The sequence below is a fragment of the Lactuca serriola genome, chromosome 1, assembly GCF_051521515.1.
Source record: "Lactuca serriola cultivar US96UC23 chromosome 1, Lser_US96UC23_V15, whole genome shotgun sequence".
NCBI lineage: Eukaryota > Viridiplantae > Streptophyta > Magnoliopsida > Asterales > Asteraceae > Lactuca > Lactuca serriola.
In genome coordinates this window covers 64,722,094-64,866,272 of record NC_136408.1, presented here as the reverse complement: position 1 = coordinate 64,866,272, position 144,179 = coordinate 64,722,094, and the positions used below count along the sequence as shown (strand labels likewise).

At 38.5% G+C, this 144,179-nt stretch overlaps 1 protein-coding gene across 1 annotated transcript; it reads right to left on the bottom strand.

The window, feature by feature from the left end:
• Positions 1–39,201: 39,201 nt before the first annotated feature.
• LOC145056482 (uncharacterized) lies at positions 39,202–103,947 on the bottom strand. The gene is made up of 3 exons (XM_079004200.1): positions 103,821–103,947; positions 39,546–39,856; positions 39,202–39,438 (listed from the first exon to the last, which is right to left on the bottom strand). Exons 1-3 carry the CDS (start codon positions 103,945–103,947, stop codon positions 39,202–39,204), a joined length of 675 nt encoding a protein of 224 aa, XP_078860326.1.
• Positions 103,948–144,179: the final 40,232 nt, after the last annotated feature.

Genomic DNA, 144,179 nt, shown 5'->3' with positions numbered 1-144,179 from the left:
CCTCAACTGAAGCATTGTGCTGTGGAGGTTCGTTGGAACATGATACTCCTTCATTCATTCGCTTTGCAGCATCTTCGATAAGTTGCTTCATATGATCTACTTTGTTGTCTACTGCCTTGACTTCCGAGAGAGTGGCTTTCTCTGGTTCATCAAATAACTCGACAAACTTCTCAAAGAGGTTTGCGATCGAGGCTGTGACTTGGCCTGTTTTAGGAAAGATTTCTCCAACTGTGTCTTCGTTGGCCTTTAGCTTTTTGACATAACTATCATCAAAATTCACGTAATAAGTCTCTTCTATTTTCCTCGAGCGTTTGTTTAATACCCTGTATGCTTTAGAATTGAGAGAATAGCCCAGAAATATCCCTTCATCGGCTTTGACATCGAACTTGTTACGATGTTCTTTAGAATTGAAGATGAAGCACCGTGAGCCGAATACATGGAAGAATCTGACATTTGGCTTCCTGTTGTTGATGATCTCATAAGGAGTGAGAGTGAATCGCTTATTGAGATATGACCTGTTTTGCATAAAACAAGCAGCAGCAATAGCATCAGGCCAAAAATATAAAGGCAAAGAAGCAAAACTTAGCATAGTTCGGGCCGCCTCACACAAAGATCGGTTTCGTCTTTCGACAATTCCGTTTTGTTGAGGGGTGTAGGGAGCTGAGAAGTTGTGACTGGTTCCTTTTTCTGCCAAGAATTCTTCGAGTTCTTTATTTTTGAACTCCAGCTCATTGTCACTCCTGATGTTGCGAACGAATTTCTTCAGCTGTACTTCAACCTGCTTGATGAACATCTTTAGCTTGTGAGTCACTTCAGATTTATGCTTCAGAAAGAACACCCATGTAAAACGCGAAGAGTCATCAACAATAACAAGAATGTAGTTGCTACCGCCGATGCTTTCGATAGATGACGAACCACACAAATCAATATGAAGTAACTCTAGTGGTTCAACAACTTTAGTGTTTATAATTGATGGATGACTTTGACGACTCTGCTTCCCCATTTCACATGCAGCACACAAATGTTCTCTATCGTACTTGAGCAATGGAAGACCTCGAACATGACCTCCAATGACAAGTTTATTAATGTCCTTAAAGTTGAGATGAGAGAGTCATCGGTGCCACAGCCAGCTTTCGTCAGATTGTGCTTTGGATAACAGGCAGATAGCTGGATTCCCTTTGATGGGTTTGAGGTTCAGGGGAAACATTTCACCTTTGTGCTCCGATTTGAGAATAACTCTTTTCGTTTTCTTCTCAATTATTTCCGAACCCTCATCATCGAATGAGACCTTGAGACCGGTACCTCCAACAAGCTGAGATACACTGATAAGGTTGTGCTGTAGTCCCTCAACGTATGCAACCTTCCTAATCGTAAAATCACCATTTGTTATCATTCCATAGCCTTTTATTGTGCCGAATGAATTGTTCCCGGACTTGACATTTCCACTGTTTGAAAGAGACCGAAATTCCCTCAACTCTTCCTTCCTTCCTGTCATGTGACGCGAGCAGCCACTGTTAATATACCATTCTTCGTCAAACTGCTCGTCACTGATAACCTGCAAAAATTAAGCAGATTTAGGAACCCAAAGTTTCTTGGGTCCACGTGAGCCTTTCACAGGAACAGGAATAGTAAGAGAGATGTCAACAAGATATGTTGTTTTTATTAACGTTGTCTCATCTTTCTTTTTGATGGTGAAAACCTTAATTTTATTGGGATTTATTGCTTTTGGTTTGGACTCTGGTTTAGGTTTCTGGACTTTGGGAAGATTTTGATTTGTTTTAACTGACGAAACCTTTAATTTTCCTTTCAGATCTGTTGATGATTTAGGTTTTTGAGAGCGAACAGAATAGAATTTAGAATGTGGTTGAGAGGAATTAGAAGAATTAGAAGAATTAGAAGAGTTAGAACGAGAGAATTTAGACTGAGATGATTTCTTGACTTGAGATTCTAGGTGACCCTTTTGTTTTTGATCATCAGTGGGACCGAACCTAGAATTTTGGTCGCTTTTGCTCTTTGAACCGAACCTTTGCTTTCGGTAGATAGTGTTCTCTGAACCGAACCTCTGCTTTCGGTTGATATTGTTCTCTGAACCGAACCTCTCCCTTCGGTTGTTATTACTCTCTTGTGATCTAACAGTACTTTTTTCTGACTTTAAATTTCTATCACGATACGAGAAATATGCGTTTTGAGATTGCTAAAACTGTTTTCTTTTAGAGAGATTCTTCTTGTATCTCTGATTCCTTTGTTGTTTTTGATTTCTCACCTGCTTCGGCTGATGATGGATATTCGCTTTTGGTTTTTGTTTTCTGTCAGCTGGTTCGCTTTGAACTGATGATGTTTTGTTTAAAGGAGTGACTTCTTTTGCAGGAATTCCTTTTTCTTCAGGAACATCTTTTGTACCACTAGTACTTGGTACGTCGAAGCTATCAGGCTTGTTCAAAGGTTCGGGCACATATCTGCCTTTGGTTTTCCATGATGTCCTTTCTGATAGACCAACTGTTTCGTCAGCATTGTCGATAGGAGCTGACCAGAAGAACTCATCGCAGCCATCAGCATTATCTTCGTTTACAATGGCTGTGAGTTCGGCTGTCTGATGTTCGGTTACACCTGTGACCTTATACACCTGATTTGGAGTGGTTCTAACCTTTTGGTATACTACAGCCTTTTCTTCAAGGATCGGGGACTTTTGTTGGGACAAACGAGCAAACTCCACAGAATTTTCTGAAATAAGATTCTTGTGGTTTTTGGTTTCGCTCTTGACAAACTCTGAACAGTCGACTACATCCTCTACAGAAATTTCACTCATATCATTGTCCTCATTAAGCTCGAATGCATTTTCAACATCAATTTTATTTTCTGAGCTCAAGTTGGTACTCAATGAGTCAAACTTTTGTATGGTTTCGGTCCTTAGTTTCAGTTTATCATTTTCATCCAAAAGGTTTTTCAGCATGTCCTTATGGTCCTTGGACTTAATGAAAGATTCGATTTTTTCCAGACCATACATATATGTCGGATTAACATCCTCAGACGAAACCACACTTTCACAATTATATGCTTCACCGTCGATTTCATCCTCCTTAAACTCAAGGAAGGGCAAAATCATGCGATGAATTTTCTGCCCTATTTCACAGTTTAAATGAAGTTGAGTGATATTATTGTAAAGACGCTTAGCAATCAAACAAAAGACATTTCGCTGTTTTAAAAGTTTCAAATTGTCTCTTTGTAAATAAATGTTTTCGTCCTTGGTTTTGATTAACTCCGACTCCTTCAGCTCGATCCACATCCTCCGCTCCTCACTTTTTGAAGACACCCTGCTTATTTGGTCAGTTAGGTTAGAATTGGTGACTCGAGTTTGAGTTAAGCTACTGTCTAGATGAGAGATTCTTGAATTCACATTTTTTAATTCCTTTTCGTATGAACATTGTGGGACTTTGAATGAAACAAAAACGGATTGTACCTTCTTGATCAGTTCATCAAGCTCGTTGAACTGCACGCTAAGCGGTTTTGCTGTAAAGCACAAGTCCTATTGCTCCTTCGTGTCTTCATTCCCACCATCTGTGTTGTATCCCCTCATCTGAGATACATCAAACACCATCAAGCATTTGCCACCGCTACCCTCATCTTTTGCCACATAAGCCTTTCCATGAGAAGGCTTCCTTACTTCATCATCTTCAGAGTCGGTTGACCAGACCTCCACGCCTCCGAACTCATCATCTGCTACCGAACCTTGCACAATTAAAGCATTCATTGAAGGGTTAGTGACAGCTTTCTTCTTCCTGATCTCATCCAAATTTTTCAGTAACAAAGCTTCTTCATCTTTCTCCTCATCCTTTTCTGCCATTTTCTTGAGGACACAATCTTTTGCATAGTGGTTCTTTCCTCCACAATAATAGCAGCTCACACGCGAATCTCCTTCAGCTTTCGGTTCCTTCTTTGATTCTTCTGCCTTCGGTTCATCTCTGACCTTTTCAGAACTATAACTTCCCTGCCAATTTCTGTTCTTATTGGTGGGAAATCTTTTCTTGATGAACCTCTTGGGGTTTGACACCATCATAACATAGTCTTCAGAAGTAAGGTCATAGTCCTCCAAGTTGAGGTCTTCATCTTCCATCACCCCTTTGCTTTTGGACAGAAGAGCCAATGATCCCAAGCTAGAAACCACATTTTTCTCCTACAAGACAATCTTTTCTTGGGCTTTCAAAATCCCTACCAGCTTTGCCAATGAGTATGATTTGAATTGCTCATGTGCTTTGACAATGGACACAACAGCTCTCCACTCAGATCTAAGTCCGTTTAAAAATGTAACCTTTTGTTCAATCAACTTCCTTTCAATGTCATGTTTGATCATCTTGCTAAGAAGATGATTGAAGCGATCGAACGTTTGAGTCACTGTTTCTTCGGGACCCTGCTTGAATTCACCGAACTCGGACAAGAGTAAGGTTTGAATGGAATGTTCAAGATCTTCGTCTGTGGAATATAACTCTCGCAGCCTATCCCATATTTCTTTCGCAGTGCTGCACGAACTTACCAGCCTGAGCGTATCCGATTGAAGAGCGAATCTGATTAGTCTCAATGCCTTAATATTGCACTGAAACTTATCTTTTTCGTCTTGGGCAATATCTTTAACGTCTTTCAATAGATCATTATACTCTTTCTGAGTTTTAATGATCCTTGAAGTAGCTGAATGAGCGAAAGGTCCAGACACGATGGCTTCCCAGATGAGATATCCGTTGTCCTCGGATCCTATAACATAATCTTCAAAGTCATGTGCCCAGACTTCATAATCCTAGGTGTAAAGGATGGGAATCTTCGTCGTTGATCCAATGCTGTTCGAGATGTTAATTGGATTTGATTGTGACTCGTCCATGCTTGATCGAATAACCTGTTTAAAAGATCAGACTTGTAATGTATTAAATTAGGGCAAAACAAATAAATGTTGAGTTACGTCAATTATGGGATGATGGCTCAATAAATATTGATTAATGCGGAATAACCCTAATCACCAGCTTTTTCACAGAAAAGATGTGTATGAATTACACAACCTCCTGCTCTGATACCAATTGATAAGTTATTATATAAACTTGAAGATCGATTAGATCTTTGTAACAGGTAGTGCGAAAAACATAAAACAATAAACAAGACAAGGTTGAATCGCAATGTGTCGAATGATTAATTCAAACAGTCCTCAGCAGAGCTCGACTAAGAACTTCCGCTGTAGAGGACTTAGGATTACAGAACGATAATAAAACTTCTCTGATCAATCTATTCTTTCGTTCCTATCGTTAACCTAAGATGCATGCAAGCACCTATATTTATAATAAACCCTATCAAGCTCACGGATGGACAGGCCCATACCGGAGATACAAAAACGGACTAACTAGCGAGCCCAATCGACGCAATCATATTACAAAACACGACCCAACATCATCTTTAGTCCTTCCACTTTTAATTATTCCATTTAATCCCAAAATCAATTCCAATTAATTCATGATTAATTTACAATTAAATAATACTATTTATAATTAATATATTACTTCATAATACATTAATAAATTATTTATTTTAATTTCTAATTAATTTATTAATCACATAATAAATTAATAAATCAATCTCTCTCTCTCTCTTTTCTGTCTCTCTCTCTCTAAAAGTCATCATTTATCAATTACTAGGTTTGAGGGAAACCCAAACGGAATTTGCTAATAACTCAAGATTATACTAATTTACTTATTGGCTTAGACACCTAATCCAAAAGTCTCCCACTTGGATAAGTCTTAAACTAAATTACTGGTATAACTTCTAAATTAAATAGCAAAGAGTGCTTCCATAACAACTACCAAACTCTGAACTGAATAGTCATTGGTCTTAAGATAAGTGATCCAATATTCCTCCATTCTACTAGATATCATACAGACATGAGAAATGGATTAGAATCAATTTCATTATCGAAAAGTTTGTTTCCTAATTTCTGATTTGTGATGACAACATAAGACTTCAAATTGAACACATCGATTGAGTCATTGTTAGGCCCAGCCCTATAAGTCTACACCAAATCACCAAGGGGCCTAAAGATATCTCTTTTATCATTAGGCCACAAGGAACGAATAAACTTTGACTTATATGTTTGTATCCTTTACTCACCAAATCATACATGATACTACGTTTTATAACATCATGTTATTGATGCGTTTATGAAACACCAATGCACAAACGACTTGTAAACTACAACTCATATATCTCTGTTTCAAGAATATAAGATATTATCGTCTCAGAATTAGTCATGATATAATCCATGAAGCAATTCTTTGAGCGTGGGTTTATCTGATACTTAAATCTCCATTTCTAAGTACTCATAAATATTGTAGCAATACAATTGATATGCCTAACCTCCTTAGACAATATACAATCGAATTCATGATAGTCTTAATTCACTACTTACTTCCCAAAATATGAGTGACTGTGGAATTTGAATAATTAAATTATTCGGGAAGTAAAACATTAAAAACAAAACACAAGAATAAACAATTAACAAAGGCAGTAAACAAATTTATAAATAATCTCTATTATTTAATCACCAAAAGTTAATTACATTTATTTTTTTACAAGTTTCAAACTAATCATCTAACTACCAAAACTAATGTCATGTCTCAAACCAATGCTCCTAGCATGTTGACTATGCTTAATCCTACTAAGAGCCATTGTGAGAGGATCTGTAGGATTATCTTCTGACAAAATTCTCTTCATTATGAGATGACCTTCTTCAAATCTATGTCTGAAAAAATGGTACTTTCTATCAATATGTTTTGATTTACCATGATCTCTCGGTTCTTTGGTCAAAAAACGGCTCCTTCATTATCGCGGAAAAGTTCCATTGGCTCCTGAATGTTTGGAACTACACCAAGATTTCCGATGAAGTTATTTAACCAAGCTACTTCCTTTGATCCTTCACTTGCCACTATGTACTCCGATTCACGAGTATAATCAGCCACTGTGTCTTTCTTGGAACTTTTCCAAGTAACTACTCTACCATTTAAAGTGAACACCCAGCCAGATTGAGAAAGAAAGTTGTCTTTATCTGTTTAAATGTTGGCGTCACTATACCTAGTTACTCTCAATGTATCATTGCATCCAAGAACCGGGACTATATCCTTTGTCCTTTGCAAATACTTGAGAATGTTCTTAACTGTTGTCCAATGAGCTCTGCCATGAGTTTCCTGATAGCGACTGACCATGCTTAAAGCAAAGGACACATTAAGGCGAGTACATGTCTAAGTGTACACGATCGATCCTACAGCCAAAGCATAAGGAACTTGACTCATATAAGCTATCTCTTCATTCGTACTTGGGCTTTAAGTCTTACTCAATTTGGAATTGCTCTGAATAGGTAGCTCTCATTTCTTGAAATTTTCCATACTAAATCGTTTTAGTACTTTGTCCAAGTATGCACTTTGACTAAGTCCAATTATTCTGTTCTTTCTATCTCTCAAAATTCTTATCCCGAGAATATAGGGTGCCTCTCATAGATCCTTCAAACACTTTCCAAGCCAAGATTTTACTTCTTGCAAGGTTGGAATGTCTTTTCCCATGAGTAGCATGTCATCAACATACAATACAAGAAAAGTTACTATACCCCCACTAGCTTTGACATACACATATGACTCATCCTCACTTCTAGAAAAACCAAACTCTTTGACTTTTTCATTGAAGCAATGATTCCAGCTGTGAGATGCTTGTTTCAATCCATAGATGGATTTCTCAAGCTTACACACTCTATTGGGAAATTTTGCATCAACAAAAACCTCTGGCTGACTCATGTAAATATCCTCAACCAACTTCCAATTAAGGAAAGTGATTTTGACATCCGTCTGCCAAATTTCATAATCATGAAAAGTAGGTATGGCAACCAGTCGTGCCTTGAAAGTGTAAAGCTCTTCACAACCAATCATGCCTTGAAAGTGTGCACATTTCCATCCTTGTCGGTCTTCTTCTTGAAGATCCATTTGCAACCAACTATATTTCGACCAGGTTCTTGATCAACCAAATTCCAAACTTGGTTGTCATACATGGACTTGATCTCACTGTCCATTGCCCCTTTCCACTTGGCAGCCTCAGGGACTGTCATTGATTCCTTGTAGTTAGCTGGCTCATCCTAATTTACTAGTGTTTGATCACTAATAAACGTATCACTATCTAATGTTATATGAAAACCATAGAATGTTGGTGGCATGCTAACTCTACTAGAACATCTAAGAGGTAGCGAACTAGTAATGGGTTCAACAAGAGTCTCATCCTCTGGTTGACCGCTAGTATCATCTAAGGTTCCTTCATTGATTGGCTCTTGAATTTCTTCAAGGTCAACTATGCTCCCATTGTCCTCTTTGTATACGATCTTTCTCTCTCTCTCTCTCTCTCTCTCTCGCGCGTGAAAGACTCCTCTTTGTGCTACAAAGACCATGTTTTCACTAGGTCTGTAAAACAAATATCCAAAAGACTTTTGTGGGTAGCCAATGAAAATACACTTCTCACTTCTGGCTTCTAGCTTGTCACGAGTCTCTCATCTAATGAAAGCCTCACAACCTTAGACTTTGATATGTGCTAATGAGGGAACTTTCCCTGTCCACTTCTCGTGAGGTGTTTTGGCAACCTTCTTAGTAGGGCAAGATTGAGGACATGGGCGGCTGTCTCTAAGGCATATCCCTATTAGGAAATAGGAAGAGTGGCTCGAATCATCATTGAATGAACCATGTCCAACAAGGACCGATTGTGCCTCTTAACCACACTATTAAGTTGTGGTGTTCTAGAAGGATTCAATTGTTGAAACTATTCCACATTCCTTGAGGTAGTTGTGAAACTTGATACTAAGATACTCTCCTCCTCTATTAGATCGAAGCATCTTTATCTTCCTACCTAATTGATTCTCGACTTCATGTTTAAACTCCTTAAACTTTTCAAAGGTTTCTAATTTATGTTTGATCAAGTAGATATAAACATATCTACTATAATCATTCGTAAACATTACATAAAATCGATTAGCATCTCTTGTGGTGGATTTGAAGGGTCCACACACGTCTGTGTGTATGAGGTCCAACAATCCTTCACCTCTTTCACAAGATCCATTGAAAGGTGATTTTGTCATCTTGCCCAAAACACAAGATTCACATTCATCAATTGGCCTTAGTTCAAATGATTCAAACAATCCATCCTTTTGGAGTTGGGGGTGTATTTCTTGTTAATGTGTTGAATACAACAATGCCACAAGCAATCCTTTTGTAAAACATTAGATGAACTAATATGAAATACATTATTGCCTAAGTTATCAACATAAGTCATTGTTTCATGCACACCATTACAAGCTAAAGCTTCGAATATAAAAACACCATTTTTATAAACTAAAATTGAACTATTCAAATCATTAAACGAGTAAAGAAAACCTTTTCTTAACAATGCGTGAAATGAAATAATGTTTTGCGTCATTTCGGACGAATAGCAACAATCTATCAAATCTAAACTAACTTCTCTACTAAGCACAAAATGACAAGTCCCAATCTTGGTAACAGGAGAAGATCCTTGTAACGCCTGTAGATTCGGGCTAGTCAATTTAAGGACAATGAGCGTAAAAAAATGACTTTTTGATGGAAGGTTATTTAGAAGGAGTAATCTTAACTAATTTGTATTATTTGTTACAAAGATTCCGTATATGTAAAGAATGTCGAAATCCGAGTTATAACGAAGAAGTTATGACTTGTCGAAGTTTCGCGACAAAACAGGCATGACACCGCGCGACGTAAATAGTGAATTTACGATAGAGAAATATTTGGCCTTAGCGATCTAAAAAAAATTCATAGAATACGCTAAACCGAAAGCATGCATAAAAAGAACGTCCAAATCTTACTTCATATGAGGAAGTTATGATTTTTCTTAGTTTCAGCTTAATAGTATGCAGCCCAAAACTCGACATTTAGAAAGAGTGATTTCTAGCCGAAACAATCTAAACGAGAATTGAAGATCTTGTCGATAGTAGTGCAACGGTAAAAAGACAGACGAAAAAGGACATCAGATGAGAAAGTTATTAATTATTAACGGACTTTTCCTGTCTCGGCCTACTAAAAAATATAATATTAAAAATGAAGTAAAAATTAGCCGACGGAGTCTAAATGAAAGTTGTAGAGCATAGTCCCATCTACGCGTGGATATAAAGAACGTCAAAAACGGAGCTCATATGCAAAAGATACGAATTTTAGAAGTTTGGAAATTAGGAGTACGCACAACGTACATGAGTACGCCCAACGTACTCTTGTGCATGGTCTGAATTGGGCCACGAAGCCTACTCCTTTTTCATGATTGATTGGAATCGTAGCCTTGATGCGTCCGAGCTTATCCGCTTAGTACGCCCAACGTAAATGTCGACGAGCCAGTATGCCCCGCATACAGGGACGTGCGCCCAGCGTAACTTGGGGTTTTAGCCCTATAAATAGTGAGCGAGGCCAGCCGGTTTTGGTTGCCAATTTATCATTCTTCACCCCTCTTCTTTCTTCTACTTTGCAAGAAATACCCCCCCCCCCCTCCGAAGCCCCAATATGATCCCGATACCCGAAGCAAGTCCCGACGCTCCAAAGATCCCGAGAAGAAAAGAGTTTTCGAGTCGAAACTCTACTCGTGAGAAGCCCGATATGTGAAGATATCTCGGATTCATCGAAGGATTACTACTTGAAGAGCAGTAGTGTTTTCCGACAATCGTCTTATCAAGTGAGTGTATAGTCACTTTCATCTTACACATACATATGAGGTATTTTATATAAAATACGTGCTATGTGTATATATGTTGTTTGCTTATTTGAGATGGATGATGAATGAATGTTTTATACAGGTTTTAAACTGTATATGTATTTAATATCTATAAATATGTTGGGTAAAACATGGGTAGATAAAGAATGAAGGATGAAAGTTGATATAGATGTTATTGGCAGCTGCGCCTAATAAATAACATTGGCAGCTGCGCCTAACAAATAATATTGGCAATTGTGCCAATTAGAGAATAAACAATATTATTGGCAGCTGCGCCAAATAAATAACATAGGCAGTTGCGCCATAGGCACAAATGGACCTTATGCTTATTCCTTAGGATGAATCCTTAGGAATGAGTGATAGATGATTCTTAGGGTAAATCCATAAGAAATAATTAAGATAATGGGGTTGGGAAATTTGGTTGATTGTTTAATGTCTAAACATAATAAATTTATTATTTGTGGGTTGAAAATCCTATATGCTCACCAGGCTCCCAATCCTGACCCACTCAGTTTTTCTTTGTATTACAGGTCGTGGCACCAGAGCATAAATTGGATGACTTATCAAGATATTTTGGATTATAGATCAGTAGTTGTAAATAACTGTTGTAAGGTCTCTTTTGTACTGTTTATGTTTTTGGTCTGTATCGGAACATGACATCCCGAGATTTTTGTCATATAATGTAAAATACATTTCTTTAAAGAAATGCTTTGATAAATTCTTATCACATTTTTTTTGGGAATAAATTCCGCAGCTCTTTTAATCAAAGGATTACTCTGATTTTATAAAACAAAGCATAAACAAATCGGTCTTTTCCAGGCCGTGAAATTGGGGATGTCAATCGCCTATTTCCCATGACCATATTCATCCTCCCATGCTCCACATCTTCACTTTCTTTTAGCCCCTGCAATTCAGAATAAATGTGAAAACCACATGTAACGTCCCAAAATTTAAGACCAAATATTCATTTTTATAATAATAAAACCATCATCCAAAACTTTTTCATAAAACCATAATGAAACCATAGTATGTCAATAATCATCAAAACAAATCAGAGTCAAATAAAATGCGCAACAATATGGTGTGTAGGATGCGATCATCTCGAGCTCTTCCCCTTCAATCGGGAAGTACTTGAAACATAAACTGAAAATCGTAATCACGAAGCTTAATGATTACCCAAAAATACCTCATACCATACATATCAAACATATAATGGGTCATTCCTAACAACCATCAGGCCCTGCCCGAAATCGAGCCCCGCTCGGAACAGATCTTCCAGAACATGAGATGGGCCCCACCCATCACATTCATCAGGCCCTGCCTGGAATCGGATCCCGCCCCGATATTCATACAGACACATAAACACATGCAAGAGTCCCTAAGGTAAATAGCATATAATACATCCATCAGGCATTGCCTGGCATTAGACCCCACCCAGTATATGTATCACATACTACACATGCAAGAGTCACACAGACAACTAGAATCCAAATCACAATAAACATTGTTCGGTATTGGTGACTTCGACCTGTCTAGTATAATGAGGAGACTCACCTCAATTGTTGAAAATCAGTTAAATGCTCAGACTACTGATTCAGAAAATCCTCACGCTAAACAATCAAACAATAACCTAATTAATAATTTGGTCAAATTCATAACCGGGGTCCCCGACCCAACACCATCAACCTCTAGGGTAAAAAGAATATCCTACCTTTTACATTATTGGGCCCAACTAGATTGGCCCAATAAACCTATAGTGGTCCAGGGCCCAATAATGGCCCCACCCATAAACCTAAGGTCCAACTATAACCTAACAGATACAAGGCCCAAAATTTAGCTAAGGCCCAAAGTCCAATGGGAGTCCAAGTCCAAATGAAGGCCCAAAACAAAAGAGGCCTAACCACAGCGTACGCCCTACATACTTTTTGTATGCACCGTGTACGCGCGTTGACCCATCCTACGGTTTTCTGACCCAGTACGCGTAGCGTATTACAAAGTACACTCGCCGTACCAGACAGAGTCCCAAATTCCAACTTAGGGTCTTATTCCCTTAAGACCTTTTCATCCAACTTTAGATCTAAGTCTTGTGGAACGTTGTAATCCATAAATTCATGAACTTGGAGCCTTTGTATGACTCAAAAGAACCCAAACCTTAATTTAGCATTCTATTTTCACCAAATGGGCCTAAACACATGCATGGTTGATCCACAACCAACAAGATGTTAACTTTATGGACTATGGGCCTCAGAAACATCAAGATAAGTAACTCCTAACTTCGGGAGTGGAAGAAAACCACTAGATCTCATCATAGAACCAAAAAGGGACCAAAAACTCATAAATACCAAATCTAATCATACAAGAAGCAAGTTCCAAGCTTTATACCTCAGTGAAGCTTGAAATGGTGTGTAAAGTCTGGATCTACAAGCTCTCTTTTGATCAAGGCTCCTTCTTCCTCAAATCTCACCAACATACACTAAAACACAAACAAGAAGGTTAAATCTCCTCAAGAGGGGCTAAGGTTTCGAAATAAGACTCAATGGGCTATGGAGGCTAAGAAATGAGAGGATCATGGTTCAAAATGTTGTTTAAATAGGGTCAAAACCCTAAATTTTAGGGTTTGTCCCCTACATGCGTACACCCCACTTACTCACAGGATTTTTGAAATTGGAAAAACTGAGCCATAGGGACCAAATCTAAAAAATATTTACATACCAAGGGTCAAAAATGAAAGTAGCTTGAATCGGGTGTTACAATTCTCCCCGACTTGAATCAGACTTCGTCCTCGAAGTTCGCTGTTAGAATTAAATCTAGGTAATGCTCCCTCATCTCGTCCTCAGGCTCCCATGTCCATTCAAACACCTTTCGGTGTTGCCACTACACCTTCACTAACTCCACAACCTTATTTATTAAGGTTTTCATCTTCTTGTCAAGGATGGCAATTAGTATTTCAATTTAATTCAGGCGACCATCCACATGAATATCCTCCAATGGAACCACCACGGAATCATAAACCAAACATTTCTGTAGCTGAGAGACATGAAATGTATTATGGATCTGACTAAGCTCCATAGGAAGCTCCAAGCGATAAGCAACCAGGCCCACCCGAGCCAAAACCCTGAAAGGACCCATATACATGGGGCCTAAATTGCCTCTCTTCCTGAATCGGATGACACCTTTCCAAGGTGACACCTTCAGGAGAACCATATCCCTAACCTGGAACTCTAGATGTAACGACCCAAAAATCATGACTAAAAATTTCTTTAAAAACATTACTAAAATCATATTTATAAAAACTATATCCTAAGTCATAACATAAATTCTCGAGCATTAATTCAAAACATAACATCATTATCAGAGTCAAACATTCCCAGGCTATCTGACTATAATGTGTGCACTGCAATCTTCCCGAGCTCCTCTTTTGAAAACTGAGTACCTGAAACCAAAACTGAAAACCATAAGCACGAAGCTTAGTGAGCTCCCCCAATCTAACACATACCATGCAATAACATATAAAGCACATACTGGGCCTTGTCCACTGCATCGGACCAAAGTCCGGGCTAACTGGGGCCTTGCCCCCCTCCATCGGACCGAAGTCCGAAGCTGACTGATTGGGACCTTGTCCCTTACATCGGACCGAAGTCCGAAGCTGACTAACTGGGACCTTGTCCCCTCCATCGGACCGAAGTCCGAAGCTGACTGACTGGGACCTTGTCCCTTACATCGGACCGAAGTCCGAAGCTGACTAACTGGGACCTTGTCCCCTCCATCGGACCGAAGTCCGAAGCTGACTAACTGGGACCTTGTCCCCTCCATCGGACCAAAGTCCGAAGCTGACTGACTGAACACAGCATAGCATAACATATCAATTAGCATAAACACATAAACCCTGTCTGAGCCACGGAGGCGTCAAACATACTAACTACTGCATTCGACCGAAGTCCAGAAACTACGGCTAACTGAGCGGGCCGGCATTGTGGCCTTAGACCCGTTCCTACTGGAAGGAAACTCACCTGAGACTGCTGAACTGATACTGCAATCCTTTTGACTACTACCTGACCTCTGACTCTGAACTGCTGCTCCACTAGCTCCTCGAGCTTCAAATGCCAATATAACACTTAGTCCAACTGACCTCCAAAGGTCAACTAGGTCAACTATTTCCAATGACAAAGTCCTGGTCAAAGTCAACCTTCCAGGTCAACCCTACTCGCCGAGTCTACCTACTGACTCGCCGAGCTCATATGCTCAGGGTCCTTCTATTCGCGACCCGACTCGCCGAGTCAGACCATGACTCGTCGAGTCCAACGATTACCGAGTCCTGTTCTGTCCAACTCGCTGAGTCTTCACCCGACTCACTGATTCGAGTCTCAACTTGAAGGGTTTGGGGTTTCACGACCTGACTCGCCGAGTCCCAGAATAGACTCGCCGAGTCCAAGGAAATCTTCAACCAACTCGTCGAGTTGTTCTTCCAACTCGCCGAGTTTATGTCTAACTTCATCCGACTCGAGGAGTTGTTCATCCCACTCGTCGAGTTCCTCCTCATCTTCAAACTACTCGCCGAGTCCCCTCGAAGGACTCGCCGAGTCTATTCAGTCCTCAATCCATGCAGGGGCTTTTCGAGCCAAACATGGCTTCCAACTCATAGATCCATACTTCTAAGGCCTATCCCCCACGTAAAGTGGCAAACTTTACGTGTAGATCAAGAGATCTAGGCTTAAAACAATTCAAACTAGGGTTTAAGACCAAGAGGCTTCACTATCAACCCAAGAACAGATGCTTTATGACTTTTTAGGCCAAGATACACTCAGATCTGAAGTAGCAACTTCAGATCTAGGCTTCTAACTCGAAATAGTTCTTAAGCATGGCATAAAATCCCCAAATCACATAGCCAAGGTTGATCTATTAAACAAAAGAGGGAAGGTAAACGATTCATTACCTCAAATGCTCTGGAAGACCCCACAACTCTGGATCTACTGCCAAATCTTGAATCCCCAATGGGTGCCTTCTTCCTTCTTCCTTCAAATCACCCAAAATTGGCAAGAAAACTTGGTTGAGCAACAATGGAGGTTTAGGGTTTCTAGTTCTGGACTATAGGGCCGCAAATGACCCCTAGGAAAGAGATTAAGATGCTTAAATAGGGTACCAAGTCCCGAAATTAGGGTTTCCCAACCCAGACCTGACTCGCCGAGTCCACTTGCCAACTCGCCGAGTCAGTTACTTGCTTTACACCCGGATCCCGCTCCGACTCGCCGAGTTCCTCCCTGGACTCGACGAGTCAACTCTCTATAACTTAGGGTTTTTCCTTTCCTTTCTTGACCTTTCAGATTTCGGGTGTTACACTAGATCTGATTGGAACTTGTTGGCATAACTCTTATGTCGACTATGTGATGTCTGAAGCCTACCACGAACCTGTTGAATCAAATCGGTAGTCTTGAGTACCACTTCAGTACTCCCCATAACTTGCTGACCAACCTCACCCTAACATATCAGGGTCATGCACTTCGTCCCATAGATCATCTCAAAAGGAGGTCGGTCAATTATGGCATGATAATTGTTGGTATATGAAAACTCTGCCAAAGGGAGATATGTATCCCAACTCCCACCGAAATCGAATAGACATGCCCAGAGCATATCCTCCAGGTCTTGATAGTCCGCTCACTCTGGCAAACAGTCTGTGGGTGGAAAGTCGTGTTGAAATGTTGTCGAGTACCCATCTCCTCGTGAAACCTCTTCCAAAACATGGAAGTAAACCGAACATCCCTATCTGAAACCACTAAAAATGGCACCCCATTCCATGTCATAGCCTCACTGATATAGATGTCAGCCAACTTCTCCACTGAGATACTCTCCTAATTCGGAATGAAATGCACGCTCTTGGTCAATCAATCCATGATGACCCATATTGAATCCACTCCGCACGTTGTCCATGGAAACTTCGTGATGAAATCCATAGTAATATCTTCCCATTTCCAAAATGGAATGTCTAGTGGCTGCATCTTTCCGTGAGGTCGCTAATGTTTGGCCTTAACTTTACTGCAAGTCAAGTACCTAATAATTGGGTTGGAGATATCTATACATCTTTGCGGCTCCGGGATGAATAGAGAATCACGACTTGTGCGCCTCTTCCATCAAAAATTGTCGTGCGTCACCCTAGTACGGAACCCACACCCTTCTATGGAGAGTGAATAAACTCCAGCTGTTATAATAAAAGGAAGCCACTTGTCCCACTATAAGCTCTCTCTTCTAGTGCACTTCCTTTATAGCCTCAACCAGAGCCTCTCGAATCTGCTCCAAGAGTGGAGTAATCAATCCTCAAGCACACATCTCTGATCGGAGCCGCAGCCGCCTTGCGACTGAGAGCAACGACCGCCACGTTGGCCTTCCATGGATGGTAAAGGATCTCACAATCATGATCCTTATCCACATCCAATGTAGTGCCCGTGTTTCTAGGCTAGCATTAATATTGATGTAATAGTCTAGGTTAACCTTTGTAACTCTTTTTCAAATAATAGAAATATATTATTTTAGTATTATGTGTTTTATGCTTAATTGTGTGGCTTAAATGAATTAAGAATGAAAGTAAGCGATAAAATAAAATATTAGATAAGCCCGATATCTATGATGGAAGACATAGTGGTCATGGCAAGGTTTCCGGATATATAAGGAATGCCGAAATCCGAGTTATAACGAAGAAGTTATGAGCTGTCGAAGTTTCACGATAGAACCGGTAAGACACTGTATGACGTAAATATTGAGTTTATAATAGAGCGATATTTAGCCTTAGTGATTTAAACAAAAGTCATAGAATACTTTAAACCGAGAGCATGCATAAGAAGAACGTCTAAATCTAACTTCGTATGAGGAAGTTATGATTTTTCGAAGTTTCGACTTACCGGTATGCAGCCCAAAGTTCGAATATGAGATCGAGTGATTTCTAGCCAAAACAATCTAAACGAGAATCGAAGATCTCATTGATAGTAGTCCAACGGTAAAAAGACAGACGAAAATGGACGTTAGATGAACGAGTTATGGATTTCTAATGGAGTTTTCCTATCCCGATCTACTAAAAATAATATAATAAAAATAAAGTCAAAATTAGCCAACGGAGTCTAAACGAGAGTTGTAGAGCATAATCTCACCTATGCGTGGATATAAAGAACATTGAAAACGGAGCTCGTATGCGAAAGATATGAATTTCTGAAGTTCGAAACACAAATTTTGAGGTTGTGTTAGAGCTCACAATGTGAGCAGGGTCCTCAGGACGTGAGCAGAGACTGGAGACCCTCCAAAGCAAGTGGACGAGTGACGAATGCAGTGACGACTAAGCTCACGACGTGAGCACTTGAATCTCATGACATGAGATTGGAAAATCGGCCCTATAAATAGAAATCAAGGGTCAGTCGAATTTGGTTGCTCCATCTCTTCTCTCTCACTCCCGATACCCTCTATAGCTATCCCGAAGTACCCCCGAAGCCGGGGTATCATCCCGACGCCCGAAGCGAGTCCCGAAGCTCTGAAGATCCCGAGAAGAAAATAGTTTCCGATCCAAAGCTCTACCCGCGAGAAGTCTGGTTTTTGTGAAGCATCCTGGTTTCACCGAAGAATACTACACTTAGAGTCGTAGTGCTGTCCGAGCATCGTTTTATCAAGTGAGTGGATAGTCCCTTTCACATACACGATTTTAATACAAGTATTGATGAATGTATTATATATATATGATATGAGTAAGTGTGTAGTTGCTTTCTGATAATAAACATATATGAATGATACTCTACGAAATACATGCTAAGTGATTATATACTATTTGTTATGTGGTATGAGTATTGAATGAATATGTTATACAGGTTTTTAGCTGTATATAAACAAGTATATTTTATCTACAAATATGTTGGCTAGAACATGGGTAGATAGTGATGTGTGATCAAATAAAAATGATGAGAGGCCTCGATGTGATTGTGATCTATTCGTCCAGCAGAATATGGATGATTACCACATAATTTTCTAGACAGTTCAGTGGAACGCTGGCAGGCTCATAACCTGTAGGTGTAGTAAACTTGGGTGTTCATTTGCTGTATTCTATATCCCTCATGGTTTCCTCAGGACATTCATTTTTGAAGAAACCCCTTTGCAGTAGTGTCCGTCTCGATGAAAATCATAGATAAGGTCCCTTGTAATAGTTGTTGTCATAAGGACGTAAAGTGAGGATTACGGGAATGGGTAATCGGGTTATTGTTGGTTTCTGAAATTAAATATAACTATTTATTGTGGGTTGAAAACCCTATATGCTCATCAGGCTCCCAAGCTTGACCTACTCAGTTTCTTTGTATTACAGGTAGTGGCGCGAGAGCATAAGTTGGAGAACTTGTGAAGATGTTTTTGTTTATAGACCAGTAGTTGTATATAACTGTGTAAGGTCTATGTTTTATTGTTTATGCTTTTGTGTTTGTATCGCATCATGACATCCCGAGTTTTGATCTATATTGAAAATACATTTCTTTAAAGAAATGCTTTGATAAACCTTATTTTATCATGTATTGTTTTGGGGACAAATTCCGCAACTCTTTTAAATCAATGGATTTACTCTGAAATTATTTTAAAAGCATAAATGAAACCGGTCTTTTCTAGTCGTGAATTTGGGGATGTCACAGTTGGTATCAGAGCATTAGTTTAAGCGAACTAGGAATTTGTAGCATCTCTAGACTTAAACTTAGAATGCTAAGTGAAATTATGAGATGTGTGTCTGTTATATTTCAGACACGAGCACTAGTTTATTTTAGGAAAGTTGTCTAAAATGCTTTTATGTGCTAAATGTTATATGTTGCCATATATGATATTATTTGTTCGGATCTATGGTTTGTTGCCAACCGGATCTGGAGACCTTATGTGTTTTGGATTCTAAGCGTAGGATTACGGTATTAGAACTAGCATGTAAACGTTTCGGAGTGATAAGGATGATTTAATTATATATGATGATTGAGGATCTAAATTCACCTTATTTGGTGTGTAGATCAAAAATGGTAAGAACTAGAAGTGGCGTTGGAAACGTAGATGAAAACAGGAATCAACCACCTGTGGTTGAGCAAGTGGCTGTTTTAGCAGTAGCACCTGAGCCAATAACAATGGCTGGTGTACAATTGATGATTCAAACAATGTTGGATCGTCAGATGGAAGAAACGAGACGTCTACTTAGGCAGAATCGTGAAGAACTGTCAATTCAAGTGGAAGAGCCTGAAGTGAATGGAGGGCAGTTGGAGAGAGGTAACTTCAGTGGGATCATAGGCCAAGCCAACCCACCGATAGTTAGACAAAATAGCCACGATGGAGGGAATGATGGACTTCGATGCAAGTACAAAGACTTTTTTACTTGCAAACCATCGACCTTCACTGGAAAGGAGGATCCGATCGGAGTTATGGATTGGATCTCAGAAATGGGGCTGGCCTTCATGACGTGTGGTTGTAGAGGCAAGTTGCAGACCACTTTCGCAGTACGTCAGTTCAGGGGTGGAGCTGTTCGTTGGTGGAACACTCTGGAGAAGATCCTAAGCCCTAATGAGCCACTTCAACTGACTTGGGCAGAGTTCTTGGTGCAGTTCAAGTGCAAGTTCTGCTCGGCCCAAAATCTACTAGAGTTGGAGAACAAGTTTCTGACATTGACAAAAGGCAGCATGTCAGTCGACAATTACACTAACACCTTCACCAACAAAATGGAGTTTGCTTTGCGCATCGTTCCAGACGAGTTGACGAAAGTTAATTGATATGAAAAGGGACTCCCATATGGGAGTACGCGGTGCCACTATGCCAGGCACCTACTCTAGAGGCAGCTATTTTGGCTGCCAAGTCTGTTGAGGACATGATCAAGGGAAGAACCGCCAGCAAGGTTGAAGTTGGTGATAAGAGAAAGTTTGAAGGAACTTCGGGGTCCAGCAAGAAATGAAAATTTTCGAAGTCTGATTCGAAAAAGTTTGGAGGAGGAAAAGGGGTGAATCGAAATGGTGTGAAAAGTGAAAGAAAAAGCACTCTGGGAAGTGTATTGAGGAGGTGACCTGCTACAAATGTTGAAAAACTGGGCATTATGCCAATGAGTGTCCGTCCAACAAGGGAGTGTTCTTTGGATGTAACGAAGAGGGAAACATTTTGAAAGACCGTCCTAAAAAGAAGGAGGGAGCAAAACGCAATATTCCACTAAAGTCGAAGGCGAGAGCCTTCCAGATGTCACTGGAAGCTGCTAAAGACGGAGATGATATCACTTCAGGTACATTTCTCGTAAACAAATTGCATGCCCAAATTTTATTTAGTAGAAAACTAGCTTTGCCTGTCGATAGACTAGATAATGCTTTATTAGTCAAAGTTGCTAGTGGTAAGTTTATACCTGTTAGCCATCGTATGAAAAACATCTTCATTGATTTGAATGGAAATAATTTCCACGAGGAATTATTGCCTATCAAACTAAACGGTTTCGACATCGTGCTGGGGATGGATATGCTTAGCGCCAATGATGCCGAGATATTATGTAAGAAGAAGATAGTAAAAGTAAACCCGCCAGGGAAACAATCATTTATGGTATATGGGGACAAACGCAGAGTAAATTCTGGAATTATTTCTCTAATGAAAGCCAGAAAGTGTTTGGCCAAAGGATGTACATCATATTTGACATTCGTGATCGATGCTAAGAAGTAGAAAAAGGAGATGCAGAGCATTCTTGTCATGTGTGATTATCCGGAAGTATTTCCCGAAGATCTTCCCGGATTACCGCCTGATAGACAATTGGAGTTCAGAATAGACTTGTTGCCAGGGACGACGCCAATAGCAAAAGCACCTTACCGACTAGCACCGACGAAGATGAAGGAGTTGATGACGCAACTTCAGGACTTGTTGTACAACGGTTTCATTAGACCTAGTTCATCACCCTGGGGAGCTTCGGTGTTATTCGTGAAAAAGAAATATGGAAGTATGAAAATGTGCATTGATTACAGAGAGCTGAACAAGGCAACAATAAAGAATAGATATATGTTGCCGAGGATGGATGACCTGTTCGATCAACTACAAGGTTCAAGTTATTTTTCAAAGATCGGCCTAAGGTCAGGATATCATCAGCTGAAGGTGAGAAAGCAGGATATCGAAAAGACTGCATTCAGAACGTGGTATGGACACTACAAGTTTTTGGTTATGTCGTTTGGACTAACCAATGCTCCAGCAGCATTCATAGATTTAATGAACAGGGTTTGTAATCTGTTCCTTGATAAATCTGTGATAGTGTTCATAGATGACATTCTGATTTACTCGAAAATCCATGAGGAGCATGGCAGACACTTGCGAGAAGTGTTGGAAGTCTTGAAGAAGGAGAAGTTGTATGCAAAGTTCTCCAAATGTGATTTTTGGATTCGAGAAGTCCAATTCTTGGGTCACGTGGTCAACCAAGAAGGGATAATGGTTGATCCAACGAAGATTGAAGCTGTAATGAAGTGGGAACAACCAAAAAGTTCCACGGAGATCTGAAGTTTTTTGGGGTTAGCCGGATATTACAGAAGGTTTATCCAATGCTTTTCTTCGATCGTTACTCCACTAACAGCTTTAACCCACAAAGGAGCTACTTATGCTTGAAGTGATAAGAATAAAGAAGCATTCGAGTTGCTAAAGAAGTGATGGGTTTTGGTCATAAGAACATCCTATGTGCTCATACAAACCCTAATGCTTGGATCTAGGTTTCTCTATTGTACATGCAAGTTATCCAAGGCTATAAACCCTAATCCTAGCATACAAGTAATCATATTAACATAAGAATGGGTTTAAGACATTACCTTGATTGTTATGTAGCAATAACAATCCAATTCCTCCTTGTATTGACTTTAGAAAGCTTAGAGTCACAAATGTCACTCCTCTAATGGTTCACAAACACCAAGAGCAAGAGGATGAAGAGGAGAGAGGAAGGAGGCTGCCCTAAAACATGTGAAACCCTAGAAGGATGCTTAGCCACGTTTTTGGGTCATAAGGGATCTATATATAGTGAGGCTATTAGGGTTATCTAACAAGGAAACCCTAATTTGGATGCTTAAGCCCTAAGCAACCCATGGACCCCCTTTCCTTAAGGCCTTCGACGATTTCCTCATGGGCTTTCCCATAGAATTCGTCCACTCCTTAATATAAGGCAATCCATAGCCCAAATTACAATTATCTTATAATTACAATTCCAATCCCTTAAGTTTAATTAATCTTTTTTAGTCACAAAATTAATTACCAATTAATTCTCGACTAATATTAATTTAAACAATATGATTTCTCCTTTAATATATTATTCTCATAATATATTAATAAATCATATTTAATCCTTTCTCTCCATAATTCATCCTATCAAGTTGCTTTGGTGAAGGAAACCCAAAAGGACCATGCACCATCGGGTCAAGTACATACCAAAATAGTTATGGACTTAGACACTAATCCAACAGTCTCCCACTTGGATAAGTCTAATAACTATTATGCGTATGACTTCAGATCCTGATCTGCAATCGTAGCTTTCCAAAGCTGCTGTCAACTCTAATCCTATCAGATACTCGTGTCCTTTAGATAAGGGATCATATATTCCTTCATTCTAGATACCGTATGAGACATGATTTCTAATCATTCTCTTTGTACTATTTCTCGATTTCCGATTTATGACAACTGACTAATTGAACAAATCAAATTAGCCCTAGCCCGGCCGAGCATTTACGTTTGTCATCACTAAATCATCGAGGGGCCCAAAGATATCGTTTTTATCCTACTTGGGATAAAAGGAACGGATAAACTTTGATTCAATGCTCGCTTGCACTCACTCACCAAATCACACACAACAATATGTTTTATGACACCAAGTTACTGGTGCGTTTAAATATTATCAATGTGCAACCGATTCGCAAGATACAACTCACACATCTCGGTTTCAAGAATATAAGATGTTATCGTCTCACCAATCACTTGTGATACAATTCATGGAGTGATCCAAGTGAGCGTGGGTTTAATCCAATGCTCAAATCATATTCATAAGCACTCATGAATGTTGCAGCAAACATTTGCTTATGTCTAATACTCTTTTAGACAATCCACACACCAATTCACGATAGTCTTCATTCATACCTACTTCCAACATATGAACGACTGTGGCCCGTTCGAATAATTTGATTGTTCTTAATCAATTAAATTATTCAGGAAGTCAAAACATGCAAAGTGAAACACAAGAATAATACTAATCCCATATGGCCTCAACCCTTTTGAGCATAAATAAAACACTTTTTATTTATCACCATATCGATTACTCATTATTTGTCGTTTCGGGTAATCAACTTCTTACTTGAATTATTACACTTGTCCCATGCTCTTAGTATGCACACAATGTTTACCTATTGTTCTTACTTTGTGAAATAGATCAAATTGAACACATTACCAATCATTCTCATTTCACAACCCCTAATCCATTTTATAAATGTAAGAATATCAATTCTTGCCACTTATAGAATATGCTAGATTCTAACATTTTTATGCAATGATCCTTTTGTAATATCACTGCACCAAAGTCACAAAGACTATTGCCAATGAAATTACAAAGTCCTCTATCGGAGATTGTTACAAGACAATTCCATAGATGTGATGTCTCTCACTCAAAGTATATTCCTTTGAACATCCTTTTGCATAAAAGTTTCTAATCTAGACATAGATTTTCCATATTCAATTCCCAATATGAACACGTTTCCATATTTTCCATATGACAACTCATTCTTAATAGAATCTTATCTATTCATAATAATGTCGATATGGTCCATCCAATATGGAAACATTTCCATATTTTCCAATACTATACTTCCAACTACTCACAAGCGATCAATCCTCGGCGAACTTTGGATTGTCCTTTGATAGTTGTTTAATTATTTTGGTCAAAAAACCGATTCTAGTCCTTTTTCCCTCTAAATGCGCTAAACATTTGGAAAATTTTAGAATGGTCAAATATTATAGCATTTGCAATCGATCCTGTGCTCAAAGCGTATAGGACACGATGCAAAATGTCTTACATAAAGATTTGATACTTTATCAATCTTTTGCCATAATGTTTTATTTGCTATGTTCTCAAAATTCGAGTTCTGAAGAGGAATGTCGTAATCATAATTGAAATTTTAAGAACACACTATGTACTTTTGACTAAATTAACATTCCACAACCTAAGCCTTTAGATTTGAAATGAAGCATAATATTCTCTCCCTTAATTATAGCAAAACAACTATTCCATCCTTACAACTTTGCAAAGAATGACTCTTGTTTTCTATAATTAATATTGCCAACTTGCAATACTTTCCTTAATGATCATATAATCATAACATTTATGCTCCCACTATCATGATGATTATTATAAAACATAACACTTATGCTCCTACTAGCTTCGACATGTATTCATAAACATCTTAACTTTCAGAAAACAATACCTATTGAATTTCTTAAGTCCATGTTTCTAATACTTAGTGCTTTGATAATCTTTTATCAAAGTTTCTTGAACTTATACACCTTTGCCTTAGATAGTTCATATGTGTGTCTAAATGATTAAGACTAATTGCCAAACCTCACAACTCAAATCGTGGAAAGGGATACCATAACCATAATCGAATTTGAGAATGCAATTTTACAATCACTATCCTTTTAAAATGTTTCTTAGTGAAAGCATTTCCTCACAATCATTTTCATAAAGGAGGAAATCTTAAGACACTTAGATTTAAACGGTGTATGTGTTCCTATCCATGTGAATTTGTTAAAACCAAAGGTTACGAAAAATTCAAACTCATATGGACCGAACTTTCTTAATCTTGATTTCTTGCACAGCTGCCCACCATGTCTTCCAAGTAGTTAAGCAGTTCACCTTTGCCTATCAAAGTACTTTCCATTGATCAAGGTCCTTGCCTTTTATGCATTCAAACGAGAACTCATAGGACTCATATGCACAATTAACTCAATTGGAATGGCATAGAAAACAAAATAGTGTCAACACGATAGGTTGTAAACCTCAACTCGTGTGCTAGTGATGATCGATAAGGTTTATTTGATGTGTTCTTGAAACCTTTCAAGACCATTAAGACTCCCACTGACTCCTTGACATATAAGATTCTCTTGTCAAGAAACATTTCTTGACAATCAAATATTCAAGAGTTAGGTAGTGTTTGTTTTTTGTCTGCAGATCTGCGTGGCCTCTTCTGTCTGCGTCGCGCAGACCACGCGCAGACATTAGCCTTTGCAGACTGTTTGTTTTTCTAAAGACTGCAGACCTAAAAATGTTTACGCGCCCTCTTCTTGGCGCAGATGTGGTCCAAAGTCTTCTAACATCTTCAAACATCTTCTAGCCTAAAAAAACATATATATGTTTATTTTTTTTAATTTTTTTTTTAATTTATATTTTTTCCAACTTTATTAATGATAAACAATTTGAAAAAAAAATACAAAACTTTAAAAAAAACGTTCGACAATACAAACATGATATTTTTGACAAATTTATAAATAAAGATTTATTACAATAATAGTCGTTGAAGTTGTTTATATAAATATGAAAAAAAATCATAATATATTCTTATATTTTTTTGCCAAATTTTATAAAATATTATTTAATACAGTATCGTCAATTTCTCGAGAAAATATTTATGGTACGTTTTTAATGGATTTAATTGAAAAAATCGAAGTTTATTTCTATCCATTTATGTATCAAATTCTTTGATCACTAATTATAATGTTTAGTTATAACTTTGTAACCAAAGTTGTTGGTTTTTATCAAATATATACGTTAATTCATACGATTTTTATTTTTATTTTGTATACAATAATACATAAAAGTTGATCTAGATTCGTTAATTATCTATAACAAAGTCATAAAAATATTAAAAAATCCCTTTTAAGTTTTAAAAAATCAATTTATTTATATTTCAGTTTATTTTAGTAGCCCGTAGATCTTAAAAAAACAAACTGTCTTTTTTTTTCAGACTGCAGACGTTTGGTCCACCTCTTCTACTGCAGAGGTCTACAGATATGGTCCGCAGACTGCAGACATTTTGCCTTAGAAAAAACAAACAGCACCTTAGTGTAGTTTTTATCAAAACGTAACACTTCATAAAATGGTCCTAGTTGGTCTTTGTCTTATCCAAGACATCACAACTTTCCTCATTTGATGAATGTCAAAAACCTTTTTAATACTTGTCAGTCGTTGTCACAATCTTAACTTTAAGACTTGTTATAGGAACGAAGTATGATTGACTTCTTGATTTAACCATTTCTTCAATCCTTGATTCCTCTTCTTAAACATACAATTGTACTAAGACTCACTTAGAGGATCAATTGAGATATGGTTCTTAATCATTAAGACCTATCATAAAGCATAAAAGGTACTCTCCCTTCTTCTTAGAATGGAGAAATTTTTATCTTTCTACCTACTTGATTCTTCTTATTCATTCTGCTATTGATTTAAACATTTTCAATCAATTCATAATTACACTTAATCATATTTACTAAACCTTTAGTAAATCATGACGAATATCTTGGTTACTCTTATGGTGGACTTGATCAATACGCAACCTTGTGTACTTGATCTCCTAGTCCTTCACTTTACACTTTATCAATGAATTAGTCTAATTTCCAAATATGAAATTTCTCATTCTTCGTGAAACCAAGTTGCATGATTCCAAATTTCTGTCCAATTGAAACTTGGGCGATGAGAAACTCTCCCTATTTGGTAAATTCTCGACTTTTCCATAAACACCATAAATAAGATTCATATCCATTTGTTGTAGAAATATGCAAACACCAATTTTCATAACGATTTTATTGTAAGGAAATAAACAAATAAATAAATAAGTCAAAAGAAAATTTATTTTATTTATAAAAGCAGCGGAAAACATTTGTCCTTACAATGCAAAATCCATTGAAAACTATGTATTTCAAAAGGAAAATTTCTAATAACTCTATCATAACTATCTAAGCTCAAAATCTAATCTTCAAGTCCATGCGATCAAGATCCATTCCTTGTGATTAGATTCATCTTGCTCTTTCACCAAGCTTCCTTTCTTTTCACCGATCCTGCAAAACATTCAAATGCAATCTTATCACATCATGTATTAAGAATCAATGAATAAAACCATAAGGGTGTGATTTGAACTTTTCAAAACAATACTAGGGTTTTAGAATTTAACATTCCTAATTAAACTTTTAATCAACTTTTAAATTCCAAAACTTGAGGGCAAGTTTTGAAACATTTCAAAATATTAAGGATTAGAATTTAAATATACATCAAAATTAAACTATTAACCAAAATTTAAATTCCAAAACTTGAGGGCAACTTTTGAAACCTTTTTCAAAACATTAGGGTTTCAACTATTTAAATTTCAAAACAACAAAACTTTTGGGTTCAAATTTAAACTATAAAACCTAAAGGGGAAAATATGAAACTTTTCATAACAACAAGGATCAAAAAACAAATGATCTTAATTAACATTTAATCACATAATTATCCATATTTGATTTATTTAATGATTTCTTGCAAAACAGTTTACCAATTTAATCAAAATAATTAATCAATTATCAAGGAAACAAATATTTTATTAATTGATAAATATCTTCAATTAGATCAAAAATATACTCATATATATCATAAAATCGGATTTACATTGATCTAATATGATAAAGGCAAGTATCTCAAAGATAAACAACAAGAAATCCCGAAATTAGCTCCATCTGACGCTCGAACTCGCCGAGTACCCCCATGGACTTGCCGAGTAGTGGGCAACTCGCCGAGTCCACAGTGGGACTCGCCGAGTCCATGATGAGAACCACAAAAATCGAATTTTTTCAACATACAAGGCATCAATACAATAGAAACCAATCAAGGCTCTGATACCACTGATGGGTTTTGGTCATAAGAACATCCTATGTGCTCATACAAACCCTAATGCTTGGATCTAGGTTTCTCTATTGTACATGCAAGTTATCCAAGACTATAAACCCTAATCCTAGCATACAAGTAATCATATTAACATAAGAATGGGTTTAAGACATTACCTTGATTGTTATGTAGCAATAACAATCCAATTCCTCCTTGTATTGACTTTAGAAAGCTTAGAGTCACAAATGTCACTCCTCTAATGGTTCACGAACACCAAGAGCAAGAGGATGAAGAGGAGAGAGGAAGGAGGCTGCCCTAAAACGTGTGAAACCCTAGAAGGATGCTTAGCCATGTTTTTGGGTCATAAGGGATCTATATATAGTGAGGTTATTAGGGTTATCTAACAAGGAAACCCTAATTTGGATGCTTAAGCCCTAAGCAACCCATGGACCCCCTTTCCTTAAGGCCTTGGACGATTTCCTCATGGGCTTTCCCATAGAATTCGTCCACTCCTTAATATAAGGCAATCCATAGCTCAAATTACAATTATCTTATAATTACAATTCCAATCCCTTAAGTTTAATTAATCTCTTTTAGTCACAAAATTAATTACCAATTAATTCTTGACTAATATTAATTTAAACAATATGATTTCTCCTTTAATATATTATTCTCAAATATATTAATAAATCATATTTAATCCTTTCTCTCCATAATTCATCCTATCAAGTTGCTTTGGTGAAGGCAACCCAAAAGGACCATGCACCATCGCGTCAAGTACATACCAAAATAGTTATGGACTTAGACACTAATCCAACAAGAAGAAGCTATGTGAAGCACCAATTCTTTCTCTACCTGATGGAATTGAAGACTTCGTTGTCTATAGCGATGCGTCTGGTGTTGGGTTGGATTGTGTTTTAACCCAAAGAGAAAAGGTGATAGCATATGCGTCTCGACTGCTGAAAGAGCATGAGAAGAGCTACCCCACTCATGATCTAGAGTTGGCAGAGGTAGTTTTCGCTCTAAAGATATGGAGGCATTACCTCTATGACACGAAGTGCAAACTTTTCACTGATCATAAGAGTCTACAATATCTCTTTTTGAAATAATAGAAATATATTATTTGAGTATTATGTGTTTTATGCTTAATTGTGTGGCTTAAATGAATTAAGAATGAAAGTAAGTGATAAAATAAAATATTAGATAAGTCCGATATCTATAAAGGAAGACATAGTGGTCCTGGAAAGGTTTCCGGATATATAAGGAATGCAGAAATCTGAGTTATAACAAAGAAGTTATGACCTGTCAAAGTTTCGCGACAGAATCGGTACGACACTGCATGACGTAAATAGTGAGTTTACAATAGAGTGATATTTAGCCTGAGTGATTTAAACGAAAGTCGTAGAATACGTTAAACCGAGATCATGCATAAGAAGAACGTCTAAATCTAACTTTCTATGATGAAGTTATGATTTTTCGAAGTTTCGACTTAGCGGTATGCAGCCCAAAGTTCGAATATGAGATCGAGTAATTTCTAGCCAAAACAATCTAAATGAGAATCGAAGGTCTCGTTGATAGTAGTCCAACGGTAAAAAGACAGACGAAAACGAACGTCAGATAGAGTTATGGATTTCTAATGGAGTTTTCCTGTCCTGGTCTACTAAAAATAATATAATAAAAATAAATTCAAAATTAGCCAACACAGTGTAAATGAGAGTTGTAGAGCATAATCTCACCTACGCGTGGATATAAAGAACATCAAAAATTGAGCTCGTATGTGAAAGATATGAATTTCTGAAGTTCGAAACACAAATTTCGAGGTTGTGTCAGAGCTCACGACGTGAGCAGGGTCCTCACGACGTGATCAGAGACTGGAGACCCTCCAGAGCAAGTGAACGAGTGACGAACACGGTGACGACTAAGCTCATGACGTAAGCACTTGAATCTCACGATGTGAGATTGGAAAATCAGCCCTATAAATAGAAATCGAGGGTCAGCCGAATTTGGTTGCTCCATCTCTTCTCTCTTACTCCCGATACCCTCTATAGCTATCCCAAAGTACCCCCGAAGCCCCGGTATCATTCTGACGCCTGAAGCGAGTCCCAAAGCTCCGAAGATCCCAAGAAGAAAAGAGTTTCCAAGCCAAAGCTCTGCCCATGAGAAGTCTGGTTTTTGTGACGCATCCCGGTTTTTATCATGTATTGTTTTGGGGACAAATTCTGCAACTCTTTTAAATCAATGGATTTACTCTGAAATTATTTTAAAAGCATAAATGAAACCGGTCTTTTATGGCCGTGAATTTGGGGATGTTACATCCAACCACCTACGCTGACTCATATTCATATTCGGCTAATCCATCAAATACCTCAGGCTCTTGTGATCATTGTAGATAGCACAACAGACCCCATAGAGGTAATGCCGCCAAATCTTGAGAGCAAACACTGATGGGTTTTAGCCATAAGAACTTTCCTATGTGCGCATGCAAAACCCCATCAGTGGTATCAGATCCTAGCTTGATTTTCTTTAAATTGTTGCTTGATTAACTGAAACAAACCTGCAAAATTCGATTTTTAGGTTTCTGAGTCACTGACTCGGCGAGTCCCAAGGTGGACTCGGCGAGTAGGCCTGACTCGGCAAGTCCCCTTGTGCACTCGGCGAGTCCAGGCGTCAGGAATGGCCAGATTCGGGATTTCTTTGTAATTATCTTATCTAAACTTTCCATAAACTAATTAGATCAATGTTAATTTGTTTTTCTGATAAATATAACTGCAATCTTGATCTAATTAAAGATATTTATCATATAATAAAATATTTGATTTCCTTATATGATAATTAATTAATTATTTTGATTATTTTGGTAATTATCTTAAAAGAAATCTTGAATAAATCAAATATAGATAATTAGGATATTAATTGTTAATTGGAATTATTTGTTATTTGATCCTCCATGTTTTAAATGTTTAAAACTTGCCCTCAAGTTTTGAAATTTATATTTGTGATTAAAAGTTTTAATTTAGACAACTTAAATTTCAAAACCCTAGATTTTAAAAGTTTTAAAATACAACCCTATACTAATATGATATTACTAGAATAATATATATATATATATATATATATATATATATATATATATATATATATATATATATATGTATAACTAAATGCTAGTCTTACCGTTAGTAGGCCTCATTCACAAAGCCGATCTATAAGGTGGGTATAAGGTTGCGGCCTATAAAATGGCGCTTAATGGGTGTACACTCACACCCACCGCTTGCTTGATTGGTGGAGGGTCGTTAGCCGAACGGGTAGGATAGGGCAACCTCATCCTCTCATTAAAAGTATAATAAGAAATATAAAGTAACTACACATATTTTTTAAAATTTCCCAATCCTAGTTACTTTAGGAAAAGTGAATTGATGCAATCCCATGAAATTACACTTTGCACCTTGCTAAGATGTTAGTGGAACGTGTGTGGTTTACCGGCACACTAATTGGTTCTAAGCGAAGGTGGCAACGGGTGATTCATTGTATATCATAGTTCGATGGAGCGTGTGTGGTTTACCGGCACATTGAATAGATGATCGTTACAATGAAGGCACCATGTGAATTTGCATGGTAATTCACACCCGCTTTGTGATCCTCGGCATCCCAGTCACAAACAAGAGGGGCATATCGAGATTTAAACATGCCATTGAATAGTTTCAATGAATCTCATCCGAACCTAGGAATTCTCAAAAACACTTAGGACTAATAGTTTAGGTTTTTGTGATGGAGAATTAGTGAATCGTCATTCACTTACCTTCAATTTATTTGCATGTTAGATTACGGCATCCCTTTTCTAATATGTAAATGTTATTGTTGGATCCTAGCCCTAATTTTTCTTATTGGGTGATAATTAGGGATTCTTATTCTAATCTATCTTTGTCCTTTTCTAATTATAGATGTCGAACGCAAACAACGCTGCTGCTAGTTCTTTCACGTTGATGAGCCTTTGCCAAAAGGTCACCTTCGATGGAACGAACTTTAGCGAATGGATAAGATACATTCGCACCATTGCTCGCTATGAGGACAAGGAGTATGTCCTTGATGAGAAGCTCGAGAAAATCAACACCGAAATCGCTACTCCAGCTGAAATCACCGCCTTTGAAACTCATGAGCGAGATGCAACGAAGGTACATTGCATCATGATTGCTACCATGAACTCCGAATTCCAAAAGTCCTACGAGGACATGTACCCGTACGAGATGCACCAAGACTTATTGGAGAGGTACCACCAAAACGCGAGACAAGAGCGGTATGAGATTTTCACTAACATGATTTCCGCGAAGATGGGTCATGGAGAATCTCTTACCGTGCATTTGCAAAAGATGCAAAGGTATGTCGACCGCCTTCGCAAGTTAAATGTTGACTTCGGTGAGGACTTGGCGATCGACATGGTGCTTCACTCTTTGCCTCCGATGTACAACCAATTTAGGATGACCTACCACATGAACAAAGAAGAGGTCACCCTAAGCAAACTCCAAGGTCTCTTGAGAGTCGCTGAGAGCAACTTCAAGGACAAGTCTGTTGCACCTACTCCCAATCCGCCCGCTGCTCCTGTCTTGGCTATTGGTCAAGGGAAGGGAAAGAAGAGGAAAGCTTCATCGAAGAACTATCGCAAGGCAAAAGCCCGAGATGGTGCCTCTTCTAGTGGGACCAAAGTTGATCCCGCTAAGCCCTGCTCTAACCCGAAGGAGGCAGAGTGCCACCACTGCCACAAGATAGGACATTGGAAGAGAAGCTGCCCAGATTACTTGCAAGCAATCAAAGAGGGAAAGATCAAGCCATCTTTCGCAGGTATATACACAATCAAATCTAACGATGCTATTTCTTGGGTTCTTGATACCGGTTGTGGTTATCACATTTGTTCTAATGTGCAGGAACTAAGAAGAAGTAGGGATGTGGAGCAAGGAAGGATCAATCTAATCATGGGGAACAGAAGATCGTCGCCTGTAACCAAGATTGGAGTGTATTCTTTAGTGCTTAGGAATAGTTTGGTTTTAGATTTGAACAATTGTTGCTATTCGCCAGAAATGGCTAGAAACATCATTTCATTTCATGGTTTATATAGACATGGATTTAGATTTTCTTTTAATAATGAGAATGGTTCTATTTTGGCTTATCTAAATGGTGTCTTTTACTTTGAAGCTATACCATGTAATGGAATATATGAAACTGTTATGATTGTTGATAACTTAGGAAATGATGTTTTGAATATTGATTCTTCCACTAGTATGGATAAAGCATCCTTGTGGCATTGTCGTCTTGGACATGTCAACAAGAAACGCATAGCCCAACTCCAAAAGGATGGAGTGTTGGAGTCATTCGACCTTAGGGAAGATGACACATGCGAGTCTTGTTTGCTTGGAAAGATGACTAAGTCACCCTTCACGAGTACATGTGAAAGGGGCGAAGGTCTATTGGACCTAATACATACCGATGTATGTGGACCGTTTAGATCAACCACGAAGGATGGGAACCGCTTCTACGTGACTTTTACCGATGACTATAGTAGATATGGGTATATCTACTTAATCAAGCAAAAGTAAGAAACCTTTGAAAAGTTCAAAGAGTTCAAGAATGAAGTGGAGAATCAATTGGGCAGGAAAATCAAGATGCTTCGATCCGATCGAGGAGGAGAGTACCTAAGTCTTGAATTCCACGATTATCTCAAGGAGTGTGGAATAGTTTCGCAATTGACGCCTCCTAGGACACCGCAGTTGAATGGTGTGGCAGAAAGGCGTAATCGAACCTTATTGGATATGGTTCGCTCTATGATGAGTCGTGCTTCACTACCTATCTCTTTTTGGGGGTATGCCTTAGAGACTGCCGCCCATATCCTTAACCGAGTCCCTACTAAGAAGGTTGCCAAAACACCTCACGCGATGTGGACAGGGAAAGCTCCCTCGTTGGCACATATCAAGGTTTGGGGTTGCGAGGCTTTCGTAAGACGAGATACTCACGACAAGCTTGAACCTCGAAGTGAGCGATGTATTTTCATCGGCTACCCGCAGACATCCTTTGGATATCTCTTCTATAGACCGAAGGACAATGTGGTCTTCATTGCGAGGAGAGGAGTTTTCTGAGAGCGAGAACTCATAAGCCAAGGAGACAGTGGGAGGCAAATCGAACTTGAAGAGATTCAAGAGTCGATAGATGAAGGAACCTCCACCGCTGGCACTCAACCCGAGGAGGAAACTCCGGTTGAACCGATTGACGACTCCTTACCTCTTAGACGTTCCGATAGAGTTAGAGTTCTACCCCAGTTTTATGGTTTTCATATTACTACCGAAGGGGACACGTATATTAGTGATGGTACACTAATAAATCTTGATGAACCTAATAGCTATAAGGAAGCCATGGCAGGCCCGGAGTCTGCAAAGTGGAAAGAGGCAATGGATAGCGAGATCCAATCCATGTATGATAACCAAGTTTGGAATTTGGTTGATTATGTGCCCGGACGTAAGACCGTTGGGTGCAAATGGATCTTCAAGAAGAAGACCGACGTGGATGGAAACGTGCACACATATAAAGCGCGATTGGTTGCGAAGGGCTTTACTCAAACTCCCGGAGTTGACTATGATGAGACCTTCTCACCAGTTGCGAAGATTAAATCTATTAGAGTGATGCTAGCAATTGCCGCATTTCTTGATTATGAGATTTGGCAAATGGATGTCAAGACCGCTTTCCTTAATGGGAAGTTGGCTGAGGATGTTTACATGGCTCAGCCTGAGGGGTTTGTGGATCCGAAGCATCCAAATAGAGTGTGTAAGCTTGAGAAGTCCATTTATGGACTTAAGCAAGCGTCTCGCAGATGGAATCTTTGCTTCGATGAGAAAGTCAAAGAGTTTGGATTTGTACGAAGCGAAGACGAATCCTGTGTATATGTCAAAGCCAGTGGGAGTATAGTAAGCTTCCTCGTTCTATATGTCGATGACATATTACTCATAGAAAACGACATCCCGACTCTGCAGGAAGTTAAGTCCTGGCTCGGGAAGTGCTTCGCTATGAAGGACCTCGGAGAGGCTTCTTACATTTTGGGAATAAGGATAGTAAAAGAAAGAAGTAAGAGACTACTTGGACTTAGTCAGAATACTTACTTAGAGAAAGTACTAAAACGTTTTAGTATGGAAAACTCAAAGAAGGGAGAACTACCGATACAAAGTAATGCCAAGTTGAGTAAGACTCAAAGTCCGAGTACCGAAGCTGAGATAGTAGAAATGAGCCGAGTACCATACGCTTCCGCAGTTGGCTCAATCATGTACGCTATGACTTGTACTCGCCCTGATGTAGCCTTCGCTTTGAGCATGGTTAGCATATATCAAGGGAATCCTGGCAAAGCACATTGGATTGCGGTGAAGAATATCCTTAAGTACCTTCGGAGGACGAAGGAATGGTTCTTAGTCCTCGGAGGGAGTGATGACTTGAAGGTGCGAGGGTATAGTGACGCCAGTTTTCAGACCGACAGGGACAACTATCGTTCGCAGTCGGGCTAGGTCTTTACCCTAAATGGAGGAGCAGTGACATGGAAGAGTTCCAAGCAAGAAACCGTAGCTGATTCAACGTGCGAATCAGAGTACATTGCAGCGAGCGAAGCGTCGAAGGAGGCAATATGGCTAAAGAACTTCATCGGTGATCTTGGAGTTGTACTTGCCATAAAGGAGCCAGTAGAGATTTTCTGTGATAACGAAGGTGCGGTTGCCTTAACCAAGGAACCGAGGGATCATGGTAGATCGAGACATATCGACAGAAAATATCACTTCATTAGACATCGTGTAGAAGAAGGACAACTCGTAGTGAAGAGGATATCATCAGAAGATAACCCAGCAGATCCGCTTACGAAGGGACTGAGTAGGGTTAAGCACTTACAGCATGCTAGGAGTATTGGGCTAAAGGATGATATTAGCATAGATTAGATAGTGTTAGAAACGTGTAATAGATAAATGTAATTGACATTTGATGAATAAATAAAGGAGTTTTATTTATGAGTAAAGTTACTATCTTATGTTAATTGTTTAGCTATTGTTTCACTTTGCATGTTTTGACTTCCAGAATAATTGAAATTATTAGGAATAATCGAATTGTTCAAATGGTCCACAATCGTTCATATGTTGGAAGTAGATATGAATGAAGATTGTCATGAATTGGTGTGTAGAATGTCTAAATGGTGTTAGACATAGCAAAGGGTTGCTGCAACGTTCATGAGTGCTTATGAACTAGTTTTGAGCATTGGAATAAACCCGCGCTTGCTGGAATCACCTTATGGGATAAGATATAAAAGGGTGATCGCAAGACGATAATATCATATAGTATTAAAACCTAGATATATGGTTTATTATTTGTTAATTGGTTGTACATTGATAATGCGAAAACGCATCAGTAACTCGGTGTTATAAAACGCATTGTTGTGTATAGTTGGTTAATGAATAAGTAAATGCATATAAGTCGAAGTTTATCTGTAACTTTTATCTAAGAAGGTAAAAGCGATATCTCGGCCGCTCGATGATTTGATTTGACTTATGTGCCGGGCCCGGTCAGAACTGAATTGATGTGTTCGATTAAGTTCTATGTCAAATAAATCAGAGATCGAGAAACCTGAATGCTTGACTAACCATTCCATAGGATTGTCAGCATGATATCTAACAGAGGAGTGTACGTTCCCTTATCTAAAGGACAAGATTGATTAGATCAGAGTTGACAGCGTCTTTGAGAGCTACGATTGCAAACCGAATTGTACTTGTATAGTTACTAGACTTATCCAAGTGGGAGACTGTTGGAATAGTGTCTAAGGCTGTAACTATATTAGGTAAGTATTTGATCCGGTTGTGCATGGTCCTTTTGGGTTGCCTTCACCATAGAAACTTGATAGGATGATTTAATAAGAGAGAGTAAATATTATTAGTATATTATGGGAATAATATAATGAATAATATATTTGTTATTTGATTAATATAAGTCATAGAATTAATTAGAATTAATTTGGTGACTTAAAGAGATTAATTAAATAAAGGGGTATAAACTGTCAATTGTTTGATAGTTAAGCTTTAGACTGTAAATCCATTTGGATATGCTATGGACGGATTCTAGAGGCTATAGGATAGCTAAAATCGTTCATTAGAGTTATCTAGGAATGGATTTGGATAGCCTTAAGAGAAGATTATCCAATTAGGGTTTAGGTTGTAACCCTTAAGGAGTCTACAAGTATAAATAGACCCCATGGCATAGGGAATTCGTGACTTAACCTAAAGTAAGGAATCTCTGGTCGAATTCCTCCCCTCTCCTCTCTCCTAAATCATTCTTATTGCTATTGGTGTTTGTAAGCCATTAGAGGAGTGACATTTGTGACTCTAGAAGCTCCAAGACCTCAAGATCAACAAGGAATTCAAAGGTATGATTCTAGATCTGTTTCAATGTTGTTATTTAACCTAATTAGTCATTAGAAGACTTGGATTCAAAGCATGTTTATTAGAAAGCCTAGATCCGAGCATTAGGGTTTTGCATGCGCACATAGGAAAGTTCTTATGGCTAAAACCCATCAAACACCACATCCCCTAACTCCAAAATCATGTATCGGATAGTTCGCCTCATGAGGCTTCAGCTGCCTCGAATCGTAAGAAATAACGTGGACCCTCTTCATCAAAACTGCACCCAAATCCGTGATCGATGCATCATAATAAACCACAAAATCCTCAACACCCTCTGGCAGGGTCAGAATCGGCACCTCACACAATTTCTACCTCAAGATCTTAAAAGTATCATGTTGCTTAGTCCCCCAACGAAACATTATAGTCTTCTTCGTCAACCGAGTCAAAGGAACCGCTATCTTGGAGAAATCCTGAATAAATCTCCAATAGTAACCTACCAACCCAAGGAAAATCCAAATCTCAAATGGAGACTTCGGAACCTCCCATCTCATCATCGCTTCGACCTTGGCTGTATAGACCAAAATAATGATCAAGTTGATAACGTGCCCTAGAAACTGCACCTCGCACAACCATATGTCACACTTGGAGAAATTCGAATCAAATCTCAACTTCCTCAAGGTCTCCAATACCTCCCTCAGATGCTCATCATGTAACTCCTAGGTCGTCGAATAGACCAATATGTCACTAATAAGCAATATCATAGATCGCTCCAACATGGGTCTGCATACGCGATTCATGAGATACATGAATGCGGTTAGAGCATTGGTAAGCCTGAAAGGGCATCACCACGAACTCGTAATGACCATAACGAGTCCAGAAGGCTATCTTCTGCATATCCTCATCTCTGACCCTTATCTGATGATAACCCAAACGCATATCAATCTTGGAAAACCAATATACACCCTAAATTTGGTCAAATAAATCATCGATCCTTGGGAGCGGATAACAGATCTTCACTGTTAGCTTATTCATCTCTCGGTAGTTGATACACATCCGACATGACCCATCCTTATTCTTCACAAACTGGATCGACGCTCCGCATGGCGAACTACTCGGCCGAATAAACCCTTTGTCTAACAGCTCCTATAGCTGTGTAGACAGCTCCTGCATCTCTGGAGGTGCTAACTGATGAGGTTTTTTGGCTATCGGAGTCGCACCAGGAACCAAGACAATCTGAAACTCACGTTGCCTCTCCAGAGGCACTCCGACCAAGTCATCAGGGAACACATCCGGATATTTCTGAGAAACTGACAGATCACCCATAGTCTCCTTACCCTTCTCCCGGGTATCAATAACATAGGCGACAAATCCTAAACAAACCTACTGAAGATAGCGCATGTACTAGCTGTTGAACATAAAATTGGCTCGCGTTGAACACCCTTGCCCTAAATCATCAACTCTCCCCCATTTAGGACCCAGATACACACCAATTCTTTCTCGTAAAGAATCACTGCCCCATTGGGGCTCAACCAATCCATCCCCATAATAACATTGTTCCCACACAAAGAAATAGAAACTAAATTGATCGGATACCTCTCATTGAACAACTCCAGAACACAACCTCGATGAACCTTGGATACTCGCACATGACGATCGTCAACAATCTCAACCTTTAATGGACAATCCATCTCTCCCGAAGCATCAGCAAACCTCTTGCTGAGGGCAAAAGATACAAAGGCTTGGGTAGCCCCCGAATCAAACAATTCCAAAGCAGAGATACTGTTCACAAGGAACGATCCTAAAACAAAACACATAGATATAAAAAGAAAATCAACATAAATAAAGAGATAAAGAGAAGAGACATATCTGTCACGACATTTGGTGTTGCACGAGCCTTTTCGACTGTCAACTGGAAAGCCCTGCTCCTCACAACAGGTGCATCCACCTTGCTCTAGCAGCCATCTATGATCCTCAAAGTTGTCGGAGCGGGTGCTACAACTAGTCCCCTTGCTGCTAAACTTGGGCAATTGGCCTTCTTATGGCCCTTCTTATTGCAATGAAAGAAAATTAGATCAGATACTTGGGTGGTAGGGGTGGCATTCTACTGAAATGACCCATCTTTTCGCACTTGAAACAGCCAGAACCACCCACCCGACATGCCCAATAATGCGTCTTGCTACACTTACCGCAATGGCCCCGACCCTACTGGCCACTCATCCTCGAATCAAAAACTTGGGCCTGTTGCCTAAACCATTTGAACCTTGAACCTAATCCAGCTTCCTCTTCATCTCCACCTCTAAGTCAATCTCCCTCTCTCTGGCTCGCACTATCATAACCACATGTGTCCTGCAACTGGATCAGCTCACAAACTGCTAGATATTGCTCATCGGCATCTCGTGGTACCTCGCCTTCATCTCCTCGTCGACTACATATTGCGAAACAAGTAACGCCCTCTCACGGAACATAACAATGATCTCCGTTGTCGTCTCAGTAGTCTGGCAAAGGACCTAAAGCTCCCTCGCCAACTGCTGGACCTCCATCACAGGTCCGAACTCAATCCGAAATCTCGTCAAAAAATCCTCCCAGTTCATCGACTCAATCGCCTCGCCTCCCGAGGCATGCCTGTGACAACCGTCAATTTTTGGCCAAGTCAAATTCAAATAAGGTCAACAAGTTAAACCGGTCAACTCATTTAACCCTTGTATATTAGGATTTCAATTATGATTCTTATTGTACTACTCGCAATCTTAATATAAAGTATCACTTAGAGTTTTCACATGTTCGGAAATTCTAAACCCTAATCAGGGTAATTGATGAATCTACTCGATAAAACATTATTCCATACCCCTCGAGAGCGTATAACATTCATAACAATGCTTAACAGAGTGTAAGAACCTTGCGTTGCGAAGCCAAACACTCAAAAAGGTCACAAAAGAAGTCTCTCCCAATCTCTTTCACTCTAACTCTCCCAAAACTCTCTAAGTAGGAGAAATCTCTCCAAGTATGTGAAATCTCTCCCAAATCTCTCCAAGTATGTGAAATCTCTCCCAAATCTATCCAAGTATGAGAAATCTCTCCAAGTATGTGAAATCTCTCCCAAATCTCTCCAAGTGTGTGAAATCTCTCCCAAATCTCTCCAAGTATGTGAAATCTCTCCTAAATCTCTCTAAGTATGAGAAATCTCTCCAAGTATGTGAAATCTCTCCCAAATCTCTCCAAGTGTGTGAAATCTCTCCCAAATCTCTCCAAGTGTATGAAATCTCTCCAAATCTCTCCAAGTATGAGAAATCTCTCCAAGTGTGTGAAATCTCTCCCAAATCTCTCCAAGTATGAGAAACCTCTCCAAGTATTTAAAATTTCTCCCAAATCTCTCCAAGTATGAGAAATCTCTCCAAGTATGTCAAATCTCTCCCAAATCTCTCTCAACTTTTTATAATCACCCGGGGCATCCCGACCTTTAATTTAGTCGAAAATTGCTCGAAAACGGAAGTCTACGCGAAAAACAGCCTTAAGGAGCCGAACCCTCTTAAGGAACTGAAACCTCTTAAGGAGCCGAACCCTCTTAAGGAGTCGAACCCTTCTTAGGAACCGAACCTCCTGAGAACCGAAACCATCAGGGAACCGAAAGTAACCTTCAGTCCGAGATCTTGACCTTCGGTCCCTTCTGATGAGCAGCCTGTGAGACCTTTCGGTTCCTATGCACAACCGAACCTTACCTTCGGTTCTATGCTCCTAAGGAGCCGAACCTTTGCACCTTCAGCCTGAATTTCGGATTTCAGCAAATTCTACCCGGCTTTCAATATTTTTAGCATTTTAAGCCCGTTTTTAATTATTTTAACGTGGGATTTTCACCCAAACTCGTATTTTGACATATAAAACCCTAAATATTCATATTTTAATCATATTTTGAGGAAAATCATTGCCTAAGAATAAAATCTATTTAGGGAGATATTTAGATGGAGTGTTGACTTATCCTTTGGACAAGGACACAAGCAACCTCCCCATACCTTCATAGTACAACCCCTTGTCCTTCCACCATACCTAGTCATTCCATAGTACTTTTTCCACCACTTTTCAACCACACACTTGGTCAAGAGCTGGAAAGCCCTCCTCTCTCCTCACATTTCTCTCATTTTCCACCAAAGAACAAACGTCATTCTCTCTCACTTTCTCTCTCTAAATTTCGAGATTTAAGGCTATTCTCCAAGTTTTTCTTCTACTTTTGGTAAGTATTATCATCCTTCATATGATTATTCCACCTCTTTCTATTCAAATCATAGGTTGCTTACGCAAACTTCATCATATTTGTGTTAGTTCTACGAATCTTCAAGCAATCTTCTAAGTGTTCTTGAGTTAACACTTCTTTTCTTCATCATCCATCTACTGAAATCACTCAAGGTGACTTCATGCCCCTATCTTTTCATGTTTTTCTTAAGTTTTAAAGGGGGGGGGGATACAAGTTAAAACACCAAGAACACAACTAAACTCATCCAACAGCTTTCATTAGAAAAGTTTCACTCCATTCACGGTCTGTTTTGGTCAACTTAAACATTTTAGTTTTCAAAACCGTATTAGGTGCAAATATTTCAGGTTCATACCTTTAAAATGACTACTTGAAAATCTTCATACGATTTTCTACGATTTATGGTTATTTTTACAAAACTGCCTATCATTTCATAAACGAATTCGGACCAGTCTGCGAATATGAACATTTTAACACATGTTAAAGACTTCCAAAAATCATAATAAAAATTATGAATAAATTAGACACATTTTATGAACTCTCAGAAATTACGGATTTAGTTTTCAACTTCATATGATTTTTCTATGATTTTTCTAAAACAGTGCAGAAAGGTTAAAAACCAGTTAACAGCTTATAACTTTCATAACACTTTGTATTATGCTGAGCAAAGTGTATAACAATAAGTTCTAAATATTGAATGTATTTTCTTGTTAGTTTATCATCATAAACTGAAATTTAGTCATTCATGATAAGGATTCTTCATTCATTCGAACACATATAATAAGCTATAATAAGCATAGTGTATGAATTTTTACTACATGAGAAAGGTTTTACTCTCAAAACAAATGGGTTTTTCATACACAACATAATAGTAATAGTTTATGGACTCATAGCACTTATGTATTCTCATAAAAGGGGTTCTTTTACATTACAAACGCTTTGGATAAACTATAATAGGTATAGTTTATGTATCATTTACATTTCAAACTTATTTACCAAAGGAATTCAGTTCAGTTCAAGTAAATCTGTTAATGAATAAATTTGTGAGACATTCGCTTCATGTTACCTTCATAGTAACAAAGTCAAAAGTCCTGTAAATTGTAACCGGAGTCTCTTATAGGGAGAGCGTGATAGTTATGTATAGATCTATATTGGCTCTGACAAGCCCGCACCTAAGCTGCATGCAACAGCTAGACCGGCAGGTCTGAGGTGACAAGTGTCATTTAACTTGCGATGCCTGAAGAACGTCATATTACGAGACCGTCTGAGTCTTAGCATGGTTATAATAGCTCACATGTGGTATTAACAAATCATAAGATTTACGAGTTTTACTTTTAAATTAGCGAGTTATGTCAGTTTAACTCACATGAATTACTTTAGGTATGGAAAAATACTTGTATATTTCGGTTTGGACATCTAAGGTTACATAACTTTTATAAGGAAAATATTGGATTTTCTTTGGAAACTTATTTCTGTTAAACTTCATTTCATCTAGAATTGTTAGACTTCAGATATAATCGCTAAGTGTATATGCTAGGGTTATATAAGAATCTAGTCACAATCGACTTAGAATTGGTGGGCCCGCCTTATCTCCTGTTCCTTGTTTGGTTGTGGACCTAGGGCAGACCCATTATATCCGACGGTTTATTTAACTTAAAATTTATATAACTTATATATGTTGGGCAATTATAGAAGGAATCTACGGGTTCTTCTAGGATACATTATCGTATAACATAGAAGCATTCATTTCACACTTAATAAAGAAAATATTGGATTTTCTGGAAACATACTCTGTCACTTTTTCATGGAAAATGGTTTCTTTCTCAAACAAAACTCTTATGAACTCACCAACTTAATTGTTGACACTTTTTCAAAACTACTTGTATTCTCTGGAAATCAGTGAAACAGGAAAACCAACAGCATTTTGAGGATGGGACGATAAATCGTCAAACAGTTCATTTTGTCATCATAATGTAATTGATTTTGAAACATGTAAACTTATTCCATGGTGTAACCTTTTCAATTATATCTATGATGGTTGTATTTACTTTGAGAACTATTATATTCGTGGTTGTGATACTATACATGAAATCCTTCACCCCCGGACGTTTCTGCCGTCCTTGGTTTGGGGGTGTGACAATGCCCAACCTCCTCCCACTAGTCTCAAGCTCTGTCTTCCAGAAGATGGGATGCAAGTTGGACCTTCGCCTCCTCAGGACAAAGGCTAGATCGGAAGGTGTTCCCAGCATCTACCAACCAACTCCTGCTCGCAATCAAGCCCTTCTTCCCAAAGAACTTTGTTAGGCGTGTCAAACCTAACAAATAAAGAGGTACAAAATGACTCCAAGAACACTGTTAATTTGCACTAAAAATGTAATACAAGATAAGTAGGATCGATCCACAGAGACACATGACAAATGATTATACCTTTTTGTGTAAGGTACAAATATGGTCACAAAAGAGGGGGATTTTTATGCATTGATTTAAACAAAAGACTGAAGTAAAAGATAAATGACTGATTAAATAAAATAAATTCAAGATTTGTAAGTACCCAAACTCTATACAAGACAAATTAGTAATGTGATTCCGTGGATGAAATGGTATTTGTTCAATTCTATCTAAGTTGGTACTTGGAAATGCTAATAAGCTCTAGCACTTCCCATTCACCACATTAATTAACCAAAATAAGCTCTTTGATTAATCCTAACCTTACCAATCTAATCTAAACAAGCTCTTAGAGTTAGGTTGAAACACTGCATTAAGCTTTTGTGTGAATATTCCCAACAACATCCACTACTCCTCATAAGCCCGGGAGCATAAAAATATATGTATATGTCTTACACTAGATTTATTCTAAAGAATTCAATTTAGTGCATGTTACTTGTTCTATTCTACAAAACAATTACGGATTTTGCACAATAGATAACTTGGATGGTTTTACCCTAACTCAAATGGCCAATAAGAACTAGAATTAAAATCAAACATTCAATTGAAATGAAATCAAATTCACTAGATAGAATTTAGAAACAAACACCAAGTCACATGATTAAAATCACATTCAATAGTCAAGACATAAAGTTGGAGAATCTAGGGTTCTAGCCACACATGACTAGAATAAAAACACAAATCTAGAAAATGAAGTTAAAGTCTTACAAAATAAAATCCAAACAAAATCCAAATGTTTCCAAGTGTTAATTGACTCCAAAATCTTCCAGAGAATCGCCTCTAAAGCTCCTAAAATCGACCCGACAAAATATGAAACTGGTTTCCCTCTTTTAAGAAAGATGAAAAACTACTTTTTAACCCACAACCAATGGCCAATAAGAACTAGCATTAAAATCAAACATTCAATTGAAACTAAATCAAATTTACTAGATATAATTTAGAAACAAACACCAAGTCACATGATTGAAATCACATTCAATAGTCAATACATAAAGTTTAGGGTTCTAGCCATACATGATTAGAACAAAAACACAAATCTAGAAAATGAAGTTAAAGTCTTACAAAATGAAATCCAAACGAAATCCAAATGTTTCCAAGTATTGATTGACTCCAAACTCTTCCATAAAATAGCCTCTAAAGCTCCCAAAATCGATCCGAAAAAACATGAAACCGGTTTCCCTTTTTTAAGAAAGATGAAAAACTATTTTTAACCCACAACCACGTTTACACGGCCGGTGTAAATTATAATTGTCGTTTACACGGCCTGTGTAATTTGAAAAGTACATTGCTTAAATTTGTTGGGCCTTCAAAGTGTGATGCTCAAGTATCTTCGTTTACACGGCCCATGTAAACGCAAGGCTTCCATTTACACGACCGTGTAATCTCCTGAAGAGCCAAAATCTTCAATTCTTCGAGATCTTCATCCCCGGTGCTCCGCAACTCCTGTAATTTTGTCGACATCTCTTATATACCTCCTCTAGCAAGATCCAACCTCCAAAAGTCCCTGAAATATTACAATAGTGTGTGAATGAAATGGACTCGTGAAAAATCCCGAAAAACATGCAAAATGCATGAGTTAACAACCTATATTCAATGCACTTTTATGAAATAAAGCTACAAAATGGGTGCATGAAATGCACCTAACAAATTTCCCCAAGCTTGAACCTTTCTTGTCCCCAGGAAAGAGCAAGAAAATTTAGACTGAAGAAAATAAAAGAAAAGAAACATAAATCAAAATCCAAACTTTTGAAACTTAAAGAAATAACCAAAAAAATGAAGGAGATCCAACCCAATCAACCTATTTTTTGTAGCATAGTTGAGAATATACTTATAGTGCCTTGAGTCAACTTGGCGTTAGTCCCACAATATTATATAACATTAAAAGACAAGACTTTTGGCCATTCCCTAATGCAACTCAACAGAATCAAAAGTCACAACACTTGTTCCCTCTTAATAGCATCAAGTCAACTCATGGAACAAACTATGGTCTTACTCTTGTGAAAATGTATGTGACAAAACTATGCTCAATCATCTTTGTTTTACAAAATATGGCAATAACCGACTCCAGCTATTTGTTGATTAACAATAATCTTTTTCTAAAAAATCTTTTCTAGAAATTCCCTAAAATTTACCCAGATTGGTTACGAATTTCAAACCACTTACACCAGTCAAAGTAGTTAATAGTCAGTCCCAATGTCAAAAGTTTAAGTTCAAGTCCAAGGGAATATTTTGGCAGCCAAACATTTTTCCTAACTTGAATACATACAATAATACATATTACTCAATTAAACTATAAACATAAATTTATACAAACTATCCAATTATATTTTTCTACAAATAAAGCTCATGGATTTCCTTGAAATTCATGTAACGAGCTTCCAACCAACGCATCCAGACCAGATGACCTTAGTGTGCTAGATTTAAAGAGATCCCTCAGTTTTACTTTCCCGGATCTCAAAGGCCACATATTGGCTTTATTTGGATACATAATCAAATCTAACTTATTTTTTTGTTATTATTAAGTTCATGAATTTCTATGGAACTCGTGTAGCGAACTTTCAACCCAATCGGTCCCACACAATTCAACTTTAGGCGATTAGGTGTAGAACAATACCCCTTAGAGTTTACTCATTCGAGTCCCAGAGGTCACAGATTAACTTAATAATTTATTTTTTTAATAAACAAAAGCTAAGACAACAAATAATACTCTTGTCAATTTATTTTATAGGCTTATTTCTTTATATTTTTGTCCTTGACTTTTCTATTGTGGGAACATCTCACTGTCTATTACCGTGAGGGGCTCCTAGTACATATTTCGGGGGACTGAAGTCAACATGCAAAGACCCGTAAGTATAGTTGGAACTATGCCCCGAAGAAGGGTATATAAAGGGGAATAGGCAGAAAGGACTTTTTAGAGTGTTGCGTAATAGAGTGAAATCCTAACCTTCTAAAATTATCTAGTCTCAATAATATGTAACTTACCATATCCGCTTACTAGTTACCGGAAGTTAATGGGAACTCCTAAAAGCATAAATCAAGCAGCATTCGAGCATCGAGTAATCGGAAACAAGCATAACCTAACCATGGCATCCTATCACTGGCTGATTAGTACTAGCATGCACGTCTACAAGCTCATATAGTAGGCATACAAAGGCATCTCTCCTACATCCTTAACCCTAATCAAGCATGCGATTCACAGATTCACAATTCAAAGCATAAAAAAAACATGTATGGGTATTTTGGGAGAACTTACTTAAGCTCGGTTGATTGCATGCACCACACCCCTTTCTTTTATTAGAAAAACTCTTTTTATAAAACATTTCTTTCTATTTTTTTTTTTTTTTGAAAAATCTACCAAATACTTATTTTAAGTTCAGACGCACCCGAGAGTATGCCTGAATCCCTCAAACCAAGGATCTACTGCCAACTTGTAACGTCCCAAAATTTAAGACCAAAAATTTTATTTTTATAATAATAAAACCATCATCCAAAACGTTTTCATAAAACCATAATGAAATCAGAGTATGCCAATCGTCATCCATATACATCAGAGTCAAATAAAAGGCGGAAAAATATAGTTGGGGTGATGCGATCATCCCGAGCTCTTCCCCTATGATCCGGAAGTACCTGAAACATAAACTAAAAACCGAAAGCACAAAGCTTAGTGGGTTCCCTAAAATACCTTATACCATTCACATCAAACATACAATGGGTCATGCCCAACAACCATCGGGCCCCGCCCGACATTGATTCCCGCTCAGAACAAATCTATCAGAACATGAGATGACCCAAACCATAAACCTAAGGTCCATCTGTGACCCAATAGATGCGGGGCCTAAATCTAGCTAAGGCGCAACCATATCGTATGCCTTGCGTACTTTTTGTACGCACCGCGTACGCACGTTGACCCATCCTACGACTTGCTAACCCAGTATGCGTAACGTCCCAAATTCCAACTTAGGGTCTTATTCCCTTAATACCTTTTCATCCAACCTCATATTTAAGTCATGTGGAACGTCTTAATCCATGAAGTCATGAACTTGGAGTCTTTTCATGGCTCAAAAGAATCCAAACCTTACTTTAGCATTCAACTTTCACCAAATGGACCTAAACACGAGCATGGTTGATCCACAACCATCAAGATGCTAACTTTATGGACTAGGGACCTCATAAACATCAAAAGAAGCAACTTCTAACTTCTGGAGTGGAAGAAAACCACTAGATATCATCATAGGACCAAAAAGGGACCAAACCCTCATAAAGACTAGATCTAAGCATACAAGGAGCAAGTTCCAAGGTTTATACCTCAGTGAAGCTGAAAATGGTGTGTGAAGTCTAGATCAATAAGCTATCCTTTGATCAAGGCTCCTTCTTCCAAGATCTTCTTCCTCAAATCTCACAAACATACACTAAAAACACACACAAGAGGGTCAAATCTCCTCAAGAGGGGCTAGGGTTTTGAAATTTGACTCAAATGGCTATGGAGGCTGAGAAATAAGAGGATCATGGTTCATAATGTTGTTTAAATAGGGTACAAACCCTAAATTTTAGGGTTTATCCCATGCATGCGCACACCCCCTGTACTACGAGTATTTTTGAAATTGGCAAAACTACCCCGTATGGACCAAATCTGCAAAATATTTACATACCAAGGGTCAAAAATGAAAGTACCTTGAATCGGCTGTTACACCACATCATATATCAAGGACCCAAGAATGAATAGATTGTGTAACGCCTGTGTTTCTGGGCTTGCCACTTTTAGCAATGTAATAGTCTAGGTTAACCTTTGTAACCCGTTTTGAAATAATAAGAGTGTATTATTTGAGTATTATGTGTTTTGTGCTTAATTCCTTAATTATGTGGTCTGATTAATTAAGAATAAAAATAAGCGTCAAAATTTAAGTGTAAAATAAACTTGATATCTTTGGATAATGTTGTAGTAGTTGAAACAAGGTTTCCGAATATATATAGAACACCCAAATCTGACTTCGTATGAGGAAGTTATGATTTATCGAAGTTTCGGCTTAGCGGTATGCAGCTTGAAATACTCGATTTGAGATCGAGCGGTTTTTAGCCGAAACAATCTAAACAAGAATCGAATATCTCATTGTTGGTATCAAAGCGATGAAAAGTTAGGCGAGAACGGACGTCAAACGAAGAAGTTATGAATTTATAACGAAGTTTTTCTGTCCCGGACTATTAAAAATAAATAATAAAAATAAAGTTAAAATTAGCCGACGGAGTCTAAACGAAAGTTGTAGATCGTAGTCTCACCTTCGCGTGGATATAAAGAACGTCGAAAACGGAGTTCGTATGAAGAAGATATGAATTTTCGAAGTTTATTAAATAATTAATAATTAAATTTAATCTTTAATTCCGGTATTATCCGAGGACGAGTCATCGGACTCATCCGAAGTACGCCCCGCGTACACCGAGGTATGTCGACATTCGCACTCGAGTCTTCGGATACATAAGCCATGACGTTTCGGAACAGTACGCCCCGCGTACTCCGAGGCTCCAACCTCCTATAAATAGGATGCGAGGGCAGCCGACTCAATTGCTATTTTTCTCTCTTCTCTCTCCCGTTTTGCATCTTTGCGTTCCAGAAATACCCCGAAACCCCGGTAATATTCCCGAGTCCCGAAGCAAGTCCCGAGATCCCGAAGATCTCGAGAAGTGCGGTTCCCGAGCCGAAGCTCTGCCCGCGAGAAGTTCGATTTTTGTAGAGATCTTCCAAATCTGCTGAAGAATACTACTTTTGCAAGCCGTAGTGTTGTCCGATCATCTTCTGATCAGGTGAGTGTATACTACCTTTCATAAACACGATAATAATACAAGTATGGTTTGAGTGTATTAAGTATATTGTTGTTTATATGTGTGAGTGTGTAGTTACTTTCTTCTATCTCATAGATATGATTTATTCTCTATGAAATACGTGTTATGTGTGTGTGCCTCATCTGTTATGTTAAATATGTGTTTATTAAAGCATGCTATACAGGTTTTGAAACTATGTATAAAATGTATATTTTTATCTACTAATATGTTAGGTAGAACATGGGTAGATAGTTGGTGTGTAATAAACAGATGAGAGGCCTCGTTGTTGTTTGATTAGTCATCTAGCGGAGTTTAGATGACGACCGCAGACTTTTCTAGATAGTCTTGTGGAACATTAGCAGGTTCGCCACCTGTAGGTGTTAATGAACTTGGGTGTTCATTCGTTGTACTCCATCCCCCTCATGGTTGCCTTATTTGACTTATATTGCTGAGGTACCCCCGAAGCATGTGTTGTCGCCCCGATGAAATATTCTTAGACTAGGTCCCTTATGTTAGTTGTCTTAGGGACATAAAGTGAGAATAACGGGAATGGGTAATTGGGTTATTGTTGGTTGGTGGAAATTAAATATAATTATTTATTGTGGGTTGAAAACCCTATATGCTCACCAGGCTCCCAAGCCTGACCCACTCAGTTTTATTTGTATTACAGGAAGTGGCGCAAGGGCATAAGATGGATGAACCATCAAGTTGTTTTCTTTACAAGTCTGTATATGTATATATTTGTTGAATGACTTGTAATGTTATCGTTTATGCTTATTGGTCTGTATCGGAACATGGCACCCCGAGTTTTGATTATATAATGAAAAATACATTTCTTTTATGAAATGCTTTGGTAAACATTGTTTTATCATGTTTTGTTTTTGGGAACAAATTCCGCAATTCTTTCAAATCAAAGGATCTACTCTGAAATTATTTTAAAAGCATAAATGAAAATCGGTCTTTTCTGGCCGAGATTTTGGGGATGTCACAGTTGGTATCAGAGCATTAGTTTAAGCGAACTAGGAATTTGTAGGATTTCTAGACTTAAACTTAGAATGCTAAGTGGAATTTTGAGATGCGTGTCTGTTGTATTTTAGACACGAGCACTAGTTTATTTTAGGAAAGTTGTCTAAAATGATTTTATGTGCTAAATGTTGTATGTTGCCATATATGATATTATTTGTTCGGATCTCTGGTCTGTTGCCGACCGGATCTAGAAACCTTATGTGTGTAGGATTCTAAGCGTACGTCTACGATATTAGAACTAGCATATAAACGTTTCGGAGTGATAAGGATGAATTGAATATCTATCGTGATTGAGAATCTAATTTCACCTAATTTGGTGTGTAGATCAAAATGGTGAGAACAAGAAGTGGAGTTGGAAATGCTGATGAAAACAGGAATCAACCACCAGTGATTGAGCAAATACCTATCGTAGCAACAGCACCTGAGCCAATAACCATGGCTGGTGTGCAAATGATGATTCAGACGATGTTGGATCGTCAGATGGATGAAACTAGATGGTTGCTTCAACAGAATCGTGAAGAACTGTCAATTCGTGTGGAAGAGCCTGAATTAAATGAAGGGCACTCGGAGGGTGGAAACTTCAGTGGGTCTGTTGGTCCAGCCAACCCACCGATAGTTAGGCAAGATAACCATGATGGAAGGAATGATGGAATGGGATGCAAGTACAAGGACTTTCTAACTTGCAAACCATCGACCTTCAATGGAAAGGAGGATCCGATTGGGGTTATGGATTAGATCTCTGAAATGGAGTTAGCCTTCATGACTTGTGGCTGCAGAGGTAAGTTGCAGACTATCTATGCAGTGCGTCAATTCCGAGGTGGAGCTGTTCGTTGGCGGAACACTCTAGGGAAGACTTTGAGCCCTAATGAGCCACTATAATTGTCATGGGCAGAGTTCTTGGTGCAGTTCAAGCGCAAGTTCTGCTCGGCTCAAAATCTGTTGGAGTTGGAGAATAAGTTTTGACATTGACGAAGGGCAGCATGTCAGCTGATGAATACACCAATAACTTCACCGATAAGATGGAGTTTGCCTTGCATATCGTTCCAGACGAGCAAACAAAGGTGGACCGGTATGCGAAGGCACTCCCATTGGAGTACGAGGTGCCAGTACGTCAGGCACATACTCTAGGGGCAGCTATCTGGGCTGCCAAGTCTGTTGAGAACATGATTAAGGGGAGAACCACCGACAAGGTTGAGGTTGGTGAGAAAAGAAAGTTTGAAGGAACATCTGGTTCCGGTAAGAAAGGCAAATTTTCGAAATCTGATTCGAAAAAGTTTGGAGGGAAAGGAGGCGAAGCGAAGTGGTGTGATAAGTGTAAGAAAAAACATTTTGGGAAATGTAGCGAGGATGTAACCTGCTACAAGTGTGGAAAGGTTGGACATTTTGCCAATGAATGTCCGAACAACAAAAGGATGTGTTTTGGTTGCAATGAAGAGGGGAACATTTTGAAAGACTGTCCGAAGAAGAAGGAGGCAGCTAGGCCCAACATTCCACCAAAGCCGAAGGCAAGAGCCTTCCATATGACACTTGAGGCCGCGAAAGATGAAGCTGATGTCGCTTCAGGTACCTTTCTCGTAAATGAATTACCTGCTTAAATTTTGTTTGATTCTGGAGCCAACTACTCCTTTATTTCGCATGAGTTTGGTAGAAATCTAGCTTTGCCTGTTGATAGACTAGATAATGCTTTATTAGTCGAAGTAGCTAGTGGAAAGTTTGTACCTGTTAGCCATCGTATGAAAAACATCTTAATCGACCTTAATGGGAATAAGTTTCACGAGGAATTATTGTCTATCGAACTTAATGGTTTCGACATCGTGTTGGGAATGGATTGGCTTAGCGCCAATGACGCCGAGATATTGTGCAAGAAGAAGAGAGTTAAAGTGAACCCGCCGGGGAAAGATTCGTTTATGGTGTATGGGGACAAACGCAGAGTGAATTCTGGAATCATTTCTCTAATGAAAGCCAGAAAGTGTTTGACCAAGGGATATACATCATATTTAGCATTCGTGATTGATGCTAAGAAAGAAAAGAAGGTGATGCAGAGCATTCCAGTGGTGTGTGATTATCCGGAAGTATTTCCCGAAGATCTTCCTGGATTACCACCTGATAGACAAGTGGAGTTCAGAATTGACTTGTTACCAGGAACCACGCCAATAGCAAAAGCACCTTATCGATTAGCACCGACGGAGATGAAGGAGCTGATGATGCAACTTTAGGAGTTATTGGACAAAGGTTTCATTAGACCTAGTTCATCGCCCTGAGGAGCTCCGGTGTTATTCGTAAAGAAGAAAGATGGAAGTATGAGAATGTGCATTGATTACAGAGAGCTGAACAAGGCAACAATAAAGAATAGATATCCGTTGCCGAGGATTGATGACCTATTTGATCAATTGCAAGGTTCGAGCTATTTCTCGAAGATCGATCTTAGGTCAGGATATCATCAGCTAAAAGTAAGAGAGCAAGATATCGAGAAGACTGCATTCAGAACTAGATATGGACACTACGAGTTCTTGGTTATGTCGTTTGGACTAACCAATGCTCCCGCAACATTCATGGATTTAATGAATAGGGTTTGTAATCCGTTCCTTGATAAATCCGTGATAGTGTTCATAAACGACATTCTGATTTACTCGAAAAGCCAGGAGGAGCATGGCAGACACTTGCGAGAAGTGTTAGAAGTTTTGAAGAAGGAGAAGCTATATGCGAAGTTCTCCAAATGTGATTTTTGGATTCGTGAAGTCCAATTCTTGGGTCACGTGGTCAACCAAGAAGGGATAATAGTTGATCCAGCAAAGATTGAAGCTGTGATGAAGTGGGAACAACCGAAAAGTCCCACAGAGATTCGAAGCTTTTTAGGATTAGCCGGATATTACCGAAGGTTTATCCAAGGCTTTTCTTCAATTGCTACTCCATTAACAGCTTTGACCCACAAAGGAGCTACTTATTCTTGGAGTGATAAGCATAAAGAAGCATTCGAGAAGCTAAAGAAGAAGCTATGTGAGGCACCGATACTTTCTCTACCCGATGGAGCAGAAGACTTCGCTGTTTATAGTGATGCGTCTGGTGTTGGATTGGGTTGTGTTTTGACCCAAAGAGAAAAGGTGATAGCATATGCGTCTCGACAACTGAAGGTCTTATCCGGAGTTACGCCCAGCGTAGTCCGAAGCCAGCAGCCTATAAATAGCTGCGAAGTCTCTCGGATTTTCACACCAAATCTCCTTCTCTCTCTAAATTACTTTCTCTCTATAGCCTATTTTAACCCCTAAAACCTAGTAAAATCCCTTAGCTCCCGAGGGAAGCCCCGGGGCTCTCGGAGTCCCGAGAAAAATGGTCTTTCGGTTTCGAAACGCTGCTCCGAGCAAAGCCCGGTTTTCTTTAAAATTCGCTGTAAGTGAGCTACGCTTACGCAACTTTTAATATAGCTTTCAAATAATTATTGTAATGTTATTAGGTCCTTAAAATAATTGTTTGGGCTATTATTATGAGTTATATTGAGTGTTATTTAACGCTTATATAATAGTAATAATAGTCAGGCTATTAATTTGTCGCAGTTATCGTTAGACTAAACCCTAGTGGTATTAATAGTAGGTTTTATCGAAGGAAATTGTTTTGAGAGTATCGGAGCGCTGTCCAAGTGCTGAGTCACCACCGTATCAAGTGAGTGCATAGTTACTTTCATCTTACACATAGATATGAAGTATTTTATATAAATTACGTACTATGTGTGCATATTACCTGAATACTTGCTGTCTATGCCGGATGAACGATTTTATACAGGTTTTAAATGATTTAAATTGTATATATATTTTATATCTACGAAAATGTTGGGGTAAGACATGGGTAGATGTAATAGATGAAATATGAGTTGGATGATGAGTTGAGAGGTGAAATAGACCGTGAGGTGAGGGTGAGAGGTGGACGATTTGAAAAGCCTTTTTCCCAAATGATGGCCCCATCATTCAGCAGAGTGTGGATGACAACCACGAACTATTCTAGACAGTCCAGTGGAACACTAGCAGGCTCGCAACCTGTAGGTGTTGTGAACGATGTGTTCACCGGTGTACTCTAAAAACCCATTGATATGTATTGCGAGTGGACTCTCGAAAACGATACTGTCAATAAAACTCTAGCAGATGCGCCTAAAGGACTCTACCGACAAAAGCACATAATAGAGAACCTCATAACCCCGGCAGATACGCCTAAAAGGACTATTCTGGCAGATGCGCCCCATAGAGAATGTCACAATTTTGGCAGCTGCGCCTAAGTGACAGAACTAGCAGTTGTGCTTGATAGATGTGTCATTTACAACGATGGAATTCGTACTTATTCCTTAGAATACTCCTTAGGAATGAATGAACAAGAAATAGCTGATTCTTATGGTAGATCCTTAAAAATAAAGAAGATAATGGAGATGGGTAATTGGGTTAACTTTTTGATGATTAAACATAATAATTATATTATTGTGGGTTGAAAACCCTATGTACTCACCAGGTTTCCCAACCTGACCCACTCAGTTTATTTATATCTCAGGTGTTGATATGAAGTGACATTACACTGAAAGATTTAAGAGATGTAGATCACTAGTGTAAATAAATGTAAGTTCCGTTTATGCTTATGTCCCTGTATTGACGATGACATCCCAAACGTTTTAAAATGAATAAAATACGTTTCTTCGAAAATGTTTTGATAACGTATTTATCGTATTTTTCTGGCAACAAATTCCGCAACATTTTTATGAAAAGGAGTACTCTGATTTTTATAAAGCATAAACAAAATCGGTCTTTTCTGGCCGTGAAAATGGGGATGTCACATAATTCTTGACTGATTTTAAATTTAACAGTATGAGAAGATTACATTGTTAACGACCGTGTAAAATTTATAACTTCTACATACGGACTCCGTTTTTTATTGTGTTTTTATCGTTGAGCTCCTATTAATAAGATATTCAATTCTCATTTAGGTTGTGTTGGCTAAAAATCGTTCGATCTAAAATTCAAATTTCGGGTTGTGCACTGCTATGCTAAATCTTAGAAAAATCATACCTTCCTAATACGAAGTCAGATTTGGACGTTCTTTTTATGCATTCTCGGTTTAACATATACTATGACTTTCGTCTAGATCGCTAAGGCTAAAAAGTAATTTATCAAAAATTCACTTTTTACGTTACGCGTTGTCGTGCCGGTTTTGTCGTAAAACTTCGACGAGTCATAATTTCTTCGTTATAACTCGGATTTCAGTATTGTTTATATGTATGGAACCCTTGTGACATATAGTATAACTTGGTTAAGATTATTTACTCTAAATAATCTTCCATCAAAAAATCATTTTGACGTTTATTGTCTCTAAATTAACGAGCCTGAATCTCAGTGGCGAATCTAGAACAAAATATCACGTGGTTCCCAAATTAAGTGAAGCCGATAAAAAAATCAAATAACACTTGTGAGTGGTCGGGACGGGTACGATTTACTGAAATATAACTGAAAAAACCGATTAGCCACCACCAATTAAAATTTAAAAAAAAAAAAAAAAAACCGACTGAAATATAATTGAAAAAACCGAATGATTTAATGAAAAATTAGTTGATTATTAGTGTATTGATACCTTATTGTTTGATAAAAAAAAAAAACTATATCTTAGATTTAACCTTGTATATTTAGCAGCACAAATGTCTCATATAACTTATTTTTTATCCCTTTTAAAATGGTTTTTTAAGACATTTTTTTGAAAAATAAACTCAAGGTAGGTCTTCTATTTTTTATAAGATAGTTCATAATTTTGTGGTATATATATTATAAATGAAATTCAAATTTTAGGTAGGTCCTAGAACCTACCTTGTTATAAGCTAAATACGCCCTGCTGAACCTGTGGATGGTACATCATTGCCATGTCAGTAGTCCATGTTGGATTTACATGTATGAGTTTTTTGACACATTACGTATCCACAGAAGCATAAAACCGGTAAGCCGTTTAAAACGGGAGAAATGAGTTAATTGATATGTTAATACGAGTTTAGTGGTCTAATGTGCAAAAAATAAAAATAAAAAATAAAAAAAAAGGTTTAATTACCAAATTGAACAAATGTCATAACTTTAATGCGTTACAATCTCAATTTCCTCAATAAGAGAATGAATTACATATTTGGATACATGATACCTAAACATTTATTATCGGGTAATCTCGCTTTCACTTTGAACTAATTAGAACGCTATTCAGTTACATTGAAATAAAAGACAAATGGACAATATATTAAACATTCTACAAATGATTATCAAATTCTATAATTGTTTATAGAGACATATACATATTCATTTGTTGACTATGAAGTGTATTTGGTATAATAGGATTATTCTCGAGCATATCCCTTGTGACACACGGATGATAATGATGATATGTATTGATGATTCATTTACCACATCAAAAGTCTAATGCACATCCTATAATCCCAAACCCCATACGCCACTAGAGAACACAATATGCTTATCAGTTATCATTTACATGTATTTTTCGATCAAGTTAATATTTCTTTAATAATATTTTATACTTTTTTCAAATTTATATAACAAAATAGTTTGTTAAGATAACCAAACATGTTTTATTTTATGATAAAAATATGTAAAATTGATATAAAGTTATAATTTATGTGTATTTTTCGATCATGTTAAATGTTTATTTAATTATTTTTTTTTTCCAAGATATTTGTATAGGTGGGAATCAAATGCGTAAAGTTTCCCTTTGAGGTGCTATGGTTCCCTTGGCTATCTACAAATCTCCCGAAGATCAAGCTATCTTGGCTTGTACATCTTACCTGACTATGTATGTATTGGGTTGCCATATTTTTTAAAAGAGTTGAATAAACCTAAGGCCTAGTGAGGTAGTTAATGGTTAAAACAATACAACGTATGTCCAACAATTTTATCATTTTTCTTTCTTTTCACAACATGGTGTCATACATGAACTAAAATTTTATGGCTAGAGAACGGGTCCATAAAACTCAATTCTATCAGCCGCACGTAACAAATATAAATACGACTATAAATCAAAGCATAGACCTACGACTCTCTTTCTGTCTTTCATGTTAACACCCTATAAAACGATTAACAACTTACATGTTCCTAACACATGTGACACTATTAGACTTTACATTTTACGATAATAAGTCATACAATTAATCGTACTCATCAATTATCACCCTAAAAAATTTCCAGCAATAACATCAACAAAATGTAATATCAATGATATAAGTAAAAAACATTTTCATGCAAGCAACCGTAAAACTCACACTAAACTCACATCGGTATATCCGACGAACTCATCTTTAGTACTCAGGACTACTACAAATTCCAAAAATATCCCTAAGACAAACATTTACATCCTAACACTTAGGGGTTATTTGGTAAGTCTACCCTTTTAGTGGAACCTTTAAACGGAAACCTCTTACTGTTTCTTTTTTCTTAAATTAGCGCCTCTAATCTCCCTCCCACAGTAGTCATCGGCACCCCCAACTTCTGCCGCCAAAACTCAGTTAAACGTTCTATGTAGTAATCCAAGTTCTCGAATTTTTGCTCAAATTTCATTGTTTTTCTTCACAAACATGATGAAGAAAATGGAATTGTGAAAGCGAAGCGAAAGGGTTTTCTTGATTTATTGTTGGATGATGTCTCATACCTGGAGGGATGTAGGATCTTCTTGTACCAAGGCATGTAGTTATTAGACAATGTTTATTAGTGGCAAACCAGAAGAGCCAATGAGTCGGAATTGTCAGGGGCCGATGCACCAGTTAGACGTCAAGAATGCTTTATTTCACGGTCAACTAAATATGACAGAATACCACAATGCCGTCGCGATTTCATGATTTTGATCATCCATACCATGTTTGCTTGCTATAGAAATCCATTTATGCACTCAAGCAGGCACCGCGAGTCTGGTTTCATCAATTTGCTAGCTTCATCACTCAACTCGAATTCCAACACATCAAATTTGAATCCTCCATGTTCATATTTAAACAAGAGATGCCATAACCTATCTATTGTTATATGTTGATGATATTATCATGATTGCCTCTACACCTACTCTGATTCGTTACATCATTTAGTTGTTATCTTATGAGTTTTCCATGATTGATATGGGAGAGTTTTCTTACTTTCTCAGTGTTCTTATGACCCGAGTTAAGTTAGAACTTTTATTATCTCAATGCAAGTATGCCATGGATTTACTTGAGCGTGCTCATATGTTTAACTAAAATCCCTATCAATACCCAGATGAAACTTGATCTTATCGGCCAACCAGTGTCTGATATAACTCTATATTGCAGCCTTGGTGAAGGCCTCCAATATTTAACATTCATTCACCCAAACATTTTCCTTTACATTTCAGCAGATATGTCTATACATGCACGATCCTTGAGAGCATCACCATCATTCTCTCAAACGTATTTTGTATTATGTTCGTTGCACGCTTAAGTACGACCTTCAGTTACACTCATCGAACACATCCAAGTATCCAACTTAATAGCTTATTCTGATGCCGATTGCGCGGGGGGGGGGGGGGGGGTCATGTCTCTAACAGATCTACTAGCGGCTACTATGTTCATCTTGGCGATAACATTGTCTCGTGGTAAACTAAGAGACAAGCCACATTTTCTCATTCTAGTGTCAAGCCCGAATACAGAGGTGTAGCTAAAGCAGTTGCATATATATGTTGGCTTCAAAACCTACTTCACGAGCTTTATTGTCCTCTTTCGAACGCCATCATTGTCTACTGCGACAACGTTAGCTATCAACCAATCTCGTCCAACACCAATAAACGAAGAATATGGATATATATACATTCACTTTGTCCGAGATAAGGTCGCCACTGGGTAAGTTAGAGTTCTTCTTGTTCCTTCTAAGTAGAGATGCTAATGGGTCGACCTGGGTTGGGTTCAGATTCAACCCATTTAATAATTTGGTTGAAAATTTCAACTCAACTCAATCTATTTATTTAACTGGGTTGATATTTCCAACTCAACCCAACCTTTTAGAAAAATGGGTTGTCGCTGGGTTGACCTGTTTATGTAGTTCCCAATCCAACCTATTAAACTTGGGTTAACCCATTTAAAATCAATTAAATAAATTATGTAATTAAATATTAAACCACTTAAATTATAAAATGTAAATAAAACTTCATAATTATGACAAAAGCACAATCATAATTCATAAATACAAATAAATTGTTCAAATAACACTAAAAATGTTTAGTTTCACAATAATTTTGGAGAGTGACCAGTATTATCGGCGTTAAAAAAAGAATGGAAATTAGGATTGAATTTTATTAAACATAGACAATAATAATGCAACATTATAATTTACAAATTAATACTTTGATTAATATATGATAATATTCAAATAATATTAAATTATATATATATATATATATATATATATATATATATATATATATATATATATTAAAGTTAAATGGGTTGACGGGTTGATAATTTTTATCCAACCCAACCTATTTAATTAAATGGGTTAGACGGGTTGACCCATTTAAGTTAAATAAGTTGAAAATCTCAACCCAACCCACTAATTTTAGGTTGGGTTCGGATTGGATTGACGGGTTGGATCGATTTTTGTTAGCTCTACTTCTAGGCTTCAATATGATGATAATTTACACAAAGGGAGGAGGGAGTAATTCCCTTCCAACCCATTGAACTCACTATCACATCAGTTTTTGTCTTTTTTCTTCATCTTTTCCAACCCACAACACACGTAAATTTTATCTTTCTCAACTCACTCAACGTACTCAATTAAAAAATACAAAACAACTAAGGTACACGTCTTAAAACACATGGTACAAGAGAAAATGAGAGAGAGAAAGTTGAGAGAGATGATGAAGTGGATTAGTGAAACCAATTACATAACACACCAAAGGAGTGGTACCGACGGTAACTCTATTGGTAATTAAGATTTAACTTGATTGTTTTCTATTTTTTTTAATTGAATGGGTTGAGTGAGTTGAAAAAAATAGAGTTTTCGTGTGTTGTAGGTTGAAAAAAAATGAAGAAAAATGAAAGAGAAAAACTGATATGACAGTGAGTTTAGTAGGTTGGAAAAAAATACTCCCTCCTCAAGGGACTTCATTCTTCACTCTTCACGAGTTTAAGTGTCGTAATATAGCCCAACTGTGAAGGCGTATTAGACAATGCATTATTGTATAGTCCAATATATCATTATATAGCCCGGTTTGTATTATGTATAGATAGGTCCAATATACATTCATGTATGTATTTTTTATGCTCTCTTTTGGGCGAATGAGATATGAAAAATATTCCATAGAGTAAGTACACCAAATTTTGTGGTTCTAGCTTTATTGTTAAGAAAAAAGGTCTCAAGAAAGCAGGTGCTTCTATTATTAGGACACGTAATTACACCTAATTTTTTACAGTCGTTATCTTTAATTACCAACTTATTTTGTTGTGAATTATTTAGGTTTGACAATTCACTGTATTTGTTATGACATAATGACATATCTTTTCAAGTGGTGAGTGAACTCGATGGTGTAATTATTTTCATTCACATGCCTTTACGTTGTCAATTGAGATATTTGGGAGTTCACAGAAAAGGTAGTATTTTAGATGGTAAAATTAATTTTGAACTTGAATAGAACAAATTTAAATGCAAGATATAAAGGCAAAAACATTTGAGTTGGTCTTGATATTTGCACATTAAGAAAATATAGAGCTTAATTTGATATATATTTTAATTTAATAAATAACTAGTAAAAATACCCGGGCGAAGTCGGTATTTTTATAAACATTTTTTTCCAATTAGGACATCATATTTTGAAAGGTTTTTTTTACCAATAATAGCAGCAACGTTCTTACATAATGCTACAAATATTTTATTTAATATCTATTTCTATCATTGGTAATTAAATATATGTGTTGTTATTTGAAGAAAATAAGACCGTATAATAGAATATCGAAGGTGGGGGAACCAACAGCAGCAACTCTACAAACTAATGCGGAAAAAACTTGAGGGGTCATAAGTGGTAAATGTCAGGGACCAAAAGTGAAACTCTTGAACCCTTTGTGGCTACTAGTAAAGAATATCGAAGTTGGGAGGATCAAAAGTGCCAACTCCACAAACTAATGTGGTAAAAAGTTGAGGATGGACCAAAGGTGATAATGTTGAAACTATTGTGGCAAAACTTAGAATAATATAAAATATACTATTCCTAAAACCTTTTGTGTTTTAATATATACTAGAACAAAAAAAAAAACTCACGCTACACATTTTGTTTTTGTTTTTTTTTTTTTGGTTTTGTGTTTTACGTAGGAACGTAGTTTTTTTTTTTTTTTTTTTTTTTTTTTTTTTTTTTTACAATTAAGGTGTTGTAATTCAAAAGGTGTATATAAGTGGGACAAAAGTAAGTGAAATAGATTTTCACAATGATAATAATACGTTGCTAAAATATGTTGATAATAATTTTGGATTGAAGTTGTCATGCTCTTTTTCAGTGGATCTTTGATTTCTTTCTCTGTCATTGTCGTAGAGTGTGTATTATGAGTGAGTTTTGTCGTTCCATTTTTTTGATGTAAAAGTGGTCCAATATGGATAATTTTTGTTGTCAAAATGCTACAATAAACTTGTCAAAATGATAATTTTTTGTAGTTAGATTAGACAAAAAATATGCAAGTTGGCTGTTTAGTTTTTACATTGATGATGAACTTCATGACAGTTCGATTTTTTTTCATGTTTACATATTTCGTTGTTTCTTTGGAACTTTTTCTCGTTTGTTGTTTTTATTTTGTGTGTGCATAATTTTTTGAGGAAAGTAGCGTCGTATAGTAGAATATCGAAGGTGGGAGAACAAAAGATCTAATTCCACAAACTAATGTGGCAACAAATTGAGGTGTCACATGTGGTAAATACCAGGGACCAAAAGTGGCAAACTCTTGAAATTTTATGGCTAGCAGTAAAGAATATAGAATTCGGGGGACCAAAAGTGCCAACTACACAAACTAATATGGTAAAAAGTTAAGGAGGGATCGAAAGTGGCAAAGTGTTCAAAATTTTATGGCAAATTTTGTAAAAAAAACTCATAGACCTTTTCTATAAATTATAAATTTATAGGGACTTAATGTGTTAATATTGAAAACATTTGTGGCAAAAATCTGAATTGCATAAGTTTATGATTTCTAAGGACTAAATATGTTAATACTGAAAACATTCGTGGCAAAATTTTGAAAGGCATAAAGTTTACTATTCCTAAAGCCTTTATGCTTTAATATATATATATATATATATATATATATATATATATATATATATATATATATATATATATATATGTATATTGCAATTATTTTAAATACATGGACTGTTTCTATAAATTTGCACATTGAATTTTTCTGTAAATTTTAGGGGGAAATTTTTATACTTTATTTTCTACACAGAAGTAAAACCTGCCAAGATACAAAAATATTAATCATAGGGTCTGCTTTTGTAAAAATAAAAACTCATAGGAACCTTTTCTATAAATTATAAATTTATAGGGACTAAATGTACTAATATTGAAAACATTTGTTGCAAAAATCTGAATTACATAAGTTTATAATTTCTAAGGACTAAATATGTTAATACTGGAAACATTTGTGGCAAAATTTTGAAAGGTATAAAGTTTACTATTCCTAAAGCCTTTATACCTATATATATAGTAACGCCCGAATTTTGAGGTACATTATTCATAATTAAAATTATCCATTTTAAGAATAGTGGAGGCACCACCATGGCGTGGCGATGCGAGAAGTGTTCGTGTGTTTCATTTAAACCACCACATCGTGGCAGTATAGGCCACTACGTGGTGGACAATTGACGTGAAAACCCTATTTTTCTAGGTTTGCTCCATATTTGAAGGAATAAGGAGGCTAGAGTTTGGTCAGCCTCAGCCTCCATTTGCCCCCTCAAGCCCTAAAGAAAACCCTAATCACTTCCCTTCATTATTGAGCTAGTTTTGGTGTTTCTTGAAACTAAAGAAGGAAGAAGGAGGAGGAAGGAAGCAAAGATCAAGCAAGCAAGTCTCCATTCTTGACCTTAGCACTCTTGGACCTTTGTAAGTGTCCGAGACTCGATTTTTATCATGCTAGGTTGCTAAATCTTGAGTTTTGCCCACGTTAACTTTTGGTTTTTGCTTGATGGGATGGTAAGATCTCTTAAAGTTAGCAACTGGATGAATTTTTGGGGTATTTGGTGTAATTTCTGCCTTGGATTTGGAGTTTGGTTGGGTTTTCTATCCATGCATGAGATTTAGGTCATAAACCCTCATTTTGACCTAATATGTGTTCAATACATGCATTGGATATGCATGTCTACAAAGCACCAACTTTTAGGTTAGTTTTGGTGCTAGAATCACTTCTAGAAATGATGGACTTTGGACCTTATGGAATAAGTGCTTATTGGTTAAGATCTTGCATTGTTAATACTTTTGGACTTAAGGATTTGGGTTTTGGACCTTTTGAGTGGTCCTAATGGATAAAGTTAGAAACTATATTCTTCTAGATCACATTTTGGACCAGATATGAGATTAAGAGCTCGTGGAATCAAAGAAAATAGCTGTTTGGTCGTATATGGGAAATGACGTGGCCAAGGAAGACCACGTCGTGGCGGTCGGTTGGATTCAACATTGATTGTTGACTTTAACCGTTGACCTTGAGGGTTGACTTTTGAATTGTAGATTTTGTTCAGCTATTGATGTCCTAACAGGTAGATTAAGGTTTTGCATTATGTGATTATCTAGGTGGTGTTTAGCACATGTTGTGGGATTTTGAGGGCGTGTTGACTTTTGAGCTGTCGTGCGAGGTGAGTTTGCTCACTATACTGTAGGACGCTAGGGATTGTATGTGCTTGCAGTCTTTGTGACTCTTGTTGTATGTGTGGTATACATGTGTGCCTGTTTGCTATATATATATATATATATATATATATATATATATATATATATATATATATATATATATATATATGGGGTGAAATAGACCCGGTACAGCCATGTGCTAACATATGAGTTGAAATAGACTCGGGGTGAAACAGACCTGATACAACCCTGAACTAACATATATGTATGGTATGCGGTATTTTAGCGAACTCACTAAGATTTGTGCTTACGGTTTTCAGTTTATGTTTCATGTACTTCCGGTTCGAAAGGAAAGAGCTCGGGATGATTGCATTGCACAAGCTGTAACACCGATAAATTTCAAACAATTTGTCATTTAATTTTTTTTTAATAAAAACATTTAATTTCCAAATCATTCCAAAATCATGTATCCAATATTTCCACAAGCACACAATACATAATCCATATCCCAAGATCTCAAAAACATATCATCTACAAGTGTGTACTGATCATGCCGACACCTTCCCGCGATCATCACTGGTACCTGAAACACATAACACACAAACGGTAAGCATAAATGCTTACTGAGTTCCCCAAAATACCACATACAACACATACGCATTTCCAGAACATAACTCTATAGGATCTTCCGATCCAAGTGTCTCAGGGGATTTCCATCCCATAACTCTGTTGACCTTCCAGCCCATACTCTGTTGACCTTACGGTCCATATCATCATACTCATATCATAACATATCACATATATAACATGCATCACATAAACATCATACACATAAGACCTTCCGGTCACACATAATTACCCCATCAGGTATGGCATAGTGAGAAGACTCACCTCGCTGATGTCGGATAATCACCCGTGCTCGATTCCCCGAACTATCGTCCTCCTATATCATAAGTACATCTCTAATTAATACCTTCCTGACTTAGTTTGACTAACATTATTAAGTCAACACTAGTCAACCCTGGTCAACGTTGGTCAACAGTCAACCTTTGACCCAACTCGTCGAGTCCATACGTGAACTCGAGTCCTTTGAATCCTTTCTGACTCACCGAGTCTCTCACCCAACTCGGCGAGTCATCCATTGATCTGAGTCACGGGACAACCCGCTCCGACTCGTCGAGTCTGCTCCTAGACTCGGCGAGTTCGTTTCATGCACCACCTCAAACAACCTTCTGAGGTCAGATATATTCCTCTAATCCTTAGATCTAACCTTCCCAAACTCATTAATCACGTAAAGTCTCTATCTTGATGCACATGCAACATCTATATGATCATATATGATGATTTAACCCCAAATACCATAACCCAAGGTCATAACCTCCATTATTCTTCATAAAGCTTGATGAGTAAGGCTCTCTGGACCTCTATGGATCCAGATCCAAAGCCTCATCACCAGAAAGGGACTTTTTGGATATCAAATCAACCTAACAAAGGGCCCAAGAAACCCTAAATCCATATATTCATCATAAAACAGAAGAAGAGCCGAATTACTACCTCAAATGTGATAATCTTAGCTTCAAATCCACATAATAACAACCTCCTTTGCTTCCTCTTGACTAGGACCTCCTTCTTCTTGCTAAACAATACCATAAAGGTCAAGAATGGCTTCCTTTCTCTCTCAAAACGCTCAAGCACTCTAGGGTTTCTTTCTATGGACTGGTAGCCGAAAATGAAGGCCATAAGGGCCTTTAAATAGGTCCCAAACCCAAGAAATTAGGGTTTCTTTCGTCAGATCTGACTCGGCGAGTCACTCTCCTGACTCATCGAGTCCCCTCATTAACCACGTCATCCAATAGCAACCAGACTCGACGAGTCTAAGCACCAACTCGTCGAGTCACCTTACATAACTAAAGAAATACACATACATCAATATACCTGGGAAACTGGGTGTTACAATTCTCCCCCACTAGAATCAGACTTCGCCCTCGAAGTCTCGCTCAGAAAATAACTCTAGATATTGTTAACGCATCTCTAACTCCGGCTCCCAAGTCAGCTCGGACCCCTTCCGATGTTGCCACTAGACCTGAACCAATGACACCTCCTTGTTTCTCAAAACCTTGATCCTCCTATCCCGAATGGCGATCGGCCTGTCAACATAGTTCAGGCTCGCATCCACCTGAATGTTCTCTAATGGAACCACTGCCGACTCATCGGCGATACACTTCCTCAACTAAGACACGTGGAAGGTATCATGGATCTGACTCAACTTCGCAGGTAGCTGCAAACGATACGCTACCCTGCCCACCCTGGCGGTCACCCTGAAAGTTCCAATATACCAAGGCCCCAACTTTGCCTCTCTTCTTGAATCGAATCACACCTTTCCAAGGTGAGACTTTTAGGAGAACAAAATCGCCCACCTGAAACTCGAGCTCTGACCTTCGTCTATCCGCATAACATTTCTGACAGCTCTGGGTTGTCAACAACCTTTGTCTGAACTGCTGAAACTGCTCGGTGGTCTGTAGTACTATCTATGTGCTACCCATCACCCGCTGCGCTACTTCTCCCCAGCAAATGGGAGTCTGACACCTCCTCCCATATAAAAACTCAAAAGGAGGCATACCGATGCTCGAATGATGGCTGTTGTTATAAGAAAACTCAGCCAAAGGCAGATACGGTCCCATCTCCCTCTAAAATCCAATACACATGCATGAAGCATGTCCTCAAGAGTCTGAATAGTCCGCTCACTCTGACCATCGATCTGAGGGTGACAGGCAGTGCTGAAATGCAATCTCATACCCAACTCCTCATGAAACTTCTTCCAGAACTTGGAAGTAAAACATACATCCCGATCCGACACAATCGAAATCGGTACCCCATGCCGAGACACTATCTCCCTCACATACAACTCTGCCAACTTCTTCGTAGAAGAGCTCTCACTGATAGAAAGAAAGTGGGCACTCTTCGTCAGTCGATCCACTATCACCCAAATTGCATCGACACCCCTTGGGGTTCTGGGTAACTTGGTGATGAAATACATAGAGATCTATTCCCACTTCCACTAGGGAACCTCGAGTGGCTGCAACTTACCATGCGGACACTATTGCTCAGCTTTAACCTGACGACAGGTCAAGCACCTCTCTACAACCCATGCTACATCCCTCTTCATGCATGGTCACCAATAATCTCTCTTCAGATCCAAATACATCTTGGTGGCCCCGGGATGGATCGAGAACCTCGATCGATGCGCCTCCTCCATCAAGATGCTACGTGCCCCACCAATAAACGGCACCCAAATATGACCCTGAAATATCATAAGCCCTCGGCTATCAGTCACAAACTCAGATACTTGCCCAATGACCCGCTCTTTCTTATGGTTCTCCGGCCTCACAGCCTCGGCCTGGGCCTCTCGGATGGCATCCAACACCGGAGTCATCATAGTCATCCTCATACACATACCTCGGATCGGGGCACTCTCTGCCCTCCAACTCAGGGCATCAGCTACCACATTCACCTTGCCTGGGTGGTACAGGATCTCATAATCATAATCCTTAACCACATCCAACCATCTCCTCTGCCGCATGTTCAAGTTGGGCTGATCCATCAAATACTTCAAACTCTTGTGGTTCGTGTATATGGTACACTGTACCCCATACAAATAGTGGCGCCAGATCTTAAGGGCGAACACTACTGCCCCCAACTCCAGATCATGAGTGGGATACCTTACCTCATGAGGCTTCAGTTGCCTCGATGCATACGCTATCACATGCCCCCTCTGCATAAGCACTGCGCCTAGCCCAGATATCGATGCATCGCAGTAAACCACAAAATCATCAACTCCCTCTGGAAGGGATAACACCGAGGCTTCGCACAACTTCTGGCGAAGAGTCTCAAACGAGGTCTGGTGCTCTGGACCCCATGAGGAGGTAACACCCTTCCGGGTCAACCTAGTGAGTGGCACTGCAATCTTGGAGAAATCCTGAATGAATCTCCGATAATAACCGGCCAACCCCAGAAAAATCCTGATCTCGGTAGCAGACTTTGGCACTTCCCAACTCATCATTGCCTCAATCTTGGCTGGATCAACCAATATCACATCCTGATTAACGAGATGCCCCAGGAACTGGACCTTCCATAACCAAAAATCACACTTGGAGAATTTGGCATAAAGCCTCTCTGATCTCAACACCTCAAGAACCTCTCTCAAATTCTCCTCATGCTGCTCCCGGGATCTAGAATACACCAGAATGTCATCAATGAACACAATCACCGATCGATCCAGCATCGGCCTACATACTCTGTTCATGAGATCCATGAATGTTGTTGGCGCATTGGTGAGCCCGAAAGGCATCACCACGAACTCATAGTGCCCGTAACGTGTCCTGAACGCCATCTTCTGGATATCCTCATCACGTACCCTAATCTGATGATATCCGGACCTCAGATCAATCTTGGAGAACCAAGATGCCCCCTGCAGCAGATCAAATAAGTCATCAATCCTAGGCAACAGATAACGGTTCTTAACCGTTATCTTGTTCAACTCCCGTTAATCAATACACATCCGGTGTGAACCATCCTTCTTTTTAACGAAGAAGATCGGCGCTCCCCAAGGTGAGCAGCTCGGACGAATAAACCCTTCCCCAATAGCTCCTGCAGCTGTGAGGATAACTCCTGCATCTCCGGCGGTGCTAGGCGATAAGGCGCGGCCCCGGGAATCAAATCGATGCGAAACTCCACGTGCCTCTCGGGAGGCACACCCGACAACTCCTCGGGAAATACATCTAGGAAATCACACACTATCGGGACATCACCAAACAAACTTGGCCTCCTTGAGGCCTCCCGTATATCCATCACATAGGCTACAAACCCCTTGCAGCCCTGCTGCAAACTCTGCCTCGCCCTGGCAGCCGAACAGAATGCTGACCCCCTACGAGTCCCCTCACCATAAACTGTCAGCAGCCCCCCCCCCCCACTAGGATCTCGGATCATCACCAGCTGCTGCTCGCAGTCTGTTACTGCCCCAAATCGGCTCAACCAATCCATGCCCACAATAACACATACGTCCCCCATCGCAATCGGGACCAGATCTATCGGAAATCCAACACCGAAGATCTCAAGTACACATCCCAAATCACATCTGTGGCATACACTGCTCGCTCGTCAGCTATAGAAACATGAAAAGGTCGACTCATCACCTCTCGCTGGATACTGATGTGCCTACTGAATGCTAATGACACAAAAGACTGACTCGCACCTGAGTCAAATAACACCAAAGCAGGTACAGAATTCACAAGAAAGTACCTATGCATAACATAATATAAACACAAGATCTTATCACAACATAAATAAATATGAACATAGTACATACCAGCCACGACGTCGGGTGCTGCACGGACTTGCTCCGTTGTCAGCTGGAACGCTCTCCCTCGCGCCTTCGGCGCCTCGGCCTTCACCGGCCGACCCTCAATAGCTCGCGTACCAACAGGGGCAGATCCCTGTGGTGTCCCTTGTGCTATCCCCCTCAACTGCGGACACTCGGCCTTCCGATGTCCGGTCTGGTTGCAATGAAAGCAAACCATGAACCCGTTGGGGAAATCCTTGGCGATGTGCCCCTCCTTTCCACACTTGTAGCAAGCACCAGATCTACAGACCTCATCATGACCCTAGTCGCACTTCCCGCAAGTGTGGCCCTTCTGCCCCCCATATATCGAATCGGCGGGCTTTCCCCGCTTGGCCGCCGGCTGAGACTGTGTCGATCGGCGATCCCTGCTCTAAGACTTGGCCTCCTCCCTGGCCTGAGTCTCCAGCTCTATCTCCCTCTTTCAGGCATTTTCCTGGAGTTCAGCAAATGTACGGTATGATGAGTTCGCCACAAACTCACGAATGTCTCTCCTCGGAACGCTCAGATATCAGCTCATACGTGCCTGCTCGGTCGTCACATGCTCAGGGCAGAACATCGCCCTCTCATGAAACATCCTGGTAATCACAGTAACTGACTCAGTACCCTGCTTGAGGGTTAAGAACTCCTGAGCCAACCGTTCCCTTTCCACCGTGGGAACATACTCGTCTCTGAACAGGGTGGTGAACCTCTCCCAGGTCACCGCTGAAATCTCCGCATAACTAAGATGCGCAGTCACAAACTTCCACCAGTCCTTCGCTCCCAAGCGAAGCTGGTTCAGCACAAACCGAACCCTCAAATGCTCTGGACACGAATAGGTGTAGAAGCATCCCTCGATGTCAGATATCCATCTCATCGCAGCAATCGGGTCCTGCGTCCCGTCAAACTCTGGTGGCTTCGTGTTGCTGAACTCCCGGTACAGCAACGAGTCACCCCCTATGGCCTGGCGACAGCGACAACTGCAGTGGCCGCCGCAACAGCAGCACCAGTAAGAGCAGCGTACCGCTCATCAAAGGTCTCAATCAGTGTGGTCTTAATAGACCTAAACATCTCTGGAATCTCAGCTCAGATGGAAGCAGCCACCTCCTCATGAATCAACTAGTAGAGCTCCTCATCACTCACGCCTCCCTCGCTGGTCTCTGGTCTGTAGCGCGTCCCAACCATGATGTCTCTGAAATACAACAAAAATATCAGGGACTCGCTCGAGTATACTCTCACTCGATAACCCAACCCTACTTGATTCCTAGTACCCTAAGGATTCCTACTTGGACTGCACACTGATTCGGTGTTCCCAGCAATACAGGCCCAATACTACCTTCCACACCGCACCAATATTCATCCCAAGTCATCCTCCAAGGATCCCAAGTCACAAGTACTCTATCCCTTTCCACACATAAACTACCCTTCGGTAGACTCTCGTAGCACATCACTGCTACCTCCTCATTCTAAAGCCTCCCATGGCAGCAGAAATCTTCCTAGTCTAATGCATCACAAATCAGGCCACTCTAGTCCTAATATGAATACCCAACCTACTCTAGCATGCATAACACATTTCAATATATCTCATAACACATAATGTAAGGGTAATTTGGGAAATCACCGTTCGGGCGCTGGCTGATCGTACACACTGTTTCCTTGCGTACCTTCCAAATTCTTTTACTCTTTAGAAAAATTGTTTATTTTATGAAAATCTTTCTCAAATCCTCAGTTTGAGTTCAAATACACCCAAAGGTGAATCCGAATCCCTCAAACCAAGGCTCTGATACCAATTTGTAACACCGATAAATTTCAAACAATTTTTCATTTAATTTTTTTTTAATAAAAACATTTCATTTCCAAATCATTCCAAAATCATGTATCCAATATTTCCACAAGCACACAATACATAATCCATATCCCAAGATCTCAAAAACATATCATCTACAAGTGTGTACTGATCATGTCGGCGCCTTCCCGCAATCAACACTAGTACCTGAAACACATAACACACAAACGGTAAGCATAAATGCTTAGCGAGTTCCCCAAAATACCTCATACAACACATATGCCTTTCCAGGCCATAACTCTATAGGATCTTTCGATCCAAGTGTCTCAGGGGATTTCCATCCCATAACTCTGTTGACCTTCCGCCCCATACTCTGTTGACCTTCCGGTCCATATCATCATACTCATATCATAACATATCACATATATAACATGCATCACATAAGCATCATACACATAAGACCTTCCGGTCACACATAATTACCTCATCGGGTATAGCATAGAGAGAAGACTCACCTTGCTGATGTTGAATAATCACTCGTGCTTGATTCCTCGACCTATCGTCCTCCTATATCATAAGTACATCTCTAATTAATACTTTCCTGACTTAGTTAGACTAACATTATTAAGTCAACACTAGCCAACCTCGGTCAATGTTGGTCAACAGTCAACCTTTGACCCGACTCGTCGAGTCTTGCATAGACTCGTCGAGTCCATACATGAACTCGAGTCCTTTGAATCCTTTCTGACTCACCGAGTAACTTACGCAACTCGGTGAGTCATCCACTGATCTGAGTCACGGGACAACCCGCTCCAACTCGTCGAGTCTGCTCCTGGACTCGGCGAGTTCGTTTCAAGCACCACCTCAAACAACCTTCTGAGGTCATATCTATTCCTCTAATCCTTAGATCTAACCTTCCCAAGCTCATTAATCACGTAAAGTCTCTATCTTGATGCACATGCAACATCTATATGATCATATATGATGATTTAGCCCCAAATACCATAACCCAAGGTCATAACCTCCATTGTTCTTCATAAAGCTTGATGAGTAAGGCTCTCTGGACCTCTATGGATCCAGATCCAAAGCCTCATCACCAGAAAGGGACTTTTTGGATATCAAATCAACCTAACAAAGGGCCCAAGAAACCCTAAATCCATATATTCATCATAAAACAGAAGAAGAGCCGAATTACTACCTCAAATGCGATAATCTTAGCTTCAAATCCATAGAATAACAACCTCCTTTGCTTCCTCTTGACTAGGACCTCCTTCTTCTTGCTAAACAATACCACAAAGGTCAAGAATGGCTTCCTTTCTCTCTCAAAACACTCAAGCACTCTAGGGTTTCTTTCTATGGACTGGTAGCCGCAAATGAAGGCCATAAGGGCCTTTACATAGGTCCCAAACCCGAGAAATTAGGGTTTCTTTCGTCAGCTCTGACTCGGCGAGTCAATCCCCTGACTCGTCGAGTCCCCTCATTAACCACGTCATCCAGTCGCGACGAGACTCGACGAGTCTAAGCACCAACTCGTCGAGTCACCTTACATAACTAAAGAAATACACATAAATCAATATACCTGGGAAACTGGGTGTTACACAAACCACATTTTTCTGCTTAATTGACTTTGTTGTACTTTTGGGATGTTTATGGACACTCTCTGAATAACTTATGGTTTTGACAAACATGTTTGGTTGATGTTTTATATAGTATAATAACATAAAATTTTGGTTCTCAGTTTTGGGACGTTACAAGTTGGTATCAGAGCCTTGGTTTGAGGGATTCGGGCATACTCTCGGGTGTTCCTGAACTCAAACTGAGGATTTGTTAGATTTTTCATAAGAAGAAATGGTTTATAAATGAATTTTAAAATAAAAGAAAGGGGTGTGGTGGACGCAATCGACCGAGCTCAAGTAAGTTTTCCCAAAATACATATACATGTTCTTGTGATATGCTTTGAATTGTGAATCTATGAATCGCATGCTAGACTAGGGCTAAGGATCTGCTTAGGATTTGCATGATATAATGCTAGGATATATGCATTATATGCGTATTTTATGAGCTTGTAGACTTGCATGCTAGTACTGGATCAGTCACTGGTAGGATGACTTGTTTAGGTTATGCTTTGTTTCAGATTACTCAATGCTCGAATGCTGCTTGCATTGTGCTTTTAGGAGTCCCCATTAACATCAACTAACTAGTAAGAAAATACGCTAAGTTACATAATTTTGAGATTATATAATTTTAGAAGGTTGAGTTTAACCCTATTGTACAGCTCTTGTCTGAGTCCACCCATTGTAAAGTGAGACCATTCATTCAAAGAATTATCTAGTGTCGGTGATATGTAATTGTGTCGTGAGCTAGTTAAAGGGTGTTAAAGGGAGTTCCTTCTACATCTGATGACGGAGAGTGGTGGTAACCCTTGGAAAAACCTAGGAGGTGATTCGGTGTCGAGAGCTTTGCTTTGATAAAGGTTGTATGGATTGATAGGGAAGTAACTTGAGCGATTCGGTGCGGTCCTTGAGGAAAGTACGGATAGATGTGGAAGGTCGTATGGGCCCGTACTACTGGAAGAAGGGTATATATACTCGAGTCAAGGAAAGTCGCAATGATACCAGGAAGCTTGTAGAATGTGGGATTCTTCGAGTATATATATTCTTATGATTTTAATGGTTTATTTTCAGTTTGGTAGTCACTCGAGGAGGTTCTGGTACCAGTGATGGTTTAGGTTCACCGGGTTTATGGATGATCAGATGTGGAAGTTCATTTCATCATAAATTATCCACAATATCCTTGAGGGGACTCATGTGATCTTCGGTACGATAAAGGAGGGTATCATGGAGATTCTGGATGAGCGCTTGGGGGCTCTTCGTTTGAGATGATAGCGATGGTGGGAACCCGCACTTTGACTTTCCGAGAGTTTCAGGCATGTGGGGCTCCGGAGTTCTTCGGGAAGAAGGACCCGATTGTGACCAGACATTTGTTAGCGGATGTCGCTAACGCCTTCCATACTAGTTGTTGACCCGAGGGGGGAAAGGTCATACTTTCATTCTGTCTTTTGAAAGATAGAGCTTGAGATTGGTGGGAGGAGGTTGGACACGCCTTGGGAGGCAAGGCGATTGAGTCGATGTCTTAGGAGGATTTTGTGATGAGGTTTCGGTTTGAGTTTGTACATGTGATTGAGGTCCAACAGTTGGCGAGAGAGTTTCAGGATCTTCGTTAGTCTCATGAGACGGTGGCAGAGATCACCGCTATGTTCCGTGAGAGGGCGTTATTGGTTCCGTAGTATGTGCCAGACGAGGATATGAAGAAGACGAGATATCACGATATGTTGAGTAGTGATATTAGGCAGTTTGTGAGTATGTCCAGTTGCAGAACATTGGATGATATAGTGGCCATAAAAGGCCGATTTTTCGAGTTTAGTTGCGACAAGACTACTTGCAGCACCCGCTCCGGAGACCTTGCGGATTACAGATGGCCGTCAGGGCAAGGCAGAGGCGCTTGTTGTGAGGAGCACGACATTTTAGCTTATAGCCGAGGAAGCTCATACAACACCTGATGTGGTGATGGGTATGTAACTTCTCCTTATCTCTTTATTTATGTTGATTTTCCTGCTTATATCCACATTTTGTCTTTAGGGTCATTCCTTGTGAATGGCATCTCTAGTTTGGTATTGTTTAATTTGGGGGCCTCCCAATCCTTTGCATCTCTCGTGCTCAACAAGAAGTTGGTTGATGCTCCGGGGGAGCAAGAGTATCCATTAGAGGTTAAGATTGCTGATGATCTACATGTGCGAGTATTGAGGGTTCATCGGGGTTGTATATTAGAGTTGTTCAGTGAGTTGTATCTAATTGATTTAGTTCCTCTTCCCCTACATGAGAGCAAGGTTATTGTGGTGATTGATTAGTTGAGTCCCATTGGGGCAATGATTGATTATGAGCATAAGATAGTACGTCTTCGGACCCCAAGTGGAGGAGATTTAGTGATTCATGGAGAGGGTGTTCAACGTGGGTCGGTTCTATGTTCTGCAACTTGAGCCATATGCTATCTTCAGCAGGGTTGTTATGGATTTGTGGCTTATGTGATGGATACCCGAGAGAAGGTTAAGATGACTGTGAGTGGCGGACAAATTGTTCGAGGATACCCGTATGTGTTCCAAGAGGATTTTCCTGGAGTGCCTCCAGAGAGGCAAGTGGAGTTTAGGATTGACTTTGTTCCAGGTGCAGATCTGATAGTTAAAGCACCTTATCGAGTAGCACTTACAGAGATGCAGGAGTTGTCTACACAACTGCAGGAGTAGTTCAACATGGGGAGCACCGATCTTTTTTGTGAATAAGAAGGATGAATCACATCGGATATGTATAGACTACCAGGAGCAGAATAAGCTAACAGTGAAGAACCGTTATCCATTCTCAATGATTGATGATTTATTTGACCAGCTCTAGTGTGCATCTTAGTTTTCCAGTATTGATCTGCATTCTGGTTATCATAAGATGAGGGTCAGAGGGGAGGATATGCAGAAGATGGCCTTCTGAACTCGTTATGGTCATTACAAGTTTGTGTTGATCCCCTCTGAGCTTACCAATGCTCCAGTCGCATTCATGGATCTCATGAATCACATATGCAGGCCTATGTTGGATCGATCCATGATTGTGTTTATTGATGATATCCTAGTATATTCCAATACCCAGGAGCAACATGAAGAGCATCTAAGGGAGGTACTAGAGGTTCTAAGTGGGGAGAGGTTGTATGTGAATTTCTCTAGGTGTGAATTTAGGTTGCGCGAGGTATAGTTTCTAGGACACATTGTCAACCAAAATGGTATTCTGGTCGATCCGATCAAGGTTGTATATGATAGTTTAAAGATCATACCGTTGATATAGTGGAATTGTCTAAGTGTCAAGATGTTGAGATCTTTGTGTGTCAAGATCCTTATGTTTCAGGATCTTCAAGCTTGAGCATCCTCATGTTTCTGGATCATTTCTTATGGAGATACTTAGTTGTACGTTATTCTGCATAACAAACATTAGCTAGGGGGCATTAGTCGAGTTAACGCCCCTCCGATGCTTAAGTTAGTAATGTATTCTAGGAGAAAATAAGTAATGATTAAATGCGCACCTTGAAGATCAATCGATCTTGTTTACATGTAGTATTTTTTGAGATATCTAACATTCCAGTATCTTGGTAAAATGTCTCCTTCGAGTGTTGTTAGCCAATATGCTCCTTTTCCTTCTTCAATATCTATGAGATATGGTCCTTCCCACTTAGGAGCTAATTTGCTTGCACTAGGATCCTTGGTGTTTTGGAATGTTTTCCTTAATACCATGTCTCCTATTTGGAATCTTTTGACTTTTATGTTCTAGTTGTAAGCCTTGGTGATCCTTTGTTGATGAGAAGCAATGTGTATCTTGGCAAGATCTTTGAGTTCGTCAACAGTGTCAAGATCCTGGGCTAGGATCCTGTCATTGCTTTCTTGATTTTTGGGCAAGTATCTTGCTTTCGGGATTACTACTTCAGTAGGGATCATTTCTTATGTCCCAAACACCAAGGAGTAGGGGGTCTGACTTGTGGCTACTTTGGAAGTAGTCATATCTGCCCATAGGATGAAAGGAAGCTCTTCTGCCCATCTTCCTTTCTTTTTATCTAGCCTTTTCTTCAAGTTGTTTACTATGATTTTATTGCTAGATTCTTCTTAACCATTAGCTTGGGGATGAACAGGAATGGACATTATCATTTTGATTCCCTAACTCGTGCAAAAGTCTCCTGTCCTTTTTCTTATGAATTAGGATCCATTGTCGCATATGATTTCAGCGGAGAGATCCCCGTTGGGTTAGTGTCTAAGTCCATAACTATTTTGGTATGTACTTGACCCGATGGTGCATGGTCCTTTTGGGTTGCCTTCACCAAAGCAACTTGATAGGATGAATTATGGAGAGAGAAGATTAATTATGATTTATTAATATATTATGAGAATAATATATTAAAGGAGAAATCATGTTGTTTAATTAATATTAGTCAAGAATTAATTGATAATTAATTTTGTGGCTAAAAGAGATTAATTAAACTTAAGGGACTGGAACTGTAATTATAAGATAATTGGATTTGGGCTATGGATCACCTTGTAATAATAGGTTGGACGAATTCTAGGGGGAAACCCATTAGAAATCGTCCAAGGGATATTCTAAAAAGGGTCCATGGGCTGCTTAGGTCTTAAGCAGTCAAATTAGGGTTTCCTAGTTGAAAACCCTAATAGCCTACATGTATATATATAGTACCCTTAAACCCCAAAAACGTGGCTAAGAGTTCCACTAGGGTTTCTGGACGTTTTTGGGCAGCCTCCTCTCTCCTTGTTCTTCATTCTCTTGCTCTTGGTGTTTGTGAGCCATTAGAGGAGTGACACTTGTGACTCTAAGCTTTCTAAAGCCATTACAAGGAGGGTTTGAGATTGTTATTGCTACATAACAATCAAGGTAAGATCTAAACCCCATTCATATGTTAATATGATTAATTGTATGCTAGAACCAGGGTTTGAAGTCTTGGATGAATTGCATGTACAATAGAGAAACTTAGATCCAAGCATTAGGGTTTGCATGAGCACATAGGATGTTCTTATGGCTAAAACCCATTAGTGGTATCAGAGCCATGATTGGTTTCTATTGTATTGATGCCTTGGTTATTTGTTCAAGCTTCAAAATCGATTTTTTGGCTCCCTGACTGATGAACTCGGCGAGTTCCAATGTGGACTCGGCGAGTTGCTCCAACTCGGCGAGTTCGAGCGTCAGTAAGAGCAGATTTCGGGACTTCTTGCTGTTTTGCTTGAGGATACTTGCCTTAATTGTTTTGGGTCTTTAATATTCGATTCTTATCTTATATTTGAGTATATCCTTGATTAAACAAAAGATTTACCAATTGATTAGATAATAACTTTCTTATATGATTAAAGATTGATTATTTGTATTAATTGGGTAACTTATCTTGCAAAAAATTGAAATTAGGTCAAATTTAGATAATCATTAAATTAATTGTTTAATTTAAATTATTTGCTATTTGATCCTTGATGTTTTGAAATGTTTCAAAACTTGCCCTCAAGTTTTGGAATTTAAAAGTTGATTAAAAGTTTAATTTAGAAATGTTAAATTTTAAAACCCTAGTATTGTTTTGAAAAGTTCAAATCACACCCTTATTGTAACATCCGGAAATTTCAGGTATTATATTTATTCTTTTTATTTTGAGTTTTGAGGAAGAACTCGGCGAGTTGGTGCGTAGAATCGTCGAGTAGGGACGCGATTTCTCGTCTGGATTAATGACCGGACTCGACGAGTCGCAATGGTGGACTCGGCGAGTCAGGTTGTTTAATGAAACCCTAATTTCTCGGTTTAGGGCCTATTTAAAGGGCCTTATGGCCGTCATTTGTGCTCACCAGCCCCCAGAGCGAAACCCTAGTGCATTTGAGCGTGTGGAGTGAGAGAAGGAGCCATTATCAACCATTGGAGGTGTTGTTTAGCAAGGGAAAGGAAGTTTTAGCCAAGAGGAAGCAAGAGGAATAACTTCCTAAAGATTTGAGGTCCAGAACATCACATTTGAGGTACCATTTTCGAACCCTTTTCTGTTGAAGTGATGTTCATGTTGATTTAAGGTTTGTTGAGCCCTTTTGTGGCTAGATCTAGTGCCCATTTGGTCCCTTAAGCGAGTTAGGTTCTGGATCTGGACCCTTGGAGGTGCAGAGTGTCCCTTTGTCCAAGCTTTTTATGAATCCATGGAGGTTTTGGTTTGGGATCTTTGTTTTTGAGGTCAAAACACCATTTATGAGTCATTAGGTGTGATATGAGCACTAAGACATGAACTTTACGTGATAATTAAGCTTGGAAGGACTGGATCTATGAGTTAGTGGAACAGATCTGACCTCAGAAGGTCATTTGGGGTTGTGCATGGAATGCACTCGCCGAGTCCATTTCCAGACTCGATGAGTTGGTGCGGGTTGTTCAGTGATTTCAAACCAGGGATTGAGTAACCGAATCGGGTGAGTGACTCGGTGAGTCGGAAGGGACTCAGAGGAATCGGGTCCCCATAGAGACTCGGTGAGTCCACACCAGACTCGGCGAGTTGAGTTGACCATTGACCGTTGACCAGAGTTGACCGGCGTTGACTTGATAGGGTTAGTCAACCTTAGTTGGGAAAGTGTTAATTAGAGATGTATTGTGTTATAGGAGGACTATAGCTCAGGAGATCGAGCACTAGTGATTTCAGGGATTTACGAGTTACCAAGATATGCGAGGTGAGTCTTCTCACTATACTTTACCTTGAGTAGGTAAATAGAGTTATGTGATGCAGTGTTTGTATGTTGTATATATATGTTATGTGTTGCACTGCATTCTTCTATGTGATTTATGTTGTGCATGTTTATCAGAGTTAGAACCTGAGGGTTCACAGAGTTTGGGTGCACGGACCCACAGAGTTATAGCCTCGAGTGGCTAATATTTGTTATATGTGGTATTTTGGGGAACTCACTAAGCTTTGTGCTTACAGTGTTTTGTGTTATGTGTTTCAGGTACTAGTGAGGATCGCGGGAAGGCGCTGGCTTGATCAGTACACACACGGGATTTTATGATACGAGATCTTGGGATATTGTTATATGTTATACATTGAGTTTCAAACAATGATGTTTTTATGATTTACAAATGAATTATATTTTTATAAATGCGAAAAATTGTTTTGGAAATTTACGGTGTTACAAGTTGGTATCAGAGCCTTGGTTTGAGGGATCCGGGTACACCTTCGGGAGTATTTGAACTCAAACTGAGGATTTGGAAAATATTTTCAAAAGAGAACCAAATTTTCTAAAAGAAGTAAAAGATTTTTAGAGAAACACAGAGCAGAAACGTGTGTACGATCAGTCAGCGCCCAAACGGTGATTTCCCAAAATACCCTTATATTATATGTTTATGAGATTGATATGATGTATTCTCTTGCTAGAGTGGGCTAGGTATTCCTATTAGGACTAGAGTGCCCTGATTTGTGATGTCTTAGCCTAGGGAGAGGTGAGCTGCTATGTGATGCTTGAGAGTGAATAGGTAGCAGCGAGGAGCTTATGAGAGATCTGTTAGAGAGCGGATTATGTATAGTAGAGTACTTGAGATTTGAGATCCGAATAGGAGGACTTGGGATGTATACTGATACGGTGCGGACAGTAGTATTGGGCCTGTACTACTAAAAACACCGGGTCGGTGTACAGACCAAGTAAGAATCTTTGGGATGCCAGGGATCAAGGAGGGATGAGTTATCGAGTGCGAGTATACTCGAGTGAATTTCTCTATCGTATGTTGTATTTCAGAGGTAGATCATGGTGAGGACGCGTCTTATGCTAGAGGGCAGTGGGGCTAGTGATGAGGAGATCCGTTGGATCATCCATGAGGAGGTGGCTGCGGCCATTAGGGCAGAGATACCAGAGATGTTCGGGTCTATTAAGACCACTTTGATTGAGACTTTTGACGAGCGTTATGCTGCTCTTTCTGAGGCTGTTGTTGCAGCAGCTACCGCAGCTGTTGCTGCTGCGAGGCCTCAGGGTGGTGATGCGTTGCTGTTCCGAGAGTTCAGCAACACGAAGCCACCAGAGTTTGATGGGACGCAGAATCCGATTGCGGCGATGAGATGGGTGTCTGATATTGAGGGTTGTTTCTACACATGCTCGTGCCTGGAGCACTTGAGGGTTCGATTTGCGTTGAACCAGCTTCGCCTAGGGGCGAAGGACTGGTGGAAGTTCATGACAACACGCTATTCTACAGCAGAGCTTGCTGCGGTGACCTGGGAGAGGTTCACCACCATGTTTCGTGATGAGTACATTCCTCCGGTGGAACGAGATCGGTTGGCACAGGAGTTTTTGACCCTCAAGTAGGGTACAGAGTCTGTTAAGGTTATCACCAGGATGTTTCATGAGAGGGTGATGTTCTGCCCTGAGCACGTGTAATCTGAGCAGGCACGTATGAGCCGTTATTTGAGCATTTTGCGGAGGGATATTCGGGAGTTCGTGGCGAACTCCTCGTACTGGACATTTGCCGAGCTTCAGGCAAATGCACGGAAAAGGGAGATCGAGCAAGAGACTCAGGCGAGGGAGAAGGCAGAGTCTCAGGGGAGGGATCGGTGACCGGCACAGTCTCAGCCGGCAGCCAAGCAGGCCAAGCTCGCTGATCCCAGAGCAGGGAGCCAGAAAGGCCACACTTGTGGGAAGTGCGACAAGGGTCATGATGGAGTTTGTAGAGCTGGATCTTGCTACAAGTGTGGCAAGGAGGGGCATATGGCCAAGGACTGCCCCAAGGGGTTTGCAGTGTGTTTTCACTACAACCAGACCGGACACCGGAAGGCAGAGTGTCCACAGTTGCGAGGATCAGCTCAGGGAGAACCTCAGGGATCTGCCCCTGCCGCCATCAGAGCTACCGAGAGTCGGCCAGTGAAGGCCGAGGCGCTGAAGGCACGAGGGAGAGCCTTCCAGTTGACCGCGGAGGAGGTCCGCGCAACACCCGATGTCGTGGCTGGTATGTTTTTTTCATGTAACTATTTAATGTTTAAGATTTTATGCTTATATTATGATATGTGTAGGTACTTTTTGTAGGGTCCGATGGGTGTTGCATCTTGGGCTCGCTATTTAGTCCATTTTGTCTTCGGATTGGGCATGTCCATCCGTGAGTTATTCTAGGGTTTTTTTATTATATAGATGCTTGCATGCATCTTAGTACGTATGATTTTGGAAGTCAATTCTTTGAAAGATATTATCTTTATTACTTGTAACCCTAACAACCTCTACAACGGAAGTTCTTAGTCGAGCTCTGCTGAGGCTTGAATCTATTGAATCATTCGACATATTTTGATTCATTCTTGTGCTTGATATTACTATTTAACGTTTTTGTGTTTAACCTGTTCAAAGATCTAAACGATCAAAGAGTTTCTTAACTCATCAATTGGTATCAGAGCAGGAGACTATGTAATTCATACACATTTCTTCTGTGAAAGAAGTGATTAGGGTTTATTTCGTATTTACTGATATTTATTGAGCTGTCACTCCATAATTGACGTATCTCATTATTTGTTCATCTTGCCCTAATATTACGTATTACAAGTTTGATCTTATAACAGGTTAAACGATCAAGCATGGACGATTCTCAATCCAATCCTATCAACATCTCAAACAGTATAGGATCTACAACCAAGATTCCAATTCTCTACACTCAAGATTATGAGGTTTGGGCGCATCACTTTGAAGACTACGTTATTGGATATGAAGATAATGGGTATCTGATATGGGAAGCTATTGTGTCTGGACCATTTGCTCATTCAAGAACATCCAGAATTATTAAAACTCAAAAGGAGTATAATGATTTGTTGAAAGATGTGAAAGATGTTGCTCAGGACGAAAAGGAGAAGTTTCAGTGCAACATCAAGGCATTGAGACTAATTCGATTCGCCCTTCAATCTGACACATTTAGATTGGTGAGTTCTTGCAGTACAGCTAAAGAAATCTGGGATCGGCTGCGAGAGCTGTATTCCACAGATGAAGATCTGGAGCACTCAATTCAGACCTTACTTCTGTCTGAATTTGGAGAGTTCAAGCAAAATCCTGATGAGTCAGTTACGCAGACATTTGATCGCTTCAATCATCTTCTCAGCAAGATGATCAAACATGATATCGAAAGGAAGCTCATCGAACAGAAAGTCACTTTTCTAAATGGTCTAAGATCCGAATGGAGAGCTGTTGTGTCAACGGTTAAAGCACACGAGCAGTTCAAATCGTACTCGCTAGCAAAACTGGTGGGGATTCTGAAATCCCAAGAAAAGATAGTGCTGCAAGAGAAAAGCGTGGTTTCAAATCTGGGGTCTCTGGCGCTTCTATCCAAGGGTAAAAGTGTAGAAGAAGACGAAGAGGATCTAAATCTGGGAGATCACGATCTGACAGCCGAAGACTATGCTATGATGGTGTCAAATCCTAGAAGGTTTATCAAGAAAATGTTTCCTTCAAACAAAAATCGTAATTGGCAGGGAAGCTATAGTTCCGAAAGAGTGAAAGATGAACCGAAGGTTGAGGAATCGAAAAAGGAAGCGAAGGGTGAAGCTGACTCTGGTGTCAGTTGCTTTTACTGTGGGGGAAAGAATCACTACGTAAAAGATTGCGAGCTGAAGAAGATGGCAGAAAAGGATGAAGAGAAAGATGAAGAAGCTAGTCTTATGAAAAGACTAGAAGAGATAAAAAGGAAGAAAGCTGCTACTAATCCCTCTATGAATGCTCTTATTGTGCAGGGTTCGGTAGATGATGATGAGTTCGGTGGCGTGCAGGTGTGGTCGACTGACTCAGAAGACGATGAAGTGAGAAAGCCTTCTCATGGAAAGGCTTATGTTGCAAAAAATGGTGAAACCGATGCAAGATGTCTGATGGTGACCGATGTATCTCAGATGAGGGGATACAACACTGACGGTGGAAATGAAGAGGCCAAGGAGCGAGAGGACTTATGCTTTACAGCAAAACCTCTCGGTGTGCAAATCAGTGAACTTGATGAACTGATCAAGAAGGTACAATCTGTTTTTGTTTCATTTAAAATTCCACAAAAATCATATGAAACGAAATTAAATAACTTGAATTCAAGAATTTCAAATCTAGACAGTTGTTTAACACAAACACGGGTCACGAATTCTAATCTAACTGACCAAATAAGCAGGGTGTCATCCAAGAGTGAGGAGCGAAGGATGTGGATAGAGCAGAAAGAGTTGGAGCTAATTAAGTCTAGGGATGAAAACATTAATTTTCAAAGAGACAATCTCAAATTGTTAAAACAAAGGAATGTTTTTTGTTTGATTGCCAACAGGCTTTATGCTAACATTACTCAACTGCATCTAAATTGTGAAATAGGGCAGAAGATACATCGCATGATTTTACCCTTCCTTGAGTTTAAGGAGGATGAAATTGATGCCGAAGCATACAACTGTGAAAGTGTTGTATCTTCTGATGATGTCAATCCCACTTACATGTATGGTCTGGACAAAATTGAATCCTTTATAAAGTCCAAGGACCATATGGACATGCTTAAAAATCTTTTGGATGAAAATGATAGGTTGAAACTCAGGACCGAAACCATACAAAAATTCGATTCATTGAGTACCAATTTAAGTTACAAAAATAAAAGTGATGTAGAAAATGCATCTGAACTTAATGAGGACGATGATATGAGTGAAATTTCTGTAGAGGATGAAGTTGACTGTTCCGAGTTCGTCAGGAGCGAACCCGAAAACCACAAAAATCTGATTTCTGAAAATTATGTGGAATTCGCTCGATTGTCCAAAACTAAGTCCCCAGTCCTTAAAGAAAAGGCCGTTGTGTTTCAGAAGGTTAGAACTACTCCCAATCAGGTGTATAAGGTCACAGGAGTAACCGAATATCAAACAGCCGAACTCACTGCCACAGTGAACGAAGATAATGCAGATGGCTGTGATGAGTTTTTCTGGTCAGCACCTATAGACAATGCAGACGAAACGGTTGGTCTGTCGGAACGAACATCTTGGAAGGCCAAAGGTAGATATGTGTCCGAACCGCTGAATAAGCCTACCAACTTTGACGTACCAAGTACCAGTGGCACAGAAGAGATTCCAGTGGAAGGAGTCGCCTCCATAAGTGAAACCTCTTCCATGAAGAGTGAACCGGTTGCTAAGCAGCTGAAACAAAAGGCTAACATCCACAGATAACCGAAACAAGTGAAAAATCAAAAGCAGCAGAGAAACCTGAGATACAAGAAAAATCTCTCAAAGCGAAAGCAGTTTTGGCGCTCCCAAAGTCCTCACTACACTCACTATGACAAAAATTCTAAGTCAAAAGGAGAAGGAAACAAGAGTCAAAGGAATTTTGAATCTCTGATTCAAAAAGACCAGAAGAAGACTTTTGGGCCGAAGGAAGAACAGAACCGAAAGGATAGGTTCGGTCCCGAACGCAACAATAACCGAAAAGCTAGTTTCGGTCCGCCAAACAACAACAAACAAAGGCCAGATTTCAGCCTATCAAGCTTTTACAATAAAAGACCCAGTTTTGGGGCACCATCCAATAACACCAGAAGGTCCAGCTTCGGTTCATCATCAAACGGCAACAGAAGCTCCAGGTTCGGTCCCTCAGATGACCACAACCGAAAGGGTCATTTCGAACCTCAAGTCAGGAAATATTCTCATTCTAATTTCTTTTCCTCTTATTCTTCTCGTTCTAAATCTTCTTCTAAGCCCAATTCTGTTCTTACACCAAATTCAAGATCGTCAAAGGATTTGAAAGGAAAAAGGAAGATTTCCTTAGCTAAGGAAGACCGAAAGCAGGCTAAAGTCCAAGCACCAGAATCTGAATCCAAAACACCTGCAACTAATTCTAATAAAATCAAAGTGTTTACTATTAAAAGAAAAGATGAAACAAATCTAATAAAATGAACATATCTAGTTGATGTTTCTCTTACTATTCCTGTTTCTGTGAAAGGCTCACGTGGACCCAAGAAACTTTGGGTTCCTAAATCTGCTTGATTTTTGCAGGCTATCAGTGACGAGCAGTTCGATGAAGAATGGTACATAGACAGTGGCTGCTCACGTCACATGACAGGAAGGAAGGAGGAGCTAAGGGAGTTTCGGTCACTTCAAAATGGTGGCAATGTCAAGTTCGGTAACAAATCTTATGGAACAATAAAGGGTTATGGGATGATAACCAATGGAGACTTCACAATAAGGAAGGTGGTGTATGTATAAGGGTTGCAACATAATCTCATCAGTGTATCCCAACTTGTTGGAGGTACAGGTCTCAAAGTCTCGTTCGACGATGAAGGTTCAGAAATAATAGAGAAGAAAACCAACAAAGTAATTCTCAAGTCAGATTGAAAAGGTGAAATGTTCCCTCTAAATCTCAGACCAATCAAAGGGAATCCAGCCATATGTCTTTTGTCCAAAGCTCATTCAGACGAAAGTTGGTTGTGGCACCTAAGGCTTTCACATCTCAACTTCAAAGACATCAACAAGCTTGTCACCGGCGGTCATGTTCGGGGTCTTCCATTGCTCAAGTTTGATTGTGAACACTTGTGCGCTTCATGCGAAATGGGGAAACAGAGTCGTCAATGTCACCCGTCAATTATAAACACAAAAGTTGTTGAACCACTTGAGTTGCTTCACATCGACTTATGTGGTCCTTCATCGATCGAGAGCATTGGTGGTAACAAGTATATTCTTGTTATTGTTGATGATTTCTCACGCTTTACATGGGTATTCTTTCTAAAGCACAAATCTGAGGCCACTTCTAAGCTGAAGATGTTTATCAAGCAGGTCGAAGTGCAACTGAGGAAAGTCATTCGAAACGTCAGGAGCGATAATGGACTGGAATTCAAGAACAAAGAATTTGAAGATTTCTTGACGGAAAAAGGCACCAGTCACAATTTCTCAGCCCCCTATACACCTCAACAGAACGGAATTGTCGAAAGGCGAAACTGAGCCCTGTGTGAGGCGGCCCGAACCATGCTAAGTTTTGCTTCTCTTCCCTTATATTTCTGGGCTGATGCTATTGCTACAGCGTGTTTTACTCAGAATAGGTCTTATCTTAATAAGCGTTTCTCTCTCGCTCCTTCTGAGATTATTAACAACAGGAAGCCAAATGTCAAGTTCTTTCACGTGTTCGGTTCCAGATGTTTCATCTTCAACTCCAAAGAACATCGCAACAAGTTTGACGTCAAAGCTGATGAAGGAATATTTCTGGGATATTCTCTTACTTCAAAGGAATACAAGGTTTTAAATAAACGTTCTAGAAGAATTGAAGAAACCTATTATGTGACGTTCGATGACAATTATGTCAAGAAGCTAAAGTCTACCAAAGAACCAAGTGGAGAGATTTTCTCTCAAACAGGTCAAGTCACAGCATCCATTGCTAATTTATTTGACCAATTCGTAGACTTATTTGATGAACCTGAGAAAGCAACTCTCTCGGAAGCCAAGGAAGCAGACAATAAAGTCGATCATCTGAAGCAGGTTATCGAAGATCCAGCCAAACAAATGGGAGAAGGAGAACCAGTTCGAAACGAACCTCCTCATAGCGGTACTTCGGTTGAGGGGGAGAATCAATTCTCTTCAAATCAACAGGACTCACATATTCAGGGGTAGAATCCAATCTTTGTAGCACCCGAAAGCCCGGCTACACCCGAAAGTCCTGTTACACCCGAAAGCCCCGCTACACCTAAAAGTCCAGTAGCACCCGAAGGTCCAAATCAACCTGAAGATCTAATTGATTCATCATCTGTCGAGGGGGAGAATTCTGATATGTTCTATGATGATGATATTCAATCAGAGTTGGAAGAAATAGTCAATGCTGAATTGAATCCTTCCTATGATCCAAACTATCCTCCACTCACCAAATGGACCAGAGATCATCCTGTATCTCAGATAGTGGGTAATCTATCTGAAAAGGTCCTAACCCGATCTCAAGTGAAGGCAAAGCAAACTTCCCTATTCTCCAAAGTAGAGTTCTACATGTTTAATTCTTTCGTGTCCAAAATTGAGCCAAAGACAGTCAATATTGCTCTTGATCATTCTGATTGGGTCCAGGCAATGCAAGATGAACTCAATGAGTTTGAAAGAAATAAGGTCTGGCGTCTCATTGCAACACCGAAAGATGCCTCAGTCGTTGGTCTCAAATGGGTATTCAAAAACAAAATGGATAAGGAGGGTAATGTGATTCGAAATAAGGCTCGTCTTGTGGTAAAAGGATACTGCCAGGAAGAAGGAATTGATTACGAAGAAACATTTGCTCCGGTAGCAAGGATGGAATCTGTTCGAATATTTCTTGCCTATGTTGCACACAAGAACTTCGAGGTCTACCAAATGGATGTGAAGTGCGCTTTTCTGAATGGGGAACTTGAAGAAATGGTTTACGTGGAGCAACCTCCTGGTTTCGTGAATGAAAAGCATCCAAATCACTGCTACATCCTAGATAAGGCATTTTATGGTCTGAAACAAGCACCTAGGGCATAGTATGAAACACTAACTAAGTTTTTAAAGATGTCTAAATTCAAACAAGGTTCGGTTGACCCAACCTTCTTTCGTAAAAAGGAAGGTAACCACCTTATGATAGTTCAGATCTATGTCGATGATATCATCTTTGGCTCAACGAATCCTAGCTTAACAGCTGAATTCAGAAAGTTGATGGAGACAAAATTTGAAATGAGCTCAATGGGTCCAATTAACTTTTTCCTTGGTTTAAATATTAGACAGGGACCTGAAGGCATCTTTATTAACCAGGAAGCATACACCAAGACTCTTCTCGCTAAATTCGGCATGATGGGAGATTCAAAGGTCAAAGTCCCTATGGTGTTCGGTACCAAGCTCACACCATCCTTGGAAAAACCGACAGTCGACATAATGTTATACCGCCAAATGATTGGTTCCCTGATGTACCTCACAGCTAGCAGGCCTGATATAATGTTTTATGTGTGCTATTGTGCTAGGTTTCAAGCGAATCCTCATGAACCACACATGCTGGAAGTGAAAAATATACTTCGGTACTTGAAGCGAACTACCTCTCTCGGTCTCTGGTATCCCTCAAACTCAGGTTTCTTTGTTCAAGCCTACTCAGATGCAGACCTTGGAGGATGTGGTTTAGACAGGAAAAGCACCACTGGAGGATGTTAATTCCTCGACGGGAAGCTGGTGAGCTGGCAATATAAGAAACAAACATGTGTTTCTCTGTCTACAGCCGGAGCAGAGTACATTGCAGCCGCTTCTTGCACATCTCAAGTGATTTGGATCCAAAGCCAACTCCGAGATTATGGACTCAATATGAAAAATATCCCACTATATTGTGACTCAGAAAGTGCAATTAGGATCTGTCATAACCCAGTGCAACATTCCAAAACCAAACACATAGCATTAAGGTATCACTTCATTAAAGATCACGTGGAAGACGGAAACGTAGAGATTCATTTTGTTCGAACTACTGATCAACTGGCTGACATCATCACCAAAGCTCTTCCTGAAGCAAGTTTTAATAAAATTCTACAAGGACTAGGTATGATGGAATCAGAGTCAGTACCAAAAACTTCTTCTCAAAACTAAAAGTTGGAAGCGAAATGAACCGAACGTTCGGGTTTGGTTCACGTAGGTACCGAAATGAACTGAGTGCTCGGGTTCGGTCCTATTCACTTGTCTTCGCTTATCACTTAAAGGTAGTTTCTTTGGTTGTAAACTTATTTGTACTCTTATTTCTCAACTATTTCTCACTTATTTCCCAATTCTCTTTCTTTTTCAAACATTTTTTATAAACCGAAATGAACCAAGCGTTCGGTCTATTTTGGGTTCGGTTCCAAATTTTTTTTTGGTTTGTTTTATTTTTGTTTTTCTCTTTGAATCAAAAACTCCAAATTTTTTTTTTTTTGCTTCTGGTTGTGTTTACCGTTTGTGAATGATCGATGGGGCAGGTATAATTCTCACACTTTTTTACTAGCTAAGTGTCCCTAGAAGCATGTTGTTGCATGTTGTCTAAAGCCTCAACTGATTCTGAATAAAGCCTTACTGACTTGGTATATATAAACCTTGTCTTCCCAATTAGGCTTTTATAATTATTCTAATCATGAGCTACCTTACTCTCTTCTCACATGAGATAAGAGTTTTCTGCATGGTCCTTATTTTAACAGCAGAGGTACTTTGGTTTCTTTACACCATCTTCAATACTTTTCTCCATCCTATTCGCTTCATACACGTAACCCTTGAGACTCTCAGACATTACCATTGAGGTTTATGGTTACACAATTTCTGTGTTTATGATCTTAGCTTCGTGCCACTACGTGCTAAGTGAAACCCACAATTCAATACCTACTAAGCATTGACGGTGAACAATTAAATTTGCTCTAGTTTTCACTCATGAATTAACGAATTCACCCAAGTGGTTGTACCATGCAATCTCTACTTTTTCTTTTTGTGTGATTCCTATGAAATTGTTAAATACCATAACATTTCTTCCCTTGGAATCCAGTTTTAATTTTTTTTTGAGATTTCACCTAAAAGTATTTTCAACATGTCACTTAAATATACTTTACACCTACTTGTTCAACAGACCACATTGGTCTCACAAGTACTTCAGTCGATTTCTGTCTTATATCAAGATCAGGAATTATGAACTGAAGCGAAAGCCTCCCAAATAAGCCTTATTAAAAGTTGCCTTTCAACACTTCTTAATTAGTGATTGATCATAATTCAACGGGAAACCACACAAACACTTTAAGGTCTCTCTTGACTTTGAAGGAAGAGATTCATGCCCGGGATCCACTGTTTCGTGTCTTTATTGACATCACAATTTCCCACATATGTGTTGCTTTATTTCTTTTTCTTTGACACTCTATGCGCGAAAATCTTTTTGATTTTCCATAAATCTGGTTTCGTTAATTTCAAAGCTCTTTTTAGCTATGGGATTTAATGTTATAAACGAGATGTGGTTAACAATGTTACACGTGGTTCTCTTGATCTATGAGGACAGCTCATACTAAAAGGATAAGTTGTTGACTCAGCCAAAAGTCTTATCGCTTTAACATTTTAAACGACGCCTGATGGTAAGGCGTGAGAAGCGGAATCGTTTTTGATATTTCAAACGGCGCTTAATGGGAAGGCGTGTGAAACCGGACAGTTTTTCTCTCTCCTGCATAATCCTCGAGGTTCTAAACTGTCACGCGTCAATCCCCTAAGGAAACGCTTCGTTTTGTTTTCTTTGAAGATTTGGGAACAGATTCTTCTCTCTCTTCTAACCATGGTATAAAAGGTAAACTCCATAGTCTTTTACCTCTTTACTGCACCAAATATTCAGAGAGCAAGATACGATCAATTTCTCCTACTGCTCATCATCTTCCCCAAAAACTTCTCTTCAATGGCGGACTCCTCTTCAGTTCATGCTACCTCCCACATTCTACCCATCCGTCCTCAACAAAGCCCAATCATCGATCACTTCAAAAGGATGCTTGTGTGCTACATCATGGAGGTTGCCAAGATGGATCAGGAGATCGCTAGTATCTTCAAGAAAAAGCCTACTATCTTTCCTGTTGGCTCTACTAGTGATTTGAACATGATGTAGATGGGAAGAATCGACCCAAAGCAGAATTATGTCATGTTTACAAGGAACAAAGGCCAAAAATGCCTGTTCGCCTTGGTAGATAAGCACCTATACACCACCGCGTGCTTGGAACATGTTCTGGGGATCGTTCATCGATGCAAGCAGAATTCAGCAGATGACAAGAAATATTTTGACGACATGATCCAGTGGTACATTCGCTTCAGACAGACCATCCTTTCTCTCATTCCACGTCTGTTTGAAACCACAAAGAAAGTTCCTGCATCTGGACCCAGTAAGCCGAAAGAGAAGTCTCGCTCCAATTGACGCAAAGGGGGAGATTGTAGGGTCCGATGGGTGTTACGTCTTGGGCTCACTCTTTAGTCCATTTTGTCTCCGGATTGGGCATGTCCATCCGTGAGTTATTTCTAGGGTTTTGTATTATATAGATGCTTGCATGCATCTTAGTACGTATGATTTTGGAAGTCAATTCTTTGAAAGATATTATCTTTATTACTTGTAACCCTAACAGCCTCTACATCGGAAGTTCTTAGTCGAGCTCTGCTGAGGCTTGAATCTATTGAATCATTCGACATATTTTGATTCATTCTTGTGCTTGATATTACTGTTTAACGTTTTTGTGTTTAACCTATTCAAAGATATAAACGATCAAAGAGTTTCTTAACTCATCACTTTTCTTGTGAGTTTTGTACCTGCTTTGGTGTTATTTGACTCGGGTGCGAGTTGATCTTTTGTATCATTGGCTTATAGTCGGCACATCAGCATTAGTCGAGAGGCGTTGAGTCGACCTCTGAGAGTTTCCATCGCCGATGAGAGAGCAGTATATGCCACGGAGGTGATTCGAGGATATGTACTTGAGATTTTCGGTGTAGAGTTTCCTATTGATTTGGTCCCGATTGCGATGGGGGACGTTTGTGTCATCGTAGGCATGGATTGGTTGAGCGGATTCGATGCGGTTATCGACTGCGAGCGGGAGCTGGTGACCATACGAGACCCTAGCGGGGGAGTTCTTACGGTGTACGGCGAGGGTACATGCTCTGGGTCAGCGTTTTGTTCGGCCGCTAGAGCGAGGCAGTGTCTACAGTAGGGCTGTAAGGGATTTATAGCGTACGTAATGGATACGCGGGTTGATTCAGAGAGGCCGAGGTCAGTTGAGGAGGTTCCAATAGTGTGTGAGTTTCCGGATGTATTTCCAGAGGAGTTTCCGGGTGTGCCTCCCGTGAGGCAAGTAGAGTTCAGTATCGATTTGGTTCCCGAGGCCGCGCCTATCGCCAAGGTGCCTTATCGCCTTGCACCTCCAGAGATGCAAGAGCTATCCTCGCAGCTTCAGGAGCTGCTGGGAAAGGGATTTATTCGGCCGAGCAGCTCGCCATGGGGAGCGCCTATCCTTTTTGTCAAGAAGAAGGATGGTTCACACCGTATGTGCATTGATTACCGGGAGTTGAACAAGCTGACGGTCAAGAACCGTTACCCGTTGCCGATGATCGACAATTTGTTCGATCAGTTACAGGGAGCATCTTGGTTCTCCAAGATCGATTTGAGGTCTGGATATCATCAAGTAAGGGTGCGAGATGAGGACATCCAGAAGACAACATTCAGGATGCGTTATGGGCATTACGAGTTTGTGGTGATGCCTTTCGGGCTCACCAATGCCCCGACAGTGTTCATGGATCTCATGAACCGAGTGTGCAGGCCGATGTTGGATCGGTCGGTGATTGTATTCATCGACGACATTTTGGTATATTCGAGATCTAGAGAGTAGCATGAGGAGCATTTGAGGGAGATCCTCGGAGTTCTTAGATCGGAGAGGCTTTATGCCAAATTCTCCAAGTGTGATTTCTGGTTGCGAGAGGTCTAGTTCCTAGGGCATCTCGTTAACCAGAAAGGGATATTGGTCGACCCGACCTAAGTTGAGGCAGTGATGAGTTGGGAGGTGCCGAGGTCACCCTCCGAGATCAGGAGTTTCTTAGGGTTGGCAGGATATTATCGGAGATTTATCAGAGATTTCTCTAAGATCGCAGTGCCACTCACCAGGTTGACCCGGAAGGGTGTCGCTTTTTCATGGGGCCCCGAGCAGCAGGCCTCCTTTGAGACGCTTCGCCAAAGGTTATGCGAAGCCCCGGTGTTAGCCCTCCCGGAAGGGATGGAGGACTTTGTGGTATACTGTGATGCGTCGATCTTGGGGTTGGGAGCGGTGCTGATGCAGAGAGGGCATGTGATAGCATACGCATTGAGGCAGCTGAAGCCTCATGAGACGAGGTATCCCACCCATGATCTTGAGTTGGGGGTAGTGATGTTCGCCCTCGAAATTTGGCGTCACTATCTGTATGGGGTTCGGTGTACGATATACACGGACCATAAGAGCCTGAAGTATTTGATGGATCAGCCTAACCTAAATATGCGGCAGAGGAGGTGGTTGGATGTGGTCAACGATTATGATTGTGAGATCCTGTACCATCCGGGTAAGGCTAATGTCGTAGCCGATGCACTGAGTCGCAGGGCGGAGAGCGCCCCATTGCGAGATGTATGTTTGCGATTGACCGTGATGGCTCCGGTGTTGGATACCATTCGTGGAGCACAGGCTGAGGCAGTGAGGTCGGAGAACCAGAAGACAGAGCGAGTTTTTGGGGTGGTATCGGAGTTCGTTACCGACGGTCGGGGGCTTATGACATTTCAGGGGCGTATATGGGTGCCGTTTGTGGGAGGGACGCGTACCATTTTGATGGAAGAGGCTCGTCAGTCGAAATTCTCGATCCATCCTAGGGCCACTAAGATGTATTTAGAATTGAGAAGAGAGTATTGGTGGCCCTGTATGAAGAGGGATGTTGTGTGGTTTGTTGAGAGGTGCTTGACCTGTCGTAGGGTTAAGGCCGAGCACCAGAGACCGCATGGTAAGTTGCAGCCGTTGGAGGTTCCCGAATGGAAGTGGGAACAGATCACCATGGATTTTATCACCAAGTTGTCGAGGACTGCTAGGGGAGTCGATGCAATTTGGGTGATTGTGGACAGGTTGACAAAGAGCGCCCACTTCCTTGCTATCAGTGAGATTTCTTCCGCAGAGAAATTAGCAGAGATGTACATGAGGGAAGTGGTACCACGGCATGGAGTGCCGATCTTGATTGTTTCAGACCGAGATGTGCGTTTCACTTCCAGATTCTGGAAGAAGTTTCACGAGGAGTTGGGTACTAGGCTGCATTTTAGTACCGCATATCACCCCCAGACTGACGGACAGAGTGAGCGGACGATTCAGACGCTCGAGGACATGCTCCGGGCATGTGTGTTGGACTTCGGGGGGAGTTGGGACACGTATTTGCCCTTAGCAGAGTTTTCCTACAACAACAGTCATCATTCGAGCATTGGTATGCCACCCTTTGACCTGTTGTATGGGAGGAGGTGTCAGACCCCCATTTGCTGGGGAGAAGTAGGGCAGCGTGTGATGGGAAGTATAGAGATTGTGTTGCAGACGACAGAGCAGATTCAGCGGGTTAGGCAGAGATTGTTGACCGCTCAGAACCGCCAGAAGAGTTATGCGGATAGGCGGCGATCCGAGCTCGAGTTCCAGGTCGGTGATTATGTTCTCCTGAAGGTATCTCCTTGGAAAGGAGTGATTCAATTCAGGAAGAGGGGCAAGCTAGGGCCCCGGTTTATTGGACCGTTCAGAGTGATCGCGAGGGTGGGCAAGGTAGCGTATCGCTTGGAGCTACCTACGGAATTGGAGCGGATTCATAATACCTTCCATGTGTCTCAGTTGAGGAAGTGTATAGCCGACGAGTCGGCAGTAGTGCCGTTAGAAGACATTCAGGTGGATGCAAGCCTGAACTACGCGGAGAGACCAGTTGCGATTGTGGATCGAAAGATCAAGGTTCTGAGGAACAAGCAGGTGCCTCTGGTTCAGGTCCAGTGGGATCTTTGTGTTTGAGGTCAAAACACCATTTATGAGTCATTAGGTGTGATATGAGCACTAAGACATGAACTTTACGTGATAAATAAGCTTGGAAGGACTGGATCTATGAGTTAGTGGAACAGATCTGACCTCAGAAGGTCGTTTGGGGTTGTGCATGGAATGCACTCACCGAGTCCATTTCCAGACTCGACGAGTTGGTGCGGGTTGTTCAATGATTTCGAACCAGGGGTTGAGTAACCGAGACGGGTGAGTGACTCGGTGAGTCGGAAGGGACTCAGAGGAATCGGGTCCCCGTAGAGACTCGGCGAGTCCACGCCAGACTCGGCGAGTTGAGTTAACCGTTGACCAGAGTTGACCGGCGTTGACTTGATAGGGTTAGTCAACCTTAGTTGGGAAAGTGTTAATTAGAGATGTATTGTGTTATAGGAGGACTATAGCTCGTGAGATCGAGCACTAGTGATTTCAGGGATTTACTAGTTACCGAGATACGCGAGGTGAGTCTTCTCACTATACTTTACCTTGAGTAGGTAAATAAAGTTATGTGATGCAGTGTTTGTATGCTATATATATGTATTATGTGTTGCACTGCATTCTTCTATTTGATTTATGTTGTGCATGTTTATCAGAGTTAGAACCTAAGGGTTCACAGAGTTCGGGTGCATGGACCCACAGAGTTATAGCCTCGAGTAGCTAATATGTGTTATATGTGGTATTTTGGGGAACTCACTAAGCTATGTGCTTACAGTGTTTTGTGTTATGTGTTTCAGGTACTAGTGAGGATTGCGGGAAGGCGCCGGCTTGATCAGTACACACATGGGATTTTATGATACGAGATCTTGGGATATTGTTATATGTTATACATTGAGTTTCAAACAATGATGTTTTTATGATTTACAAATGAATTATATTTTTATAAATGCGAAAAATTGTTTTGGAAATTTACGGTGTTACACTTATGGTTTTATTAATTAATTAAGGTGTATAATTAAAATAGATTTAATAAACTCATAAAGTTTTGGTTTACATTTAATTGAATTAAAAGTATAATTTATTAAATTAGACCACCTAGTATTTTAAAAGTGTAAAATACGCCCTATACTATATATAACATTAAAAGTCTAGTATTATATATGTATGAGTAAACAGTCAGTCTTACCGTTAGTAGGCCTCATTCACGAAGTTGGTCTATAAGGGGTGTTTAAGGGAACAGCACACGGAACTACTTCTGACTTTGCCTTTCTCTTATGATCAAAATTTTCGATCATGGCATGCCTTTCGTCGCCATTGCCTATATCCATAGAGGTCTGGAAGGCAGATCCACCAATCAACTTTGCTTTTCCAGTGCGCCAAATCATTGCTGATTCAGCAGTAATAAGCATATAAGTGAGATCGATGAGGGTTACGTCGTGGTTCATCATATAGTACTCTCTTACGAACTCACTGTATGAGTCAGGAAGTGACTGAAGAACCCAGTCAACAGCCAGCTCCTCACAGACAACAGATCCCAACATTCTTAACCTATAAATGTGTGACTTCATCTCTAGGACGTGTGCACACACTGACTTTCCTTCTTCATGTTTACTTTCCAAAAGGGCTTGAGTGAGTTTGAACTTTTCAATCTTTTGAACTTGTGGGTTAGGGAGAACAATAGGAGGAGGTGGAGGAAGTGAAGCATGATCTCGTGTTCCTCGATCGAATCGTAGAATATCATCTTCATGTGAAAAGCTTGTTCCACGGGATTTAGGAAGACCATAGTTGTCATACTTTGACATCTACAAAATGGGAGAAAAATTCAAGTTAATTGATTGATTGAGTCCTTAATAAATCACCCAAATGAGATATTAAGGCTAGGACCCAACACAATACTCTACAACTTGGGAAAGGGACGTTGTAACCCAATTGCAGAATATTTGAAGGTAAGTGAATGACGATTCACTAATTTCCACCATGAAAAACGAAAAAGAAATTTAAGTTTTAAATCTATTGAAAATTCCTAGATCCATTGAGATTCATTGAACTTTTCAATGGCATGTTTAAATCTCGATATGCCCCTCTAGTTTGTGACTGGGATACCGATGATCACCAAGCGGGTGTGAATAACCATGCAGACTTACATGGTGCCCCCACATGTTACAGTCACCTATTCGATGTGCTGGTTAACCACACACGCTCCACCGAACTATGACAAACATTGAGTCACCCTTTTCTACCTTTGCTTAGAACCATTTAGTGTGCCGGTTAACCAAACACGCTCCACTAACGTCTTCGCAAGGGCACAAAGTGTAATTTCATGGAATTGCATCAATTCACTTTTGCCTAAAGTAACTAAGATTGGGAATTTGTAAAAGCATTTAGTTACTTTTGTACTTCATTAAACTTATAATGGAAGGTTTCTGTCCTATCCTACCCATTCGGCTAACGACCCTCCACTAGTCAAGAGTGCGGTGGGTAAGAGTGGATACCCATTCAATCGCCATTTTACAGGCAAAACGAGTCAATTTGCTTTTATTGCCAAGAGAATGGGCATTGGAGACAAAGCTGCCCTATTTACCTAAGAGATGGGAGAGTCAAAACGTATGGCTCTGCTTTAGGTAAAATCCATTAACTAACTCTTTTAAGTTCCTATTCTAGATTCTTAATACATGATGTGGTAAGATTACATTTTGATGTTTTGTAGGATCGAAGAAAAGAGAGGAAGCTTAAGGGAAGAAGTGAGCAGAATCTAATCGTGAAGAAATGGATTATAATTTTGAGCTACTACTTGGAGTTAGAATAAGATTGCTAAGAAATATGTATTAACATAGTTTTTCAATAGAATTGCATTGTAAGGACAAATTTTTCCGCAATAAAATAAATTTTGATTTATATTATTTATTTATCCTTGCAATGGCGTGTATGAAAAATTGATGTTTGTAAGTTTCTATTATTAGCAATAATGGATTTGATTCTTAATTATGTTATTTGTGAAAAGGTCAAGAATTTACCAAATAGGGAAAGTTTCTCATCGCCTAAGTTTCAATTGGACAGAAACTTGGAATCATACAACTTCATTGCATGATGAATGAGAAATTTCATATTTGGAAAATTAGACTAATTCGTTGACAAAGTGTCAAGTGAAGGACTAGGAGATCGAGTACACAAGGTTGTGTGTTGATCAAGTCCACCACAAGAGTAACAAAGATATTCATCATGATTTACTATGGTTAAGTCAATATGATTATACTTATGAGATTAAGTGTAATTCTCAGTTGATTGAAAGAGTTTCAATCAATAGCAGAACGAATAAGAAGAATCAAGTAGGCAGAAAGATAAAAGTTTATCCATTCTAAGAAGAAGGGAGAGTACCTTTTATTATGTTTTATGATAGGTCTTAATGATTAAGAACCATATCTCAATTGATCCTCTAAGTGAGTCTTAGTGCAATTGTATGTCTAAGAAGAGGAATCTAGAATTGAAGAAATAGTTAAATCAAGAAGCCAATCATACTTCGTTCCAAAAACAAGTCTTAGAGTTAAGATTGTAACATTGAGTGACAAGTCTTAAGAAGGTTTATAACATTCATCAAATGCAGAATTTGAAAAGGTTTTCTTATTCTTTCACATTTGAAATTGGAAAGTTGTGATGTCTTGGATAAGATAAAGACCAACTAGGACCAATTTTGTGAAGTGTTTTGTCTTGATAAAAGCTACACTAACTCTTAAATATTTGTTTGTCAAGAAATGTATATTGACAAAAGAATCTTATATGTCAAGGACCCAGTGGGAGTCTTAATGGTCTTGAAAAGGTTTCAAGAACTAATCAAGAATAAACCTTATCGATTATCACTAGCACACGACTTGAGGTTTACAACCAATCATGTTGACATTATTTTGTTTATGTGCCATTCCATTTGAGTTAATTATGCATGTGAGTTCTGTGAGTTCTCATTTGAACGCATAAAAGACAAGCACCTTGATCAATGAAAAGTATATTGATGTGAAAGGGTGAGCTGCTTAACTACTTGGAAGACATGGTGGGCACTCGTGTTACCATAAGGCAATAAATCAAGATTGAGAAAATTCAGTCCATATGAGTTTGGATTTGTCGCAAACTTTGGTTTTGACAAATTCGCATGGATAGGAACACATACACCATTAAAATCTAAGTGTCATAAGATTACCTCCTTCATGAAGATGACTGTGAGGAATTGTTTTCACTAAGAGAGATTTTAAGAAGATAGTGATTGTGAAATTGTATTCCCAAATTCGATTATGGTTACGGTATCCCTTTCCATAATCCGAATTGTGAGATTTGGCAATTAGTCTGAATTGTTTAGACACACATATGAGCTATCTAAGGCAAACGTGTATAAGATTAAGAAGCTTAGATAAAAGATTATCCAAGCATTAGGTATTAGAAATATGAACTTAAGAAATTCAATAGGTATTGTTTTCTGGAAGTTTAGCTGTTTTCTGAATACATGTCAAAGCTAGTGGGAGCATAAGTGTTATGCTTATATGATAATAATCATCATGATAGTGGGAGCATAAATGTTATGCTTGTATGATTATTAAGGCAAGTATTGCAAGTTAGCAATATTAATTATAGAAAACAAGAGTTATACTTTGCAAAGTCGTAAGGGTTGAATAGTTGTTTTGCTATAATTAAGGGAGAGAATATTATGCTTCGTTTCAAATATAAAGGCTTAGGTTGTGGAATGTTAATAAATTTAGTCAAGGATACATAGTGTGTTCTCAAATTTCGATTATGATTATGGCATAGTTCGAATTGTGAGAACGTGGCACATAAAATATTATGGCAGAAGATTGATAAAGTATCAGATCTTTATGTAAGACATTATGCATCGTGTCCCATACGCTTCAGGTAAAGGATCGATTGCAGATGCTATAATATTTGACCATTCTAAAATTTTCCAAATATCTGGTGCATTAAGAAGGAAAAAGGACAAGAATCGGTTTTTGACTAAGATAATTAAAAAACTATCAAAGGACGATCCAAAGCTCGGTAAGGATTGGTCGCTTGTGAGTAATTGGAAGTATGGTATTGAATGGACCATATCAACATTATTATGAATAGATAAGATTCTATTAAGAATGAGTTATCATATGGTAAATATAGAAATGTTTCCATATTAGGAGTTGGATATTGAGAATCTATGTCTAGATTAGAAACTTTTATGCAAGAAGGATGTTCAAAGGAATGTACTTTGAGTGAGAGACATCATATCTATAGAATTGCTTCTGATAGAGATTGGCCAAGTCTTGATGATTTTGAGCTATGACTTTACGAAAGGATCATTGCATAAAATGTTAGAATCTAGCATATTCTATAAGTGGCAAGAATTTGATATCCTTATACTTATGATAAGGATTGGGAGTTGTGAAATGAGTATGATTGGAAATGTGCTCATTTGATCTATTTCACAAAGTAAGGACCGTAGGTAAACATTGTGTGCATGCTGAGAGCATGGGACAATTGTTATTATAATTCAAGTAAGAAGTTGATTACCCGAAACAATAAATAATGAGTAATCAATATGGTGATTAAATAAAATGTTTTATTTATACCCAGGGTTTGGGGCCATATGGGATTAGTATTATTCTTGTGTTTCACTTTGCATGTTTTGACTTCCTGAATAATTAAATTGGTTCAGAACAATCGAATTATTCGAACGGACCACAACGTTCATATGTTGGAAGTAGGTATGAATGAAGACTGTCGTGAATTGGTGTGTGGATTTTCTAAAGTGTATTAGACATAAGCAAATGTTTGCTGCAACGTTCATGAGTGCTTATGAATATGATTTGAGCATTGGATCAAACCCATGCTCACTTGGATCACTTCATGGATTTTATCACGAGTGATTGGTGAGATGATAATATATTATATTCTTGAAACCGAGATGTGTAAGTTGTATCTTGCGAGTCGGTTACACATTGATAATATGTAAACGCACTAGTAACTTGGTGTTATAAAACATATTGTTGTGTGTGATTCGGTGAGTGAGTGCAAGCAAGCATTGAATCAAAGTTTATTTGTTCCTTTTATCCAAAGTGGGATAAAAGCGATATCTGTGGGCCCCTCGATGATTTAGTGATGACACCTTAAGCGCTTGGCCAAGCCGGGACTAATTTGATGTGTTCAATTGTAGTCTGTTGTCAGTCGTCATAAATCGGAAATCAGGAAACAACACATAGACAGAGAGAATGATTTAAATCCATGTCTCAGTCTATACGATATCTAGAATGGAGGAATGTATGATCCCTTATCTAGAGGACACGCTTTTGATAGGATCAGAGTTGACAGCGGCTTTTGAAAGCTACGATTGCAGATCAGGATCTGAAGTCATATGCAGAATAGTTATTAGACTTATCCAAGTGGGAGACTGTTGGATTAATGTCTAAGTCCATAACTATTTTGGTATGTACTTGACCCGATGGTGCATGGTCCTTTTGGGTTGCCTTCACCAAAGCAACTTGATAGGATGAATTATGGAGAGAGAAGATTAATTATGATTTATTAATATATTATGAGAATAATATATTAAAGGAGAAATCATATTGTTTAATTAATATTAGTCAAGAATTAATTGATAATTAATTTTGTGGCTAAAAGAGATTAATTAAACTTAAGGGACTGGAACTGTAATTATAAGATAATTGGATTTGGGCTATGGATCACCTTGGAATAACAGGTTGGACAAATTCTATGGGGAAACCCATTAGAAATCGTCCAAGGGATATTCTAAAAAGGGTCCATGGGCTGCTTAGGGCTTAAGCAGTCAAATTAGGGTTTCCTAGTTGAAAACCCTAATAGCCTACATGTATATATAGTACCCTTAAACCCCAAAAACGTAGCTAAGAGTTCCACTAGGGTTTCTAGACATTTTTGGGCAGCCTCCTCTCTCCTTGTTCTTCATCCTCTTGCTCTTGGTGTTTGTGAGCCAATAGAGGAGTGAAACTTGTGACTCTAAAGCCATTACAAGGAGAGTTTGAGATTGTTATTGCTACATACCAATCAAGGTAAGATCTAAACCCCATTCATATGTTAATATGATTAATTGTATGCTAGAACTAGGGTTTGAAGTCTTGGATGAATTGCATGTACAGTAGAGAAACCTAGATCCAAGCATTAGGGTTTGCATGAGCACATAAGATGTTCTTATGGCTAAAACTCATCAATCCCGAACCTGGTCAAGATATTACATTCAATAAATGAGACTACCTCTTTGTCTCTAACCTGAAAAACGCTTCAGCTCCAATCCACTTCTAGAAGTAATCAGTTTATCACCAACATGAAGACTTTCCCTCCTGGAGTTATTGGTAATTTTCCTACTATATCCATTCCCCATTTCATGAATGGCCATGGAGAGATAATAATATTTAGAGGTTCCACCGGTTGATGTAGGATGTTGCTATGTCTTTGGCAAGCATCACATTTTTGAGCATGCAGAAAAGAATCTCTCTTCATGGTTGGCCAGTAGTATCCTATTCTCAATAACTTGGAGCATAAGGATATACCCCCAATGTGATTGCTGCAGTCTCCTTCATGTATGTCCTTTAAGACTTCCACAGCTTCAGGATCTTCCAAGCATCTGAGATATAGACCTGCCATAGACTTTTTATAGAGTTTACCATGGATTATTATGAATCTTGAGACTCTTGTTCTGAATGCTCTTTCGCTTTTTTCTTCTGTTGGGATCTTGCAATTTTGGAGATACTCCATAATAGATTGGATCCATGATCATGGACTTCTTCGAGGATCCTATTCGTTGAGATCCCTTTGAGGAAGGATCTGAGGGTCAGAATCTTCGATCTGCACTAAACTTATTGATTGTTCAGGATCGTCGGGTTTGTTGGAAAGGGCTTCTATAACTGGAGTTATTATGTGGGTTATAAGGATCTTCATTTCTGGTGGGATCCTTAGGGAGGATCCTAAGTTGGCTAATGCATCTGCTTCTGTGTTTTCATCCCTGGGAACTTGGGTTAGGCTAAAGTTTTCAAAATCAGAGGCTAATGTTTTGAGGATCTCGAGGTATAATGCTAATCTTTCCCATTTCACTGCATAAGATCCATTGAAGGGACTAGTTAATAATAAAGAATCAACAAATACCTAAAGATCCTTGATTTGAAGATCCTTAGCCAATTGTAGTCCCATGATGAGTTCTTTATATTCCACCTCGTTGTTGGTTGCGTTGAATTCCCAACTAACTGCCTGGGATAGGATGTCCTCATGTGGCAATTTTAGTATGATCCTTAGCCCAATTCCTTTTTGGTTAGAAGATCCATCCATGAATAGTGTCCATTTTTCGTAGTGTTCATCTTCTAGGAGTTGTTTAGTATCAATGTCTACTTCGTTTTGTAGATCATCACTAAAGTTAGCCACAAAGTTTGCTAATGCTTGTGACTTTATGGCGGATCTTGGCTCATATTTGATGTCAAACGTGCTTAGCTTCACTGACCATTTTGCCATCCTTCCTGACATATCTGGTTTTCTCATCACATTCTTAATAAGATAATTAGTCTTCGAATGTATAGTATGTGACTCAAAATAATGTTTTAACTTAGTAGAAGCAATTACTAATGCAATAATTAATTTTTCGAGATGAGAATACCTGGTCTCAGGATCCAGAAGACTTTTACTTACATAATAGATGGGATGTTGGTCTCCGTTAAGATCCTTGGATAGGACAATACTTACCGCACTTGAGGATACCGAGATGTAGAGGATAAGTGGTTCTTCATCAGTCGGCTTCACCAGTAGTGGCGCAGAACTTAAGTATCTTTTGAGTTCCTGAAAAGCTTATCCGTGTTCTTTGGTCCATTCAAACTTCTTGTTCTTTTTCAAGATATCATAAAAGGGCTTACACCTTTCTGAGGATCTTTAAATGAACCTGTTGAGTGTCGCTACTCTTCCAGTTAGCCTTTGGATGTCTTTTGTTGAAGATGGAGATTTCAGCTCGATGGTTGCTTTGATGTGCTTCGGGCTTGCTTCTATTCCTCTCTTGGTTACCATATACCCAAGGAACTTGCCCGACTTCATCCCAAAGTGGCATTTAAACGGATTCAACTTCATGTTGTACTCATCTAGAATGCCAAAGGCTTCTTTGAGATCCATGAGATGATCTTCAACTTTCATGCACTTCACAACCATGTTGTCAATGTAGACCTCCATGGTGTCCCCCATCTTGTCTTTAAACATCCGGTTCACTAGTCTTTTGTATGGTGCACCTGCATTTTTAAGACCAAAAGTCATTGCAGTGTAACAATATATACCTGTTGGTGTTATAAATGTTGTATCTTCTTGATCGGATGGTTCCATCTGGATTTGTTGGAATCTCGCTACAACATCCATGAAGGTTAGGATTTTGTGGCCATCCGTTGCATCTATCATGGAGTCAATATGTGGTAGAGGGAAAGGATCCTTTGGATAAGCCTTGTTAACATCTGTGTAGTCTACACACACTCGCCACTTTTTGTTCTTCTTCTGTACAATAACTACATTAGCTATCCACCTCGGGAACTTCACTTCCTCGATCATTCCTTTCTTGAGGAGCTTTTCCACTTCTTCTTGGATGATATGATTCCTTTTGGGTGTAAACTTCCTTCTTTTTTGATGTATCGGTCTGAAAGAAGGATCAATATTAAGTTTGTGAATGATAATACTCTTGTTTATACCTGCCATATCTTCGTGTTTCCATGTGAACACCTTGATTCTGGTTCAAAGGAAGTTTAACAGGTCTTGCTCAATTTTCTCGAGGATTGAGGATCCTATGAGGACTTTGGCTTTAGGATCTTCGTTGCTCAGGAGCACTTCCTTCACGTCTTGCTCCTTCGTTTCTAGAACATGTCGTGCTCCTACCTTAAATACTATGCTTGTTGGCGTTTGTCGTAGGCTTCATAGAGGTTTTACAAAAATTATTTGACTCTTGTTGATCTCCCATGACCTTCATTGTTCCCTACGGAGTAGGCATCTTTACACACTGATGATATGCTGATGGAACCACTATCATCTCGTAGGTCCACGGTCTACCTAATATCACATTATAAGAAGATAATGTGTTAATAACACATAAATTTTGTATAGAGTTTACTCCCACTATGTATATTGGTAACTTTATCTCCCCAACGGTGTGTTTCATTTCCCCGCTAAATCCTATGAGGACGTAGGATCTTTTGATTATCTCCAATTCCGGGATATTCATCCTCTTTAGTGTGTCCAAGAGTACGATGTTAACCGAGGATCCTCCGTCAACAAGGATCCTTCTGACGAAGTGGTTGGCAATGTATAGTGTTATTACGAGCCCATCATGGTGAGCATCCTGGATCCCTTCCATGTCCGTCTCGTCAACCGTGATTTCCGTTTCATTGCTAACCAAAGTATTCTTCCATGGTCTATCCTCTTTTTCCATTTTAGAGACCATGGCGTGTCTTTTATCCTGGAAATAATAAGTACCACAAATGTTAGATCTACCTGAGATTACGTTAATTAACTTGGCGTTTAAGGGTGGAGATCCTGGTTTCTCCAAGATCTTGCGACCATCCTGATTGTTCTCCTTGGACTTTTCTTTCTTTCTTCTGAGGATTTCTTTAAGATGCCCTTTGCTAAGGAGATAGCTGATCTCCTTCCTTAGGGCTATGCAATCCTCCATCATGTGACCAAAATCTTTATGGTAAGCACACCATTTGGACTTGTCTTTCCAACTGGTGGACTTGTTATCGTTCTTTGGCCACCTTGCTTTGTCTCTGAGATCCTTCATAGCATGGATTAAACCTGAAACATCCACAAAAAAACAATATTCAATGATCTTAGGGGGTTCCCCTTCCCCTCCTTCATCTTCGAGGGCATTAACCCTGTGATAATCTGGTTTGGAATAGGGCTTCAATTTGTAGGATCTTGGAGATGAGGATTCGACCTTCCTATTGGGATTCTCATATTGAGTTGAAGGGTTGCTCCTCTTTTGGACTTCCTTATCCTTTTAAGACTTATGAACCTCAATGCTCGGCACCTAATTTTGTCCAATCTCTTGCATGGAGTCATCACGAGATCTTCATAGAAGGGTGAATCCTTCCTTAGACCCATCTTGAAGGCTTCGACAACAATCGCCATATCAATGTTGGGGATGCTCAGAGCTTCCCTGCCAAACCTGTTAACAAAATCCCTAAGTTGTTCCTTAGGATCCTGGACCACCCAATAGAGATCACTAGTGATCTTCTTGAAGGTTCTACTACAAGAAAATTTGTTATTGAAAATATTGACTAAATTTGCAAATGAAGTAATAGAATACGGAGGGACATTTAGCAGCCATTTGAGAGCTGATCCCGTGAGGGTCGAACCAAAGCCTTTGCATAGGAAAACTTCCTTCAAGTGCACTAGGATGGGAATGATCTCCATCCTTTCTTGGTATTGTGCTATGTGCTCTTTAGGATCCATAGTTCCATGTAAGGCTTCACGCTAGGAGTCTGGAAGCACTTAAGAACTTCGGTATCAGCTATCGCAGGAGCAAATCTCGAGATCCTGTGACTTGTTGGAGATGATTCTGGTATGGGTTAAACTACCCCGGGTACGCTTGAGATCATCTATCTCAACTGCTGAAGTTCCCTAGCCATGTTTGGACTTATTCCCGCATCAACATTTATAGAGTTAGTATTGATAGTATTGTTGTTTAAGAAGTTACTAGAATCAAGGTTTCTAGGAGTATTGAAAGGCTCATTGAGATCATTGATCATAGATTCTCGATTGTTCATAGTTGTTCCCCAGGGTGACGCAACAGTAGTAGGAGTTGTGTTCCCCTGATGATTTTCTGAGGATCCCGTATTGTCGAAATTCAAGATTCTTGGTTATACAACTGTGGGCATCGTTTCCTATGATCTCTGAAATTTCGCCTTCACCCTCTCCACTTCTCCAAGTAGTGTTTTATTCTTATCTTGCTGTTGAGTCATTTGTTGCGTCATTTTCCTCATCATAGCGAAGAGTTCAGTAGTAGTGACCGGAACAGTCAGATCCTATAGTCCTGAAGATCCCAACCTTCCATGGTTAGTGACCGGAGGGGTGTTTTTCTTGGAAGTGTCATGCACTTTCCTTTAACCAGGGGGTCCACTCGGAGGAGGTGGTAGGTTTTTGGTTGGAATGGAAGGAGCGGAGGATGAAGAAAGATTCGGTTGTGTAGACATGATTTTTCAAGTGTTTTGAACACCACGACCCCACGGTGGGCGCCAAATTGTTTTGGTAAAAAAAATTACACAAGTATAAATCAACAAAACTGAATGAGAGGCTGTGATGTTCAAATTGTGCAATGGAAAAGTGTAAAGAGAATGACACAATTGTTTACAAGCAAAACCCTTGATCCTTGCTAGGATCTCTGACACAAAACCTTGGGAGGTGATAATGATCACCTGCCTGGATGATTTCATTAATATAAAATGATCATTATAGAGAGTATTTCAGTAAGAACAAGTGAAAAAGTTTGTAGAGTAAGCTAAGAGTCAGTAGTGTGTATCGTATGTGAGATACATGTGTCAATTTATAGTCTAAACTAGCTAACAAGATGTCTGATATTCCCGGGATCCTCTATGACCAGCTTTGTGAACGTTGTTGGACTTGGTATTTCGGGTCTTTAGCATAGTTGAGACGACTCTGTTAAGAATAAGTCTTCTCTTGAATATTTCTGCACATGTGTTAATTAAAAATAAAATATGACCGTTATAAATGTTAGTAAATAACAAGAGTAAATTACTAAAATCGTCCCTATGGTTTGGCCAAAATTGCATGTTTGGTCCCTAACTTTTTTTTTGCACTCGGATCGTCCCTATAGTTTGATTTTGTTGCATTTTTCGTCCCTATGGTTTGGTAAAAATTGCACGTTTGGTCCCTACCTATATGTATGTAAGGGACGAAAAACGCAACAAAATCAAACCATAGGGACGATCCAAGTGCAAAAAAAAAAGTTAGGGACCAAACGTGCAATTTTAACCAAACCATAGGGACGATTTCAGAATTTACTCAAATAATAATAACGGTAATATTTGGGATCCTGAGATAGTTGAGGATCCTGAATATCTGATGAGTTTTGAAGATCCTGACCCTAATATATATATATATATATATATATATATATATATATATATATATATATATATATAGGAGTAGGATCAAATGAGAACACATAAAAGGTTGAGAACGTAAGAACAGATCTAGATCATTTAAATATTTAAATCTAAGGTTATTATTAAAGGGGTGATTTATGAAAAATTCTAAAATTGTTGGCATTAAAGTGTAACATTTAAATGTTTAGAATGGCATAATAGGAATTGCAACTTTACCTATTTCCTATAATTTCTCACTCTCTCACCTCTTTCCTTTCATTTCTCGTTTTTATATTCCCCCTATCTAGGGTTTCATAATAATGCCGCCTCCTTCTTAAAAACCTTCTTCTCACATTTCACAATCGACTCCACTCTTCTTGTACACGCCTCCGAAGATCGGTTCTGCTGCTCGCTACTTCGTGGGTGGTCCCATTGATTTCTACTTAGCGGCGCAACCTCGCCTTCACTTCGGCGTAACAACGCAGTGATGACTCAGGTAATCGGTTCCACTGTTTGCTAATTCATCGATGATCATTGAAGGTTTTTGTGAAAACATTGAATGGGACTCACTTCGAAATCGAAGTAAAATCCGAGGACACGGTTCGTCTCGTTTCAATTCTGCTTCTTTTGTTTCTTTTTTTTTTTTAACGAATCGTGATGTTTCTATGTGTAATCGATTGGAAGCTAGGGTTTTATGCGTTGTTTGATCTGAAGTTTTACTCGATAATGATTGTAGTATGATTTTTGCTTCTTGGATTATGAAATTGATTCCTTAGGGTTTAAGTTGCGGTATTCCCTATTAGTAATTAGATTGTGTTTTTTTTCGCTCATTTCAATTGATCAGTTTTAGTGAAAATATTAAATAATCATAATTGAAATACTCCAAACCATCTAACTCTGTGTGCTTTTGTTTTATTCATTTACCAGGGAGTTATATGAATTGTGAATCGCTGTGAATTATTAGAATTGATATGTGAAATTGTTGGATGAATCATGTTTCATGCTTTCATGATTGTTTGTTTGTTTTCAAGAATAGTAAATTACTGTTAAAACTAGAATGGGAAGTATGTGGTTGAAGCTGCCACCTTGTTAGAGAAATAAGTTGCTCTTATATTCAGTATAGTCTATGAACTCATTGAATTGATCTAGTTATTATCCACAAAGTGATTACTTATTTACTTGAGAAAACAACGACAAACAGAGTAAATGGTATTTGACTTTTTTCAGGTTTAATAATTTAACTAGATTATGACCCGCGTTAAACGCGGAGAATATAAATTAAATACACATCACATTAATAGATGGTATTGTTTTAGGTGAAATTTTAATAAAAAAATGTTAGTTAGATTCATTTTGAATTTTTAAACCAAACTTATTAAATAAACGTATTTAATATTTATATTAGAACAATTTGGTGTTTTAATACAATAATTTTTAACATAAATGATCCACGTGATATTTTTTTTATCACAACATGTTGCGACTCATTGACTAAAACATGTTGTGTAATAGCTTTATGAATTGACTTCGTTCGATATACAAACCCCCATGGAGGCTCATATGACACTGTTCATATTGGTCATGTAAAACCAAAAGCAACAATAAGTTATTATATGTACCAGCAACGTTAAATTCTGTAAAGAAATTTGATAAACATTACAATTAAAGTGCATTGTCATAGCCATAAACATTAAACTCAGACATTGTAATTTGGTTAATTTCTAAAGTATCTTTTCCTTATAAGAATAAATTATGATTTTTCAGGCTACACCTAATCAGATATACATATCTTCCGATCAAAGAAATTATTACAAAAAAAGCTTTGTTATGAACAAAAATACAATATTAGTTTCATAATTGGCCAAAGGTTATCACTAATAAATACTAATGAACTTTCACAAATCTTGCATTTTGGTCACTGCATCTAACTAACAAATGAATTTTAGTTTAGAGGATTGATTCAATAAGTACATCCATGACTTCTTGTAGCTGAATTTGGGGGAATGTTAAGACCTATTAAGATATGTGGGAGTGGTCTATGAGACTACAGTTGGTTCTGGTGGGCAATACAAATTCAAAATGTTAGCACGTATCTTTCCACTAGTAGATTGATTTAATTTTTTATGACATTTCAACAAGAATATAGTAATAACAGGTAATAAAAACATAGTAAATGCATGAAATTAGAGAAGAAGAAAAAGGAGACAGAGTAAAGAAAAAACTTGGAAAAAAGAAATGGAGAAGAAGACCATTGAAGAAGAGCATTGTAAATCGTACGACTCCATCCAAAATCATAAGAATAAAAAATTCAATATATATATATATATATATATATATATATATATATATATATATATAGAGAGAGAGAGAGAGAGAGAGAGAGAGAGAGATTTTCGGCTATTCATCTGGAAAAAAAGATTTCGGTTATATTGATTCAAAATTTCAAATTAATTAACTTGCTTATTTTATGAGTTTTAAAATTCAAATCGTTATCTCAAATTGATTCATTTTATGTGGGATATATTGGGAAATAAATTATGAATAATATTGACGTTAATTTTGACTCACAAATATTTTGCTAATTTAATGGGATTAGACTAGATTTTGTGGGTTAATAAACGAATTATTGATATACTTATTTAATGAGTTTTTACAAAAAAAAAAAAAAAAAAAAAAAAAAAAAAAAAAAAAAAAAAACCGGTTTGAATTTTGAAGCCAAAAGCTATAAATAAGGGAGTTAAATTAGAAACAATATTAATTAGATCTCGTATATAAATAAAATGATATGCTTCAATTGATAACATAATTGCTGAATTTTAAAGATTCTATAATTAAATGTAACTGTGTTTGATTTTTATTTAGGGAAGATGATGTCAACAATTTGATCTAAGGGTAGAAAACATATGATTGAAATACAATCAAGGGTCATGAATGCTTCATTGGTGAATTAAGGGTTCTCTTCTAATAATATTTAGATATGAATGAAACTAATATACTTAAAGTAGATTGATTAATTTTTTCCATGACCTCTCAACATGAATACAGTAATAACATGTAATAAGAAGAGAGAGTAAATGCAAGAAATTAGAGAATGAGAAGGAGAACAAAGTAAAGAAAGAACCTAGAAAAAAGAATTGAAGAAGAAAATTGCTAAAGAAGAACACTGTAAATTGTATGACTCAATCCAAAATCGTAAGAATAGCAACTTCAATGTAATCGTATACATAAGGTGTTTTTGAATAATCAAATCATTATCTTCTAAAAAAATGGGTTCCTAAGATATCATCTTGGAGATTTCCGGTTATTAATCTAGAAAAAAAAATCAGTTATATTGATTCAAATTTACAAATTAATTGATTTGCTTATTTTATGAGTTTTAAAATTCAAATCATTATCTCAAATCGTTTATTTTATGTGAGATATTCTGTGAGATAAATTATGAATGATAGTGACTTGAATTTTGACTATCAAATATTTTGAAGATTTAATTGAATTAGATTAGATTTTATAGGTTAATAACCAAACTAATGATTTGCTTATTTAAAGAGTTATTTAAAAAACGAATTTAAATTTTGAAGCCAAAAGCTATAAATAAGGGAGTTAAATTAGAAACAATATTAATTATAGAAATTGATATCTTCTATATAAATAGAATGATATGTTTCAATTGATAACATAATTGTTGATTTAAAGATTATATAATTAAATGTAATTGTATTTGAATTCTATTTGGAAAATATGATGTCATCAATTTTATTTAATGGTAGAAAACATACGATTGAAATACAATCAATGACCCTGATTGCTTCATTGGTGAATTAAGGGTTCTCTTTTAATAATATTTAGAGATGTTGGAAATCAATCAGTTGAATGTTTCACATAGCTATATAAAGCAATTTTAGGTTAATACAATCTATGTATAAGGCAATCATTTAAACTGTGGACTTCTCGTAACCGATTTTATATTTTGTTTATATCTATCTTTCTCTTAATCAACTTGAGCTTTGTATAAACATATAGTGATTGTTGATTCAGGTTGCTGATGTGAAGAAAAATATAGTATTCAGGTTATGATTAATCATTCATTATTAGAAGTATTAAATTTATTTATTATGCTTAATCATACATGATTACAAGTATTAAGTTTATATATTTGCTATTCTAACTTGCATTTATGTTTTAATTTTCGTAGGTTTTGTAACAACAAAAGAGCTTAAGTTTATATAAAGGCAATCCGTTTCAAGTCAAAAGATTGAACGCAAGAGCAATACATTTTAAGTCAAAAGCTTGGACGCGAAAAAAAGGGACCGTGAAAATCGTTGGTGTGTTTCTGATTGTAACATGACACTGGTTTAGATGGTCATCTCCAGATGTTATAACGATATTTTTTTCTATTTTACCATTGTACTTTCCATTTATAATTACAACTGCACTGTCTACATTAAGGTTTATTTATTTATGATTATGATTATATTAGACTCTTTTCAAATCATGAACAATATTTATGTCTATAATGGCACACATTTGGTTAATTTAAAGTTAATTCTTATCATTATAACTTAATTCATTTATTCATTTACGATTACAACGTATTCATATTTGATTACAAAATATGTTTTATTTTTGTATGATTACAAATATTCGGTTGAAATGATTAATTCATCAGACTTTTTGAAATACTGGTAAATTTAAAAAAAAAATTTAATCATGATAAAATCAATCTTTTGATATATCGGTAAAAAAATTTAAAAAAAAAAACGTTTTTTAATCATGGTAAAAAGTTTTTTTTTTCGTAATCTATTTGATTAAAAATAGATTAAATTCATTTTTGGTATCTGAGTAAAATATCAATGAGTTAGACAACATCCTATAATTGTAGGAATTAATTAATTATCTATATTTAATTATATTGTAAAATTCCTTTTACGCCCCTATGGAATTATTGGTCTACAATTGTTCTCGCGTTCTCAATCTTTTAGGTGTTCTCATTTGATATATATATATATATATATATATATATATATATATATATATATATATATATATATATATATATATATATATATATATATATATATATATATATATATATATATATATATATATATATATATATAAACTTATGATGTCTAACATGTCCGATTTGAGACTTTGGAAGTCCTACGCAAAAACTAAATTAAGGCCCTTTACCTTTTTTTTTTTTTTTTTTATAAAATATTATTAATATATCCAATTGAACTAATAATTTTACTGGTGTTGTGTGTCTCAAAACTACAATCGTGTCACATGTCATATACTTAGTTTGACGTTATAACTAAATACTTTCAATTTGGGTTAGATTTTGTTTTCATAGTGTAAATATTTATATATCGGTGTCTGATTCTAACTAATACTGATAATGTATTTACATAATTTTTATTTTTAATAATACAAATGAGATTTGTAAATGTAGTTATAGTTTAATTAACATAATATTATTATTATTATTATTATTATTATTATTATTATTATTATTATCTTCTAACGTTTTTAGTAATATAATATTAAAAAAATTCTCAATTGGATGTCCTTTATAATTGGAGGCCTCATGCGACCGTATGCTCGCATCACCTTAAGGCCGCCACTGATGTTTAACCCGCTATTACTTCCTAGACTCTTTTGGATTTAATATATTATTTTGATATATGCTTGGGTTATTAGCAATGTATAATGACTTTGGAGACAATGAAACTGAGGATATTTAAAAGACTTTTATGATATTTTAAGTAGCTCTACCTTTTTAAAAAATATATATTTAAACGTTTACCCATTTGTCTTTTTTGCTAATTGCAATTTCTCATATGCTCTATCATTACATTAGTAATTAATTCTAGTACCGACTAAACACATAACCTATGGGTTACATTATATTGAAGTTATACTTCGTTTTGTACAATATGATACGATGTAATAAATTCCATTTTCTAAAATCTTCTAAAATAATTGTTACACCAACAAAACCAAGCTAAAGTTTTATTCCACAAATGCTAATTGACTCTTTAGAAAATAGAAACTACATATTATGTGTATACTACAAATTTAACTGATTGATGTAAACAATATTCTTTACACACAAACACATGATACAACATGGGTGACAAAAGCAGCAAAAACAAAACCACTACTTTAATTTAATTTATGTATAATATTTATTTTATTGTGGCATGATGAACCATTTGACCTTAAGCCCATTGTATTTCTTCCAAATTGGGCTTTATTTTTTTTAAGTGCTATAAAATGGACCTTAGAACTTAGAAAAACAAATTAAAACGAGCTGTAAGTAAATGAACCGGAGTTAATTACTTTGTTAATTACTTTATAGGAAATCTCTCTAAAATTTCTGATATTTTATCTTAATTTACGAAAAAATTAAAAACTAAAATTTGTTTACGAAAATATATGAATTACTCGTAAAAATAACGATTTGACTCATTTTTTCCAGTTTCCCAATTTAATGACTGATCTGATTCCATTAAAATCCTATAATTTTACCATAATTTACGAATAAATTTCAAACTAAAATGAAGAGATATTTTGGCCATTTTCTCCCTGTAACATACATTTTACCGGTTACATTGCTGACGTGGACGCCTAATCATAAAATTAGTTGATGAGATAGATATGTTGGGGTATATAATGTTATGTTTACCATAAACCTAAATATCCTCATGTATTGTATATTTTTGGGAATATAAAATGCATCCAAGAAAGACTGCAATAATTACATAAACTAGCAACAACTTCGTTATTTTTTAAGTTTATAAGAAATTTTAAATTATCTATCTAATCTTATGCAACCCAACATATTCATCTCATCAACTCATTTTCCGCCCTTTTTTCTCAGAAACACACATTTAAACGGTTTCATTACTAACCTGGATACATAGTTATATATGAGCCGATGAGATGGATATCAAGTTTTACAGTAAACGTATCATTATATAACTCATTGTATCCATCTTATCAACTCATTTAATGACTAGATTGTCTAATTTAACAATGAAACCAGTAAAATGTATGTTACATAGAGAAAATGGTTAAATCATCACTTAATTTTGGTTTGAGACTTATGCGTAAATTATGGTAAAATAATAAGACTTTAATTGAACCTTATCAACATTTAAACCGGGAAAAAAAAGGTCAAAATGTCATTTTTATTTGTAATTTATGTTTTTTTCGTAAACAAATTTTAGTTTTAGATTTTTTCGTAAATTGTAAAATATTATGACTATTTTGGAGATTTCTCTTACTTCAAATAAGTAGCCTCTCTAACTTTCTCTAAATGGTAACTTGTAACAATAACTTTAGATTATAGTTCTAGAAATATCTTCTAAATAAAGATGGTTTAACATATTACATAATTAACAAATCATTCTCATACAAAAGTACACCTTTAAATTTTCATTTGACAAATGTTACTAGTTATACAAAATGGCGAACAATAAGAAAATCATGAGACAATATTTATATTATCACATTATAATAGATTGACAAAATAGTATGATGATATGAGTCGAGATTCGGGTGTAACACTTATACTTTTCGATAAGTATATTCATGGTCTTGTATTGTGTTGTTGTAAAGTATTTTCCACTATATTCTTTTAATGATTTAAACATTTAGTGCATTAGACTTTTGTATATACGATACTAGAAGTAGAAAATGTATATCATCATGAAAGGTTCAAGGTTAAGTTCATTGCTAGTTGTACCAATTATGTGAGAATTGTTGAGACTTGGGTCTAATGCAAAGATGAAAGCACCAACTTGCAAATAATCGAAGTTGTACAATTTTAAATAATATAATTTAACCAAAGAACATATAGTCGTTGGCGAAGTGCTTATTAGCCAATAGGTTAAAGGTTCAAATCCCTTGTAGGATAAAGATATATGTTTAGGAGTACATTAGGGGAGGTGTATGTCGGTCATTAAAAAACATGAGATCATTTAATAATGAAATTATGGTCCCATGATGCAACCAAGCCCTCGAGGGAGAGGGTTATAGGAGGAATGAAGGAGAGTTTGGAGTTTTCTTATTTGAGTTGATTAATCCAAGACCTTTTGATCCAAAGGAATACTAGGGTCAGTCGTAATCTGGGTGTGTATCCTGGGATTATGCTCTGATGCTGAAGTTAGGGTGTGTACTTAAGAGAGTGTATAAGAATGGTAGAGAGAATTTGGAAGCAACTTTTTGTTTACTATACCTCCTTTTGATAAGTTAGTTATCATGCTTGTAGGGGCGGGTGTGAAAGTGTAACATCCTAAAATCCCAATAAAATTTATCATTTTTAATTAGAGAGAAATCATTGTTTTCAGTCCACCCAAATGATAAGAACCAAATAACAAATACAAATGTTCCAAAATCAGTGTATCATAATATCTCCAAAACATGTCACCCAAGGATGTGTACAATCACGCCTTTGCTTTTCCCCGATCATCTGAAGTACCCGAAACATAGAACTTAAACTATAAGCTAAAGCTTTGTGAGTTCCCCAAAATACCACCACATAAACATATAATACCATGTATACTTGGCCCACAACCATCATGTTGGATTACCCTTGAGCCTACAACATGAGTCTGGCTTGCCTTTCTGGCCTACGGCTCATGTATGGATTGCTCCTGAGCCCACAACATAAGTATGGCTTTCCTTTCTGGCCCACAACTTATGTTTGGCTTGGATCCGAGTTTGTTGGTTTCTACATAGAGCAGTATTGCCTCAACCCAACCGCACTATGTCGACATATGCAACAGATCAACATATACCCACAAACTGATAATCATACAGATATAATAGATCACTACAACATAGCAACATCCTATATACCAAGATATAAACCAAATGGGCCAACATTGATGCCTTTGACCCATGAGTACAGTAAGAAAACTCACCTCACAGTCCGAAAAGATAGTAGAAAAGAATGATGCTCCAAATGTCAACTTTACAGGCCACCTATATAGTAAACAATGACCTAGACTCAATTCACAACTTAAAGTACCCAAAATGACCTTAAGTCCAACTTGGTCAAAAGTCAAAAAGTCAACAGAGTCAACTTAGATTGAGTATGCCAATAGTACTCAACCACTATGCCCAGCGTAGTGCACCATTGGCCATATTACGGGGTCTCAACAAGGTACGAGCAATGTACCATCAGGTACGCCCATCATACTCGGTCGACATCCTTTTTCTCTATTAACTGCTTAATCTATTAAGACACCCCATCCAAAATTCGGATCTAGCTCCAAATAACATTCTAAGTCATAAAGTTTCCAACTTTAATACAAAACCAAAGCCTCATATCTCACACATGAAGAAAGGAAAAGGGACAAGTATCACATTTTTATGGTTCTAAGCACCTGAAAATGCCCGAAGGATAGCCCTTATGCATTAGAGTAATCCATACTCATGAACACCAAGATCTTAGGACTAAAAACATAAAAACCTAAGAACTAGCAAGATCCAAAGCAAATATGCATCAAGATCCGAACTTTATACCTCCAAAGGATGCTTGAGGTTGAGATACTTCTAGATCCAATATGCCTTGAGCTTCCAAGATGATTTCCTTCCTTCTTCTTCCTTCAAAAACACCTAAAATGCACTCTCAAGCTAAAAAAGGTTCTAACAAAGGATTAGGGTTTGTAAGGGACCAGTTGTGAGATGGAGGCTAATGAATAAAGAGGTCTCAATTAATATAATGACGCTTAAATAGGGCTCAAAACCTAAAAATTAGGGTATGACCCTCAGACACGTATGCCCAGCGTACTCACAAAGTGGCGCGTTTTCACTTAAGTGACAATGGGAACAATTTTGCAACAAATTTCATTTTTAAGGGCATAAAAGGAAAATACTTTCATCAAGGTGTTACAATTCTCCCACAGTTGAATCAAACTTCATCTTCGAAGTCTGGTGTTGCGAATAACTCAGGGTAATGCTCTCGCATCTCTACCTTGGGTTCCTAAGTCCATTCGTAACCCTTCCGATGCTGCCACTAGACCTTGACCAAAGATACCACCTTGTTGCGCAAGGCCTTCGTCTTCCTATCCAAAATTGTCACTGGCCTTTCAATATAGTTTAGGCAATCATCAACCTGAATATCATCCAAATGAACAAATGCTGAGTCATCAACCACACACTTCCTCAGCTGAGAAACATGGAAGGTGTTGTGAATCTTATTGATATCCTAAGGAAAATCCAACCAATAGGCTACCCTGGCTACTACTCGAAACGATCCAATATATGGGGGTCCCAACTTTCCCCTATTTCTAAAGCGTATTACACCCTTCCAGGGTACTACCTTCAGTAAGACCATATTGCCGGCCTGGAACTCCAGCTCAGATTATCTTCTGTCAGAATAACACTTCTGCCGACTATGGGTTGTCTGTATTATCTGCCTGATCTACTGAATAAGCTCTATCATTTGTAGAACTACCTCGTTCCTTCCCATGACCATATAACTGACCTCTCCCCAAAAGACGGGGGAACAAAACTTCCTCTCATACAGAAGCCCAAACGGTGGTGCACCGATACTGCAGTGGTAGTTGTTGCTATAAGAAAAATTAGCTAGGGGAAGGTAGGAATCCCAACTCCCACCAAAATCTATAACATAGGCTCTCAACATATCCTCGAGCGTTTGGATAGTCCTCTCGCTCTGGCGGTCAGTCTGCGGATGATAAGCAGTGCTAAAATGCAACCTCATACCCAATTCCTCGTGGAACCTATTCCAAAATCGAGTAGTTAACCGAAAATCTCGATCTGATACAAAAGAAACCAGAACACCATGTTGGGCGATGACCTCACATACATAAACATCAACCAATTTCTTGACCAAGGAGCTCTCTCATATAGCTAAAAAGTGGGCACTCTTGATCAGATGGTGCAATATAACCCATATCGCATCAAATCCTTTAGCCGTCCGAGGTAACTTGGTGATGAAATCCATGGTGATATGTTCCTATTTCCACATGGGAACCTCTAATGGTTGAAGCTTGCTATGCAACCACTTGTGCTCGGCCTTGACCATCCAACATGTCAAGCACCTCTCAACATACCAGGCTATCTCCCTCTTCATACATGGCCACCAATAACTAAGTCTCAAATCCCGATGCATATTGGTGGATCCAGAGTGTATCGAAAATCTAGACTTATGTGCCTCGTCCAACATAGTCTGCTTGATCCCATCAAAATATGGTAACCAAACCCGACCACACTGGTTTAATAACCCACGGACATCGGAAGAAAACCTGTCAAACTTACCCTTGATTCCCTCCTGCTTTCAATGGTCCTTCTTTTACACCCTTGGCCGGAGCCTCCCTAATCAAATCTATAAGTGGCGAATCAATGGAAATCCTCATACATAAGCTCCCAACTGAAGAACTAGCTAACTTGCGGCTCAAGGTATTAGCGACCACATTCTCTTTCCCCGGGTGATAAATAATCTCGCAGTCATAATCCTTGACCACGTCAATCCATCTACGCTGTCTCATATTCAGATTCTGCTGATCCATGACATACCTCAAACTCTTGTGGTCAGTGTAAATGGTACACTGGACCCCATATACATAAGGCCGTAAAATTTTGATGGTAAACACCACCGCCCCGGCACCAAATCATGCGTCGGATATCGAACCTCATGCGACTTCAGCTGCCTAGAATCATATGTAATAACCCTCCCTCGCTGCATAAGTACTGCCCCAAACCGGTGATAGAAATGTCACAATATACAATGAAATCCTGAACACCATCAGGGAGGGTCAACATTGGGGCATCACATAACTTCAGTTTCAGTGTCTCAAAGGTAGCCTGATGCTTAGGCCCCCATCGAAAATCCATGCCCTTCCTCGTTTTGTGAGTGAGGGGTACAACAAACTTGTACAAATCCTAAATAAATCTCCGATAATAGTCTGCTAAACCCAGAAAACTCCTTATCTTTGAGGGAGACTTCGGGACCTCCCACTACATAACAGCCTCAATCTTGGTCGGGTTGACCAAAATATTGTTCTGGTTAACAAGGTGTCCCAAGAACTGGACCTCCCATAACCAAAACTCACACTTCTAGAACCTGGCATACAACCTTTCCCGCCTCAAAACTCCCATAAGCTCTCGAAGGTGCTCCTCGTGCTGCTCCCTAGTCTTGGAATAAACCAGGATATCATCAATAAAAAAATGAATGATCGATTGAGCATCGACCTGTATACTTGATTCATCAAATCAATAAATGTTGCATGCGCATTGGTGAGCCCAAACGACATCACCATTGTAACATCCCAATGTTGAGGTAATTTCGATTTTAACCTTATGTATGAAGAAATATTTTATTTGGGTCCCTGTTCATGAGAAAGAGTGTAAAATGGCTCATAGTGGCATTTTGGTAAATTTGGGTCGAGACTTAGTATGTTGGGCGTACACTTTGTACGGAAGGCGTACACACAAATAGTTTAGTACGTAGGGTGTACACCGCTTATGCAGGGCATACGTGCAAGGGTTTGTGTCACAACTAGGAATTCTATACCATGTAACAACAACAATGATAACAATTGTGAACCAAAAATGTGAAAGCATGTATGATGCTTATTCAATAATAACAAAACTTCCATCAAACACTTTATACAAGCACTGTAAATAGTCAACAAAGAATTAGAAACCCTAGAAATCCCGGTTTAAGTCCATTTTGGACTAGGACTTCCCTATTAGGCCTAACGGGCCAATATGTTTCCAATTTGATTATTTTGGGCTTAGAACTCTTATATGGGCTCTAGTTAGACCCACTTTCATTTATTTTAACATTTTCGGCCATAATGGACCTAGAATGAAATACAATGCCCTAATGGACCTTATTAGGCCATAACTAACCTAATTAGCCCTAATGGGTCATAAAAATCATTCCTTGATTTATTTTGGGCCGTGAACCCTCTCCCAAGACCAATTGGGCCAAAAATCACCTAATTGGGCCATAAAATGGACTTAAGCACAAAAAGGCCCAATTTCTTTTCTTCTTCTCCTCTTCTCAGCCCAGCAACACAAATGAGGGGGGGGGGGAGAGTTTACTTTCCACTTGCCACCTCCTTATTATATTTTGGTCTTCCATGCACTATCACATACTTCCATGCACACCATCACTTCACTTATCTCTCTCTTCTTCTCTCTCTTTTTCTTCTTCGGCCGAGAACCACAAAGGGAAAGACACACACACACACACATATTTCACTCAAACACTCTCAATGAAACACTCCTTATTCTTCATCAAAATTTTCGAGAATTAAAAGCATTCCAAGGAGGTTATTCCACAAAAATCATCATCTTAGGTAAGTTCATGCTTGGATCCATGGTCTAGATTATTTGTTTTATCAAAAATCTCTTCTTAACTCATTTAAACTCATGATCACCATCTTAGAAACCTCTAAGTTTGAGATCTTCTAAGAGGCTTGCTAGGACCAAATTTTCATCATTTCTTCCTTCTAAATCAAAAACAACAAGCAAAGGTGAGTTCATACCCCTATTTTTCGGTTTTTACAAGTTTTATGGGGGAGAATACAAGTAAAATGTGTAGATCTATGTGTATGTGTGTGCTATGTATGATTTTATGCATGTATGTGTGATTGTAAGTGTTTATGTGGTAAATATGCAACAAAAAGAGAAGAAATCTCGAGATCTATGACATAAGAAGGAAAAAAAACATGATCTAAGGTATAACACACTAAACAAGTCAAGAAAAATACCCTCTAAGATTTAGAATAGATATATTGTAACATAAAACAAATTTTGGGGCTTAAATTGTCAAATAAACAAAAGTTGGGTGAAAAGTTGCCATTCACGGTTTTCTTGAGGGTCAAAAAAGTCAAAACAGTTAAAATAAATGTTTTTGTGAAAATTATGATCTTCAAAGGACTTGAAATGAAAATAATAGCTCAATGGGCCAATTTTTGGGCTTTTTGGCCCATTAAGCCCAAAGTTGCGAAAAATCTTATTTTCAAAGGGCCAAAATGAAAAATTTCTCAAAATAGGGGATAAAAAGGTAAACAAAATTATTTCAAGGGTTAAAATGCGTTTCTTTACTAAAAAGGACCAAAAATGTAAAGTTTTTGGATTTTGGGCCAAAATTGTAAAAGTTGCAAAAGTTTGGGCTTTGACTGAAAAATACTTTTTTGGATGGGCTGAAACTGTCAAAGAATAAATTTTGGGGCTAAAAATATCAATTGAGTAAGTCTATAGGTCAAATGTGTCAAGAAAATGATTTAAGGACTTAAAATGTCTTTTTTTATAAAAGGGACTAAAATTGTCATCTTTATTAAAGAAGGGCTGAAATGGGCCAAACCAACATTTTGAATCAATCCTTTTACTATCAAGATGTTTGAGTCAAAAAAATACAAACTACAACTCTTGAAGATGAATATATGTATAATTCCAAGAATCGTTAATAACAACCGAGCGGTCTCGTGCCAATCCAAAATAACAATTGTCCAATCAAACCTTCCAACAATTATACAATTCCTAAAAACAAGTAAACAATCCAAACTTTGGGCTTGAAAGTCCAATCATGCTTGTTGGGCCTTTGTGACCCATTAACATGATTTTGGGCCCAATGAATAATAATAAATGTTATTGGGCCTTCTACGACCCAATTTCATATTTAAGGGACCCTCAATGGCTTTTAAGCGCTATTGGGCCTTAGTGGCCCATTAGTACTACCAGTAAGGTCCAAGTAAACAAATACAGGTCGATAATCAATAATAATCAAAGTCAATTGTATTTAGTGAGTAATAACAGGTGGCACCAACATGTGTCGGTCGTAGTCTGTAGTTATAATCAAAGTCTCCTGGAGGGAGAACGAGAGTTTGTGTATAGATCTATACGGGGGTGACTCCCCCACACCTCAGTTGTTCGCTACAGTTAGACTTGGCCAGTCTAGGGTGATAAAATCTTAAAATCAATTCCGGCGTTCACCAGAGTGCCAAGACAGACGAACTAGTCATTATCATGCATGGTTATAACGACTCACATAAATAAATCCAATATAAATCAAGTAATCAAGGTAAGTCAAAATCATTCACGTGATGGGATAACAATTCGAACCGTTATATGATATTTTTATTTTCGGAAAACATCGGGTTTTTCGGGGAAATTCAACATTTTTCACTTGTACTTTTAATACAAAGTTTTTCAATTATACACGTTTTGAAATCATCATGCATATATATACGGATCTTCACACTTTTTATAAACAATGGTCTTTCAAAAAATATCGGATTTTATGGGTTGTTTTCGTTCAAACTACACAAAACATTTTCATATCAAACCTCTTATGAACTCACCAACATTCCATATGTTGACCGTTTTCAAAATAACTTGTATTCTCAGGTAACAGGTAAGCTGAGGAGTAGTACCAAGTATATTAGTGTGTTTTGCTTTTGAAAACTGTTAAAACAATTTATGTTATGGATTTGTAATGTTAAAAAAAATGTACTTGATGTGAACAATTTCAATTGTAATATATTGATGCATGGTGATGTTTATTTTATTATTCATGTATATTCATTGTGATGATACTCAATTTAAGTCACGCGAGCCCTCAGACGTTTCCGTCGTCTGGTTCGGGGGTGTGACATTTTGGGCCCTATTTAAGCAAACTTATGACCCCAAGACCTTCATCCTAAAAAACCTCCACTTGAAAATCGTCCTTCTAGGAAACACTAAGTGAGAAGAGTTCATTTTGAGCTCATTTGTGTGCTTTGGTGGTGTTCATGAAGAAGAAGAAGTTTGTAGAATGACTTTGGAGCTTAGGAGAAGCTTGGATCTAGGATTCTCCACTTGCTCGCAACCTCCAGGAGGTAAAAAGCTTCTAGATTGATCATCTTATTTTGTAGATCTAGCTATTTCTTCTTTTAGGGCATTTTTGGTCTCAAATATGGTGATTCTTGAGCATGACATGCTCTTAACCAAATAAGTCGTCCTTTCAGACCTAATGAGGGGTCTTGAGTCATAAAAACGAGGTCTTGATGCTTAGTTCTTCACCATGCATGCTCTAGAATGGTCTTTAGGTGTTAAGAAGTTAGATTGGTTGTTATTAAGCACTTCGTAGGCATGCAAAGTCATAGAGTTGGAAACTTTATGACTCTCAATGATAATTTAGCCTTGGATCTGCATTTGGATGTAATAAGTCAAAGTAATAAGCACTTAATAGGTTAATAAGGTTAACTATTCCGTACACTAGGCGTACCAAATGGTATGTTACGTATATGTAGATTTGGCCCCGACATCTTGGACTACGAGTACGCTCCGCATACGAGCCTTGAGTTTACTCGACTGGGTTGACTTAGTTGACTTGTTGATTTTGACCATTTTTTACCAAGGGTATTTTGGGAAAAATGTTATTAAGTTAATTGTAAATGTTCTGATATTTAGGAGTTGGGTCAAGTCGGTTATCAGAGCAGGGATTTATTTAGACTACATTCAAACTGTGAGGTGAGTTTTCCTCACTGTACCCATAGGTCGGAGGCACCAATGCAGCCCCACTAGATTGTTTATCCTGGTTAGGATAGTATTATTCTAGTTTGTGGTTGATTAGTAGAATCTGCATGATTATATGTATTTTCTGGTTCTGTGTTTATGTTTATCTATTACATATGTTGACATATTGTGTTAGGTTGAGGTTATGCTGCTTCGTACGGTAGCCAACAAACCCGGGATCATTCCAAATATGAGCGGAGGGACTGATTCACATACCAGACTCATACTGAGGGCTTAGGAGAAATCCATATATTAGTTGAGGGCCCGAATGGCATGCCAGACTCATATTATGGGCTCATGGGTAATCCAGACTTATGCTGAGGACCTTGTAGGGGTATTCCTTGCGGACCCTGTATATGTTGTTATATGTATTCGTGTGTTGGTACTTTGGGGGAACTCACTAAGATTTGGCTTACAGTTTTTAGTTTATGGTTTTAGGTACTTCAGAGGATCATGGGAAGGCAAATGCGTGATTGTACACAGTTTCTGTTTACGTCACTAGATCTTGGGGAAAAATCGAAATTGAAACAATACTTTTGAAAGACTATTTTTATAAAAAATGATGATGAATAGTTGATTTTGAACATTTTAAATTTTGTGATTTTTGGAGTGTTACAACCACAAACTTGTAATGACCATAACGAGTCTGAAACACTGTCTTCTCCATATCATCCCCTCTAACTCTCATTTGATGATACCCTGACCTCAAAACACTCTTAGAGAACAAAGATGCACACTACAGCTGATCGAAAAGATCATTAATCCGTGGAAGTGGGTAATGGTTCTTCACTGTTAACTTGTTCAACTCCCGATAATCAATACACATGTGGTGAGACTCATCCTTCTTCTTCACAAACAAGATCGGTGCTCCCCAAGGCGAACTGCTCAGTCTAATAAAATGCTTGCCCAACAGCTCTTGAAGCTGAGAGGACAACTCATGCATCTTTGGTGGTGCTAACCTATATGAAGCCTTAGCAACCGGGGCCACAACGGGGAACCAAATCAACCCTGAACTCAAACTGCCTCTCAAGAGGCACACCTGGTAACTCCTCCGGAAACATGTCTGGCAACTCCCTGAATTCGGGCACATCCGAAATTGAAACCTCCTTCCCAACCCAAGTGTTAACCACATATGCGAGGTAACCTATACACCCATGCTACAAATACTAACGAACCCTGGCAGCTGAACAAAAAGCTGATCCAACCCTGGTACCCTCTCCATAAATAATGAGTGCTCCCTCACTTGGGGTTCGAACTATCACTCGTTGAACCTCACAGTCACTTGGGGTTATATGTTTATCATGTATACATCCCCCATGAGAATAGGGATCAGATCAATCGGGTAAGACACCTCGAAAATCTCTAAAACGCAACCCATAAAAATGCCTGATGCAAAAACCCCATGCTCGTTGGTGATGGAAACTCATAACGCACACTCTAACTCTCCAAAGGACATATCAAAACTCCTACAGAAGGACTGAGACACAAAGGACCGACTCGCACTCGAGTCAAAAAGTAGAAGAGCAGGCAAGGAATTCACTAAGAAGGTACCAAGAAGAATCATAAACATAAGCATACCGTAAAATAATCAGACAAAATAACACTACAACAAAATGAAGCTAATGTAACCCCGCTAAAAAGTTGCATTAGGCCTTTACAAAGTTGCATAATGCCTAAAGCAACCTTTTACCAAAGGTTGCATTAGGTAAAGTTGCATTAGATCTAAAGCAACTTTTTTCATAAAAAGTGTAACCCTTTCTGAAATAGTTGCAAATCTTTTTTTTTATGCAACTTTTTTTAGTGTAACTTTTTTATGTTCATATGCAACTTTTTTACACTTAGATGCAACTCTTTTTAACTATTTTAGTTATGAAAATGCAACTTTTTCTATAATCACTTGCAACCTTTATTATGTTTCTAGTAAACAATAGCAACCTTTCTCTCAACCTCTGTTACGTACTTAATTGCATAGAATGTAACCATGTTTACAATCAAATGCAACTTTATTTTTGTGACTTTTTTAACATCAATGTGACAACTTTTTTCCTAGTCATGTAGACGCTACATATGTTTACTATATTGCTACAAATACTCAATACTACTAAAACTTCACCATAACAATAACAAGAAAAATATCTTATACAAATTTATGGTCTAATTTGACATGTCTGAATTCAAAATAATAACGATTGTCTCATTTGACATGTCTAAATTCAAAATAACAACCATAAATCAAATACAAAACAAAGTTGTCAACTATAATCACAAAAAAAAGGTATTAAAAACATCCTAGATGTCTACTAAATATAGATGATAAATCATTTTAGCAACTATCGACATTCTGGAGGTTGTTCCACAAACTTCTACGTCATAGGTTCAAGGTTTTTCTGTTGTTTTTTAATATTTATTCGCATAACTTCTAATTCGGCCTGTTTTTGTCATGGTCCTCTTGAATCTCTTTTTGCATTTCTTTCAATGCCATTTGCTTTGAATTATTCCATAAGTCCCGCCGGAATCATGTATGATGCATCACCACCACCCACTTTTTTATCAATCTATTAGCAACGTCTCTACCATAAGGTCGATGGTATCCATCATGAGCTTTATTCATCACAATCATATAAGGATCTACAACACCACTTCCATCTTCTAGAGGTTTGTAGATCTTCATTTGTTCCTACAAGATTATTCAAAAATTAATTAATAGGATAATATTACTAAAAAAATATACCATTAAAAAGTTGTTTATATTGTAAAAAAATTGCATTTCAATGTAGAATTTTTTTATTGTGTAAAAGACAACCACTTGATGTCCAAAAATTTGCTATCAAAAGGTTGTTTTTAATGTAAAAAATAAAAAAATGAATAAATAAATAAACAAAACTTTGTATTTTATCATCTAAAAAATTGCATTTTGACATCTAAAAACCTACATTTTAATGTCTAAAAAACTACATTTTAACATATAAAAAACTGCAATTTAATGTCAAAAAGGTAGTTTACTATCAAAAAGAGAAACATATTATGAAACTAAAATTCAAACTTAGAATTTCCTTTGTCGTGTCATCATATGTATCAACATGTACAACCCATATGTCATTTTATATGTAACTTTAGACATTTGACTTAGAATGGGGAATTCTTTGTTTGGATCTTCATTTTTCAATTCTTATGGTAACATAGACATCAACAAGAAAGTATAAAACCGTAGGAAAATAAAAACACAATTCCCAAGCAAAATGAAAACATTACCATCTCGTCACAAATTCTAGCAAAAATTTTTAGACCAGCCATATGCATATTTTTTAGAGACTTGCGTATTTCCTTTACCGGTGAAAAACGTTTCTACATATACATCAATATATATAACTCAACTGACCTAATACACCAATTAATTTTATATTTTAGCAGTGCACTAAAATTGTAGTCGTGTACTTTTTTATCGTACAAGGAGTATGATACTATAATGAGCATAAGTTGGTCTACTTTGCTTTTCTAGGTATTTAAAAATAATCGTATAAGTACACTGTTATTTCTTGTGTTTTAGCTATTTATTACTAGAGTTTTTTAACATGTGATTCAAATGACTCAAAGTTATTCCATTTTGCACACAATTAGTCTTGAATAAAGGTATTATTAAGACATATTTTGAGTACTTAATGAAAAGTCCAAAAAGATGACACATCAAGGTTGTAAATACGATGTTTTTACTCACTCATTAATCCAACACACATATCTTCTTCTACCATTTGAGAGCTCAATAGGCTACACATTAAGACATATGGAATGAAATTTAACCAAGACAAAAATGTCTTAATAGGGCTATTGAGTCATGAATTAAGCAATTAATTAAGAGGTTCAAGAATGGTTTAATATAGATAAAAACTATGCGAATAAAAAATACATGAATTCATAGTATAAGTATACTCTTGCATTCGAACCTCATTAACCCAATAACAAAACACACATGCTGTTGGAATAGGGATAAATAGCCCTGTCGAAAATACCCGATAACCGAATTACCCGCCCGATTTTTTCGGGTATCGGGTAAATCGGATATCGGGTAAATTTTTCCGGGTAATCGGGTTACCTGATTTTTTTTTTCGGGTCGGGTAAAGGGTACATTTTTTGGGTTTCGGGTATACCCGAATTACTCAAATTATTTTAAAAATTCATTTTTTTTTATAAATCTTGTACTATATAGCAGATATTTGATCACGTTTAAACTAATATCATTATTATAAAACATAAATATATTTATTATGACAATACGACACTAACAATATTAAAAGTAATTTTTATATATCATCACGTTCTTTAAAACTTAATTGTTTTCTATATTATAGTTTTTATTACAACTAACAAACTCATTATCTTGACGAAACTTTAGAACATAGCAAAACTTATGCCTACATTTATCTTAAATATTTTAAACTTTTAAATTAAGATCTTTAGGTATTTGTTTTTTTAACATCTTATTAGATTATATTAAGTCGTTAAAAAATACTTGATATCTCATGTATTATTGAGTAGAAAATCTCAATGTTCAAAGCTTGAGTAACTTCGTTTATGTCTCGTTTGTTTATATAAACAAGACTAATAAAGCACGACGTATTTATTTCATTAAATTTATTTTTAGGTGAAATTCAAAAAAAAAATCATATATTTCGGGTAATACCCGAATTACCCAAACCCGACCCGATACCCGAATTACCCAAACCCGAATTACCCGAATTTACTTTGGGTAGGGTAACGGGTAATTTTTCTAACATGAAAAACCCGAATTACCCGACCCAAATTACCCGAAACCTGAAAAAATTACTCGTTCAACACCCCTAGGGATAAACATAGCCACACAACAAGGTGGTCGTGTGATGGCAGAATCCGGCAACCATGGCTGCCGGTGACGCCGATGACTGAAATTGAACAAATAAAGAAGAAAAACACCACACAAGCTAGGAAAACTTACCAATAATATCGAATGACATGAATACACCACCAAATCGCTGCCTTTGGAGGCTTTGACGAAACCCTAGACGAACAAAGAGTTGCCAAAATTGCCACCCTCGCCAAAAAAAACGCCACAGCCGACACCCTTCACCCTCACCCAGTCGATTCTCTCTCCCTCTCTAACGTACGCATAAGCAGAAACCCTCAAAAAAATGATGCGTTCATTTTTTTAGGGCTAGAGTAGGCGTATGTAACCCATGAAAAAGGAGCAATAGAGATCGAGAGTTTCTCCTGGCGCTTGAATTCATAAACGTTATTTCTGTTTTAGCCCCTATATTAGACATATCAACACATTAGACCCCCTTTTCTAAAAACATTTCATGCAATACTCTCAAGAAAGACTAATTGGCCCCTAGACATTATTATTTTAAATGATTTACTTTATTTTCCCACAAAAACCATTTTATTAAATAATATATTCTTTTAAATATTGATTAATTCCTTTAGACATTATTTAAAATCACTTTTATTTAATTTATTTTGATTTATAACCTTAAAACCGAAACTATTTACAAAAAAATAAATATTCAAATAACGAAAACTTATGCTACCGACGGATGAAAATCTCGGTTGTTACAAAATGTGCACAATTACAATTTTATTGAAAAACAAAAATTTTGATAGCATAAAGATGAAAATAAAAATTTCTAATATATTTGGAGGGAAATTAAAAAAATATTGAGTGAACTAAAATTAACAATGTAACTTTTGTAATAAAAGTTGCAATTTTTAATAAGATTTGCAACTTCTTTTAAAAAGTTGCAATTTTCAATAAAATTTGTAACTTTTTTAAAACAAGTTACAATTTTCAATAAAATCTGCAACCTTTTAAAAGCAAAGTTGCAAATTTTAATAAAATTTGTAGCTTTTTTAAACAAAGTTGCATTGAATCTTCTAGTGCAACCTTTTTGTTCATCGAGACTTTCTTTATAATCAAATGCAACATTTATGAAAAGGTTGCATTAGACCCATTTTGTATTAGTGTAATAAATGAAAACATAACAATAATGACGTACGACACCGCCCTGGCCTCCTATATTGTGAGCTGGAATGCACGACCTCGAGCCCTCAGGGGCTCCGTCCTGCCTGGTGTCTATCTGTGATCCTAAAAGCAACCGGTGTTGGAGTCTGCACTGTTCTCATTACGAGCAAGGGGCAGTTGGCCTTCACATGGCGAACCTGAGCACAATGATAGCAAATCCTGGTGCTTGGTACTGTGAAGATAATCCCTAGCAATATGGCCCTCCCTACCACATTTGTGGCACCTTGAAGAAGACAACCAAACACCCTCCTGAACCTTTCCGACATTGCTAGAAGTGCGCACCTTCTGACATCCTGATCGTGAATCAACAGGCTTGAACCGCTTTGCTGCAGGTTGGGACTGAACTGGAGCCTGACGCTGCTCCATCGTCTAGGTATCTATCTCAATCTCTTGCCTCCTCGCGGCATCCTAAAGCTCAGCGAGGGTACTGTATCACTGGGTAGACACAAACTCCCAAATCTGCGTCGTGAGCATGCTCAAGTATCGTGACATCTGAACCTGCTCCGATGAAGCATACTCAGGATAGAATAGAGCCCTCTCAGTAAACATCTTGGTGATCTCCATCACTGTCTATGTCGTCTGCCTCAAAGAGAGATCCTCCTTAACCAACCTCTCTCTCTCTCTCTCTCTCTCTCTCCACCAAGGGAACATACATAGTGAAGAACATCTTAAAGAACTGATTCGAAGTCACTGCAGCCTTCTCTGCAGGAGAATAAGTACCAGTTGCTAGCCTCCACCAATCCTTCACTCCTAACCGAAGAAGGTTCAGGGCGCACTTTCCCTTCTGGTCGTCTGGGCACGGACATGTGAAGAAATAGCCCTCCACATCAGACAACCACTTCATCGCCACAATCGGGTCCTTGAGCCCGCCAAACTTTGAGGGCTTCATGTTGCTGAAGTCCTAATACAGGAATGTTATCCCCCCTTCCCGTGAACCCCTGCAATAGCTACAACGGTGTATCGCTCATCAAACAGCTCAATCATAGCAGTCTTGATAGACCTAAAAACACTGGGGATGGTACCCCAGACAACAATAGCTACCTCAGTAGCGATCAACTCATGTATGTCATGGTGCACCAGCTCCAGAGCCAGATCCTCTCGTGACCACCATATGGAAAATAAACCAAAATATATTAGAAATGCCCTAAATCATACTATTACAATCATCACAGGAGAGACTAAACCCTCGGGGTTTATTACTTCCTTGCTATGTATATAGGTCCTGTGATTTCAATAGTACGGGCCCATACTACCTTCCACACCTACCTATATTTGTCTCAATGGATCATCACAAACTATCCAAAAGAGACCCACAACTAGGATACGCATACATCCTATACTTACTCTCTCGAGAGTGGCTAATCACTCCTCATCTGGCCGGTTGTTCACATACTCAATCATGAAACTTCCACAAACCCTACAACCGCTCGTGTATGCTAATCATACATAACTCTAGATTCTATATACAGTCGAATACTTGATTCTACCCTAAGCCCACAACCAAACAAGGAACATGAAATAAGGCTAAACCAAACATTCTCAGACTATAGAATCTTAGTTATGTACAACTATAACACACACACACACACTAAGAAACTATAGTAATGATATCAATTGCATCTAACATACAAGAAATTCTCCAAAGCTATCAAGCATCCTACATCAGGCAATTCTAGCATGCAATTCCTGAAGATCCATAGCCTCCCACTAGCATGCAGTTCTATCATAAACATCGTAACAAATAACAGTGTTGGTATCTTGGGGTATACTTTCTTGCTCCGGATGATCATACACATCTCATCCTTTTTGGCCATCCTTGAAAATATTTTGAAAACTCTTTTAAAATTTATTTTGAAAACTTTTGCAGATCCATAGTTTGAGTCTGGATTCACACGAATGCTCATCCAATTCTCTCAAGCTAGGGCTCTAATACCAACTTGTAACATCCAAAAATCCCAAAAAAAAAAATTCATTTTTAATTAACTAGTAATCATTGTTTTCAATCAACCCAAATCATAAGAACCCAAGATCAAATACAAATGTTCCAAAATCAGTGTATCATAATATCTCCAAAACATGTCACCGAGGAATGTGTATGATCATGCCTTTGTGTTTCCCCGATCATCTGAAGTACCTGAACATAAAACTTAAACTATAAGCCAAATCTTAGTGAATTCCCCAAAATACCACCACACAAACATATAATAGCATGCATATTGGGCCCACATCCATCGGGCTGGATTACCCTTGAGCCCACAACATGAGTATGGCTTGCCTTTCTGGCCCACAGCTCATTGTCTGGATTGCTCCCAAGCCCACAACATAATTCTAGCGTGCCTTTTTGGCCCAAAACTTATGTCTGTCTTGCTCCCAAGTTTGTTGGCTTCCACACATAGCAATATTGCCTCAACCTAACTGCACTATGTCAACATATGCAATAGATGAACATATAATCAACAAACAGATAATCATACAGATCAAACAGATCATTACAACATAGCAAAAACCTATATACAACGATACCGAACCGAATGGGCCTGCATTGGTGCCTTCGACCCACGAGTATAGTGAGAAAACTCACCCCATAGTCCGAAAAGATAGCAGAAAGAATGTTGCTACAAATGTTAACTCTACAGGTCACCTGAAGGGTAAACGGAACCTAGACTCAATTCATATCTCAAAGTACCCAAAATCCCCTTAAGTCCAACATGGTCAAAATTATAGTCAAAGGTCAAAAGTCAACGGAGTCAACCTAGACAGAGTACGCCCAACGTAGTGCACCCTTGGCCAAATTACGAGGTCTCAACAAGGTATGCGCAACGTACCATTAGGTACGCCCAATGTACTCGGCTGACATCCTTTTTCTCTATTAAGTGGTTAATCTATTAAGACACAACGTGTAACATCTTGTTTCAGGTCGTTTCATAATTCGGGGCCGTAACCCAAAGATCAAGTATCATAAGGGTTTAGGCTTTGGGGAAGAGCGGTTTAGGCATACTTGGATGTGGGTGATGTAGATATGTGATCCAATAGTTCGGTTTGTGCTTTGGAGTCAAAGGGTAAAATGGGAAAGTAGTGTTTCAGACTTCTTTTATGAATTATGGATTTTAGTTCGATGTGTTTTAAGTAAAAAGTAATTAGATTGGGTTGTAGAGGTCGTCAATACCTTTGAAGCGAAGAAGTTATGACTGTTTGAAGTTTTGACGGTTTTGGGTTAAGCTAAGTACGTTAGGCATACAGAAGGGAGTACGATGGGTGTACTAAGGCATCCTGAGTAAGCTGAGCGTACCAGGAGTACGTAGGGTGTACACGATCAGTGCCCAAACCTTATTTTCGTCGTTTGAGCCCTATTTAAGCTCCTTAACTTCCCTAAAACCATTCCATTCTCAGCATCCACCTCTCCAATACCCTCCCATGAAACCCTAACCCTAGTTTGAGACTTGTGAGCTAAAAGAAGGTGTTTTTGAGTGCTTTGGTGTATGCATGGTGCACCTTGGAGAAGAAGGATGTAATGTCCCATAAATAATGATACAAAAATTTTCATTTTCAAATTAATAAATCGTTAATACATAACATTTCCATAAAACCAAGGGAAACAAGATTTATCATGTAACACCCATAAAATTCGAGCCAATTTAAAACTTTTTAAATCATTTAGAACCATTCAATTATTATTATTTGTTTTCAAAATAATTTAAACATCAGAGTTCCTAGAAATCATAAGCATCAATCGAGGAAGTGTACGGTCACGCCTTCACCTTCCCGCAGCCATCTGCTGAACCTGAAATAATAAAAAAAACTGTAATCCCGAAAGCTTAGTGAGTTCCCCCAAAATACCCAGACCCACAATAATACACACATAATCATAAACAACATTCTATGGGTCCAGTCAACCATCGGGTTGGAATACCCCAGGCCCTCAGCCATCCGGTTGGAATGCCAACATACTATGGGTCCAATCATCCTCGGGATGGAATACCCCATGCCCACAACCAACAGGTTGGAATGCCCACACACTATGAGTCCAGTCATCCTCAGGATGGAATACTCACAACCCATAACCAATAGGTTGGAATGCCCAGGCCTATTGGCTTTCGCACAAAGTAGATAAGCCTCTACTACTAAACAAACATGTGCACATATAACAGATAATCACATAACAGTCTATAGACAACAACTGATCTAACGGATCATACCACATACCTTATAATATTATCCTACCCTCTAGGATACCGAACTAATAGGTCATACCACATATCACACAATATCATCCTATCCTCTAGGATATCGATCTAACAGATCATACTAGCATAACATAACCAAATAACAATTCAAAGGGCCATCCTTGGTGCCTTAGACCCGTGGGTATAGTGAGGATAAATCACCTTGGAATGTGGACCGAAACACGAAATCACGCTCCCAAAACACTACCCTAAACTCCAACACCTATAACCATCAATGATCAAATTCATAAATACCCGCTTACCAATTATCCTCCAAAAGTCAAATTGGTCAACCCTTGGTCAAAGCCAAAGTTAACGGTCAAGGTCAATAGTCCATGTTGACCTCAACCCGTCGAGTACCCTTAGCTACTCGCCGAGTTCCTAGCATAACTCGCCAACTCATAAGGTTTGCGGTCGTAAACTCCTTGGCCGACTCGTCGAGTCTCCCTTGAAACTCGCCTAGTTCATACATGTCCAAAGTTTGGGGAAAACCCTAGCCGACTCACCGAGTCACTAGTCTAACACACCGAACCCAAGGCAATCTTCATCAAACTCGCCAAGTCACTCTACTGACTCGCCGATTCCCTTCGGTCCTTCATCCATACAGATGCTTTTTAAGCCAGGCCAAGGCTCCATACTACAAGTCCAACTTCCCAAGGCATGCTTATCACGTAAAGTTGCAAACTTTACGTGCATGAAAGGCTCTAATGACTCATAATTCCAAATCCACACATTAAATGGGGTCTAACTCAAATGGAAGGTTGCATACATGACAAGGCTAGAAACTTTATGAACCTAGATCCCAAGGAGGGTTCAGATCTGAAGTTGCAACTTCAGATCTAGCTCATTCCCAACAATAGCTTCATAACCAAGCCAAAAAGCCCTAAACTTCATCCAAAGAGATCTAGAAAGGAATGAGGCCAAGATCATGAATTGATACCTAAAATGGAGCTAACTGAGATAGATTTTTCAGATCCATACGAGTCCCTTGCTGCTAGCTACTTGACCTTGAAGCTCCCTTCACAAGTTCCACCTTCCAAAGCACAAAACACACTCAAATGAAGCTCTCACACGAAATAGGGTTTGCTGGACTCTCTAGAGCATGTAAGGGAATAAGGGAGGCTAATTGTACCTTAAATAGGGTGCAAAACCCCTGGAAATTAGGGTTTCACCCTCCAGCTCCAACTCGTCGAGTCCCTTCTTGGACTCGGCGAGTAGGTCACTTAAACACGTGGACCAACCCGCTGCTACTCGGCGAGTCAGGCAACCAACTCGTCGAGTAGACCTTGAAATCATGAGAAATTAAAACCACAAATTGATACTCGGGAATTGGGGCGTTACATATCAAAACACCATCAAATCAGAGTAAATCACAGAATGTGGAAACACGTGGCGTGTGCCCTGCAATCATCCCGAGCTCTTCCATTTGAATATCGGTGCACCTGAAACATAAACTGCAAACCCTAAGCACAAAGCTTAGTGAGTTTCCCTAAGATATCACATACCACACATACATAAATCATATACTGGTCCCTCGCTCTCCATCGGGCCTTGCCCGGTCTCGAGTCCCACTCGGCCTCAGGCTCCGCCCGGCATCGAGCCCCGCTCATATTACAGATCTGTCAATAACCAGATCGCGCCTGACATTGCCCCACGCCCAATACACACATAAAAATATAACCATATAATCATATAAAAATATAACCTTACTAGCCCATGAAATAATCACAAAGACTATAGCATACCATATGGTCATTGAGCCCTGCCCGACATCGGGCCTTGCCCGATAAGCATAAAAATAGGTACTAATAGCTAGCATACAATATACTCATCAGACCCCGCCTAGCATTAGGCCTTTCCCGGTAAATATACTATCTCATAACACATGAAAGAGTTACGTAGACATCTAGCATCCTAACATAAAAACCATGGGCCGACATTGGTGCCTTCGAACCACTAAACCCAGTGAGGAGACTCACATCACACTGCCGAAACATACAGAAAATCTCTGGCTATTGGCTAACACATCCCTGAACTATCAATACCAAAGCAACACCTAATTAAGAATTGGTTTCTGATTTATAGCCATAAATCCATACTAGGGGTAAAAATACCATTTTACCCCTAGCCTAGTTTGGTCCAAGACTAAGGCCCAAACTCATAATCTGAAAGGCCTAAAAGCCAAATAAATCAACCAAGGACTAAATAAGGCCTGATTTTCCAAATTGGGCCCAAACCCTTACATGGGCCTGAAATTAAATCCCAACCAATTTTCCTAGCCCAAAGCACTGAGTACGCGGGGCGTCTCAGCTGTACGCTAAGCGTACACGCTATTTGTCTTGTACGTTGCGCGTACAGACTTGTATGCCTAACGTACTCATCCATTAAGTCAAAATCAACATTAAGCTCTTAACGGTTAAGTCTAGAAGTCCAAACCATATATCCGAGCCCAAACAAGTGTCTAGAACCATAAAGTCACTACCTTGGTGTCTTTGCATGCCCCAAAAGAACCCAACTTCAAGATATAACATTATACTTTCACCAAATGGACACAATCTAACACATGGGGGATTCCAAACCCTAAAGGAGGTAACTTTATGAATCTAGATCCTCAGAAACACCAAGAATGGCAACTCATAGCTCCTGGAGTGGTGCCAATCAACTAGATCTCATTCTTGGGGCCAAAGAGGAACCAAAACTCATACAAAATAGATCTAAGCCAACAATGAACAAGTTCATAGCTTTTTACCTCAAACAAGCTGGAAATAAAGTAGAGAATCAAGATCCATAAGATCTTCCAAGATCCACAACCTTGCACCAAATTCCATCTTCTTGAAAATGACCCAAAAACACCAAGATGCACATAATGAGCTCAAAAACACCACAACGGAGGCTAAGGAACGATTTATAGGGTTTTGGGGACCTGGAGGCTGGTAAAGAGGCCAGCCCTAAAGACTTAATGTGCTTATATAGGGTACAACATCAAAAATTATGGTTTTCCTTTACCCCTCGTACACCCTGTATACTCCTCGTATGCCCAACATATAAGGTCTCGCACCCCCAATCCAACCCTTGCAGTACGCTAAGCGTACACTACATTACGCCTCGCATACCACCCTTTTCATCAGTACGCCCCACGTAGTCCCTAGGTATGCCCCGCGTACTAGGGTTTCCTCTTAAACCCTTAAGCACTCCAAAGGCCATAACTTCTTCGTTATAAATCCGATTTAGATGATCCTTATATCCATGAAGAGGTGACAAGAAGATGTACACTTTAATCAACCCATACCCGCCTTACAATATCTCGAACATACATCCAATTTCCATACAAGCTCGAGTTGACCTATTACCAAAATACCCTTTTACTCTAAAACACAAACCGGACACCCGAATTATCCAAATTACATCATCCACCTCCAAAGGAGCCTAATTCTCAATTCTTCAAGGGTCTTACGTGTTCTAATACCCATTCCATGACTACCACCTCGAAATGGGAAACTATTCTATACAGGGCGTTACAACTCTCCCCCACTTAAATTAGATTTCATCCTCAAAATCATTCCATACCTTCTCCGGCCCGCCCAATAACCTGAGCTACACTGCCACAACCCCGAGCATACCACAACCTTCCTAAGGCAACCGAACCCAACCCTAATAGGGCTCTCCAACCTGAAGATAAATGAATCCTTTCTCCACCTGAAAATAAACCCTAGCAAAGCAACCACGTCTACTCAACCTGGAATATGAAGTCTTGAGATGGTCTGACTCCCTGAAAGACCCCCATACCGAACCATTGTTAAATCCATTCCACTTATCTGCCAGTTGACTACTCAACTTGTGATAACTTGAGGTTCCCACTAGAAAACAGAATCACAGACCAATTATTGCAGTAGAACACTTATACTTAATAAAAGGCTCAGATAATCCTTCGAGTAGGAGACTCATCCTTGCAACGGTTAGACTCAAACAAGAGCTGCACAACATGGTAAAATTATTTACTTTGAGATTATCTAATCTAAAATGCAAGTGACCTAACATCTCCTCCGAATAACAAGGTACTCTACACACAAGTTGTGACAACCCGAAATTTCCATCTGTACGAACAATATCTATTCAATAGAAGTCAGTCCAATTTCAGTGATTTTCAGACAATTTCAAACAAGTTTGTGTACATTAGGGTTTACACTTCAGGAAATATCAGGAGAGTGGATGCTCCTGGGATTGTGAAATTTGAACATTTCAAGTTTCATAATGTTACAATCCAACATCCGGAATAAAAATATTTTCTGTCAAAATATTTCAGGACTATAAATAGTTTTCTGAATTAAATTAATTCATTATTCACAATTCCAACTAGAGAAAAGCCATGTTCTCTCTGACGGATCTTCGGGTTTTTATCCCAGATTGTGAGTAACTTTTTCTAGTAGTGTTAGAATACATATTAGATGCTTATAACATGATTTAGATGGCTAAATCATGAGATTTAGGAGTTTACTCCCCAAGGTGTTCTTGGGCGGTAAACTCCCGAAACGAAGCCAAAACTGACATTGGTGCTAGGATAAGGCCTTAGAACATTATGTATGCATGTTAGGGACAAGAAAACACACACAAAACCACCCAAGATTGGGAGTTTACGGCCCAGAACTCTCTTAGGCCGTAAACTCCATTTCCTAGCCCTAAATGGTGATTTGAGGACTTAAGGACTTTAAGGCTTGCATCTAGGTTATTCTCCCAAGTAGCTTAAGGTCTTAAACACTTCAAATGACACAAATGAAAGTGAGTTTACGGACCAGAACTCTCCTAAGCCGTAAACTCCATGTAAATGTTCACAAAGGGTGTTTTCATGACACCTAAGGGCCTAGACCTTTACAAGAAAATGTACCCACTAAATGGAAGGACCAAACCACACCAAAATCACTTAAACAAGTGAGTTTACAGCCAAGACATGGTTCTTGGGCCGTAAACTCCTAAAAAGGGCACTAAGTGGTGCCTAATGCCTTCACATGCTAGGATTAAAAGTCTAGAACACATCCCACTAGTACAAGAGGCTTGAAAGCAACCAAGGAATCACCCCAAGGGAGTTTACGGCCGTAAACTCCAAGGGGAAATGTCCTTGAGGCCGTAAACTCCTATTTGGAGTACTTCTAGGCCTTAAACCCTTCCAAGAACATAGCCACTAGGTTAGAATAATTCTAGAAAGCATTTTGGACTTCAAAACACACCAAACACACATGTTTGGGAGTTTACGGCCGTAAACTCAAGAGTTTACAACCGTAAACTCCATGTGTGATGGTTTAAGGAGAGTAAACTCTCATATAGGGTCCTTTGGAAACCCTAAACACAAGTACCCTGTCCCACAATTGCTTAGATGAAGTCCTTACGGCTTAAAACACTTATATAAAGTGTTATCTATGTCTAGAATGTATTAAACATTATCAATTAGTCTTTGGTGTCTAATTGAGTGCATATATGTGTGATTATATGTTCATTAGGATCGTAGTGTGTGCACAAGTCCTCGCTTGACACCTAGCAATCCGATACCATTCAGATCATTCCAATCACCAACTACAGGTGAGTTCATACCCCTAATCAATGTTTTAAATGATTTTAAATGCTTTAATGGGGGGGGGGGGAATACAAGTAGAAACAAACATGTTATTAAATCATTGATATGTATTTTATAACGGTGTTTGTCAGTTAACAGATGTCACATGCTACAAAATGTGATGCATGAAATGGTTTTACATCTTAAAAGCACATTGTTACCAAATGTTTTATCTTTGAAATGTTTATTCAAATGACATCAAGTCATTGTTAATTATTGTTCAAAACCCATAAGATGTCTTACAAAACCATTTTTCATTCTAGAACTAAACTATGCATATACACTTATATTCTTATATATGTATTGATGTTATAGTTTGCATCTTTCATTTAGTTTTCCATACTCTTGAGTAGTAAGAGTGGGTAAACTTACATGAGCAACTAGTTATATTATAGTAGATTATCATAGGGATAATGTGAAGATATCAAACATTACTTCTATTACAAGGAGTCACACAAGAGTCAGTTCATTCATGAGTCTATACTAGTACCTTATCTGATACATGAGTACTTACAAATGTTTTCCTGATACATGAATATGTTTACATATACTTACTTGTTACATGGATACACATACATGAATACCCTACAAGAACACTTTTACATAGGTGCATTATCCTGTATTCGTTTACCTGGATGCTTGTACTTAGGACTATGAGTACGATTTATTAGTACTTCTGTGTAACACTTCCTGCATATCCCACTGTACCTTGGGATATCTAGACAGGACTCTATCCCACTGTACAGAACATTCGGGTCTTGGTAGAAGACTACACTTCATACGTACAGAACATTCGGGTTTTGGTAGAAGACTACATTTCATACTTATAGAAAATAAGGGTTTTTCTAGGGATTTCATACCTACCTCAACACTTTCATTTAACGATTTACATGGCCTTCATATCAGATTTCCACAAACAAGGCAATGACACTTATATACTTATGAATTCACCAGCTTTAAAGCTGATACTCGCTTTCAAAATAACTTGTATTCTCAGGTCATCAGTAGACAGGTACGGAGGCCAGGTTTTGAGAAGACGGAGCAGACAAGTCTCGTCTTTTATTTTGATTGTATATTTTTGGTGTCTTACTACAATAAAAGAATACACATGTATTAAAACTTTACTTATAATGCAATGGATGATGTTGTTGCTTGTTTATTATATTACACTGTTGTGATACTGTACATGACGTCCTCCACCCCTGAACGTTTCCGCCGTTCGTGGTTTTGGGGTGTGACACAAGTTCCAAATCAATAATAATATCAGGACTTATCTTGATGCCCTTCACAAATAGAACCAATCCAAGACACAATCAAAAAAGATTGATCTATCATTTGATGCCCTCGGCATATAGATATCCCAATTCTTATCCCACTAAAAAGAAAATCCTGCACATAAACACTCGTGATACCCAACTTGAGATCTCACCCAAAAACCAACCTGATACTCAACTCATAACCCGAGATCCATGAATTTGCACCTTCATTTCACCTAAAACCTTTTGATTCACGACAACTCCTCACTATATCGAGATATAAAGGTTATCAAACCATCGCTGAGACTACCGGTCTCGCACCTGGTCCAACCACCAGGTTCCCAAGAGTCCAAATAAAAAGGCTACCCAGCTTATAAACTCCTCTGTATTACACACTGACCACCCACTTAATCCTGCAAATCAAGATCCAAAACCTTGACCCAACGGTCTCTACCAGGTCCCACCTATATTTCCATAATCACACGGGCCTCGCCCATAAGTCTCAACCAACTATACCACAGAGCAGCCTCACCCACGAGTCCCACCCATCAAGAGCTACACATGCCCGACTCCGCTTCGGACTCAAATAGTCCTCAACCTAAAACTGAGAATTACTCCTTGACAATCCTAAATGGCATGCCCAAGGCACGAATTGATTCCCCTTTTACACTCATAACCACCTCCAACGATAGTTTACCTCGAACTGGTGAATGTTACAATCCCATCGCAGTCTTACAACACTTATAACTATCCATGGTTACCACCCATGGCCTAACCACACCCTAACCATCACAATCCCACACATCCTGAGCCGAAACCTGCATCCAATTAGATG

What these genes read in the sequence shown, in the direction of transcription:
- LOC145056482 (XM_079004200.1), bottom strand. Translation starts at nt 103,947, where the DNA reads ATGGCCATTCATGAAATGGGGAATGGATATAGTAGGAAAATTACCAAT. An exon ending in GGAGCTGAAGCGTTTTTCAG is followed by an intron (nt 39,857 to 103,820) that starts GTTAGAGACAAA and finishes GTTTTGTTTTAG; the next exon opens with GATCGTTCCTTGTGAACAGT. An exon ending in TTCTTTACGAGAAAGAATTG is followed by an intron (nt 39,439 to 39,545) that starts GTGTGTATCTGG and finishes TATCTTCAGTAG; the next exon opens with GTTTGTTTAGGATTTGTCGC.